This window comes from Chironomus tepperi, unplaced genomic scaffold, assembly GCF_022539635.2.
Source record: "Chironomus tepperi strain 1889 unplaced genomic scaffold, CSIRO-AGI_Ctep_v1 contig_479, whole genome shotgun sequence".
NCBI classification, from domain to species: Eukaryota; Metazoa; Arthropoda; class Insecta; order Diptera; family Chironomidae; genus Chironomus; species Chironomus tepperi.
In genome coordinates this window covers 1170259-1311639 of record NW_027226601.1, presented here as the reverse complement: position 1 = coordinate 1311639, position 141381 = coordinate 1170259, and the positions used below count along the sequence as shown (strand labels likewise).

The window sequence follows — 141381 nt, the reverse complement described above, 5'->3', positions numbered from 1 at the left end:
ATCACCTCAGCGACTATACTGCAATATTCTAAGAACCAAATGGCTTCCAATTAAAGGAAGCAACCAAATTTGTCAATAAGCTCTAAGAATATTATGACAGTATTACTGCCAAACGTCCGAAAAGCCTCATTGTTCGCTTATAGTTCCAAAAATATTTGTTAAGTGAAGTGATAAATTAGTATTCAGTTGAAGCATGTGTAGCAAAGCTCAAAAGTATAGAAGAAACGCTATAGAACAACAAGAAAGCACTAATTGAATTATTGAACATTAATGTTCTTCCCGTATGCATCTACAACTTATTGACGATTAGAAAATCGTTGCTTACTGACATGAAAATATTGCCAATCTAGTAAAATCAATGACTGAACTGTGTCAATCTAGTGATCTAATGTGTCAAATTAAATTCAATCTTAATTGAATCTGTGTGATCTGTGGAACTTCCGTGGGAATCATTTGACTGAATTAGTGCAAATTATGATGACATTTTAAATTGATGTGACAAAAGTGTGCGGCATATCCAACGCGATTTGTGTATTAAATTATTAGCATTTTGGTAATTGGAAAATTACAAAGCTTACTTTGTGTGAGTTGATGCCGGTTCGAATTACATTGTTTATATAAATCTGAATAATTTAATGCATCTGTGTAGTTCCTTGTTCTTCCCAATCAGCGCAAATTATGCATGCCAGCCAAGTGGTTGCCATAAAGCGTCTAAGTGGCAATTTTCATGTTAACTGCGATACAAATTCCCATTTGGGTGTCATGTGGCCGGAACCTGACTGCCATGAAAAACATGTGTCGGTCGGGTTTACTTTGGATCAATTCCTTCAAAAAAATTTAATTTTGAAATTTACCTAACCTCAAAAAAAAATATCAATTAAAATCTATTTTGAGGTTATTGACAACAGACTCATATTTTATAGATCAATTGGATGCTTTATTTTGACTGCATCTTATTTAAATTTTTTTGTTGTCACAGTGATGCTTCATGATAAGTTCAATCACAATTAACCTGATTACGTCAAAGTCAAGGGTAAACTTTCAAAATCATGGAACATCGTTACTTAATATGATTGTCTCTCTTATCTGCATGTTTACATAATACATCTTCTATGTTATGAATAGATTACAATTAATATTTGTAAACAGTTAAGGGATTATTATTATGGAAAACTGTTTGGTTTATTGACTGATCTGACTCATGTATATTTAAATGTCAGAAGTGGTGTGGAGTGAGAAGCACATTTTAGTTTTGACTTTTGAATTACTTTTGAGTCTGATTCAAAGTTTCATAGATCATAGTCAACTTGAGTTCTTCACAATTTTCTAAAAACTGATTAAAATTTGAATGGAAATTTTTTCTGTTAGCACTTGTGAAGTATAACATTTCATTGATTTTCAATTTCAATAATTTTGAGGGTAATGAAAATTTTATCATGGTTTCTCGGCGTAGGGCAAAATCGTATTCAAATATTTACCAAATCCTACCTAAAACTACCCTAAACTGAATCCTAATGTGTGCAACAAGTTTAGCTATATACCGATAGACCGACCCCTACTTACCCTGTTGATTATCTATTTTAAACGTCATGTAATAGTCTAGCTTATTATTGATCAAAGTATTGCAATAATAAGGAATTTCTGTTTTATAAATATTTATAAATAAGCTTAATATAGCTGAATACTAATAATAGGTACTTTTTTCAATAATTTAAGCAATATAAGCATTTTGATAAGAGGTCATTCACTTACAGCGTTCATTAATTTGGGGGGTAATCTGATATTTTAAATAATGAAAGCCAGAGCTCGATGTCGACTAGGCTCGGAAAAGTAGATTCGGCTCCATTTAAAATTGAAATTGACTTCAAACTATGCTTAATATATATTTGCCTAATGTTCAATGGAAAAGCTCCAGATGGGCCTAAAAACCTCAATTTTCGTATTAAACTCCATTTTTAGATGGGGTTAAATGATATCGACAGTTGGGTATTATCAAAAACATTCTAATTTGCAAAAACTTTGTTTTCCATCACGATTTCCAGTCATGCATGTAAATAAGCAAATCATATTTTCTAGAGAAATCTATTTTATTACTTTTTTATTGCCTTAATGTTATCACAGTAAATAATATTTCGTAAATCAGATAAGGGAAAGGAAAAACTGGACTTGAATCAAGTAACTCAGTAGTGCCAAATCATTCATTTCGAAAAGCACAGCGTGTTCGTTAGGGCATTGCTACGTCTCCGTTACCTGTCCGTTGGAAGTAAATTTGCAAATCAGGCTCCTGTGACAGACAATTCTGTCCAGACAGGCAATTCAATCAAAACAATTCTGCCTGGAAGTGTCCACGAAATGGAATTAATGTGACAAACTTTGACACCTGAGTTGATCGTCCCCTGCATTAACAGTAAGCTGCAAACTTTTCTTTATGGCTGATTCCGACCAAAAATCCGTTTCGCCACATTGTGTTGCTCGGGCATTTTAGTTTACTAACAAATAAAACTAACCTACCTTATCTTTACACTCACTTGTATATACTATCTCCAGATAAAAGTTTATTTTGGCTTGTATGGACTATGATAAATAAAAAAATTGATGTCTCACCATGAACTGTGTTCCGCTTATTATTGTTTAGAAATTTTGAAAAAACAAAAAAAAATTTAGTTTTGTATGGAGCTTAATAAATGATAAAAATTAATTACTCTGGAAACCTTCTTATCAATCAGCAGCAATATACCGATCAGGGGAGTGTGCCCCCCTCCTATTTGAAGTAAACTCAATTTTATATCCCGCTCCTGATACTGATACATACATCACTAAGTAGAATAAAGCAATGCCCTCCTCTAACAGGCAAATTCAGGGGACGTAGCTAGTGCATTCGGGGCACGGGGTATTAGAACTCCTTTCTGATATTACTCGTTCCCCTTCAAATCAGCTGAAGTGGTTGCAATTCCACTCAAAAAAATAAACAAATCGCGAATTCCTTGCTCTATCATAAAGCATGACGCAACTTAATTGTAGATCGTAGAATTCACCCAAAGGACTATGACGTAGATCAATCAATCATTACTAATCAATTCTAAATATCACAAAATTGTATAATATCTTTGCTGATTCATTCGCTTTTTTGGACGTACACGATGGAAAAATTCCACAAAATTCTGACGATATAATCGCACCTGTTGAAAATCGCATCCTTAAAAACGTATAGTTTTTGGTTACGTACTAAATATTTGATATCTTGTACTACCTGCTACTTAAAGGGTACTACTTATTTGTGTAAGAAGGTTCCCATGTCAATTATGTATGTAACAATTGTGTCCAAAATGAGAATTACTGAGAAATTACATGACTTGGGTCATTAACTCGTGACGTTGAAGATACAAGTAAGGGAGACCGTGGACAGAGTTGGCAGGACTGCAATGTGGAGTCCGGACTTTTGGAAAGACTCCGGAATTTTCGGACTTTCGGAGTCCGGACTTCAAAGTCCTGCCAACTCTTGTCTTGGATAACCGTTGATCTGTACGGCAAGCGAATTAAGGAAGTAAGTTAGTTGAAGCTACAAAGAAGAATGTGTTGGAAGACATAATGGGATGTGAAGACAAAGCTATCAAGCAATAAGCTAATGTAAAGTTAATATTCTTAAAATCTATGTGTTGGAATTGCTGTCTAGTCAGACACAAGATCATTCAGACTCAAGAGTCAGAAGTCAGAAACCAAACCCAACATTTCACCTCTGTGACTAGTTCATTGAGATGTTTATTAGGTCAAATGAAATTTTTAGACTATCTTATCCAAAGCATTACTATCGGAACTAAAATTCTGAAGCACACCTACTCATTCGTAACTCAATAATTCAATAATCATTTTCAATTTTCAACTATTTTTTCCCTCAAAATTTACCATTACATTCGAGTTTAATTCTTTTAATCGTACGAGACCCAAAAATTGTCATAATCGCTTTCCAATTATTTTCCGCGTGAACCTTTTTTTTTGGTTGATAAGATAAAAGTGTGTGGGTACAAAAAAAATTGTGGGCGAATCTACTGAAGATAGTGCTTTTTTGACCTAATTGATGTTTTTGACCTAATTACTGTAATAGAACAGTTTTTAATGATTATTGGACATTCAGGTGTGTAGTTGATTTAATTAGAGACATTTGGGGTCGACAATCTTCTTCTAAGCTATTAAAATAATTAAAAATTGTTCAACAATTTAACGACTTAAAAAATTTCAAAATTTAACGGTTTTCAAAAATTCAAAATTTATTTTGAAAAGCGTCGACTTTCAAATTCAAAAAAGGAAATAACTGTCGAATTGAGACAACTTTTCCTGAAATTCTCCATTAAAACTAAGTAGATATGAATCTCGAGTGTTTAATTATGTTAATTGTAATAACTTAGATAAACTTCAATACAATCAGACGACAAGTGACGTCATAAAGACAGTGACTTGCAATTTGCTCAAAGTTCAAAAGAGGGTGTGAAAATATGACAAATTGTTCAAACAATTCAAAAATCATAAAACAGTTACAAATTTGAATCTTAAATTACAGTTATTAATCGAGTCATAATTTATGACATTCCACAGATTTTCCCATTCGTTTTATTTCGTGTGCATGATAATAACACTATATTCTTTTCATTTTCAGAACAGCATTCAGAGAGTGTAGATGAGCAACGAGCAATGATAATAATAACAAAAATAATAAAAAAAATGATCAAAAAAAGTTAAAGAAAGTTTTAAATGAAAATTTGTAGTTAAATTAAGAAGTTGTTTTATAAATGGAACTAACCGTTATTAGTGACAATTTGTGAATTTTGTGTATAAATAAGTGTGATTAAGCAAAGCAATGAACTGCAAACAGTTTTTTAGTCGTTATGGACAATTCATAGCAATTTTCTTCGGTACATCCTCATTAATTGCCGGAATCTTGTTCATGTTGTATTTTCCGTCAATGTTTGACAAAATATTTTTCAAGGTGAGTCAAACATATTGATAAGAACTCAAGTGCTTGATTAGAAGCTACACACCTGTGATTTTGAGCTTATTGTCATTCTACGCGCAATTTTGGGATTGTTTATGTGTATTGGGAGAATGCGTTAGTGACGTTCGGTGCCACGTCCTTTATCGTTTGACACAGCTGTGTCAACGACTAACTTGAGTATAAGATTAAGTAAGGATGTCGAGAATCCTCAAATTTGGACGCCATTTGTGAACTGTCCACATATTGTCTATGGATGTCTATTTAAGATAAAAAGCAATAAGCCCGAACAGCACGACGTGATTTTTGAGACACCGCTACATCGCCATATTAACGATTAGATCCAAATTTTTCTTTTCGAAATCGTAACTCTTAATTGAGACCAGTGCCTTTTATTTTCATGACACACCTTAGTGGTAAGCCTCTACCGAAACCGTATATGACATATATCTTGGTTCTTGGCAATTCCGACCATTTTGTGGTACATCAGTGTGCCGTGGTACAAAAATTGCCAACTATAGATTTTGATCCACCTTTACGTCAAAAATACAGTCCATCGCATTGTGCTGCTCGGGAAATTTACTAAAGGATCTCTCAAAGCTTCTTCCAGTTGCTTCATATTTTTTAGTAAACAACACTCCTGATAAGTGTGTACCTTGTTATCATTTGAATCAATCTAATCTAATGATCCAGTGCATTGTATACAATCTCATCACAACGATCGTTCTTAGTCCGAAAACTTCAAGTGGAATTGCCGCTGTGAGACTTGTTAGACTTGTTTATAAAATTGTATTCACTCAAGTTGAATTATAATATTTTTATGTGATGCAACTATCTGATCTTTGAGATATGATTGATTCTGTGCTTCACATCATGAAAATGACAATCTAAGGAATGCCGCGTTTTACTGATAGCGTAATGCTGAAACAATGTTGCAATAGCAAGGGGTACTTACTTAAAAAGGAGGAAATTGGTGATTCCATCCGGACGAACCCTCAAAAATTCAATGCTAATCAATTGTGAATGTATGCAAGGCTGATTCAGCGATTTAAAATGTCAAATAATAATTTTTATTTGTTTTGCTTTTTTATGTCTTGTCATATCTACGAAAAAATTGATAATTTTATCCAATTTGGGGTCGTTCTGTTATTACGTAACACTGTTTGAAGTGGTTAAGCTTTGCTTCAGGCTTTGCTGCTCTTCAATCAATGAATTCTTTTTCTTCGAAGAATTTATTAGGGATGGGATGTCAATGCCAAGTCAATGCAAAAAGTCAATTCTTCACGGTACGTAATTAGTGAACGGTCTCTTCGTAAATCTTACTTTTGACACGTTTTTAAAAAATTAATTCATTTTTATTAACTGAGATAAGAAGACACAAGAAATATAAAGGTTAAATTATCCAACATACAATTTAGTAGGGTTCGTTCAAAATTGCAGACCTGCAAGTTCTGGACGAGCTATAAGGTAAAGCCCAAACCTAAAAGCAACCGCAATTAAAATACATTAAATGCAGGCATCCGGGTCATTGTACGAACTCTTTAATTTAATCATCGTCAACGAATGTAAAATTATGCTGTTCAAGATTGATGTACCTTTTGGGAAAAAATTTGAAAAAATTTAACGGTCTGCAAAAATTTGAATGAATCAATTGTCGTTCAAAAAAATTCAAATATAACAGTCAGAATTATTCAAAAATAACGGTCAATTCCTCAATTAAGGAATCTTCCAAAATACCTATCGACAGCAAAAATAGCTTAAAATTCACTGCATTTCACGTAATCTTGTTATTCACAGACTTTCTACATATTTTAAATTAATCTCAAAAGATTAATGAATGAAATTAAATTTAATTGTTTATTTTTTAGCAATTAGCATTGCGAGAAGGGTCAAAAAGTTACGGGTATTGGAATTCACCACCGCAGCCTCTCTATTTAGATGTTTACCTTTGGAACTGGACAAATCCAGAAGAGTTTACAAATAAATCAATAAATCCAAAATTTGAAGAAATTGGACCTTTCAGGTTTCAAGAAATTCCAAAAAAGGTCAATGTAAAATTTCATGATAACAACTCGACCGTAAGTTATCGGAAATCTAGTCAGTATTTCTTCGTTCCAGAGCAGAGTAAAGGTCGAATGGACGATGTCATAACATCAATCAACGTCATAGCTCTCGTAAGTATTTATTTTGCATTTTTTTTAGACAACGAATTGATAATTTTCATTCATAACAATTAGTCCGCAGCATCTCGTGCAAAACATTGGGGATATCTCGGTACAAAAGCAATGACAGTTGGATTTAAAATATACAATGCAAATTATTATGTCACTAAAAATGCCAGCGAGTGGCTGTTTGATGGATTTGAAGATCCGATGATTAACAGTGCCAAAAATAATCCATTTATTACAAATATTCCAATGATGTTTGACAAATTTGGGTGGTTTTATAAGGTGTGTTGATGTTTAAACTTGCAGAGAGCTTTTGAAAGCTCAAAAAAGCTTTCCGAAAGCTTAAAATCTTTGTTTACAAAAGTTTAGAACTTTGAAATTTTGATTTTTTCTTGAAATTCGTTCATTTTGCTATTTAATCTTTAACATATTAGCATTCTTCTGATTGCTTAGAACCTAAAGCTTGGTATGCTACTAGACTAAAGCTTCTAAACCAGACTAAAAGCTGATTTTTACGATTTTTCAACTTTCAATTTCAAAACTTTTATTTTGTACTAAAATAAAAAGTTCTAAAAAAGCTCAGTAAATTTGTCATGTTGGCACTTGCAGAGCTTTTATCAAGCTTTTATTAATCATTCCCATCCTCATCTTCTAGAAAAACAACACAGACATAATGCTGGGAGATTTCAATGTCGACACAGGTGTTGATGATATCAGTAAAATCGGAAAAATTCGATTATGGAATCATGAGTCACAGACATCGTTTTATGAAGGACAATGTGGCAAGCTGTCTGGTTCCGGTGGTGACTTTTTCACACCAAATATCACAAAAGATCAAATCCTTGAGCTTTTTTCACCTGAAATGTGTAGAAGCATTCCAATGGACTTCGAAGAGGAAGTCACCATTCACGGAGTAAAGACCTTAAAGTTCAGCGGAGGCGATCGCGCAGTTGATAAGTAAGTTTGTTGATAATGCAACTTTATGTGAGTTTTGTTTACTTAATTGAGATTAATTATTATATTCACAGCGGAACATTGTATCCCGAGAATGAATGCTTCTGTTCTGGGGAATGTGTACCGAAAGGATTATTCAATGTGTCATCATGTAGATATGGAACTCCGGTGTTTATGAGTTTCCCACATTTTTATTATGCTGATGATTATTATCATAGTCAAATTGATGGAATGTCGCCTGATGAAGAGAAGCATAAGTTCTTCATGGCATTTGAACCTGTAAGTATTCTAGTGGATGTTGTGTCTGTTAAACGTTTCTGTAACCATGTTCCTATATGGAGCTTTGGTTGGCTGATATACTTGATTTAACACGAAAGATTGAAATTAAATCCTAGGATTTATTAATCGGGTTTAGTTTAATCCTAGGATTAATTTTAATCTTACGACTTTTTAAATCCAGAAACGATCACTTGCTAAATTTACATCCTTTTCATCCTTAAATTCCACAGAAAACAGCAATTCCACTCGAAGTAGCAGCACGATTCCAAATAAATCTACTCATCGAACCAATTCCGTCCATTTTATTATACCGAGATGTCCAAAAGAAGTTCATGCCGATCCTGTGGTTTGAGCAGCATGTCAAAATGAGTGAAAGTATTGCGGATGAGATTAAACTTGTCCTTAACATGCCAAAAATAGGCCAAGCGATAGGCGCTATACAATGCATCATTGGAATTATCATTCTTATATCAATTCCAATTATAAAGTTGAGCACTTACAGACGTAAAAGAAAAGTCAAAGATTTTGATAAGAATGGCAATGTTCTGCTTTCGGTTAACAAATTGAATGATAATTTATTATTGTCGGCGGATAAGAGAACCGTACCCGAAGCTAAAAAGTTACTGAATAAGAAGTAACATGCATTTCTGTGAATGAATCTTGATGAGATTTCCTAATGTTAAATTTCATATTTGTTTATTAGACGAAAAAATAAATTTTAAGACTTTGAGATTAATTATTATTTATAAAGGATATCCAGGCATGAGTTTATCGATTAAAATACATAGCATTTTTTCAGCATTTATTAAGTCATTTTTCGTTAGAAATTTTTTAATAAAAAACATAAACTTAATTTTTCTTTTTAATAATAAAATATGATTTTTCGTTATGGATGTGACTCGTACATAAAGCATAAAACAAAATAATAATAATAATTTATAATGGAATTTGATCATTAAGGTGCTTTTGTCGGAATACAAATTGAACAAGAATCAAGATCAAATCTTTCAGTAACACAGCTTTCATGGAACATATGCTTGCAGTTGAAGACAATAACAACATCCGATTTATTTGAATCTTTAACGCCGATGATGCTTCGATGGCATAGACAACAAACTGAGTCATTACGAATCGTTGTTGCTTTATTTTGAAGAGTTATCAATTTACTATGAACATCAAAGTAATCAGTTTTGAGAATTTCATTACAGCCACTATGGATTGATACCTTAAGAAGTAAGAGGAAAGAGAAATTAAAAATTTGATTTTTAACGAAATTTAACGTAATTTTGAAATTCAAAAGATAACGGATTTCAAAATTTTAAAAAATAACCGATTCAAAATTTTGAAAAAAAAATACAATTTTTTTGAAATTAAAAAATACGTTAAATTCACAATATTTACCTGAAGACTATAGCCAGTAAGCATTTTAGTAAGAGCACTCTTAAGTTCTGGAATTTCCTGTCCTTCCTGAAGACGATTAATAATAATAAGTGGATCAAGAGAATAAGTCGATAATCCGTCCATCAACAATGTGATTATTTCAGGCCTTTCAATACTTTCGTTAATCAAATATTCCCACAATTCAATGTCATCGTGCTCACTACAGAAATCTATGGCCATTTTTATATTCTTAATCTTCCTCAATATTATCTCAAGTGCTTCCTTCGTATTTCCCATTCTATCTAACAAATAAACCATTTCAGGATAGAATAAATTAGTCTTGCATAGCTCATAAGCATCCTGAAGTGGATAACTCCAGGATTTACGCAATAAAGGCAGCATCTTGTCACGATCATATTTTGCATAAAGATTAACTAATTTCCAATCAAATTTTCCAGTCATATCAACCTTCTTGAATGCATCCAGATATTGATACAGGAAGTTCTCATTCTTCTCCAATTGCTCAACAATCTCAGCAGGCGTAATTGCATTTTGTCCAAGCAAAATGCTGATGGTTCTCTCATTGTCTAATTTCATAATATCATTAATCATTCCTTTAATAGAACTGTATAATTTGTGAGTTTTAATTAATTGAAATACGTCCTTATGCTCTAATTGGATGTAAGCCTTTAATGAGAAATTGTACTTCCTCTCGTGCGAATAAAGAATTGCTAAAGCTTCAAGCAAAATTTTCTTATCCTTTTTATCATATTCTAAATCATCAATAACTTTAATGACTGCTGTTGTATTGTAAAGATACGGTTGCCATTCCTTAATCAACTGCAAGAATCCCATTTTATCGAATTTTAAATATTCATAAAGCACCATCTCATAAACTTGAGGATTTAATTTACAATCTTCAGTACGCGGTAAGTATGAGCTTATTGATCTAAGTTGCTTGACTTTAACAAACTTGTAGACTTCTTCCTCCCATAAATCTTTATTATTGCCAAATGTATCAAGGCATAATTTAGCTGCTTCTTCATATTTTTGGTGGCTTAAGAGATAGTCGACGTAAAGACGAGCAACTTGTATTATTGAAAATTTTCCTCCTTTCTCCCTGATCACATCTAACGCTTTCTCATATTGACTGAAAAGAAATAGAAACAAATTGAATTAATTGGAGCCAATTGATGATCATTTTAGATTAATTAATAATGGTTAGGGGCTTCTGGAAACATTTATGTTGCAGTCTTTGCTGTAAAATAGCTAAACTGAGTTTACTGTTGCATGAATTTGCTTATTACTACAACTTTGACAATTTAACGGCTTTCTAAAATTCAAATTGTATAACTCTTTAATAGAGGTGGAAGGCAAATTGAATTTGCTTAGAACCGATTGAAATTTGTAAGAAATTTTATACTTCACAAGTACGAACAGAAAAAAAATTTGAGCAAATTTCAATCAGTTTTTAGCGAACTTAACATAGGATCGAGGGTTCGAGCCCCACGTCCAGCAACATACATTTACGAATAGCCATAAATTTTCTAATATTTTCTGTAATCTATCAAATAATTTTGATGACCTTAAATGTATTTGATGTCGACCATGTCACATGACGTATGAAGTAATAAGAAATCATGTGTAATAAACATATTAATGCTTAAAACATCTGTGTCACATAAATTTTTCAGAAACCCAAAACAAAATGATGCAAAAAATTCCAAAATTAAGTCAAGCTACCTAAACTAAATTTTTTTACAGACTAAAAATTATTCAAAGTTTGTTATCACAACATTTTGATGGACTTTGAGACCAATCATAAAGATATTCTGCAGGTGGTCGTTTAGATTCATAAGATATTTCATTATAACATAAATTGCCTTTGGCAATTTCCTTCATATCAGTCGCAGTTCTTTTATGAAGCACAAGATGATAATCTTTACATTTTCGTGGGATATAAGTTGTGTCAAATCGAGGATCATGTCTTCTATGGATATGCCTAAAAGGCGCTAGCCATGTTCCAACTGATATATCTTCACTGTCATATCTATTGAGCACATTGTATTGAGATGATAAATATTCGACGAGATTCTTGGATATCACATATCCCCCACCAAGGCAGTATGGCAAATATCTATCGCACAGATCATAATTCACTTCTTTCCACTGTCCAGACTTTTGAACAGTTGCACGTCCATTGAAAAATCCCCAATAGAGTCCGAGATTCTGAATTGATTCATCTTTACGACTTTTATCTTTTAATTTTCTATCGTACTGTATAAGATCTACTGCTAGATAGTCTAGCTTAACATAAGTATCATCATCACATTTTAGAAGATACTTAAAATTGGGTGTGACCACAGTTAATTTATTTAGAGCAAGCAGTAATTTGTATGTAAGATTTTTATACGAATCTTGTAGATTTTCGAGCAGCAGCAAGTCATCGTAGACCTTACTTTCCGCTCTAATTCTTTTTGTTTCTTTATCGTCTAGGCCCTTCATTCCGATCACAAATAATGTCTTAATTTTTATATTCGGCTCCTTTAAGTTTGCCTTTTTGCTAGTTGGAAGCCACTTTTGATAATTTTTCAGTACTTGCTCTTGTTGCTCGACTGTTTCATGCTCTAAGAATCCATTTGATTGAACTTTTGGTATAATAATCATATCATCTTGATATGACGTGCCATTTATTTGCCACGGTCTCAGTCCAAGCCATGTCTCTCTCATAGCATCACGTCTCTCAGAATTACTCGGTGCCGATAGAATTAAATTAACTAACAAGTAATCATTCTCATCAATTTCATCGATATTCTTTAAATCACATTTATATCTTCCGTATAAATCACTAATTATTATTCCACACAAAAAGGCACTTAAGAACTGCATGACTTTAATATACTTTTTTCGATTTCTTGTTCTCATATTTGTTTTGTCGTCCGATATGTATTTAATCATTTAAATTAATTAATTTTTAAATTTTTATCATCGAAATTTTTTGTTTATAAATTTTTTGCTGCCTTATTTGTGTCAGTGATTGACCGATTTGTGCTTGATATGACTAACAACTTTTAATTAATTATTCACTTAATGAATGTTTTGAAAAATTTAAATAAACTAATTAACTAGCTCTGATACCAAAATAATATGATTCTAATAAGGTTTTCGATTTTTCGCACGGACATAACCTCATAAAGTCAAGTCAAGTAGAACTGAATGTGGAAAATACGTTAATATTACTTACTCATGTTCTATCAAATATTTTACTCGATCGTCTGTTTCATACAGTGATGCTGTTACGATATCCTTTGGTGATACTACAAAATATTTATTTTCGTCAGTTAAACATTCCAGGCTGTAATCATTCGATGAGTAAAGCTCATAGCTGTGTGTAATGAAAACAAATATATGAAGTAATGTAGAAACTAGAACAAAATAAATCATGACTTACTCTTTCAATGTTAAGCTATCAGTGCACAGTTCCTCATACTCATTACATTTATACTGTATGACACATAATACGGGACGTTGTGAGACATTTTCTTGATCCTTTTCTTTTGGTAATCCTAGAACAACCAATTGATTCTTTTCTAATGGAGCAAGTCCACAGACATAAAATTCTGTCTTAAATGTTGAAATTGGATCAACGATATATCCTGGGAGGTTTCTGGTTGAAATTTCCATGACATTTCTTTTCCTTATCACACAAATTCTAATTGTTTCCGCCCATCCAATAAACAATGTTGAATTTGACCATAATAAATTGCATCGGAAATCTGTCAATTTCCCTTGCTTTGGTTCTTCCCATTTAATTAGTCCTAATGAACATTTTTCGTATGTGTCGTAGACTCTAACGCCTATTGCATTTGCCCAAGCAATAAATGGTCCATTCCATTTTAATGCATTTATTGTTCCTTCTGATTCACATAATATTGATGGCTTAATACCTCTTAATAATGTCTTTTCGTACAATTTTAATTGATAATCTCCAACAATGAATCGACGTTTACTTTCATAATCTGGATCTAGTTGAATACACTTGACTTGTTGTTCTAGACTAAAGTACACACTGTTTTCCATCGCATAGAGACAATTTATGTGGATCTAAAATAGTGAATCATTGGAAATAATGAAGATTAATAGAATTTAAAGGCTTTTACCTTTCCATCGTCACTGCAAGTTGCTATATGTTCTCCTTTCGAATCTACCGATATTTCATTGATGGAGACCATATGCTTAGGAAATTTCTGATCGCTGATTGCATTTCCTTCATGATCCAAAATATATAATTGTCCCCAGTTAGTTCCAATAAATATTATTTTGCTTGTTGCAGCTATACATGATACTGAGTCATTTTTCAAAATATCTTTTAAATCTGAAGCTATGCGTAAATATTTGAATATTGGTTCTATTTGGCTCTTATCTCCATCCATTTTAAGCTATAATGCATTGATTTTTGAAGCTTAAATTGCTCTAAATCTAGAGATTTTTTGCTTCCAACTTTTCGTCACTTTTAGTTGTTTATTTCGCTAATTTCTTGTAATACATTACAAATTATTCACTTGCACTTTTTTCGCGATCAAAAATATTCGCTGAATTTGATGATTATCATTGTTATACACTTGCTAATCACGATATTTCAGCAATAAAACTAATTTCTATTCTATTTTTGAAAAATTATCTAGAAGAAATGTTTGTGAATCAGCTGTTTTCCGATTTTTTCACTTTTCTAAAAAGATTTCACTTTAACAACAAAAGGACAGTATAAATAAATCACTTATGGTGCTCCCTTCGTTGTTCCTTGTCTTAAATTCATGCAAATTTTGCAAATAATTAATATTTTTAATAACCGCAAGAATAAATAATTTCAAATTGCGAGAACCATACAACTTTTCTTTAAAACAATACAAATTATTTTAAAACCTTACAATTCCAAAATATTTAAACTTCAAGTAACCGTTGATTTTTAAAATTCTAAATAAGATAGGTGAGTAAAAACTTGGTAAAATCGTTAATATTATTTAATTTAATTCATCAATCATCAGTTTGTTATGAAAATATTCGTCTAAAGAAGTATAACCACTCGCAAGTATAAACTGCGCACTATGCACGTGAAAACAGTTCTCTTAGTAACGAAAAATTAAATTTTGAATTGCTTTCATGAGGGGGAAAATTCTGAGTTATTATCCCTCGTTTAATTTAACGGTCACTTGTTTGGAGCGAAATATTATTATAAATATAAATTAGTTAAAATACACATTTTCACTGACAATATCGCGTGATAAGAGCAATAAATAGCAATGGAAGACTTTCAAAAGATTGAGAAAATTGGAGAAGGTACTTATGGAGTCGTTTATAAAGGCAAAAATAAGAAAACAGGACAAATTGTTGCCATGAAAAAGATCCGGCTGGAATCTGAGGACGAAGGAATTCCATCTACGGCTATTCGGTTAGTTAAATTAATAAATTTTTGTCTTCTCTATCATAGAATTTAATTAAATATTTATTTGTAGTGAAATTTCATTGTTAAAAGAATTAAAACATCCAAACATTGTATCCTTACAAGATGTGCTTATGGAAGATAATCGCTTATATTTGATATTTGAGTTTTTGTCGATGGATTTAAAGAAATATATGGATTCATTGCCATCAGAGAAAATGTTAGATCCAGAACTCGTACGCAGTTATATGTATCAAATTTCAGCTGCAATTCTTTTCTGTCATCGTCGGCGAGTGCTTCATCGTGATTTGAAGCCACAGAATCTCTTAATTAACAAGGACGGGTTAATCAAAGTCGCTGATTTTGGTCTAGGAAGGTCATTCGGTATTCCAGTTCGTAACTATACACATGAAATTGTCACATTATGGTATCGTGCACCAGAAGTTTTACTCGGATCTACACGCTATTCATGTCCAGTTGATGTTTGGTCACTAGGATGTATTTTTGCCGAAATGGTGACACGAAAGCCGCTCTTCCAAGGAGATTCCGAAATTGATCAATTATTCCGAATGTTCCGTATTCTGAAAACACCAACTGAAGATATTTGGCCAGGTGTAACTCAAATGCCTGATTATAAGCCAACTTTCCCGTGCTGGACACAATATAATCTTAGTCAACAAGTCAAAAATATGGATTCTGCTGCATTCGATTTACTCCAAAAGACACTCATTTATGATCCTGCCCTCCGTATATCTGCTAAGGAATTGCTTGAGCATAAATATTTTGATTCGTTAGAACCAAACTTGGTCAATACGATACCTCTTTACTAAAATGATAAACAAAAAAAAAACACTATTGCCAATAATTAATTATTCTACAACCAGATTATGTACAACATCATTATATTTGCGACGTTCCAATACTAACATAGTTGTCGTTTATAGATTAAGTACGATTAGATTTATGCTCTAAAATTATTCACCCTAAAGAAAAAAAACATATTTTTATACCTTTCAAGCATACGGGAAAAAGACATTTCTAAATTAAATATATCTATGCTCGCCTTTGATCTGTAATTTAATTAATAAAAAATTAATTTCTCTTTGTAACCTTTATATCCATTGGAATTTTGTTGTTTTCTAGACTTTATTTCATTTATTTTGTGAAAAATAGTTGTTAACTGAATATTGTTGTCAACAGCATGTAGTTCTTCATGTGATGTGGTTGCTTATGATCCTATTGTGGTCAAAATAATCCAATTATGTAGATTTTTTTTACAGAAAAAGGACAGTTTTCGTTGCTTTAATCAGACAATGTTCATTGGATACGTTAAATGGATGGGATGTCCATCTGCGCAATTTTGTGTTGGATAGTCCACCATCTTCAACTAATAGATGTTGTCGTCAAGCAAGGACCTAAAAAAATTCATCAAAATAAAATAAATCGATGGTCACCCTAAGAAGGGATGACATAAAAGAATAGTAATGCATGTCATGTGGAGATAAAAAGACAGCAAACTTCCGGATTTATACAAATAAAGCAACTTGACAAGGAAGTTCTGTAAGAAAAAAGTATTTTTTTGAAGGAAATCTCATCAAAGAAATTGGAAAAAGTATGCAATATTCTCACATAAAGCCCACACGTCTATGTAAATAACTGAAAAAGAGGCAATGGAGATCAATCATCATGAATGTGAAAAGGTGAAAAGGCACAGTAGGGGTGAATCAAGGAATGTTGCAGAGAAGATTAAAATTTCCGTTAGTTTTCAAGTTTCAAAAACTGTCAAATCAATTTGAAATTTTCGTTAAATTTTTGAACTTGAAACTTTCGTTAAATTTTTCGAATTTGAAATTTCAGTTAAAGTTTTGAACTTGTTACAAAAACTCACCGTTTTTGAATTTGAAATTTCCGTTGAATTTTTTAAAAACCGTTAATTTGCTTCAACATCTGAAAAACCTAAGAATCCTAATTACTTTCTGAATACAAACCTGTAATGCACAGCCTACGCAAAATATCATAAAAAATAACAGATTAATCAAGAACACACACCTCTTTTTGATAAATATTTTCTTGTTTATTAATTTTTCTTCATCTTATATTCAATATCCATCATTCATGCGACATTTTATGCAATTCAATTACATTTTGACTTGATTTTTCTTATTTTTTTTTATCAATTATTTTTTTTCGCCTTAATTCTTTATTCACATTCATTTTTATTTTTATCATTATTTTTTATTTTATTTTTATGCTACTTTATAAACTATAAAGTTCATTCATCTTCTTCTTTTTTTTATTTGCATTTTATATTACGCAATTTTTATATTTTTTTTTTATATCTTCCTTAACTCATTCATCAAGTAAAATTGTTTCATTTTCATCATACCTTATTTAATTTAAAATTATTCATCTTCGCTATTTTTTTTATACTTTACTTTACTTCATTAATCATCAAGAAAGTTTGATTAAGTCATGAGATGCGGAGAACTTTGCACACTTTTTTATATACTTTTTAGACAAAAAGGTCTTTTGAGACTCTGATCAGATTCTGACGTAGGAACATGAATGTAGGATTTTGAAAAAAAACATTATTTTGAGTGCATATAGCCTCTAAGTCATTCCTACACAAGCGGCGCCCATAAGCTAAGCGTGGCATTTACGACAAAAATGTCAAAAACAATAATGAATTGTTGCTGTTGAGACATGCTTAACATGCTAAATTGAAGCAGAAGAGGTAGAAGACATGCTTCCGTTGAGAAATGAAGCAAATTTAGGATATTTTGAGAATTTTTTGGAAATTTATTTCTGGATGTTATTTTCGTCATCATTAGACTTTTTATTTTTGGCATCCATAAATTGATATTCTGTTTGACAGGCATCATCTTTCAAACAGAAGCTGTCTAAGAATGAGAATATTGAGTGCAATTTAGATTGACTCAATAAAGATGAGGCACGAAGACAATTGAAGAAAATTCTCAAGGAGGTGAAAGTTTGAAGTTATAAATATGCAGCTATAATGTTTAAGGATTAAATAAGCATCATTTAATGGTATGGAATTGGATCTCTTTTATGGTGTCTGAGAACAGAGTACAATCTGGAGTATCGAACTATTTAAAGGCAAATCTGCCATTTAAGAGAGTGAGGCCTATGTGGTCGAGTGGATTGACCATAGACTTGACATTGATCCTGCCACAAACCGAATATCTGAATCAATTTTTTTTATTGAGGAAGTTGGTGGGATTCCCATGATGACTATGATTCACATGAAAAATAAAACTAGTCCGTGATTTGAGATAGATGCGGACTTAACTTGTCTTGTAACTAGTAGTTCAAAGATTGTCACTTCTCGGACTACAACTAACAATCAAGTCTAATGATGAAAATTGAATCTTATTGATGCCACATTAAATTCATATGCTGCTCCATTTCATAATATTTTTGTACATTGTACATAAAAACAGAAGCTGACAGAAACGAACCTCGTCATAACTACAGCTGCAAACTACAAATTGCACACCATCTGAATCTCAAAATACTTTATCCTCTTCAAAAAGTCGACCAATAAAATGTGCAAAGTCCTTCCTGCACCTATGGATTAGGTATGAAGATTTTTCATCCTTTACATCATTGTGGTTTTTTATTCTTTTTTAGGATTAAAAATTTAAAGAGGATTATAAAGAACCTATTGTTTCATAATAATTATAGTAATTAAATTTCACGAACGAGACAAGACGAAATTGTCTTCCATTAATATCAATTTATGTTTTTTATAGAATAAAATACAGAAGGGAAATGTTGCATACCATTATTAATTTCATGATTTCATTAAAAATTTTCTAATCATTTATTTACTTTTTTTTTACTTCATCATCAAAATAATTACGTCTTTTTTATTCATGATTAGGATCTAATTTAAATTTTTTAACTTTTTTTCATCTTCAATTTTCTTCTTTTTTAATTTAAAGTAAATTATAATGAAAAATGAAAGGTTGAGAAAATAATTTTTGACTTTGATGATATTTGAAAGTGAGAGCAAGACAGAACAGAATAAATTGTGCCTTTAAGGGGCAACAAATAAGGTACATACATATACATATTAGAAAGTAAATCACTCAAAAATTTCGACATACTTTTTTTCATCGTATTCCTTATTTTAATCTCATTCATACCAATTATCTTTTCCTTTAATTATGCATTTTTTTCCATAAAAGAAGAAGCTTGAAGCGGAAGTGAAATATGTGTTTAATATTTCATTAGTAAAGAAAAAGGATTCTCTACGAAGAGAAAGGAATGAAGGAAGGAATCTAAATAGTTCTGTATCATTTTCTTTAAGATATATCTATATTAATTCTCATCATTCTTGTAAAAATCCATTGTTTGAGCTTTGGATGGATATTGCAGTTAATTAGTTTTTTATTATATTGATCTATATATAAAAGTATACAAAAGAGATTGATTGTGGATTAGAACTTGAAAATTGGATGGAAAAGTTTAATGGACTTTTTGAATTTGAAAATTTAACGGTTTTCAAAAATTTCAAAAAAGAATGTTGCTCACTTTTTAAATTTTTGAAATTCGTCGAATTTGACTCTAAATCTATTTCAAAATTTAACGGTTTTCAAAACTTCAAAAAATGTTGCTCACTTTCCAAATTTTTGAAATCCGTTAAATTTGACTATAAATCTCTTTCCAACTTCCTCTAATCCACTTCTCACATAAAATAAAAGAAATGTCAGGATTTATTTCCTCATGAAATAAAATAAACAACAGAACAGACAGAAAATGTTTAATTTGCATAATGTAATTACTTATGGACGTTTCTCAACCTGTTTATTTTTATATCATTTAAAAATGTGCAGTGCTTTACTCTTACTTGTTTTTTGTTTGTATTTTTTTGTGAATTAGATCATGTGAATTCATGACTTTTTTATGCCATTTTTTCTAGATTTTTCTCGATAAAATTTCAAATTTTTTAAGCTTTTTTTGTGTGTAATTTTGATAGTAGAAAGGAGAAGAAAAAGAGAAAATTGAATAAATTAACTTTATCTTCTTTGATTTTATGAATAATCATCATACTATTTATGATCCTATTTACAACTATGAATTATGTACGAATGACTGATTTCAACTTGAACAAAATTAATATTTTTAAAAAATTCGGAAATTGTCCTGGATTAAATTTCATCATTTTATTATTGTATAAAAATGCATTGCTTCTATTTTACTTGGATGAAGGCATGAATAGCCTTTTTCATTTAATAATAAATTGGAAATATGATAAAGAAGCTGCTGCGTGAAAAGAATTTAATTCAGGGATACATTCCCATCATCATCATCCAAAGATTCTTCGTAGAAATAAAATTGTCAGCTTATGGGTTATTCATCAATGACGTCCAGCAATTGATTGACTTGCATACTTAAAGTGTCAATGTATGGAAGTTCTGAAGACAAGTCTGGTCATTCACGAACAAACCCCAATAAATTTTTAGGAAGGATAAAAAATTAGAAAAAAAACGTCTTCGACCCTTCGAGGACATAAAAATTGAGAAATTCCATTTCAGGCTTGAACGAATTTTAATTTTTCTTTCCATCATCATTTCATCATTCAGGTTCTTAACTCATGTCCGTTTTAAAAATATATTCACAAGACACATTCATGTACGTCAATACAGCAACATTCTCGTCAGACTAGGCATGATTATAAAAAGAATTTCCTTAATTCTTCAGTCACTGCAGGCGATGCTAATGCGATAAGATTCTGTTGATAAAGGGTAAAAGTTTAATGGATTATTTTAGCATTTTAAAACAGCTAGCTTCATTCATATCAGGAATTATCATGCTATATAATGAGGATATATGATAATTGAGGTGTTAAATACTCATCATTAATAAATTAAATCTCATTAACTTAGAGTGAAATTTGAGCGTGCGATATTTACGCTCTTTTGATTTACATCAATTTATTCCATTACATAGCTTCCTTCTATGCCATATCACTAAATAGTGGTAGTATTTCCATCATGAGTGAATTGCTACACGGCAGTTCATTAAATCTGCCACTAAATGACTGCGGCAATTTAGAGTGAAATCGTGAATTTTGAAATTATTGCCGCTGTTTTAAGCACTTTAGTGTTTACTCTGGTGCTTACTCAGTATGATATGAAATTAGAATTACTTGATATGTAGAACGTAAATCTACCGATCTCTACTGATATACAGAGTAAATACTGCCAAATCAATGACTAAACTTGTCTAGAACTTGCTGGTATTCGTCGTACATTTTCTCCAACTTTGTAACAGAACTAACTTTATTAACGGTTATATCGTGTTAAAAACATCAGACCACAGGAAAGGAAAGCTGCATTACCGAACAACACATCGTTTTAAAGTCAATCCGCAAAGGAAATGGCTATCAAGAGCTCCAAATGCTATTTGGCGCAGAACAGTGACCTAGCTGGCTAATATCATGCTCTTAAGCTGAGAGCATCGTTCATAAACATGCTCATCAAGTTTATATAATATGAGCAGGCTCTCGAGAGTATGCTATTTGACTGTTAGGGGTCACATAGCTAGCAACAGTCAGTTTGGAAGCCTTATGTTGTAACTTAAGTTTCACAAAGGAGCAAGATTTCATGAAGTAAGTAACGGCGTGTTAGCTAGGAAACAGATTTGTCGTCGCATTAATGGTAAGATGCGAAGTTGCCCTGACAGCGTTAACTGACAGCGGTTTCGATCCATTTTCACGACTCACCGCATTGTATCACTCGGAATTGCTGGATATTTATAAATATTTTTCAATTATTTAGTCTGACGGAAAAAAAAATATATAGCTGCAGCAATTCATGAGAAAAACTTTTTCGTCACTAGAATTATTTTTTTTCATCCGCAAATACTTTCGAACGGTGTTGATGATGGAAAAGTTTTCAGACGTACTACGATAAACTTTCAGTAATTTCTTCTCATTCCAACATAATTTCTATCCGTAAAAAAATTTATTTTTTAGAGCTTTAATTCTTCGGGATTTTTTTATAACTTTCTTTCAGTCTAACAATTCACGATTACTCTACATATTATAATTATTTATACTCGTATTCTACATAATTCTTGTGTTTGATGTAATTCACATTTTTTTCATTATTTTAGTTATTTTTCTTTTGGTTGTTGCTTCTATTCAACATTTTGTAGATAGTTAGAGACGAGATAGGAAAAAGAGATGAAAATTGCAAAGGAATTTACAACTTTCAGAAACAGTTGAATAACTTTATTCTTACTTTACATTATGTTAATCGTCAGTTTTAGTTGTGGAATAAACAGGAAAGAGTTTAAAATGCTTTAGACTCTCGTTTAGTTTGTTGATTAAAACTTTTTTTTTTTTTTTGTTGAGATTGGATGTAAGACGGAAGTAAATGCATAAATTAAGATAAAGTAGATGAGAAAATTCCTTTCAGATAAGAATATAAATTATGTAGACACTTTACAGAATACATTTTTCCACAAATTTTCTTAAAATGCATGTGACAGGAGCGAGGAAACTAAACTACTTTATGCTATTGAACTTTAATTCAATCATATTTTTTTTGCTACATTTTACTGATTTAATTTTCATGAGATAATATTTTAATGTCATATTTTATGCATAATGTTAGTTAATTAGAGAAATTTAACAGCTGTCTTTGCTGGGTTTTCATCTGCTTGACATTGGGGTTGCTTTTTGAATTATGGAGTGTTTGAGGTAATTTTAGCTTAATTTATGTTGAAAAGCTTCAAAATTGGAGGGTCATTAATATCAAGAATCATATCATTAACAGATAAAGAGCATGCTCATGAGTATACTTACAAAATTGAGCGTGCTCAATAATATTGATTGATTATACTCATGAGCATGTTCCTTGCTTGTTAGGGTACGCTAGCAATTTTTTCTTCAAATTTCATCTCAATTTAATCAAAAGCAGAGCTCAGAGTTGACTCAAATTTTATATGGAGCCGAATCAACTAGAATCGACTTTACCGTACAAAATTCGAAGCCGACTTCGAGCTCTGATCAAAAACTGACTAAATTAGAGCTAAAACTGAATATTTCACTTCTTAGCATTATGCTTTTCTGATGTCAGGACCAAGAAAACTCGAAAAAATCTCGACCTGGTCCCAAAGATCGTCCGGGTCAGGAATTACGTTAAAATATACTAAGCATAACATTTAATTTATAACACTCTAGATTGTTCCTTAAAAATTCGCATACTGCATGAAAACACCAACAGAAACAGCTAGCTCAATTTCTCATTGAATTCAAATGAATTGAAATCAAATTAATCCAGTTATGATTAAACTTTTCCTCTTTTACATAATACCAATAAGACGAAACTTATTGAATGAAAAAATAAAAGTTTTCCAATCATTTCATGTGTGTTGCATAAGTAGCAACAAGAGGATAAAAAGGAAAGCTTTTGCAGCAAATTAAATTTTCATAAATCTTGCAATAAAAAAAGAAAAATTTAGCAACTTTTTCATCATCATATTGCACAGTCTCAATTAATTCTTTTATAAAGAACGTAATTCTTATTCCTTTCTCTTGCTGTAATTGTTTATGTATGTATGTATGTTTATGTATGACTGACTTGAAAATTTTCTTCATCATGCCACTACTAATTTTTTTTTCAGAGATATTACAATAATTAATAATTTAAGTATTCATGTTTATTCATCTACTCTTCTCAATGTTTTATTTTATAGTTTTTATTAGAGTTCCACGTAAATCTATCATTATCTATTCTCGAATTTTAATTGTGGAGCGTGGACGTGGAAAGTCAATAGAGAAAGAGGAACGAAGAAACTAATTAAATAATTGTGATTTTCGCTAATGCTAAAAGTTATACTTATTATTTTTTTCTCATTATATTGAGAGCTTTTAGCTGCTTAATAATTTTTTTTTTCTTTTTTTCGTTCCTTTATTTGCATATTTTCCACCATGATTCCTCTCTTTAACTTGCATTTAATTTAATAAACTTTTTTTGTTTTCGCTATGTACAATATGGAAGAAGAAAAAAAAAGTTTTATTTTTATTCCATATATTCATTTCTTCTCTCAAACATTACGTGCTGTGAACGGGGATCACGCAATGACAAAAACACTTTTTTTTCTTTTTGTCATCATTTCATCATTAACTTTTCTATGTGTATATTATATATATATATTTTTTTGTCATATATTTATTTCCTTATCTTGTGCTGTATTCGCCACAAAAGCGCTACGAAAAAAAAAATTAATTCATCTCTTCTTTTTTTTTCGACGACAGATTTCACAGTTTATTTCACATGTATGTACTTTTTTTGAGAATATTTGTGTTTATATTCGGGATATCACTCATCCTATCAATATTTAAACGATTTTTGTGTTGATAAATTGTCTTTTTTTCATATTTGCACATTAAACTTCTTTACAAAACTTTTATTTTTTTTTTGGTTTTTTTTTTTTTTTTTTTTTTATTTTTTTCATGTCAGGGACAAGTCACTTTATTCATTCCTTTTATGCAAAATTAATAAAAGTATTTATCACTCGATAACTCGCATATATTTTCTTTGTCGTAAGGAAATTTCAGATTTTTTTTTTTTCACACTTTCCACTTCTTCATTTCATTTCTTTTAAACAAATCTAATATTTGGTTGTTGCGCGTACGAGTACGCTACTGATTTCTACCGCGGCCCTTCTTCAACGTGATTGCTTCTATCATAATCGACAACTTCATTGTAAATAAGCTCCTTCCACTGCTCTACTGTATGCTCACGCTCATCTACGCTATGATCATACGGACCAGGTGCAGGCTGAAAGTACATTAAATGAAATCCCCAACAAGGTATTACTATAAAATAATCTCATAAAAAAGTCTTAAAAAAAACTTACAGCATTTACTTCACTCTCATCATACCAAACGTAAATGTAACTATGTAATAATGCCTGATCAACGGATATACGATGTTCAGGATCAACAACTAACATTTTGCTTAATAAATCCCGAGCTTGTGATGCTCGTAAGCGATTATGCTCACTTGAGTCGCTCGGGAAAAGAACGTCGGGAAAGAGTCGATCAAATGAGTAGCCTTGATAGCGCGGTCGATTCTCTACATAGTTTCTTACTGTCGGCTGAAGTCGCTGCATAAATGACTGTGATGGAGTTCCAAGTTGCTCTGTAATTTAATGTTTAAATTGTCATTTAATCCTCTTTAATTGATTTTTTTAATGAATTCCATACCTATAATTTTATTCCATTGATCTATGTGATCAGTACCAGGGAAAAGAACTCCTCCTCGTATCATTTCACCCATAATACAACCCACTGACCATATATCGACATTCTCTTTATATCCCATGCCGAGAATTACTTCAGGAGCACGATAATATCTTGTTACGACATACGGTGTCATCATAAAGGTTGTACCAGCTGTTCTTGCCAATCCAAAGTCTAGAATTTTCAATGTACAATCTGACTTTACCACAATATTTGATGGCTTTAAGTCCTGTAATGATTTAAACAAAATAAGAAGAAATAAGAAAATGAAGATTATTGAAAATAAATGGAATTGGATACAAATGGACACAAGGGAGGATAAAATTAATTTCGTGATCGTAAAAACAAAGTATCAGTAGCAGATGATGAATCAAAGTAGAAGCTTTTATAGATTACGATGTAGGATAAAGAAACGTAATTAACGCCAGATTGTAAACTCAATTTCCTATGTACATGCTATGTACTTACTCTCACTGTAGCATACTTCAATGAAATTAGGATTATTCTTTACTATGAAGATATATGTCAGATAAACGTATGTAGTAAAACGTAAAGCTTTTTCATGATGTTGCATGCTTTTCTTGGAATTAAAACTTGAAGCTTTCGTCGAAGTGGATTGAAGGTGTGCGAATGTTGGTTTTGGTTTCGGATTCGTTTATATTTGTAGGGATTTAAGAGGCAATAAGCTCTCGATTTCATTTGAATTCAAGTGCTAGACAACAGTGTTGGGCATTCATAGAAAAAAGGTTTTTGATAGGTTTCGTGCGAAAATCCAGGTTTGCAGACTTGGGTGAACTAAAAAGTACAGAAGACTATAAGCCTGCAAACTAGGCCGGACTACAAAGTACAGTGTAAAACTGCAGGCCTCCGCCTCTTAAATGCAGGAAATGCAGACCATGTGGTTCTTTGTCGAACCTTAATTTTGAACACATTTGTAGCCAGCTTGCTTTTATCCTAAATTTGCCTAGTCTATGACATAAATGAGTCTCTCTAGAATTGTTTCGTGCCATAAAGAAGAAACCAGAAATGTTTATTAAATTAAAAATTCTTCTTTTTTTGGAAAGGAACCAAACAATTTGTGACCGACATTCAGAAATGCTCTTGCAAATTGATTCACCAGAAGCTTTATGAACTATTATATACACCCACATAAATTCTTTTTAAAAACTTTATTTAAGCAAAGTTTTGCACCATTTTCATACAAAAGAGATTGTATAAAAAAATGAAGTACACTCTCGTAATTAAGTCCTAATTGCTCTTCATTCCCTGCTTTTTTCCTCCCCTCTCATAGAGACTGTAGAGGCTCTTGTTTCATTCATTTTTTTTTGCAATATCATCATCATGTATTGTGAAACTTTTGTGATGATAATTGATAGAGCATATAGGGGAGGTGGAAAAACTCGTTGAATAAATACACGAGTATCGTCGTATGTTGTTTAGTCGTTTATGATAAGTTTGTCATTAAATTGAAAGCTTTTTTTTGCAACAAAAAACACAGAAAAAGCTCTTTGTTAATTAATTGCCTACATTTTAAAGCTAATTTATTGTTATTAAATTTACAAAAAACTTTATTTTTGCGTATCTAATGAGAAAAGTTTATGGACATATTTATTATTGGCAAACTTTCTGTCGAAGCTTCGATCATTAAACATGAAATTTCTCTTCTTTTTCACAATTTCTAAAGAATCGTTCTTTTAAATTGCATAAAATGTACTCCCTTAATTGCTATACCAATTAAGATATCGATGCAACAAGGAAAACTATTTGTGTGTAAGGTAAATCCGATTTTCCTTCCATTCCAATTATTATTGTAAAATTCTATTCAAAACAGAAAAATCATTTAGTTCCAATTAGTACAATAGGGTATGATTTCCTTCTCGAATATTACTGAATGATTATGGAATTTTAATAAATATTCTAAAGAATTCTTGTTATTTGTTGAAATAGCCAAGGACATATTTATCAAGAAGATTGTCCTCCGCTATTGAAAATGATTTGAATAATTGTGGAAATTTGTATTCTCTTTGTTAAATCTTAAGGATGTTTGTTTTTAGCATTAATATATTGATAATTGTAAAAAGCTGTTTACTGCCGCCATTTTGTAAAACTAAAATTATCTAAAGGATTTCTACGAAAATTTATGAATTGAAATTCTTGTAGAAGAATGTCTTCAATCCTTTTTGAAGGGTGGATGTCTTCTTTTTCTCAATAGACCCTGAATATAGTCGACAATGTTTATTGTTTATCACATAAATTCTTTATATCATTTAATGTGTTAGTGTACCTTAAATTCTATTAGATTGTTTATTAAGCTACAACTTTATTTTTGGCTATTACAACTAAATTTGGCTAAAACTAATAATTTTTGTTTTATAGAGCAATAAACTAAGCAGAATAGCTAAGAGGATTAACAATTAAATTAATTAGGTGCGCATTACTAACATCCTTTATACTTAATCTTCACTTAATTAAACCTGAGTTTTTAAAATTTATTCAGTTCCGTGTAGAACGTAAAATTTCCAAAATGATAAAGCGAGGCATTATCAAAAAATATGACAACAGATTAAAACAATGTCGACGTGGATGTCAAGTAAAATCACTGATTCTTAAACATGAGAAATAACTTCCAACTTATCATCAGGCAAGTGAATTGACGCTTAATTTTCATTTTTTCATGCTTATCTATTCATTTTGCAGACACAACGATTTCTAAGTTTAAAGGAGCGAAGGGAAAGTTTAATTGAAATTAAATTGAATTTATTTTGCATGACAATTTCTGTCGTATACATCGAGCTATTTTGCATCAAAATCAATTATTAGTTGCATGTTCTGAAAATCTACATTTTTTTTTCTATATTAAAAAAAACATCTGCAAATGTCAGCCTTATGGGGAAAGGAATGACATAATGCGGCTGACATAAAAAATATTAAAAAAGAATAATTTAAAAACAAAAATTTTTTTAATTAAATTCTGGTGAGAATTGAATAAATTATGAGTGCGAGAATTAAATTATTTTAATACTTTTGACAAGCGAGTAGCTTTTAGCACCTGCTCAATATCACAAATATAAACAGACCTGATAAGTAATTATTACAAGATCATTGAATTCATTATAATGTGTTAAAATTAAAATTCATTAATGCTTCCGAGTGGCACAATGTTGCGAACCACGTTTTTTGCCATTAATTTGGTCTGTCAGGACAAATTCGCGTATTACTGTTAATCCAATGACACTGCGATGCCCTAGCAAACACCTTGTGCTGTTCGGGACTTAAAATTAATTAATTTTATTTTAATCTTTAGAAGGGGCATTTACGTATGATGTCAAGTATTTAGGTTGCACTAGTCTGAACTTAAGTTCATGTGGACGACGAAATAACTCATGGATCGAAGACAGCACTCAGAATTGGGAATTGGCAAGCTATAGTCAGCGATATTCCTAGTTTTAGGCGACACTATGGGTATTCATGGATCACCATTAATCTGTACGACCATCTAAGTAATTATGGCCTGAAACTTATAAAATTCTTGGTCGCTATATAAATAGACATCATTAATAAACGCTTCCAATTGTGCATACAAAACAGCAAGCCAAAAAATTTATTGGTAATTTGATAATCAATTTTAAAAGCCATTGAGCATTATTTGAGGCATTCAATTTTCATAATTAAAATGTATCGTATATATTTGAAAAATGTGCAATTTAAACTTTTTTGACACTAATTAAAACGAATTTAGAGAGAGCAATAATGTAATTAAATTTAAGTGAAATGATCCACGTTTTAATTTCTCATTCCCGAAAAAAAAAATATCCAAAATTTTTTTACAATTCAAAAGTTAAAAGAGCATCAAAATGATGATAATAAAATTAATCTAAAATAAAAGAATTTGCACGTAATGTTTAAAAGAGTCTATAGAGTCATTCAATGACTAGGATATGGGAAATAACTGGAAGAAAAAAAGGGAATAAATGAAATAATAATAAAAAGAGATTATACTTAAAAAGTGGAATATGGGCGTAAAAAAGCTACGAAACAGGGAAAAAATAGAGCGGAAAATAGCTTAACGTACATATTCACATCAATGATAAGGAACATGAAAAGGGTGCTTATACAATTAAAGTCTTTCATCCGTTGCGTTGCCATTGAAAGCGATACATATCAAACATTTTTTTTCTATATTTTTTCAGTCCTCGTATCGATGAAAAAAAAGCCAAAAAAATTCTTTAACATTGGGGTTAAATGGACATACATGTACAATGTGAACATAAAACAAATCGATAAATCGATGGATAAATAGTTATATGATAGAAAAAATTCAATATCCAATTTTTCAAATTATAATGCATACGTAGAACATTTTCATTGTCTATACAATAAATGAATTTGACACTGTTTCATGCTCGTGCACAATTTTAGTTGCCAGTTTTTATTGTCACGAATTATCGTCATCATAATATCACACATAAATTTTCCCTTTTTGATTTCTTATGTTATATAAACTATAGATCAGTGTTTCGCAGACTTTGTGGCACATAACGGCTAGACTTACTTTTCGAATCTAGCAAACTACTCGAACAGAACAACGTGTTCGCTAGGGAATCACCATGACGTCGCTATATCATCAGGAAGATGAGAAGTTCCTTGACGGTCGGACGACCTTCTATTTTGTCGCTCGGTCTAGTTGTAGGTCTTATGACATGTTCGTGTCATTTAAATGTGCAAAGCTTGCAAGTGGTCCCAGCTATGTAAACATATAAGCTAGTTCAGATATAACTTAGACATAAGTTAGGCCTAAAAAGAAGCAAGTGAAGTCTTCAAAAGACAATATTGCGTCCCTTGAGTCAAAAAAGTTAAAGAAACACTGCTGCAGACGATGAAAAAATTGGGATTTAAAGGAGGAATGGTAGCAATAAAAGAAGCAATATCTGAATTTCATTTATAGAATGTGAAATTATGTAAAAATGATGTTGCTGGGTCATATCTTTTAAATTGCCTTAAACAAGACATCCTAGTGTACTTCCTGTACATTGTTAAATTTTCTACGTAAAAATTCTTAAAAGAGAATTCAGTAATTGAATTGCATATCAAGCAATTGACAAAAAAATAATGAGAAGTCCTATCTAATTCAGATTCAATTTCGTCCATCTTTAAAATAATATGAAGAAAATTGAAAATTCCTTCAAGACGAAATGTAGACACAAAGGAAAAAAGCAATGAAAACGTTATCATTTTCCTCTCACAAGATACATTCAAGTCAATTTAATGGCGATTCGTTGCTAACGTTCATTTTCCAAAAAGGCACCAGCTGTGATAAATGTGCAATATATGTGGCTTCGTTTTATATGTTTGCACATACATATAGTGATATATTTCTCTCTCTGGAAAGTATGTACGTTCAACATAATCGCATCATGATTTCTTTTTTAAGGAACGTACACCATACGAAAGAATGTACTGTCATACGCATTTCATTGACAATGGAAAAGGAGAAAAAGAAAAATTTTTTTCTATATTTATTTTGACAACATAACGACAATCAAATTTAGTCGAAGAAAATTCTTCCTCCCCACTTTTCCTCGCATCTGTTTCTGTGCGTGGTGGTGGAAATAGAAAAGAGCACAATCATGTTGTGATTTATGTGATATCCTTTTCCATAAAGTATTTTAAGGCTTCTATTTTTTTTTTATTCTTTTAAAAAATTAAACAGTATTGCATTAAATCTTATCATAAATTATCCAACATGAATGTCATATGTTGCCGGTAAAGAGAAACTTTTACTTATGTCTACTTTTATTTTTATTTTTTTATACTCAAAATTAGGGTACACAAACGATTGTGAGGTAAATGGGGGTAGAAAGAGAGAGAAAAAGAAGAAAAATAAATAAATAGGAAATTCCCTTGGTAAGGAAGAATGACTGCAAACATATTTTGTCGCTTTCTATTTCTACCTGCAATTTATCTCCATGATTTTCAACATATAAAAGCTTACATATTTTGTGTAGCATACACAGATTGTGATTCTTTTAGTTTAAATATGCTTTAAAATGTTTATAAAATTTCTTTACTTTTTTTTGTGTATTTTGGGGCTGACAGGAGGTAGGAATATGATTTTTATTTGTCCATTTTGTATCCAAAAGTATAAAGCATAATTCTATAAATCAAAGACTCACCCTATGTATGATTCCAGCCGAGTGTAAATGCTTGATTCCGCAAAGCATTTGATAGAGCAAATAGGACATTCGCTCATGATCAAGATCCATTTGTATGACTTGACATAAGTTTGCATCCATAAGCTCCATAACGAGATAAACATCTTGAAATTCTTCTAGTGTACGCTGAGGTGTAAACGCATTTAACAAACCAATGATCTGAAAATAAAATTCGAGGCACATATTGTTAGTTCCAAAAATCGTATAAATATTTCAAAATATTCAATTTGGGCAGCTGTATATGTATGTAAATAGTTCAGCGTAAGAGAAACACAAGAAAGATTGTGTGATGAAGAAGCCTATTATGGAGATATATTAGTTCCTTGAAAAAGTCTGACACTGAACGATTCCTTTGGATTAAATCGTACAAAATAAATGGATACCACGTGATGCTCAAATAAACTATTACGAGTTTTTTTGCTGACCTCATTCTTGAATTGGCTTTTATTTTATTCCTCATCGTTTAAGGGATTTTATTTTTGCTGAATATATTTTCACCTAAAGAATCCTCCTTAAAGGTTACTTATAGAAGCAAAAAAAAGGTTTACATCTTTAATGGAGAACTTTTGGGGATGATTTTCTTTTAAATTCCCCATTGGAAGTGATTTTTTTCAAAGACTTTTATAATAAATCACTATCTCTATTCCCCCCTTTATTTTTTAGCACACAAATTGCTTTAAACCAAAATAAAATTGCATGAGCATCAAATTTTATATCTTAATTCTTCCCTAGACAATTTTCATATAGAAAAATGTTTAAATGACATTTTAAAGTCCATAAATCATACTCTAAAGAATTTTTAAATGCTGAAAAGATCCAAATATAAAATGTTTAAATACAGTTTAATGTGAGGGACTTACATTTTTATGATTGACTAATTTCATAAGCTTAAACTCCCTGTAGGCTCGTTTGGCATGTGTGACATTTTGGAATGGTCTCGATAATTTTTTAATTGCCACATTTTGCTGAGTTACAGTATCGTAAGCAGCACTGAAAAATTAGAAAGAATAAAGTTATTAAAGGGAGATTGACCATAAATAGACATATAAAATAATGTTAATTTTCATCCAAAGCTACTTTGACAAAAAAATAATTTAAGCTAGCATAAAATCTACGAAAAGCCTTTAAAACCAACGCTGCAGGCAAAATATAAATGATATCTAAATACACACAGAAGATACAAAATAAAGAATCATTCATAATATTGCAGTAATCCAACATAATAAAGATTAATAATAAATGTTTAACTGCCAACGGACACGATACATTTCAGAACTCCACACAGCAACAAAAAAAAAAGTTTAATTTCAATTTACATTTTAAAAGTGTACACAAACACAAGGAAAAACATTTTTTCTATCCCCTCATAATATCTAAAAGTTTATGAAGCATCAACCATCACCGCAAATCACCATCAAAAATTACACATCAGGTGTGAAATAAATTCAAAAGGTTCACTTCATCAGCCATGAATATTCCCATTTTCTTGTTCTTGTAACAGTCACTTAACTGTTAGAAAAACTTTTCAATATAAGAAAAACAAAAAATCTTTTGCTGAATGCCGAAAGATATTTTTCCTCCTTAGTCCGTCGAGTGTGAAAAAGATGGCAAAGAAATTGGATCATGGCAAGTTTGTTCATTTCTTTGTTTGTAAGCACCAGCAATCCCCTAAAAATCGATTTTATTTTTCTTTTTTTTTTGCTATGACTCTTGGCTGGGATTCAAAATTATTCAAAAGTTTTACATTCAATAATAGAACATATTGAAGTGACTTTTAGGCATTAACAAAAAAAAGTTTAGGATATAGGTTTTGTTATGTTTGTGGTAAGCTATGATTTTCATGTTTATAAAACATTTTTTTAGTTTTTATTCAAAACAGACGAGGTCACCAAGAGTGTTTTAAGACGCTTAGCTTGTATCAGATGTATCATATCTTATGACTTTTTCGAATATCTAAACTAATAACAAGAAGGAAAGCTCATTTTTTATCAGTCATGAGACAATAAGTCTGCCATAAATGCGAGACTTTTGTCTTTGGTAAAAAAATGAATTTGTACATCCCTAACGGCAATTCTTCGTATTGTGATATTCAGCAATTTGGCTGAATTTAGAGGAAAAGGAAATTTCACATTTTCCATGAATTTTCACAGAAAACCTTGATGATACCGGTCCATAGTTAAAGTAGAGCTCAATATCGACTCGAATTTTGTATGGAAAAGTCGACTTCGAGTTCTGCAATTAGGTATATTAACACTAAATTGTAAAATTTTCTGGGAATTTCCTAATTGACCAAAAGCATCTCAAATGTCAATGAACTTCCTAATTACACTGATATGCCCGATTCGATTAATAAATGATCTCTCGACCTTTACGCTAAATTAGAATTCTAATGAAAAATCAATTAACAAACTGAAGAAAATGAAATTATACAAATTTAATTTGCCATTATTCTGATCCAGAAATGAAGTTAAGAAGAAGGAAGACTTTACGATTCAATGACGTTGTTCAGAAAAAATTATTCACATAATTGCGTTATTTAAACTTTTATGTTACGTATTATTAGCACAACCAACCAGAGTTATTTACAACATAAAATATTTCTAAGAAGAGATAATCAATCACCAGATTGTTAAGAAGATTATGAGTTATTTGTTATGATGGAAACTATTTCGATAAAGTTAGTTCAGAATCAGAAGGAAGTGTTAGTCAAATTTCCTTATGAAAATATTTGTACTTACACAACCATGCCTTGAGCGCCAGTTCCTCTTGCACTCAACTCAATGTATCGTTTCGGAACAACAAATTCGGTATCACCGAATGTGTATCTTACATACGTTGCCTGGTCTTCATCAGACATTTTGTGTATCTTGTGCTTTCTTTCTTTCTTTCTATTCTTTTTATTAATATTACACTTTTTTATATCAAGAAAGTTCTGGTTTTATCGTTCAAATTTCACCCACAATTTAATTTTTTTTTTTCCTTATGCTTTTTTTCTACAGCTTTTACCGCAGATATACACTAAATAAAAATACCAAAAATGTTTCTTTTTAAAAAACTTTCAACGTTTTCTTCCTTCCTTTCTTTTTCTCTCTTTGTTATGCTTCAAATGTATAACAAAGGATTTTAATGAGAAAGTATAATATTATTCATGTACTGAATTTTTTGGCACTCTAGACACACTAGAACCTAATTAATATCATAAAATAAAAAGAAAAAGAAAATTTTTGAAATTATAATTGTGAAAAATATAATAAAAATATTTAAAAACTTCCAGGGTTATCACAAATTTGATTGCATTTTTCTTTTTTAAAAAGTCATCATTATCGTTATTAGATTAATTAAAATACAACATGCAATCATAAACAAAATTGTTATTTCAGTCATTATGTCAATATTGGTTGGAAGATTGGATTTATATTGAGGTTAAAAATGATCCAATTTAAAATGGATGTGTTGAAGGAAAGGTAAAATGGATTGGTAAATATTTAATTTTGTTCCAAAATTACATCATAAATGTCACATCATGTGCTGAATTGAAGGGGAAAACGTATAAAAATCGCTTGCGAGGAACCATATAATGAATTCATGAATTATTTATGATGTGACAGGTGGTGTTGAGATATGGTGTGGCTCATTCATCCTAGGACAACTTTTATGAAGGATCGGAAAAACTAAAAGTTTTCCATTCAATTTAAATTTTAAAATACACCTCCAACTTTAAAATGTTTTTTTATTTATTCTGCTTAGTAGCAATAACTTTGTAATGTCATAAAAAATTTAAAAAGCCATTAGAATTTTTTGCAGACAATGTTGTTACCATATTGCAATACCTTTTTATTGAAATTCAATATTTGCACATTTCATGAATTCCACATATTGAAACATTTTTTAAAACATACATTAGCAATTTCCAGGTTTTTACCATCTAATTTATTGCCTAGATTCAATAAATTTTACAATGTAAATTCAGCTTGTTGATATTTGGGGAATTACGGTATTTATTTGCCAGTGTAAGCAATTGCTTGACCGCAATGTTATATTTTATATGAAATTTGTATATCTTTCTGAATCATTGTTGTTGTTAGCTAAGCATAAACTTTTATAGTGAATATCCCTAACAGACGATGAATCAAAACTCGTTGTTGACTTAAATATTATATGAAAAACAACAAAATCCTTAAAAAATCTGAGTCAACTTCGAGCTTTAAGTCATATGAAGATTTTGTGAAAATACCTCATGTCTGTTCGGGTATTTAGATCTTGAAATTAGTAGCTTCAAGCATGCTTATTAATGTTAATTCAGACAGTTAAAAATTCAGGAACGAGTTTAAATTAATTTTATAGATTCATAGGTGCCGCACCTATGCTGTTGACATTGATGCGAGTCAAGTCTCTGACTAACATAAAACCAATCCTTGATTTATTTTAACTACAAAACTTTTAAACTTTCTCATTCAATACAGTTTATAGTAAAGTCTAAACAGTTAAAACCACCATTCAAAGTTACATCGTCAATTCCTTTCATTTAAATTACAGTTTAATTTCTAAAATAAATTAACTCAAAATATTCAATTTGCAAAACTTTTTCAATTTTCAAAATTCAATATCTTGCTAATGTCCAATTTATTCAATTTTCTCAGTCATTACAAATCGTTAAAAGGATATAGTGAATAGCATTTAGTAAAATTTAACATCGTCATGAACGAGAAAGTTTTTGTTAATCGTTAAAAGCGTAAACAACGTTAAAAACTTTGAAAATGTTCAGAGAAAATTTCTCACGAATTCGTACTAAATTACTGAAGTTTCAGGGTAGTTCCATAAAAATAAAAAAACTTCTTCATATTCAATATTTTTTCAAGCCTAATGTAATTAACGGGCTTTTACGTATTGTAATGTAAGCAATATATTAAAAGATTTATGAGCATTATGATTTACGGAAAGCACAATATTTCCTCTAAAAATGTCTAGTTCCCTTCGGTATATAACAAATAAAATATTTCTAACGAGCTTATAATCTCATTAGTTTAATAAAATTATGCTCAATAATAATTATTTTAAGCGGAAATAAATTTTTTGTAAATATCACAGTCTATAATCACAACCGAACCTGTGGGAAGCTAATTAAAAAAATTGCTATTTAAGGGTCATTGATTTGTGTATTAATAAAAAAAAATGTGGCAATAAAATTCGCAGTCAACAAAATTCTCATATTTCAATTTGTATTGTCACATAATTATAATCGCCTCAAATCACTGCACAACCGACTACTGCGAGATATAATTACGAACTGTTTATATAAACTCTCCAAATAAAAATAAAATAAAGGTCTCAATATCTTAAAAAAGTTTAATATTATGTCACGATTATGATTGTTGTAGTAAGTCATTTTCGCAACTTCATCAGCTGATAACGACAAAAACATTCATAACCGCTTCAGGGAATATTTATCAAATTATATACCATGATACTGTTTTATGTACGTATGCCCGTGATTCCTCATTAATGAATCATCAAACACGTTTTTTTGCGCTTACAACTAGTGTGTAGAGAAATTGATGCTTTTGCTACATTTGTATTAAAGTTTTTTTTTGTTTTATTTTTTCGGTGACTACATTCGAAAAAAACTTGAAAGTGCTACATGATGAGTCATAAATGTTTTAAAAATGGACTCATGTCATTATTTCTTATAAAGTTTTATTAGAATTGTTATCAAAATTATGATGGTATCAGATGATAATTTTCTGAGTCATTAATGAATGTATTATTAAACATTAAATAAAGCGTGAAAAAAAATTAATTTACCATTACATTCAATTTTTTTGCGGTATTTTTGTGATACAAGAGGTATTTAAAATATAAAAATAAACAGAAAAATAAAATGAAATGAAATGTGCAAATGAAAAATGGAATATGCTGTGGAACATGTAAAATATTACCATAAATATGTCAACCTACAGTAAAAAAATAACGTGAAAGGGGTGGATATGGGAACGAGATCGAGACAATATATGTGTATATGGAGACTACAAGATTTAAAATGCACGACAAGCATATAAATAAAGCAAAATAAATAAAAATTAATGAAAAAAACAAATTCGAGGAAATTTATGATCCACTCACCAAACAATCCCTTGAGCACCCGAACCAATTGGTTTTAGATTCTGATAACGTTTTAATATTGTGAATTTGGTATCACCCACCTCAACGGTGTAAAGTGCGTGACGTGAGCTCATGATGATATCGCACGAGCTTTCAATCTAATCACAAATTTTATTGTCTGTAAAAAAGAATCAGAAGAGAAATAAAGATTTATTAGAAAAAATGTAATGTCACAAAAAAAAATCTGATCATCAATAATTTAATTCATAATAAGAAGTAAATGTCATATGCGGGGTACTTATCGACCGAAAAATTGCTTTGTTGTTTTTCAGGTCAATTGTTTTTGTTTTGAAGAAGTTATTTTTGGAAAGCACAATAGTAAATTTTTTTTTCGGTAAAAAAATTATCAATAAATACTTTAAGTGCTTCTTTTTGCGTCAATTCAATATCATCTATGCGTCATTTGCTCAAACGTATACAAAGAAACGATCTAACGGAGGAAAAAATATTGATAATGGAATCAATTGCAATATCACTTACATAAATTTTTTTATCGTTTACGTAATTATTATGTATAAGATTGTTAACGATAAGGTAATAAAGGTTATAGTAGAATATAAGGATGAAACGATTCAAGTTTCAAGTTCAGAATCCGACTGCAATTAATTTCAAATGTGAAAAAAATAAATTCGCTTCGCTTCATTCGCCCGATTACTCTTATCATTCTCATCAGTATGTCGGACTCCACTTCGCTGATAACATTCGTTCGTAAACTGTTAAAGTCAAGAAGTGATAACGGACATCCACTTCATTTCACATGTTCGCCCGACTGTTGTTAGGTCACAGTAGTGTCATTCTCCACTTCGCTTCGCTTCGTTCGGCCGACTGTTATTAGGTCATAGTAGTGTCGGACTCCACTTCGCTTCGCTTCGTTCGCCCGACTGTTATTAAGTCACAGTAGTGTCGGACTCCACTTCGCTTCGCTTCGTTCGCCCGACTGTTATTAGGTCACAGTAGTGTCGGACTCCACTTCGCTTCGCTTCGTTCGCCCGACTGTTATTAGGTCACAGTAGTGTCGGACTCCACTTCGCTTCGCTTCGTTCGCCCGACTGTTATTAAGTCACAGTAGTGTCGGACTACACTTCGCTTCGCTTCGTTCGCCCGACTGTTATTAAGTCACAGTAGTGTCGGACTCCACTTCGCTTCGCTTCGTTCGCCCGACTGTTATTAAGTCACAGTAGTGTCGGACTTCACTTCGCTTCGCTTCGTTCGGCCGACTGTTATTAGGTCACAGTAGTGTCGGACTCCACTTCGCTTCGCTTCGTTCGCCCGACTGTTATTAAGTCACAGTAGTGTCGGACTCCACTTCGCTTCGCTTCGTTCGCCCGACTGTTATTAGGTCACAGTAGTGTCGGACTCCACTTCGCTTCGCTTCGTTCGCCCGACTGTTATTAGGTCACAGTAGTGTCGGACTCCACTTCGCTTCGCTTCGTTCGCCCGACTGTTATTAGGTCACAGTAGTGTCGGAATCCACTTCGCTTCGCTTCGTTCGCCCGACTCGGACGCCAGGATCATATTTACTTAGTATATCAAGATCCAGTAGAATTCAGGACCATATTTATACAGTATAGCAAGATCCAGTAAGATCCAGGACCATATTTATACAGTATATCAAGATCCAGTAACATCCAGGACCATATTTATACAGTATATCAAGATCCAGTAAGATCCAGGACCATATTTATACAGTATAGCAAGATCCAGTAACATCCAGGACCATATTTATACAGTATAGCAAGATCCAGTAAAATCCAGGACCATATTTATACAGTATATCAAGATCCAGTAAGATCCAGGACCATATTTATACAGTATATCAAGATCCAGTAACATCCAGGACCATATTTATACAGTATATTAAGATCCAGTAACATCCAGGACCATATTTATACAGTATATTAAGATCCAGTAACATCCAGGACCATATTTATACAGTATATTAAGATCCAGTAACATGCAGGACCATATTTATACAGTATATAAAGATCCAGTAACATCCAGGACCATATTTATACAGTATAGCAAGATCCAGTAACATCCAGGACCATATTTATACAGTATAGCAAGATCCAGTAAAATCCAGGACCATATTTATACAGTATATCAAGATCCAGTAAGATCCAGGACCATATTTATACAGTATATCAAGATCCAGTAACATCCAGGACCATATTTATACAGTATATTAAGATCCAGTAACATCCAGGACCATATTTATACAGTATATTAAGATCCAGTAACATCCAGGACCATATTTATACAGTATATTAAGATCCAGTAACATGCAGGACCATATTTATACAGTATATAAAGATCCAGTAACATCCAGGACCATATTTATACAGTATATCAAGATCCAGTAACATCCAGGACCATATTTATACAGTATATTAAGATCCAGTAACATCCAGGACCATATTTATACAGTATATCAAGATCCAGTAAGATCCAGGACCATATTTATACAGTATAGCAAGATCCAGTAACATCCAGGACCATATTTATACAGTATAGCAAGATCCAGTAAAATCCAGGACCATATTTATACAGTATATCAAGATCCAGTAAGATCCAGGACCATATTTATACAGTATATCAAGATCCAGTAACATCCAGGACCATATTTATACAGTATATCAAGATCCAGTAACATCCAGGACCATATTTATACAGTATATTAAGATCCAGTAACATCCAGAACCATATTTATACAGTATAACAAGATCCAGTAAGATCCAGGACCATATTTATACAGTATATTAAGATCCAGTAACATCCAGGACCATATTTATACAGTATAACAAGATCCAGTAAGATCCAGGACCATATTTATACAGTATATTAAGATCCAGTAACATCCAGGACCATATTTATACAGTATATTAAGATCCAGTAACATCCAGAACCATATTTATACAGTATAACAAGATCCAGTAAGATCCAGGACCATATTTATACAGTATATTAAGATCCAGTAACATCCAGGACCATATTTATACAGTATATTAAGATCCAGTAACATACAGGTTATTGAAATTCAATAAAATTAACGGATTTTTGAAGATTTGAATGTAACGGTTTTTTTGGAATTCAAATTTTTGCTAAGAATATCCGCGAGAAAATCACTTGTTATAATTTTTGTCTTACTTAAATATCCTGAACGGATTGATATTACAATATAATTAATAAATCATATTATTAATCGATGTCTAGTTAATCATATGAATTAATTTCCAGTTTCATAAACAGTCTGGTCAATGTAAATTAAAAATATACATAATTGACAATGGATTTTTTTCAAATTTTTTCCCATATAAAAATTTAAATTAATTAATTAAAATATAAGGAAGCGAGTTAGCGATTTAATGATGACAAAATATCAAATTGCCCTCCGGAACACACACGTATAAAAAAAATCAGCATGATCGGACCAGTAGAAGTGGTCGAAAAAAGGGTCACAAATTTTGAACGTGACAGACAGAAAGACAGACAGAGCAAGTCAAATAAAAGCGTGTAAAAAGTTTAATATTATGTCACGATTATGATTGTTGTAGTAAGTCATTTTCGCAACTTCATCAGCTGATAACGACAAAAACATTCATAACCGCTTCAGGGAATATTTATCAAATTATATACCATGATACTGTTTTATGTACGTATGCCCGTGATTCCTCATTAATGAATCATCAAACACGTTTTTTTTGCGCTTACAACTAGTGTGTAGAGAAATTGATGCTTTTGCTACATTTGTATTAAAGTTTTTTTTTGTTTTATTTTTTCGGTGACTACATTCGAAAAAAACTTGAAAGTGCTACATGATGAGTCATAAATGTTTTAAAAAATGGACTCATGTCATTATTTCTTATAAAGTTTTATTAGAATTGTTATCAAAATTATGATGGTATCAGATGATAATTTTCTGAGTCATTAATGAATGTATTATTAAACATTAAATAAAGCGTGAAAAAAAATTAATTTACCATTAAATTCAATTTTTTTGCGGTAATTTGTGATACAAGAGGTATTTAAAATATATAAATAAGCAGAAAAATAAAATGAAATGAAATGTGCAAATGAAAAATGGAATATGCTGTGGAACATGTAAAATATTACCATAAATATGTCAACCTACAGTAAAAAAAATAACGTGAAAGGGGTGGATATGGGAACGAGATCGAGACAATATATGTGTATATGGAGACTACAAGATTTAAAATGCACGACAAGCATATAAATAAAGCAAAATAAATAAAAATTAATGAAAAAAACAAATTCGAGGAAATTTATGATCCACTCACCAAACAATCCCTTGAGCACCCGAACCAATTGGTTTTAGATTCTGATAACGTTTTAATATTGTGAATTTGGTATCACCCACCTCAACGGTGTAAAGTGCGTGACGTGAGCTCATGATGATATCGCACGAGCTTTCAATCTAATCACAAATTTTATTGTCTGTAAAAAAGAATCAGAAGAGAAATAAAGATTTATTAGAAAAAATGTAATGTCACAAAAAAAAATCTGATCATCAATAATTTAATTCATAATAAGAAGTAAATGTCATATGCGGGGTACTTATCGACCGAAAATTGCTTTGTTGTTTTTCAGGTCAATTGTTTTTGTTTTGAAGAAGTTATTTTTGGAAAGCACAATAGTAAATTTTTTTTGGGTAAAAAATTATCAATAAATACTTTAAGTGCTTCTTTTTGCGTCAATTCAATATCATCTATGCGTCATTTGCTCAAACGTATACAAAGAAACGATCTAACGGAGGAAAAAATATTGATAATGGAATCAATTGCAATATCACTTACATAAATTTTTTTATCGTTTACGTAATTATTATGTATAAGATTGTTAACGATAAGGTTATAAGAAGAATCAATGAAACATTCAAGTTTCAAGCAGAATCCGAGCAACAATTTCAAATGGAAAAAATAAATTTTCATTCATGAAAAATTACTCTTATCATTCTCATCCTTATGTGACTGTCTTTCGTGATAACATTTTTGTAAACGAAAGAAGAATGATAACACATATTCATTTCACATGTCCCCACATTGTTTCACTTCTCATTCTCTTCTTCTTTTACTCTCTCTCTCTTTTCCTAGTATGAAAGTTTTTTTGTATTGAATCATTTACCCAATTCCATATGACTCATTTTTAAGTAGTTATTTTTATACAATTATTTTCATAACAATCATTATCACAGATTTTTTATTTTTTTGTTATCGGTTACTGCTCCTTTAATAATGTGAAAGTTATTATTAATCATCATGAAAATGAAATCAATTTAGATTATAATAAAGGGGTTGCGAACTATCAATTATAATAATTCATGATAAATTGGTCCCGGAAATATTTGGATATATGATAATGGGGCGCCTGTCTGGAATTTTAGCGAAATGATCTTTAAATAGAATATGACTGGCGATTTATGGAACTGTTTAAGCTTTACTGTGTTCTAGCAGATTTGCAGTCATTTAAAATTGCTATTAACTTGCACATAAAAACATCATATTTAAGTCCAGCTTGAATGCGGCTAAATATACCCCAAAGGGTATCAGGCCTGAATTTGTATGATTCTAGTGTAAGTGAGCAATCAACGCTTAGGAGTCATGTTGCTTGATAGTGCAGTATTATATGGGAGATAAACTCCTTCTAAGTATAATTATTAACATGAGATCGATAGCGAACAAATATGAAAAGCACTCCGAATAAAGAAATAGAATGAAAAACTACTTAGGACTTAAACTTAAAGAACACAAATATCTAAACTTCAGAAATTCAAAACTCAGTATCTAAGTCAAAGCATTTTTTTGTAACCTAAATTCCACATAGCTCCATTAAGTAAATAAACTAGATATTAAGAACTAAGTATCGACTTATACTAGAGACTAATATCTCAATTATTGCAACCCAACTCCGAATCCTTACAATATAAAGGAATATAATAACAATTATCCGCTAATAAATATTCGATATCGATTTTATGATATACAAAAATTGAATCAGATTATTATTATTGCCTCATAGACTCCTCCTTATCACATTGTGATGCGATGAGAGAGAAATAGAAGAGAATGATAGAAATGAAATTGAATGATATATGAGGCGCCAGTTAGAATAATAAGATTCCTTTTTCATATGAGGATTTAATGTAAAAAGATTCAGTTAACAAAATGAGAAATTGATTATAATAATAATTCACCCTATTTTAAGTATCATCAGTTTTCCATTGAAATTATCCTAACTTGTGAAATAAATAGAGAAAAAAAATTGTCGGATGGATAATGTTTATTAGTTTTTTTTTATCCATTTGATACTCATGAACAACCCCTAAACATTTTGCGAATGTTCATTCATCTTTCTTTTCCCTATTTTCTTCAAATGTCTTACATTTCAACGCATCAAATTCTTACTTATTTTCTCTTGTTTGATATTAGAGGAAGAATTATTCACACATAAAAAAAGTTTTTTCCACTAAAAAGTACTTTTCAAGATATTATCATGTTGTCATATATCCTTCAAGATATTTTTTAATAATATTTTTCACTTCCAAAACAGAACATTTTTCCTGAAGCCTAACAGAAATGAATGTGGGAGAGACGAATGAGAGAAAAATAAAATAAATAAGCTATCACGACGGTCGATGTACATGCAAGTTCTTTCCTTTACATAATTTATTATGTTTTTTTTTGCGAAACAGTATAAGAAAATGTAATTAAGTTTTTGAGATATACCACGTGAAGTCAGTAATTAACGACTAAAGTAAATTATGTTGAAAAATGAAGTCAACTTTTCTTTCATAATCTTTAGTACTTTTGAGGCTTTTCACCTACAAAAAGTTTGCTGTATCATGTTGGAAAAACAAGCATTCTGTTATATACTAAAACTTATTATTTTTACTGATTAATGATGAATTCTTAAGGAGCGATCGGAGGGAATATAAAGTCATTATGGACCTAATAAATCCATTAAATATAGTATGAGGTAGAAAGTTTTGTTATTGATTAATCTACTCACATCTGTGAGAGAATCTTCAGTAATAAGAATTGCTTAAGCTGTTATGCAATAAGATTGATAGTACATGAATATGTCATCTACTTACCATAATGTAGCGAATTCCATTATTAGTGTCTCAAAATACGTTTACAATCCAAAATTTCTTTTCTACTTTATTTCTCTCTCTCTTATTTCTCTTATATGAACGTAATTCTTAGATGATATCAGTCAAAAGAAAACTTTTTTTATGCAAAAAAAGGATGGAGAAGAATATCTTGGAAAATGGTTTTACCCTTTTTTTAACCTACGCGTTACTATCTACTGCTGGTAGATTTCTTTTTCTTCTGTAAGTAGAGAAAAAAAAGAAAATATTGTTTATTCTTGTCAGTAACAAAAGGCCAATACAATGATGAATTAAATGTCTTTTTTTTTCTTTCAAGCTTTACATTACAAAAATACATCCTTGGCTTTTCAATTTTTCTCTTTTCTTTTCTTTACTTTTAAGACCCTCATTGTTAGAATTTGCTGTTGTTGCAGAAAATTTGCGTGCGTTATTTTGAAGTTGAAAAATCACAAAAGACATATATATAAAGCTCAGCGAGCTATTTCATCTCAGAAAAGGTATTCGAGGGAAATTTGCAACACAATTCGAATGAATATTTTAGCAATGAATTCCTCATATTAAGGCAGTGTCGTTTACAGTTGGAATTCTGGATCAGCTCAGATAAAATTGATCGCAATTTTACTTTATTCATTTGTCAACCTCAAGAAGTTTAGATTACAGCTATCAGAAATCAAAGCACCCAAATAGTACCGTTAAAAATGTGTTTATAGTCATTCAGAAAGCACACAAAATTGTGCTAAGTAATCACATATGTTTTTATCTCAGCCAAAACTTAAAATTCACCATCCGAATCCTTAATAAATCATGAGAAACGGAAGTATCATTAAATTTACATTAGAGAATCGCGTCTTAGTAACAAAACAAAACAACAAAAAGTTAAAAAGGATATATTTTATTCCACATACAGAAGAATTCTCATCGCCAAACAAAAAGACGAAAGAAAAATCGATAAAATATTTTTAGCATTCAGAAGCTGTATTTATCCATGTATGTATGTGGGTTTATTTTATATATTTTTTTGAAATATCTGTTAGCAGAGAAAAATCTTTGTGAAAATCATGTGAAAAATTTATGTTACATTTAAACGAAGGCTCATTTAATGAGCGTTAAAGAAATTTTTCTTACAGTTTCGTACATGATTTATTGATAAGGATAAAGAAAAGAACACAGAAAGTTGATGAATTTTCATTTCTATTCATAGTCAGTACAAGACATAAATATATATGTTTAATGTTGTAGAAGAACATTATTTTTTTTATCCTTATCAATTTTTCAAAACGAAAATGTCAAGTTTTGCCAGCCTTTTTTTGGGGAGAGATTCAATCTGTGATGTTGGCCTTTAAGTTGCCAGAAGAAACTAATTATACCTTTTACTTAGGATGTGTAATTTACTAGGAACAGCTTTTAAAAAAAACTTTATACTTTATTTATGTATTTCATGAATAACAATTCAATTTTAAGAGGCCTAACCAGAGACTGCTACAATTTAATTACAGATATTTTATTAATGAATTTTGATTTCGATGCTGTAAACATCATAAAGATTTGTTTTTTGTTACTTTATTGAAGACGATGGTTTTTGTATATCAATGCAACGTGCCTAGCCACAATTTGTGTTTCGCAAATCACACAAACCGAATTTCACTAATAACAGCCCTGGACAAATGAATATTTTCTTCAAGAAAAGAATTTTCATAAATCTCATTTTTGTATCATTAAGAATGTAGGCAATCAAAATGTCTAGGATATTTATTACAGCACAACACAGCACTGGTTAACACCTAAGACTTTATTTTCTGGTAACACGCAAGCACAGACAATTAATTTCAAAATCAAGGATAATCCTACACAAAATTTTTTTCTCGCTGTGTGTGTCTGTAATTGAAATTTATTCTAAATAGAAGAAGTTCTCTAATTAATAATGATTTTAATTATGAGCTATTTTGCTTTAATTAAAATGTTTGAAAATTTCAAATTTAGTCTAAACAAAAAATTCTGCTGAAGAGGAGTGGAAGTGAGTGGAGTGAACTCATAAGCTTTTTCAGTCAAATGATGGAATGAAATACCGCTGACAAAAATAGAATTTCATCAAAAATTCATAAGCTTAAATATATTCATTGTTGATAAAAATGTTACAAAATTACACTGTGTACAACTACATATTTTATGAAGTTATGTGCAAATTTGTTTATGCAAATTTTCTTTCAACGAAATCGCTTTGTGATGCAAATCAATTTTTCATCATATAAAATTTTATCACATCACAAGATGTAATTCCGTTACACAACAATGCTAACAATCACTGTGCAAATGATGGACGGGAAAAATGTTCATTCCCTTCATTAAAATTCACGAATATTCTTTTTTATAGATCTAAATATGTCCATGGAACGTGTCGAAATTAACAGTTTTCCATCCGTAGTTCGAGATAAATTTGAATTCTTGTAGAAATCTTTGCCCTCCTTTAAATCGATTTCATTGAGCATTTTATGCTAGTAACAGCTTTGCATACATTTTTTTTACATTTCAATTCTCTTCTCTTTTTTCCAATAGATGTGATCCACTACCACATAAGGATTTAGGAAAACCAACAAAATTTGATTAATTCGAGTAGAATGACATGAAAGGACAATTTGTTTACTTTTAATTAATTTTCATTTCATTTTAATTCTTATCTATCTATCTACGCCTCTTTTTTGGATCAATATTGATTGTAGAGGTTGACAAATGTTGTTACTAAGGACGTAAAAAAACGTTTCTTTTTTTGTGTACAAATACTTGACACAAAATTCAAATAATTATGATCTAAATTTATCCACAGACGGTAATATCAATTTCATCATAAGGGATTTTTCGCAAGAAATGTCAACAAATTTTTTATAATCTCATTAAAAATTTTCTTCGTATGAGAGTTTTCACAAATTTTATCAAAACATTTTCATATGCAGTCTAGCAGATATAATTAAAATAATTTCTCACATGACAACGCATTTTGGAATTAAAATCCTCTTATAATATTTTCATAATAAACCGCTGCAAAGTTGAAAAAAGAACTCATTTCGTGTCTAGATACTTCATTATTGTGACAGCAAAAATGCATTGTCTATGGAATGTTTCCCGAAGGAATTAATTTGTTTAGAAAAAAATTTCCCCAGTTCAACACCTATTTTATTGAATGAAAGTTACTTAGAGTTGATTGCCCCACAGTCGAGGGTTTTTGCGGTTTGATTTCTTCGTTTCTTGTCTTTTATGCTCTTTTATAATTTAGTTCTTTTTTTGCAGTATATGTGAGGGTGATTGTTGGCATTTCTCGCTTTCTCAGTAAAAACCTTTTTTCGTTTTCATTCCCCCATTTCCAATACCACACAACGAATACACATCGAAAAATGTGAAGATATAAATAACAAGAAGAGTGAGAAGAGGAAAAACTTCCTGATTCTATTATCGATTTTTTAACCGCAACCAAACTCATCATATTGTTCCCTATATATTTATTTTCTCGTTTTCGTACATTAAAAATCTCTCATCCATCCATACTTTCTTTTCAATTGTATTATTTTCTCTCAAAATTTGACGATTCGTATTCACATTCACTTGAATTACATCTTTAAGGATATACAATTCTATTCTATATTCTATGTATTATCAGGAAATGAAAAAAAGATGAAGAAAATAAAACAAAAAAGCTAAAAATTTATTTATCTTGCGATATGTTACTTCCAATCTGTAAAGTTTGTATTCAATACCATTTGACGTTCTTAGCGAAAATTTACTTATTCCTCATCTTCCTTTCTACCTTTTGCATTCATTCATAAGTTTATCTTTTATGCTCATATCATATGTACATTTTTTTCAAATCAATAAATGCTTCTTTTGAAAAGGAAAAATCTGAAAATCATGCACATATCTCATCCGGATAAAAGAGATCTAAAGTGTTCATTTATTTCTGAAATAGCGTATTGAATTCGATTAGGAATAAAGTGAACTTTCAAAAGCATCAATTATTCGCGGAAAATTTCCATTTTATAAAAAAAGGTTTTCATTTACAATAAATCGAGTTTTCTTCCTCCCAAGTGATATAATTTTAGTTCTCGTGAGTAAAAATGAATTATGTAATGCTTAAATTTAGTTTCATTGAACTGTAAAAGGCTTTCATCCAACGTGCATGACTATACCTCGAAATTAAGCTTAGTCACTTCAAATTTTTCACTGAAATTAAATTGAGCATTGTTGGAATGCACATGAACGTGAATAAATTAAAATCAATTTTATCATGAACACGTCTAGAAAATGTTGGAATTGAATTATTCTGTTCTATTCGCTATTCCAAAGGATCATTGATACCGTAAACTTTCAAATTAGTTTTAATTGTGTTATGCAAAAGATTGCCAAAAATTCTAATTAGGACATGGATACATAAAAGAAATCTAATCTCGCACTGATAACAGCAAATCATTAACATAACTAGTAGCCGAAAACAATTCGAGGTTAACAACAAAGGTCACGCACAAGGTCTACGATAAAAGGAAGAAATCATCGCTCCTATGAATTGCATGTTAACTATCGAAGGTGGTTATTTATGATTATATAAATGGCAATAATAAAAATTTTTCCTTTTCTTTGCTAGGCTAATAATAATTTTTTGATGTGCGTGCAAAAGCATTCCAGACTAAATAGATTTTTTTTACAACAAGCCATTTTAATTGAATTTCATATTTTTTTTTTCTTTATTTGCTCCATTATAAACCTCACCATAGAGTTCATCGATCGAGGAATATTTACTTAAATGCCATATTTTACAAGAAAGGAATTATGTTGAATGGTTGGTATGGCACATTGGGGCACGATATATAATATGAAGCTGTTTTATTGTTTTATGCTGCATTTTCATTTTATTTCAATACTAAAAATTTTACAATAACCACAAAGTCGAAGAGCATAATAGGTTAAGAATGAGGAAGAAATGGAAGCAGACACTATTATCGATTTGATTCGATTTTTCCATTTGCAGGCAACTACATATATTTTTAACTTTGATTGATGTCAATTTCAGACATCCGCAATTGATTCCTCTTTCGATTGAATTTCAAGGTTTTTTGGTTGTTAAAAATCGGTCTTCCTTCCTTTTTACATTATTCATACTTTTTTCACTTCCGGATTATTTATTATACCTGTCCATATTAATTTCCAAGTGAATAAATAAAAATTTTTCTCAATTTAACTTTAATAGGGCCCAAATTGCGTGATTCTATTTTCATTCTTTATAAATCGTCTCTGCATTATTAAAGGATCAATCATTTATATTATATAATTTATTTAATATATTTAAGGTCAATTATTCAACAAGAACTTTGAATCAAGTTTATCGACTAAGCAAGAAAATTTATTGATAAATACTTCGTATTCAGAATACAATTTTGTCAACAACAAGCAGCATAGACAGACATGACACAAGACATTAATATAAATTGGTTCGAAATACAATTCAATTATGTTAAAACACACCAAAATTAAAGACGATTGTTTATATGGCAATTTTTGCAAGAACCGAAAAGCTCATTATACTCAAGACGTTGAGAAGGAAGCAAACAGAAAGAGAGTGAAAAGGTCAGTACTGACAAATTAATTTCACAATATCCTTATTTTCATTATTTGCTTTACCAATGTTATATTTATATTGGGTAAGTATCGACGGAATCTTATTTACTTAACTTAGTACTTTACTCCCATTCGAATTGCAAAATCATCAATAATTCAATACGAATGAAACTTTCCTTTTGTTTTGACACCCGTACTGACAAGTTTGTATTTCTTTCTATGCATATCAAATCAGATTTTATATCTGATTGATAATCGTTCATGTTTGTTTTTTAAATCATAGAAATATTTCCTTTATAAAAAATTGAAATGTTCTGCTTTAATAATCAACTTGCAATTAAAATAAGCTTTATAAATGTCTAAATATTTGTGTAACAGAACAAAACATTCTCTTGTCATCAGCAAATACTTCAAGCTCAAGTCAGTGAAAGAAAGTTTTTCTCTTCATTCTAAGATTTAAGTATAAGGTAAACAATATTACATAAGTACCATCATATAAAAATGATAAAGAAATCTTTCTTTGCATAGAATCTCGGAAAGTATGTCGTATAATATTTTGTAGGAGGATAAAAACATTTTTTTCTCTTCCCCCATTGTATGTGCTGAATACTTTACTCATATTGAACATTTAGCTGTATAGGAAACAATGAAAAATAAGATTGGAATGGGATGTTTATGCTAAGGCTCCTCTTGATTATAGCTTTAAAGCGCACAACATTTTAATTTATGAAACGAGAATGTGAGAATTTTCATGAGAGGAACGTTGAGATAAATAAAGTTATTATGATTTTATTTAATTTTATAATAAACATACCCTAATTTATGTAGGTATACAAGAAAATCCTGTATTTGTTTATTAAATCTAGTCATTATGAATATTTTTATCTGAACCGAAAATTATTTCTTAACAAGGATGAGGATAGTCGTAGCTACAAATGACGTCTATATTTAAAAACTAGGGTACAATCTCGTCAATCATGACAAGCAGAAATGTTTAAACTTCGTAAAGTTAGGTTTCTATGGGAACTAACAGAGCTTGGATCGAAATGACAATTTCTGATGATTATATTCATAATTTGTTAAGTTAACATTATTAAATTAAGTAACACTAATAATAGCATTCTTAGATCCCTTCCTCTCCCACACTAACTCAATGTAACAAAATCATGATCCAAATTTCGTACTCCGTTAGAAAATTGTAAGGACTTTCTTAAAAATTACGTAATTTAAAAACGCCCATTAAGAAAAATCAATTTTCAGGAACATATTTTCGAGAAACTTCGCAATTTAATTCTTCTTAACAAAACAGACGTCATAAGAAACAGAATTTCCAGAAAAATCATTGAATTATCATCGAATTGCATAGAAGAATAGACATGACATAGTCAAGTACACTTCATCCCACTTTCTGTAAAAATATATATTTTATTCCATTTTGATTCGAATTACAATTTCACATGCTTTATGTTTATCTTCATCCCCCAATTTTTTTCTTTACATTTTTATCATAAAAAAAATCTTTAGCATATATGCAACCTACAAAATGTAATAAAATATTGAAGTGAAACAGTGTTGAAATATTTTTCATACTTTTTTTGAAAGAATTCATCCCTTAGCAGATTTCTCTCTTTTGGATGCAGTAAAAAAAAGTATTATAAAAGATAAGGAACATGAGTTTGAATATAAAAAGGGTTAGGAATTCGTATTATTTTTAGAGGAAATACTTCCTTTCTTCTTTTGGTTTCTATTATGAAAATTTCATAACTTGAACAAACAAACAAACAAAAAAAATGAGAACTGGAATGGAATCAAGAGAAGGATAATAATGATGATGATTACTTTAGAAGTAACATTTATTCGCTCATATTCTACATATGTTGATGCACATCTGAGAGTTATCTCATGATAAATGTATTTTACAATTGTAAACTTCACTTCCCTGTTTTTAATGCTTAACTGTGCTTAAATTCAAATGGTTTTTCATAGGTTTACAAAACATGCACACTCTAGCAACAATTCATAATTAGTTAAATGAAGGATATGGCACGTACAAACTTCAGTGGAAAATAGATTTGTGGGATGTTTTCTTTAAATTTTGTACTATGAATATTACTTAAGGGATAAAACATTATCATAAATATGTTCCTGTACAGAAATATTTTATTATGGACTACGCAGTGCCTCCTCATAATTTAAAAAAAACTCCATTCATCCTCCTACAATCCATGTTTTTGGGGTTATTAGAAAAGGGTTAAAATGGCATAACTTTTTCAACACTTGGAACAATAAAAAATTTTCATTCCTATTCACTCATTTGTAAGGCAATGAAGGGGTTGCAAATGATAAAATTCACAGCAACTGTGTAAAAATGCAAATTTATAATAAAATTTGCATCCTACTGTTTTGAGCATTATTGCCGTCTTCCATAGCTTTGGGAATAAATTGCAATTAAATCGACAAAGTTTGCATAATGAATTGTTTACTTCCTGAATTGTATGCCGTCAGGAATATTTTTCCTCTTCCGTTTATTACATAAATTAATGGAAATGTATTTTCAATAACAAAAAAAAAATATTGTTGATTATTTATTAATACTTGAGCTCATCATATTTATCTCTTTCTTCTGTATACTGCATATATGTATGAAATGGTTGATATCATTTCAGTAAATGGAATAAATTCATATATGGCTATGACGATGTAAAATGATTAAAAAATGAATATTTTATAAAACAAACTTTGACAACGGAATAGATCCCATGTGAAAAAAACGAATACCATTCATAGTCTCGTTATATGCTTTAAGGGTTAACAAAAAAAAGAGCTTTTGTTATTCAGATCTTTTACAGACAACAGAATAACTGCAAACATAAATTTTATCTTTATAAATTAATTTCAAAAACTATTTTGGCATCGACAATTTCTAAAAGCAATTTTCTTATAGCTTATATTTAGACTGAAGTATACTTCATGTGCTGTGTTAGATTCAAATCATCCCTATGCAGCATATTGTGTATTTTATTGATTAATTCTGTTTCACTAACTTCATGCTAAATATAAACCTGTAGGCAACTATTAATGTCCGACGCTTTAATCTCTTAATGTGATTTCGATATTGATTGAACGTAACAAAAGTAATTGACTTTTTATTTACAAATGACTAGCTGTCAGTCACAAAATTTTTTGGTCATTTTTGAAAGTTTTGGGTTGTTGACAATAATTTATAATTATCCCCTTTTCGTCATCAATAACCAATACTTTAATTTTCTTGGAAAATTATTCGTCCAATTCCTTTTCCTTCCGTTCATTGATGACTTTTTTAAATGGATTTTTTGGAAGATGGCCAATTTTCCTAATATTATTTAATTATTAAGCAGAAAAACCCCTTTCTTTTGACGTTAAATCAAGGGAATATTTGATTGCTTTTTCTCTTTTGATTCTGCTTCTTTATTTTTTTGCATGAAAAATATTGCTTAGACATTAAATATCAAAAGCTTTTTTGCTTCTCTTATTGAAATATCTTCTTATGGTATTGAAAAAATATTTCAAAGCAAACAAATTTAAGCAATTTTCTTCATGATTCTTAAAGATATGAATAAGAGTAATCAACGTGTAAAGAGCATTCCGGAAATCTATAGAATATGTGCACACTTTTTTTTCTCTCAATTATCCTTCAGGCGATCCAATAATTTTCCGACTCCCCTCTTAAATTTCAAAATTTGCTTTTAAATGTCTAAGGCGAGATCCTTAATTCAATCAATATTTCCCTCGGTTTATATTTTTTATTGACTCCTCCCTTTAAAATTCGTGTAAATATTAGCCCTAAAGCGAGGAAAAGCATTGCTCTAGCTTATTATTTAAATTAAATTGGTTAAAAATCTTATATTTGTCTATTGAGATGCTCAGCACAGTTCAATACAGATTTTGATACCATAATTTAGTTAGTATAGTAGCAGAAGCTTCCGAATATAATAGGTTTTTGAATCAATTCAATTCAAATTAGGTATGAAGTCTCAAACCAAATACAAATTCTATTATTTCCAATTTAATACAGAATGTTGTTGCTAAATACTAGGAATTTATTATATGTAATCAAAATTCAATTAAGGAATTAGTAACATGTTATACACCATTTCCATGATTGTCATTTAGTTTCATTCTCTACTTATTATTAATACGTAAAAAAAGAATGTATGGAATGTCTCAAAGACAAAGCAGCACATAAATGCAGAAGATATTTTCTATGCTGATATTATTGCTATTATTTGTCCGTAATAAAGATTGTTAATGGAGATTGGTGAAGTGGGAAAAAATATAAATTCTATATGTAGTCTGCCAACGACAGCGATGATGATGAATATATGATAAAGGAATCCTTCAACCATGAGCACTCATCAATCCATAAATTAAGTATACATATAAGATTGAACATTCTCTACTGTATGCATTAGACGCTTCAATTTTAATTAATGCAAATGATATTCATCGAAAGGACCACATTTCCTATTTTTTACCGCATTTGATTTCTATTCACACCTTTGTTTTACTTCCCTACTCATTTCTTCATATTTTATGTCCGTTTTTACAATTATAATTTTTTATCTGTTCAATATTCCTTTTTCCTATCATATTTCATGTTCAAAAAGAAATTATGAGCAAATAAGTACGGAAAGGAACGGCATGAATTGTTGTTGTTGTTACGCGCAAGTCCAAAAAATGTTTTATGAAAATTATGTATGGTGTTATGAATGCGGTGTGGGTTGATGATGCACCAAAATTAAGGAATAATGAATAATTTTCCAAAAAATAATTCATATTTGCTAGACATTCCACGTAAAATATTCAGGTAGGCTTTTACATTGTACATGTACATTAGACACGTGAGCAAATGATTGATAGAATGCAACGTTAGTGCATAATTTGAAAAATTTTCAATTGACTTGATGATTTTTATGGAATGGGTTATGGGATATAAAGGCATAAATATGTTTTCAATACTAAAATCAAGGTGTTGAATAAGAAAAAAATGTTCTTACTTTTATTAAATTAATTTTCCACTTTTATACACAATATCAGTGATTGTATAACGATGATTGAAGATATCTAGAATACAAAAAAATATTGAATAGCACTTCTGCTCTATCTATCTATTCTCGTTCACTGTCAATTTTTTTTATCGTTCTAACCGAACACTCGATATTATTTTTTATGAAAGCTCTTATTTCTCTTTTTTATTCCAATAATTTCACAAAAAGTTCTTATTTTTTTTATTTTTTTCAATGCACTTCAAATACGAATCACAAGAACACTTGAACATTCAATCTGGCTCTATCCATATTTCAGAATTATTTGCTTTCAACAAAAAAAAGTTTTTCTTACATTTTTTTTTTTCTTTCTATTTTACATTCACATTTTTTCTGATTACGTAAAATGAACTTTCTTCTTATTGTTATACACTCGCGATTTGATATTTCATTTTTTTTTATTGTACAGTACGTATTGAGTTTCTGGTCTATATTATTCGTATATACTTATAATACTGTGAATTCAGATTAGTTTTATAGTTTTGAAACCCAAAAAAAATAAAAAAAATTTATTTTTTATTTTCACACAAGTGCGGACTATAAAAAAGCAAGAAAAAAATTTTTATTCTGCTAACTTGGACGCGTAAAAATCACCGGCGAATTCCAAAACATACAAAACTCATCTGAAAATGCTATTGGAAAATTTCCCTCTTCTCCCCGATTTTTCCGCTATCCTTACGAAATGTTCACATATACAATTGTAAGACTTGTAGATACGATATGCTGCGTATAAACATACAGCTTGTGAAAATGTATATGAAGTACACTCACACAATTTTCCGAGCATAAAAGAGGGTTGAAAATTTTCTCTTCTGTAAAGCTTTTCAGTCTTATAAAATGCTGCTGTTTATATTTCACTCAACACAATCAAAATGCTCACATGTAAACATTGTTAAGTTATACTATTATAGTAGTGTGAAATACTTAAATATTATACGGAAGGAACTGACGAAGAAAAGTGTCAGTAACATTTTTTTCTTGACTCGAAGCGGCTTTTTCTTTATTTTTGCCAAACACTTTTCACCCCCTTTTTTTTTTGGTATTTCTCATTCAACTGACAGTATGCTGTTTTGTATGACGGATAATGACGTCAGGATAACGGAACGAAAATCGATTTTTGCCTTTTTCTTCTCCTCCATCCACACTCCATTCTTCGCTTTCAATATGAATTCTAAAAGAAATTTGTCACGCTATATGATTTAAAGGATCATTTAATGTAAACATATCTGCCACTTAAATCCAACACGATTGTCGATACGAAGTGAGCACCATTAGATTTCACTAGTTATTATGCAAAATTAATTTATGTTGAGTTTTCTTTTTTTGTGTGATTTTCTCCGCTACCCTTCGAAAAAACATAACATACAACATGCGGTAAAAAGTTCTAACGATTTTTCTCTCTACTTCGTTTGACATAGAAAATTTTTTTTCCCTAATTTTCATTATTTGATTTTAACATTCATTCATTTTATGGGTGACCCACTCATCGAGTTTCCCTTTCCTGTTTTATATTTATTTATTTCCTATTGTACATATGTACGGAACAAAAAGTTGAGCAAGGAACTTGCTCGAAAAAAAAATGGGGAGAAATAATACAAAATAGTATAGAATAATTGATTTTCAATTTAATAAGAACTAGCACGATGATGTGAATGGAATGAAAAATCAGTTTCCCTCTTGTGCTTTAATTTAGCATCCATTCGGTGATGTAAAAGTCTATTAGCAACTAGATTTTATAAGGAATCTGACATATAATAGTCATGCGATTTAATAGATTTACAGGATTTTGCTTTTAAAAACATTTTCAAAAGATTATTACAGGTTTAATGAACAGGAACATTTTTATAATCAGAAAGTTTATTGGAAATCAATAAGAGCTGTATGGATATTTTAAACAAAGGAATACGTAATTCAATTAATTATGATGTTCATCAATTTTTTGAGTCAATGCCTCAGCCATGGAGTGCTTTCACTTCTCATTTTACATTATTTCCTTCTCTCTCGTCTTGTATAAACTTTGTTTACGTAAATAAAGTGTAATAAAATCCATTGGTATGGAAATTTAAACGACATCCACCCTCTTTCACTGTATAAAAAGACAAAAAATGTTACCGAAAATAGATTTAGACACATTTTCCTTCCCTATGCTACTCATGAATATACAAAACTTTCATTCTTTTTTAGGAAGTTAAAGGAATGAAGCCAAACATTTTATAGCAGTACCTAGCTGATAAAACATGTATGAAATAGAATATATGATGAAAGAGAATGAATCTTTTGGATTTTATTAGTGTCAAGAGCAATTAAAGTATATAGCGAAAAATAAAGTCTATGAGATGTTCTTAAGGGGGAGAAAGATTGAAAAACGGGAAGAAGAAGTAGAAAAAAAAATGTTAATCGTCGATGGAGACATTTATTGTTTTGTGCACAGGCAATGAAAAACAGTCAGTGGAGTAGTAGTAGAACGAATGAAACAAGGGAGAACGAGAAAATTTATGGACGATGAAAAGCGATGTAGAGAAATGAATGAAATGGTGTTGGAAAAATATTTTTTCTTTACTTTCTTCATGAATTTTATTCTCATTATCAGGAAAATTATATTTTCACGCGGAGTTACTAGACACATATACACTCAATATACGCTTTTTTGGCAATGATTTTGCCTTTTTTCTCTCCCTTAAAATGATCAATATTTCTACTAACACATGCCTCATTTGCTAGGCGTTGGTTGCTATTGGCTGGTTACTCTCTCTCACTCTCCATACACACTAAAGCTTTCTTTCTTTTATAAGCACGCGCACTAGAAGCGCACAACGCACACTAATATTGTATCGAAAGGACTTCTTTTTCTCTATTTTTTTTTCTCATACATCAAAATTTTGTCTTCCAGAATGACTTTGTTGCACTTATTCTCCCTAAAATTATGCGACTTTGACATGAAAATTTCAAAATATTGAGACGAAACATAAATGGATATTGTTTTTATATCGATTTTACATGATCCAGTGTGAATAAAAATCCAATTAGAGCATATTGATTTGTATGGACCAAGAAATCCAGAATCTTATTATTTAAAAAATATACGTGGATGCACTACAAAATTCAGCTGCTTATTGACTTTCGTTTTCTCACGCATTGATGTCGTTTAATTACCATATTTCTCAATCACTTTTTTCACTACTAGCTAATCTATTTTCAAAATCAATAAATTAGAATTTATTCGAGCTGGATTCTTATTGGAATCACGAGAATCGAGAATAGCCGTCAATTTGCATCGCATATCGTTATCATTGACATGTAAATCAATGTGATTCTTGAGTTATATTACGTGATTGCGAGAAAATTGAATTTTTAGGTCATTTTTGCTTTTTAATCGATTTTTTTGCAAAGCCGCAACATTTTTAACAAATTTCTCATAAATATCCACAACTCACCTCGACAATTTTATGCTCCTCTGATTACTTGACACTTGAAGTTACTTCACGATAATAATTGAACAGCAAAATCTAGCTAATTTCGTTAAATTATTTAATTTTTAAGATTTTATGAACAAAATGAAACAAAATTTACGAATGTTTGAATGTGTATGTAAAATGCTTGAATGTGTTGGTTTTTCAGCGATGCTGAATATTTTGAAATAAATTTGACTGTTACGATGCTTTTGTGTTTACTTCAAATTCACGATTTTATTAAGCTTGATTAATGCATTTTCCTTTCAACAAAATACTGAATCTTAAATGAAACACACGCGCAAATTATAGATTGCAATTAAAGACGTTAAAATTCAAATTTTAGAAGGGTATAAAATTATGAACTTTTTTTCAAAAAATTCAAAAATGTCAAAAAAAAAGAACAAAAAAATTAGGGCGAATTCTATGCAAAAATATTTTGGATTCAGTTTGTTGGTTATACGCTTACTTTAATAAAGTACTAATTAAAATAGTGATATCTAGGGAAAGGTATTTTCATAACATTATTTCCAGGCAAGTCTTTTGGTTACATAGCATAACGGCATAAACATGTTTAAATGTTTAGTCTGACGGTGAAAAAACGAGAAAAAAAGTAGTGATCAAGTGACCTCTGTCGGAAATAAAAAAAAATTTTGTCCATTTTAAATAAAAATTGGAGAATAATAGAAAATTACGAGTTTTGAAGCATAATAAATAAATAAGGACGATATTAGTTTTAAGATTAAAGCATAAATAACATATACAGAGTGAATGCAGTGCAATTGATAGGAAAATAAGACTACAAAATTGATAAAAGTGAACCTCGCTGAAGATTTTTTCGAGCAAAAAAATAAATCTGTGAAATATTCAATTAGAGGATATTTCAAGAGATAAGAAACATTGTAGAGGTATGTTTAGTGTATAATTAATGTGTCTAAGTAAATACAGACAGGAAAAATTCATATTTGCTTATAAAATTTTAAGAAAAAAAAAATCATTGAACCCTTGAAAAAGAAAGAGAGAGAAAGAGAATAAAAAAAAAATTATCATTCACATTTCCATTTAAAATTTCAATATCTCGTGAAATCTTCATAGTATATCCTTTCGTTTTCTATATGTCTAATACCATTACTACTATTTTATGTGGATCAGATCTATGCAAAAATATCATGTACATTTCATACAACGACAACCCTTCTTTTTTTGATTCTTTTATTCCCTACATCCGCTATAATATGATAAAAAAAAATAGTAGAGGAAAGAAAAAAATTAGTTCATTATTAAATGTGCTGAGTACGAGAGAATTCGAAATTTGGCTTTTTATTGTAGTTAATGTTGGTCAGTCAGTTTCATTTTCGTTTATTCCCCGCGCAATTCCTTACTTAACTAACTCACTTTAAAGAGCAATCATCAACTCCTCTCGTCACTAAAAAAAGTGAATAAAAATAATGTGTAAGAAAAATTGTAACAAAAGAAATTTTATAGAATGATCTCAAAGAAGAAGAACCGATATTTCTTCTTTCCGTTTTTTGTTCATTTCCATATAATCATCATCTCTTTTTTTTCGTCATATATAATATGTTAGTGTCGCATTTCGTGAGTGTGTATGAGGAGAGTAATCTTTTTTAATTTAATTAACATTTCTAGTTTAATTTTTAACCCGACCATAAGATTTCAATCCCGTTGTTCCTTCATCTCTTTAATCTACAATAATAACAACAACAATATAGTTCCAGGTATCACAGTTCTCTTAATTGCAAGCAAAAAAACTAATGTAACTGTCGTGATAAACACTTTAAGATGACAAAAAATATATTATTAAATTAGTTTTGAATACAAATTAAGGAGAAAAGAATGATTGACAGTAGCACAGAACGTAGAATAAGTGTATTTTTTTGGAGATGAGACGTAATTGTTTGCTCAATTGCACAAGAATAAGCGTTTTCTTGACAAATCTATTATACTCTATCTATATATAACAAGTATATGCTACATACTGATTTGATATTTTTTTTTCTTCTCTTTTTTACTCGCTCATAATTGGATATTAGACAGTGAATGGGTCGAAGGTTAAGATAGTCAGTCGAGCAACAATCATCTCGTGTGTGCGAAATCAAGAGAGAGAAAATATGAATGTGATAACATAAAATGACATATATTTGCTTATTAGCATCATGTTAATTACATCCAATCACAACGATCTGTACTTTTTTTTTCTTCTTCTAATTGCAAATACATTTATGCAATTTATTTGCCTCAATTTTTTAATTGATGATTTTGTTGAAACACAAAAAATAATAATAATCGCAGTAACGATGACAAAGGAAATAGTCAATTGTATCCATAATTAGCTTCATGTTGTGGTAGTCTCAAAATGAATACAAATGAACCTCTACTACCTACTGATTGAAAATGGTGCATTGAAATGTTTTTGAAAAAAAAAACTATTCCTAATATCAGGTTTTCGATTATCTCTTATGTTTATTCATCAGCAGACCATTAAGCTTAAAAAACATTTTCGCACACATGATGATGATTTTTTTTTTTGGAAATTACTTTCAACCCATATTTCTGCATGTATTGGAAATCCGATAAAATAATTAAAATTAAAAATTATTTTCTTTTTAGCTACGTGACTTCCAATTTGTTTAGAAGTTAAACCCTTGAAGAAATTTAAATGAATTTTTCTTTAAATTTAAATTTAAAGTTTTATTTTGTTGGAATTCTAATTCGATAGCTTCTTTTTTTGGATATTATAATGTCAAGCTCATGTATTCTTGCGGTATAGTTCAATGCAAATTAAGTGACATGAACCCTTCTGCAATAAACTTTTCTGTTTTATTTCCCTTCATCGTTTATTTCGTGACTTTGGTCATCAGTTTCTTCTTCTTCCTTTCCTTCATTCAATTCAATTGAACTTGTGCTCTTACCTATGTTAGCACGTCGAAAAAAGTGTTATAAAAAGTTAATAATTTAGATTATTATCATGCAACAGAGTGAATTGAGGCAATGAATAAAGATAGACACATGTTTGAACATTTGGAAGCTTAATGATTACAAAATATCAATTTCAATTTTATTTATTTTTTCTTTGTTTTATCATTAAAACGTTAACTGCGCGTATCAATAACGTAGGACTCAAAACGAGAGAGAAACTGAGGAACTGAGTATTGTAAATATAATACGAAAAAAAAATTTAAAATGAAAGATGAGTCATTAGGTTGAGACAAAATATTTTCAGATTGGCAACCTCACTGAACGATTTCATTTCAAAGAAAAAAGAAATAAATTCGTAGAAAAATGTCATTGAAACGCATTGCTCATTTTGTATGGATAAAGAACAAGGAGCAGTTTATGAAGATCTTTAATTTGAAAACTCTATAAATGTTTTCTTCATTTGTACGGTTTAATATAAATCTATCAAATGTTCCAAAGCTCTTCAAGAGCCGAATGATCCAGAGACAATATCAAATGATCATGAATGCTTGAAAACTTTACAACAGCAATCAACATTTACACAGTTCTCATATCAATAAAATCAATCATCCAGGCAGTCAATGTAGAATTTCAAGCACATTGTTCTATTAAAAATACTAAAAAAACTTTTCATTGAAATTTAATCGGCCTGAATCATCATACAAGGCAGCTGTCCAGTCAGCCACTAAAAATGAACATGATGGTTATATTTTCCTCATAAACTTACGCTTAAAGCTACATGTGCGTTTTTTTTATTCCTCTAAATGAAATAATCTGCGGAAATTAAAACAAAACATATTAAAAGCGATCCATACTTGAATTCTCTCTCTCTCACTCTCTCGTATGTGTTTATTTGTGCATATGAAATTGTATAATATTTGTTGTTGGATTTCATTCCTTGTCGTATCGAACGGATGTTTCTCTTTCTTTATTCCTCTCTCACAGAATAATTTTACTTTTAAATTTCTTTTTTTATTATTAATTTTTTGAATGTCTTTCTTCTTTCATTTTAGATTTTAATTTGAGAAAAACAACGAGGAAAAAAAAATTGTGAGCAACTAGCAATTGATGAAAATTTATTCATAAAGGCGAGAGAAACACTTTCGTTTTGCTCTTGATGTGATGAAAAAATTTGTGAATTTTTCACGACGAGGAAAAGTGTTTCTTCACTCTCTTTAAACTTTTTTATTATTTGAAATTAATCTTTAACAAAAAGAAAAGAATAGAAAAAATATACGGAACAATATTTTTATGCTGAATGTTTATGAAATTAAGTGATTTAATTTCATGATAAGAGATAATATTTTTTAAGGAATCAGAAAAGAATAGAATTAAAATCGAAAAAACAAAAATATTTTCTAAAAATTTCTGTGAATCTTCTTAATGAAACAACAAAAATCAAATGAGGAAAGTTTAAGCACCAATCATATTCTAGAAAGTTCATTAGAAAGTGACGACTTGGACGGATCATTTGAAACAATTACTAGTGGAAATATGATGGCAGATTCATCATTTAATACAAGTGTTACGACAAAAATGTTAATGCCTCATGAGCTTGGAGCATCGAATAATGTTAGCACTGCTTCACTTGGTGGTCAACATTCCATTCCTAACATCCATCATGGATATCATGGATATCATTCAACAGCAACGACCAACACAAATATTGGAACTGGATATAATGGATATCATACAAGCGCCTTCCCAAATTATGCTCATAATTTGAATGGCATCAGCACAATAGCAAACACAGCAACATCATCATTTAGTAATTTAGTTCATCAACAACCAATTACAATAAGTAATAATCATTCACTAACAACAGTCACTGCAATTTCCTCAACAATGCCTCCACCATTAATCCCTTATCATCAACCAACAACACAGCAACAACAAACTATATTTTATACATCAAGTAATGTAAGTAATACAAATGAGATAGGAAAGAAAACAAACGATATAAAGCAGCAACAGCAACAACCAATAACAATGAAGAGTGAACCCGAAAAGCAAGAACAACAACAAGAATTACCAGTGGAAAAGGATGAGCCAGAAGACGACACAGAATATGTGGAGACAGCACATGAACAAGATACAGAGGAACCAGAAATTGATATTGTTATCAGCAATGTCGTGTGTGCGTTCAGTGTTCGTTGCCATTTAGCACTTAAGGAAATAGCATTGCATGGTTCAAATGTTGAATACAAACGTGAGAATGGTATGGTAACAATGAAACTTCGTAGACCATACACAACTGCCTCAATTTGGTCTTCAGGTATTTATATTGTACAACACGTGTACTTTAGAATTCTAGTTAAAATTTATTTTGCTGAATTTTTAATAATTCTCGTCTTTATTTATTATTAACAGGTAAGGTTACATGCACAGGAGCAACATCAGAAGATCAAGCTAGAATTGCTGCACGTCGCACTGCTCGTATGTTACAAAAACTCAATTTTCGTGTTCGATTTCATAACTATCGTGTTGTCAATGTTTTGGGCACATGTAAAATGCCTTGGGCCATAAAAATTGTTCAATTCTCGGAGAAGTACAAGAAGGAGGCAAGCTACGAGCCCGAGTTGCATCCTGGAGTTACATATAATCTTAAAAATCCCACTGCCACACTCAAAATCTTTTCAACTGGAAGCATGACAGTAACAGGTTAGTGCTAATTGATTCGATAAATTCCCCGATCGAATTTTATTATTATTTTTTATCGGTTTTTCCATTTAACTTGTGCGAACTTTTTGATTTTAATATGATTAAATAAGCCAATTTATTTTGATTTTTTAACAACTTTTTAAAATTCAAAAATTTAACGAAGCATTTAAAAAGTCAAAAACTTAACGAAAGTATTGACACAATTTAAATTTTTGGTGATTCGCTTAAGCTTGGAATTCCCTATTACGTGATCAACCAAATATTCATTACGTCATGATTATTGAGCAAATATTTTAGATAGTTTCTCTTTTTCTTCGCATGCCAATTTTATTAATTTGAATAAAAAATTCTCACATTTATTTAAAATACGTAATTAAATATGAAAATTTTTTCTGTATCATTCTAGCACGAAGCGTTGCTGATGTGCAAGCAGCAATCGAGCACATTTACCCGCTAGTTTATGAATTTAAGAAACCTCGAGTGGTGAACAATGTCGAGGAGGAAGTTGTAACGGAATTAATTGAAACAGACTTGGAACCAGACGAAGATGAAGATGATGACGACGACGATGTTGCCGATCCGTTGGAACTCGAAAAATCACCGCAGCCTCCAAATAAGAAACAAAAACTTCGTGATATTTCACATTTAACAAAACGTTACAAAGGACCTCCATCAAAACGACGTCCTAAACGTCCTTTAGGTAAAATGAATGATCCAAAACAGGATCTTATTTATATTAGTGACGCTGATGTCGATGGTGATGATTTTTGAATGAGCTGCCACAAGTCATTTCTAATTAAAAACTACAAAAGAATTTTTCATTTTTTTTTTCTCTATCAACAAAGAATAACAATATTTATTTCCTATTATGTGTGGTGCTCATACAAATGAAAATTAATGTATAACCGAAGAAAATTTATTATTACTCAACAACCACCGAATAACTATTTTTTTTTTTGTTTGTCTTTATAATTAAAAAATAATTATGAAAAAAAAAGTGAAGAAATTATTCCCCCAATTTATCAATGACTAATTTTTTTAACCATGAGAAGGCTTCCTATGCAGAAAGAATTTTCTGATTTGATGTGTCACATGGCCACATCAAATATTTTCTTGTTAATTTTTTCTTTTTATTATTTTTTTATTTGTTTCTCTATATTAAAAAAATTGGTTAAATCTATCGAAAAAAAATGAAAAATTGAAAGAAATATTACCTTACACATATAACATTGATGAAATTTGATGATCAACAATGCAAGCAATAATAATAATAAATGTATTTTCCTTTTCAAACAAAACTTTCTAAAATTGACTGAAAAAAAAAAATCTAAAATGAAAAGCATTTTTGGAGTAAAGATATTTAAACGTCCAAAAATATGATAAAGAAGTAACTAAACTAAAAATAAATGACGATGAATTATGAAAAAAAAAGAAAAAAAATTGTGCGTCTTCAGAATAGAATGAGAAGAAAAAAAAAAATAAGAAAGAAAAAAGTGATTTTGTATTTAGTTCTCACGATAGCATGCAGCATTATGATCGATATTGACTGATTTTTTAATGTATTAATGATCATTAATTCACCAAAGACACACAGAGAGATATTGCATGCTAATTGTGAGCTTTTTGCAAAACAAGAGCCTAAGAGATGATGGATGAGATATTGAAGATTGTCTTATATAAAACCAAAGAGACCACAAACACACACATTTAATTAATTATTGATTATTAGTAATATTTAAAATTATTATTTTTTTCTGTGAATTTTTTTTTAAATTAAAATTAAAAATTAGGAAAGTGAAGAGTTACAGTATCTGGCCATCAAAAAAAAAAAGAAAGAAGACTCAATAAAATAAGAGATGAACATTAATTTTCATGGTAAGGTACTGTAACAAAGTGAATTAGACGAAAAGTAAATAAAAAAAATCATGTTTTCTTATTCAGTGTTAAGAGTCAGTTAGTGCCAATAAGTTAACACATTGCACTAATTCTGTTCAGCATTAAAACGAATGAAAAGAAGATTATGATCGTTATTATAAATTCTACAAAAACAAATGTGAAGAAACAAAAAATAATTAAAAAAAAAAATAAAAATAAAAAAAATCTCTAAAAGAGCTTTTTCGACATTGAGCAATAATTGATTGAGAAATTACGGAAAACTACAAAAAATGTCCCTTTTATATCTTTAGTGAAAATAAAACACGAAAAAAAAAAAACAAAAAATATCACCAACAATTGAGCGAGTGACAAAATATAATATCATGAAAATCAAATACTATTAAATTCACCTCCTCCATATCTGATATTTACCTTGATGCATATGATTTTTCTTTGTCGATTATATCATGAACCGCGATTGTTCATATCAAATATCCAATGATCGGCAATATATCAATACGTTTGGCACATTTCATTTCATTTTATCGACAAATTAATTAAGCAAATTTTTTTGTGGTGGTTTTGTTAAAGTTCTTTTTGGATTTACTGTATTATTTTGAGGATCTAAAAAAATGAATTTTTTGACATGTGAGTTGAAAAAGTGAATTTTTTGATTTCAAGACTAAAGTAGATTCTGGCGCTTGTGTTTTAATCAAGAGATGTCCGAGCGTAACCCGAGCAAAAAAGTGAATTTTTTGACATTTTTTTCGGTTACACTGCGTAACCCGAGTTGAAAAAGTGAATTTTTGGATATTGTTACGCAGTGTAACCGAAAAAAAATGTCCAAAAATCCACTTTTTTAGGTCGGGTTACGCAGTGTAACCGAAAAAAATGTCAAAAAATTCACTTTTTCAACTCGGGTTACGGAGTGTAACCCAAGAAAATGTCAAAAAATTCACTTTTTCAACTCGGGTTACGCAGTGTAACCGAAAAAAAATGTCCAAAAATCCACTTTTTTAAGTGCCGTCAGAGCAACTTTGCGTATTATTGTTAGTATGACCGACATGCTGTACTGATCGAGAGGTCTATAATAGATATCAATGTCTATGAATAGACTAAAAGTTGTCTCAATATTTAATCTCTATATTTTCGGTACAAATGTCAATAAATGCACTAGATGTGGAAAATATCTAGGTCACTAAATAATTTTAGACAGTATTTAGGACAAAATTACATTTGTCATCTTGTGTCGACAAGCATTGAGCACTTTAAATTTTGAAAAATTGCCATCAAATTCTCTTGAAATCGACAATAAATTCTAAAAAAGCTTCAACAAAACCACCCCTAAGATGTTTACATACCACAAAAGATCTGATTAATTTTTCATACATATTTCATTTAAATTTTAAATTTTACGCACTCGAAATCGCAAACATACCTTAAAATTAAATAAAAATTTAGTAAGATTAGTTTATCAAAAAAATGAATCCTAATTATTAATCAAATAATGTTGATTCAATAATAAATTCATCATTTCTACATGCACATCAGTATGTATTTGCGATTTTTGTGCTAAGTTATGTAAAGAAGAGAGAAAAAAAAAATAAAAAAATATAAAAAATTTTTGTTCATTGTATAAGAAACGGTAACGATAAGAAGAAATGTCAATTTATTAATAATATACGTCTTTTGTAACAAAAAAAAAATATAAAAAATGAATTTTTTTTTATCAAATATGATGGAAAGAATAAGATGTTGAAAATTAGAGCAGAAAGAAACAGATAATGTTTGCCTTATCATAAAAAAGAGAAATAATAATTATACTATATATAGTAATAATAACAATGGAACAGCGATATAAAAGATGTGAATGTTTTTTGTAGGCTTTATATTCATATATTGATTTTTTTTGTATATTTTGATTTTTTTCATTTTAAATATTGTTAAAAAAAATCTTCTTTGCAATCGTGAATTTAAAAGAACCAAAACTGGGAATTGATTTTCATTCATGAAATGATGATAACAAAAAAAAATGTTTTTTATTAAGCAAAACAAAAATAGACTAATGGAATTTGAACTATTTTTTTCACTCCTGTTTGTTTTTCTTTTAGTTAAGTGCATTAATTTATTTTTCCTTCCTCAAAATGCGCGGACTGAATTCATTCAAGTGATATTTGGGATTATCTCTTGCTTGGACAAAAATATCCCTAACATATAATGAGAATACTCACTTAAATGAGCGTGCTCATGAGTAAAATCAACCAATAATTGAGTATGCTCAATTTTGTGAGCATGCTCATCAGGATGATCTTTTTCTGAACGGGATGTGTTAGAAATCAGACATCAACTGGGCATTTACCAGTTTAAACGTATTTTTGTCCTCTTGGGTCTAGAATAAGATGGCATATACAGCCATATAAAAATGAAACAGATTTTTAAATCTTATTACAAAACTGATAAATTTCAGAATTTATAATAAATCCGAACAGTCTTGAGCATAATAATGAGCCCGCAAAATTGAGCATTCGGTTGTATTAATCAGTTAGGGCAAACAAGGAGTAAAGCTCATTAAGTCGACTTTTCTACAGAATCCAGAGCATGCTTCGAGCTCTGGTACATTAACATTACAAACTATACTAAACAGACAAGGACGCTCGTTAAAGCTCATGATATGGAAATTGACATGAACTAATGTGAATGCTCGATGTTGAGCTCTATTTAATGACCTTTTTCTCAGGATTACCTTGAAACTCAGATCACAGATCACTTTGATGAAATTAGTCCACCAATTTTCATCTCCAAAAAAAATAATTAATAATACAAAAAAAAAAAATAAAAAAAAACTCAAAATGGTGTTTTTTAAAATTAAATTTTTTTAATGACATCATAAAAGAACTGGACTTGAACTTTCTGTTTACTAACATAATGAAGAAAAAAAAAGAATTATAATATTAATAAATTTTTGTACCAAATAAATTATTTAAGAAGGCATGCATCTACTAACTTAGAATATGTAATGGATTAAGATGAAATCAAATAATAAATAAATAAAAAAAAAGAAAAATGTTGCCTGCAAATGGATATGATAATCGAAATTATTCATATAACAAAAATGATGAAATATGAAAAATAAAAAAAAAAAGATTAAACGTGTAGCTAATCATAGAAAATAAACATGAAAGTTGTATTTAAGCATAAAAATGAAAAAACGATTCTAGATTTGTTTGAAGTAACAAAAAAAGCATGAAAAAAAAATTAATTAAGTATCCATTCTTTAGATAGAAATTAAGAAAGATTTATTTTCTTGGTCTTGTGATTCCTTTTGAGATGATTTCAGTCAAGTAGTTTCGTATTTTTGTTCCAGAAATTTCTGACATTGCTTCATTTATTTTCTCGAAATTAACAACAGATGCCTCTAATGTTGCTTGAATTATTACATTCTTTTTAAAGGCTCAAATATTATTTTTTACCTGAATTCAAATAAAATCCTTAAAGTTGAATGATCTACATTGCCGCATGCTTGTGTTTTCCAAACTTTGTTGTGCCATGGCACACCTAAATGATGAGCCAAGATCAAAACCATACACGGCACACTTAAGAGGTGACCACTATGAAAACCGCACATATCATGCGGGTTATTGTATTTCTAACATAATTCAACTGAACACTAGTGATACCATAAAGTATGTTGGACAAAAATTGATATACCGTGTTTCATAAGTAAACGATCTATAAGCACTTTTTGATTCTTTGTCATTATTTAGGAAATTAAAGTTTGCTTCACGGCACTCAAGTCATATTGAGGATTAAGCAATACATCCAGCTTTCGAGAGCTCGCACAACTTTAATATGCAAAATGAGCATGCTCTATTATTCCAAAAAGGTTCATTTTCAACTTAGATTTTACTTTAGATCCCAAAATTCAAAGAATCCAAATCAACAATATTCAATGTGATTGCTGAAAAATTAATCAAAAAAGTCTAAAAGAATCATCGTATGCTCACTGAGTATTTGCTTGTCTGTTCAGGATGGAACAAAGAATAACTACGTCAACTGAAATCAGACTCCTTATTTCTATCTATAGCTTACTATTCTCTTTTTGCTTATTCTTCTTTTGCTATCTTTTTAGGAAATTTCACGTGTTTATCGGAATTTATTGATTTAATTTTGGTTTATTTTATATCCTTAAAAAAATATTTACACAAAAAATACAAAAGAACATACATAAAATATATATGCCTTGAAATTTAAAAATTGATATAAACCTTTTCCTAATAATTCATTTCATTTTGTAAAAAAGGATAAAAAAATCGAAAAAAAAATTTGGATTCGGACAATTTTAGATGAAAAAAAAACAAGTAGTAATAAAGTAAGAAATTGAATGGATAAATTATTATTAATCATGAGGATATCATGAAATAATAAAGTTAATAATTATTGAAAAAAGTAAAAATTATTCTAGTAATTTTGATTTGTCCTTGGCTGATTGCTTCTTATCAGCTATTCTGCTTCCAAATTGCAACGCTCTTTTCCTGAATTGACAGCATTTTTTAAGTCCAATTTTATAGGCACAGAGTCTTAGCAGCAATTTATCACCAATTCCTTCCGGTAGCTTTGGATAGCATCTTTGCAGTGCCTTCAAGCTTCTGGCAAAATTCACGAAATTTTCCTCAATAAACGGTGCACGAACAGTAATTCCATTGTCAGCAACAACGCGATCATCTCTTGCTAAATTTCTGGATGGCAATCGAATCCAATCAAGCTCTAATTCCTCAGTTAAAAGATCTCTTTCAGCAGTGCTTCTTTTAAATGCATTTCTATGTCTCGTATATCCAGCAAATAACTCATCAGCACCTGATCCCATCAATATCACACGGCATGGACTTTCAAATGTCATCTCATTCACAAGTCCTCGACCACGTGACGCAAAATAAATTGCACTTCCAAGTGATTCATCGAGAACATTTGACAAAGGATAGACTAAGCTGCTCAATTTCTTCTTATGTTCATAAAGTTCCGCTCTTGTGATGTTAATTTCTATGAAATTCCATTTCCTTTCAGGATATAAATTTTGAAGCTCATTGAGGGTATCTAGTCCTGTCAGTCTGTCGGGCACGTTAAAGTCAATTTTAGCATTTTTATTTGATACTTTTTCAAAAGCGACATTCAGCAGATCTATCGGCTTTTCCTTATCAATGAATTTATGTGCTAATGCTGTTAATAATGTGCAATCAACTCCGCCTGAAAACAGCACAGAAATATTGCTGTGATCACATTTTTGATTGCCTATACAGTTCTTGCACTCAGATTGAGTTTTCAGGACACGATCATGCATTGACTTTGTGAGTAGATTAATAAATTCGTCACATAACTTAGAAATAGCTTCGTTGCTCAGCAGGAAGTCAAAAATGTTCTCGTCTATCTCTGGAAGTTCTATGTCATCGAATGAAAGGTTTGTGGATGGTGATTTTGGTTGTAGCCAGTCAGGTTCAATGATTTGCTCTTTCAAATTGACATTAACTAATTTATTTATGAGATCCAGCTGCTCTAAATGGTAAGGATGTGTAAGTTCCTCGTAAGGAATCAACTCGACATCCTTAGTTTCTAAATTGATTTTGTACAATCCTAAAGGTGGAATTTCTATGGCTTCTATTTCCTCATTTTGATGATCTATGACGCTTGTTAGGAACAATGAGTCTTGGACTTTTCCCATGATTAATGAATTCCTTCCAAATGAGTCTCTAATAAAGTACAGTGACTTGTCAAAGTAAAATATCATGCTGAATGGTCCAGTTATCTTTTTAAATATGTCAATCAAGTCCATTTCATTTTGAGCATTTTTTAGTAATTCTGCTAAGTACAACGTGTCACTTCCATTGATGTCCATAAACAGGTCGCCATTGAATAACAGGATCTTGTCACTTCCATTTATGCATACTGGTTGACTTATTAAGGAATCTCCTTGATGCCACAAGACTGAATTTCCAAAAAATATTGAATTTTCATACACAATTTTCAAGTCATTCGGTCCGCGATTAGCCAGCAGTTCCTCAATATGCTTTTTGTACTGAAAATATTAACTTTTGAAATGATTCTTAAATGAATTTAATTAAATTACTCACAAATTGATGACAAATTTGCTCATCAGCAAACAACATTGCAAATATTCCGCACATTTTAATATTTAAATAATTTCTTAGTCTTCAAGCACACATCACATTGCTCTCTTTGTTTATAAACATTGATGATTCATAACAGTCATTAGTTTTAAATTTAATGATTATTTTTTATTTAGGATATTTAATTAATTCTTTAAAAAGGAATAATAAATCTACATAAAAGAATAATATAGCATAAATAAATTGTCAAGTATTGGTTGAAATCTATGATTCCAGAATCGATCGTTCAAGTTTAAAGTCATAGTCCCCAAGATTTACTCGTTGTAAAATTGAATTCTGAAAAGACGTAATTAAGGTCGTTGATCACTGCATCTCACAAATTGCTTATAATTTTAAATTCTTACCATTTCTCGAAGCTTAAAATTCCATATTTCGGTATCAGTGTTTTCAGACATCAGCACTGGATTTAGTTTGAAAGGAACTGATTGCGTGTAATTTACAGACATGGAAAACTGGAAATAAATCGGGATATATTAGGCACAAATTACATTAATATCAATTAATTTAACATACCTGACGATTGAATGGATGATGTGATGGCTGTGGAACTGTTGGCATTGGCGATGGATTGGGATAAATGCTAGTTGGTGGCGGAACTACTACAAAATCATCGCCACTCTTTTGTGTTGTCTCTTCAGCTCTTTCTGAAACTGGCGATGCTATTGGTGATTTTTTATTGTGGCTTTTGAAGAAGCTAAACATGATTAATATGGCAAATAATTAAATATAAGATTTTATCGAATATTTCTTGTTCAGAACAATTTAATGACACTTAAATTATTGTTTTTGTTTGTATTGAATGCCAATGATTGCTGATTTTTTTGGTCTACAAGGTCTACTAAATTAAGTTCTACAAGTAAAAATATAAACAAAAACGTTTGTTGAGAACTTTTATTGAAATTTATTTTCCTAGTTAAGATGCCTTATGCCAGAGCAAGACATCACGATGGACACACAAGACTCAGAAGACGAAATCGATTGAGGAATAAGAGAAAGGATTTAGATCAGGTATGTCCATTAAAATCAAAGAATTTTAATTCACATTTATTTTAACCTGTAAAAATTTCTTCAATTGTAGATCGACCTGGATTTGAAAGAAGGATCTGAACAATTGCTTAATCAGGAAGTAGATTTAGATAAACCAGGCTTCGCTCAGCATTATTGTCTTCATTGTGCAAAATATTTCATAAATCAAAGAGCTTTGGATGACCACTTTAAGACAAAAGTCCACAAACGTCGAATGAAGGCTTTGGAAAATGATCCATACACACATGAAGAAGCAGAAAGGGCTGCTGGACATGGCTCTTTCAATAAAACTCCTGCAAAACGTAAGATGGAAACACAGCCTTCAAAAGAAGAATTTGCAGCAGGCAAACGAGTTAAAGTTGATTATTTCACACAAGAAGAACTGGATCAGATGAAAAGCAAGAAAAGGAAGTCATTAAATAGTTCTAAAGTGACTGAAGAGCAGGAAATGCAAGAATAAAAAACAGAATGAATTTTTTATATAAATTAAATTAACCAGTCCTTTTTATTAAAAAATCCCATATAAAAAACAGCAAGCACCAAAATTATGCTCAAATTTCACCTAATTATCATAAATTCTCACTAAATCGTCGATTGTAGCAGGAAGATTTGTCACTGGACAATACTGTTTCTTATTCAAATGCTTAGTAATGCATTTGTAACAGAATGTATACCCAGAAATGGATAAAGTCGTTGGAATGACAAACGATTGGTAACATATTGGACATATATTAGAATATTTGGTAGCATTTCTATCCAACGTCGGTGGATCAGGTGTTGGCAATTGAGATATGATTTTTTGAGACGCAGAACTGTCTTGATACCATTGCACAAATTGTAAGAAGAATCCACCAAATTCGAGTGTTCTTAAAATCATCGTACCTAAAGCCGTTGATAGCTTTACATTTCCTCTAATTATGTCCATAAAGGAGAATGTTTCTTGAAGTGGATTAGCATATTTTAAGCTGAGGCCTGATAGGAACAGAGGTATATTGTGTGTTTTTGAACGATTGCTTAAATATGTAATATATTTAATAATTTGTGTGAATTCATAAGTAGATTTTGCTACTCGATAACTATATAGTCCCAAAACTTTATATTTGTCTTCAATAGTCACTTCATCCTGCAACTTTTCCTTAATTCTATTCATACGATTTTCAAGCTTTCTAAATAAGTACGGGACAATCACAAGGAATGCAAAAGATACGAAAAAGTCCTTCTTCCCAAAACGCAATGTCTTAAGATTAAATCTACTGAGGCCGTAAAATGTCTCAGAAATTGAAGAACCTGAAATGAAAGGTACGAAGGTCAATCAAAAAAATTTTTTTGGATATTTTTGTATACTACTTACTGTATTGCCTTAAATAATATTGCTGCACAGCACCATTTAAAATTAGAAACAATTCATCATAATATTTGACAATGACTCCAAACTTTTCAGGGTTTTTCGTACCCAAATACTGTTGTCAAGAAGAAGAAATGAGTAAATATTGCAAAATTAATGAATTTGCACAAAAATAATTTTTGTTACCAATGCAATTTTCTTAAATGCTGGATAAAACGTCGAATCAAGTGACTGCGATGCTACTAACTCAAAAATTGATGGTCTATCAATCACATTTGCCGAAATATTCGATGGAGCAGCCATAATTGACCATTAAAATCGTTAAAACTAATTAAGAGACTTTTTCACGAATAAAAATTATAAATAAATGTAAACATTGAATATTTCCTGCCCTTTGAAAAATTTCAAAAATATATTATACGTTACCTATATTTTGTTAGGAGAAATAATACTAAGGGGTAGGAAAATGCGAGCGAAGAAAAATTTTGTGAAAAATTGAACAAAAGCATTTTTCATTAATTAAATTTCTGTACTTAAAAGTCATTTTAAACAGTTTAATAAACGAAAACTAGTCGGGAAGAGCATCATCTTAACATTCCAGTTAAAATTAACAAGTGAAAATTCGTGTTCATAGTGTTAAATGTCTAAAATATTAAATTTTTTGTAAATGAAATAGATAAGAAAAAATTTTCTTCAACATTTTTCGAGTAATCATGAAAAAACCAATGATAGAAATGATTTTTATAAATCAATCAAAGATTTTATCTAATAAAAATATGTTAAAATTGTTAAATTAAGTTCAACAAAGAGATAAAAACGTATAGTTGTGTGTTAAAACTTGTAAAAAACGTGCAAAAATAAGTTTTTTAATATTGTGGAAGTGAAAAAATCTAAAAAGACATTTTTTCCTTTTTTATGGTGTTGCGGAATTCGCATATTAGTCATCGATTTGAGGCATTTTTTACAATCCATTTTTTTCAATTTTTTGGTAAGTAACTAACTTGTGTGAAAACGATAAAATTCAGTCAATTGTGTTGCACAATAAGTCACAAAAATTAAAATTCTTATTAGAAATTTACTTCACATACACAAGTTATAGCTTTTTCTCGACATGAACAACACAGAAAATGTGATAAGCGCATGGTAAATATTTTAAAATACAGAGAGAACAAGAAGAATTAGCAACTCGATGACAATTTACAAAATAGGAATTTAATTTAAATCAATAAACAAAAAAATTAATGCTGACAATTAGCTTTTCGATCAATTCTTACAATCAGAATAGACGAGGGTCGTTACATCATCATCTAGTTGTATTAAATTTCTGTAATACAAATGTCTAGTTTGTCTCCAAGGTTTGCCTGACGACAATCAATCGAAGAGAGTGAGAAATCACGTTAACTGCTCTATTTATGTGTATTAAATTAACAAAAAAGAGAGAATTATTTATTTATTTTACTCTATTTTATATCATTTTAGTCACCCCGTAATGTTTTGTGAACGAAGTTGTCAGATTGAAGTAAACGATAAGACAGAATTAATTAATTATTTGTATTCATCATCCATTTATCAGCATAAGTTGCAAAACATTTTAGACGAGATTAATCATAAAGTGAGCATGTCTAGCTTTTTCATGTTGGCCAGCTGGGGAGCACGCATCGATCCAGGAGATTTGGGAGACTGACACTCCTGAAACGACAGTCACAAGTTCATTTTACTTATTTGACTAGTATACGAGCGTCATCATCAGCTTAGCAAGCGCAATCAATCACCGCTGCACTTTATATTGAGTTATAAAATAACAATGGGAAGATAGCACTACTATTCACAGATTAAACTTTCTTCTAATGCTACAAAAAAAAGAATTAATTGTGAAAAACAAAAAAGAATAAGTGAAAGTCACTTAAAGTTATAGGCCAAAAACACTTTAATCTATAATTAAAATTACTTCTTCTATTCATTAATATTCATAGTACTTTAGAATTTAAGTGTGTGTGCATTACTAATTAATAATATAAATAATACTACAATTTAATCTCTTATATAAGTGGTAAAGTGAATTAAAGATAAATTTCATAACATTAGGATTTATCGAAATAAGAAAAAAAAAAAAGTCAAGTCAGTGAGTCATATTCAAACGAAGCGACAAAAATAAAAATCTATAAAAAGTAATTAACAAAAAGTCACGACAATTGTTTATGCTGGAGCAAGAGACTAGAAAATAAGATTTCTTATCGCGAGAGAAATAAGAGCTAAGAACAGAAAAAAAATTGAATATATTAAAATAATATAGTTGTTGCCGATAATTAGTACGAGATACAGGAACAAAATCTTTGTCGCGATAACAAAAAATAAAATAAGAATTTAAGTAAATTCTTCACAAATTTATTAATACTAAAAAAAGGAATAAGAATCAAAGTGAAGTGCACATTGTTGCACGTTAAAAGAATTTTGTGATAGTTCTCCAACAAAAGAGTTATTTGGAAGAAATGAATAACTCATCTTCTTGGAACTGCTTTTCATGGATTCGGAGAGATCGGAATTCAAATAAAGATGGATCGGATAAGAAAACACCAAAAAAGCAACATCACAAAGAAGGGATTCCTGATGAGCAGTTTGCCAATTTGCTTGGAGGTAAGTTTATAACTTTATGTGCTATTATTATTTTTTTTTTCTTTTCTTTTTTTATATTGAGTGACAAAAATATTTACAAGTGCTATAAATATGATAATGGAGCAATACATACGTAGTAAAAAATTTAATGTGTCAGAGTTCAATGAACAATCTTCGGTTCTGATAGCAATTAAAAGCTCTAAATAAAATGAATCAGTGCAATTGATTGGCAGTTTTCTGCTGATTGATATTTTTAACGCATTTTTCTCGATGACAAGCGTTTTACATGTGAACAATGGAAATGTTTTAGTGCTTTTGTAAGGTTTTGAAACACGAAATAACATTTGAAAGGTTTTAAGTTATATAAAATTGTTCTAGAACCTTACAAATGAAATGTAATTTGTTAGGTTTTCAATTTGAAAGTTTATTCAACCGTTAATTTTGCTATTTTAAGTAGAAAAGAAAATTTTGCTGCAGCTTTAGAAAAATTGCAAATCATTTAATATTAATCTATAAATAATCTATAAATTCCTTAGATTATGCAATGATACAAAGTAAATTTCTCTCCAATAATTCTCTTATCATTTACTCAAATTGTTAATATGTGACGTTTCATTATCTGACGTAGTTCATACACAACTTTCAAGGCCTCACTAAGCACATTTTTTATTCATTTATGTTTCACTTTACTTCGTTTATAACTTTCTTACCGAACTGATAAGATATGAGTGATACAGAATGAGAAATACTTGCAAAGTCTTACTTTTGTGTATATAATGGGCTCTTATCTTCAATATACAGGCAATTAAAAATTAATCTTATAATCATTCTTTTATCATTTGGCAAAAGTCAGTAAGGTGCTTGATAATGCTCATTCAGTACTTTGCGGCATTTAAGAGCGAACACTTTCGCTTCGGAGTTTAGTTGACTGTTTTTAATCTGCAATTCCTTTGAATTTAATGATTTAATTTTCATAGTGATTTTTATGTAAATTTACAATTGTGTAAAGGGCCATGCCAAGAACAATTCTGTGGTATAAAGTTTGTCAAATTGATTTTGGAGTAAATTACGTCTGATAAAAATAAGTGTATTGACGTGAACATATTATGTGAACATTTAAATATAAATACTTGTTCGAAAAGTCTTGCTTAACATTTCCAATAATGAAATTTCATTTGACACTTTTTGAACGATTTGGTAAATCCAATAAAATACCTCATGAAAAGGACTTTTTGAATCGTAAGTTCATTATTGTTTGTTTTGTATGGCTCTTATGATGGATGTGGTAGTTGTATAGTTTGAGTAAATTTCATGTGCAAATTCTAAAATATAACGAAAATTTTAAAATTTAAAAAGTTCAATAAATTATATTTAATTAAAGTTCATTAAATTTTAAATTACCGTTTAAATGCAAAATCATCGGATGATGATTCAAGCATATTTTCAACTAATCAAACTTAATAAAATTTAATTGACAAATATAAAAATTGAAATCCTATTGTTTTCCAGACGTTTATGGAATTACGAGATTATTTTAATTACAATATATTTTGTGTCAATATTTTTTCATTTTTATATTTCTAATCTACATTTGTAATGACTATTTGTTGATTTAATAAGACACAAAGAAATGCTTCATTTATTCAGATATCAAGTGATTCAGGGAAAATTTCTATGCACTGGACAATATCGGTTTACGTTGTCATATGAGTAATGAAATGCCGATAAGTGCAGTGCATTTCCCTTAGAGTGTCATATTGCAAACTTTTATTAATTAATTGTCACGACACAAAATTTCTTATCACAATTTTTTATATTTTTTCCTTCATTGCCACTTATAAATTCACAATATTTTAAGCTTTTTCATGGAAATAAACTCTACAAAATGTCTTGTGTGGGGAATTCACGATTCTCAATAATACAGAATGGATTGAAATTCTATATTTGTCATAAAATACCTTTAATAATCGCTGAATGTGTAAACATTAATTTATTGTGGGTCTATAATAACTTCTAAATATTAAATTTACAACAATGGTTCCACAAAGTGTAATTTGTCCCATGAAAAAAATATATAATATCTCCCAAATGACTGTATTTAAGTTAAGTTCTCATGATAATTTTTATCGGAAACTTTTTGACGATTTAATAAGCCCACAATAAATAGTCAATGATTATATTTCAATTATAGCACCTATTTCACTTGTCAATAGCTATTACTGCTCACTGATTCTAGTTCTGAATTGGTTTTAAGAACACTTTTAGTTATGAATGTTTATTTAACCTGTGAAGTTATTTTTGGACAAAAAAGCGATTGCAGTCTTCTCAATTCAAGAGATTGATGAAAAATGTCTTCATTTTTGGCTAAAAAGTTGCTCAACTTGTTACACGTGTTTTTTTTATTTATAATTTATGTGTCTTAAAGAGGTCTTTTCAGTCATTTTGTTGACTTAAAATTGAGAAATATCATATAATTAATAATAAACAGATGGAGCATTATCAATTTAGCAACAATAGTTTTTGAGATAAAATGTATTTTTATATTTAGAGGTTGAAACGATTAAAAATAGTTGAAAGAAGTTTATTGTGTTTTAAGAAATTATAAGGCTCTTTGACGTTGTCATGTATATTAATTTATCATTAATGGACTTGAGGAATTTTTAAAAGTAAATTGTTGAGAGCTGTTTTATGAAAGAACTGAGTTTGTTTGAGTTGAAATGAATTAAAGTGCTTGGTGAAATTTTTGAATCAAAATGTTAAATTTTAATACTAGAACGAATTTATGAAATTGAGTAAAAAAAACCATTATTTTTAAATTTTTAAAAAATTTAATTCAAATTTTCAAAAACCGTTAAATTTTTAAATTCCAAAAAAGTGTACAGAAATGTTGAATTTCTTAAAAGATATTTTGGTTGTCACTATTTTTGTGATCCTCTTGATGGAAATGCGCAATAATGATCGACACTCTCTTGCTTTTAAACTCTTTATTTTGTTTTTCATATTTCTTGATTGACTTTTAACAATTCAAATCCATCATCTTTTGCGGATGAGTTTAATAACCATTTAATCACTTTGAAATTATTACCTTAGAACCAAAAATTACTGGTCTTCATTAGGCTATTCTTAATTCTGTGTGTAGTCTTGAACGGGATAATTTTTTTTGCGCATCAAAATACCACAGTGTCAAATTGATCCCAAAAGAGGCAAAATAAAAAGCAGCAACAAGAAACAACACAAAGTAAAATATTTGAGTAATTTTACAAGCGTGTTATGCTCAGTCTTTCTTCAACAGTCGTGCGATGAAGACTAAAAATCGTTTTAAACAATTTTAAAGCCTATAAAAAAAATTCACTATTTAGTTTTCAATTTTAAAATTTTTATAACTTTAGGAATAAAAGTAAAATAAAAAAATATTTAGTGCCTGATAAAACAATAAAAATTCCTAGATTATTAACCACGAAAACTCATGGCAACTGTTTTAATGTACAAAAATTTGTACTGTAATTCCCCATTTCGACACAATTTTAGTGTAGATAGTACAAAAGAATGAAGAGAAATATTAGTTAAAATTTATTATGTAAATAGTTCATGTTTTATTGCTAAAAAAAAGTTTGAGTCATAAACGTTTGGACTTTCTCTACAAAAAAAAAGATTGATTCTGCAATCATGCGTTTTAATATTGGCAGGTGTTTTAAGAACCGCATAGCAGGTAATTATTCCGCGTCATCAAAAGCTGGAATAGCAAGAAATTTCCTTTTGAGACATTCTTGTTGTTCCTTCTTCGTTCATTTGTTGATAACAATTTTTTACGGAATGTCTGTGATTAATTATTTTTATCGAAAATGTTCACATGCAATAATTCAATAATTATGCTAACTTATATCGTAAGAAAATCGACAAGTGAAAATAATGATCATTCATGTCATGCAAAACAATCAACAACCACTACCGCAAATGGAAGGTCAATAATGTGTGTGTTGCTTGTGAGTTTGTTCACATGAAATTTACTCAACAAAAAATTACCTTTCGATAATGAATTCTTAATATTGCACAATGAAATTGCAATTAAGCTACAACTGAATTTATTATCTGACAAAAATAACCGCATCTGATTACTACATTTATGAGCTTTTAATTGAGTTGGTCAGGAATCTCTCGTGTATCAAACAAAAAAATTATCAAAAATAAATCTACATTATCATATTTTATAGTGACTTTTTTAGTGTATTGTTGAACTTTGCTTGCTTTTATTTAGTTTTTTAGCTAGTTTTATTTTGTGACAACTTTAAGTGATTTTTAATTGCAAAAATGTTTGGCATTTATAACGACTTCAAGTGCTGCTGAAAAATTTAAGTTTATCTCTTTTATAAAAATCGCTGATCATTAGTAAGTGTGCAATTTTTATGGACATTTCTGATTTTATACAACTGAACATACAATGAATTGAGAGTATTAATCAATTAGAATTAATGTTGCAACACGTTATTAATAAAAATCTTGATCTATCAGCATCATGCCTGTTTGCTAGGGCATCGTTAAGTCGGTAAACAGTAAGCCGCAAAGTTGCTCTGTAGGCATAAACACTGAAGGCTGATTTAGATTCAGTTTTATGGCTAATATTGCAATTTTCCGCATTGTGGTGCGAGGACCGATGAATTTATGTTAATATCAGCTGAAAAAGTCGACTCAACTCAATACCAAATTTGTCTCGTCTTCGAAAATGAACCGAAACAAAATCAGCAATTTACAGCCTCAATTCCAAACATTTCTGCAATCAAAAATTATCGTAGATCAAATCGTAGATGATTCATTTTATCAATCTGATTATTGATTTTAGTGTCGTTAAATTAGAGTAGATAAATCTTTGTGATTAATGTACTTAATCATTATTTTTACCTTTCTTTCTGTAGCCTATTATGTTGTTGATAAACAAGTAAAATTCAACAATCCATTTGCAGCTCCTTTGTATTACTAATGCTTTATTTCATGTATTTTTTTGTAGCATTTTATTTTATTGTTTGCTTTCTTTTTTCTTTTCTATATATTGTGCTATGCTTCCTTCTATCCTATACTTATGGTTTATGGTTTATGCTTTTTATCTCACAAAAAACACGTAACACACATACAAAAAACAAATTTTCATTTATATTCTGATTTGTGATAACAATAACAATTATGAAAATAAGGCTCAACGCCAAATAACTATGATTCTATTTCGTATCAAGATGCCAACCTATCAACACGTCGGGATCTTCATGAAGGCATCCTTAATAAGGATCAAGAAGATGAGATGTTCGTTTATGGATATAAGAAATCAACATTTCGTTCCTTTTTATGTTACTTAGGCATTGGCCTAACATTGGGCTTAATGCGTTTAGTTATGCATTGGTGGAGTCACTGGCTTCTTTTAGCGACACACAAACCATGCTCATTAGAGCAAGCTGAGAAGGTTCTGGTGAAAGAAAAGTTTCAAGGCAAACATGCTATATATTATGTTAAAAATGTTATTACATTAACATCAGATAACATCCGGTATGCTGAATAATTTTTCATTATCATTCCAATTTTCAAATCTGATTGTTTGTTTCCTATTTTTCTTCTTTCTTCCTTGACATTCGACATATGCCACAGTGAATCAATAAAAAATGCAGAACTCAATGAGTGCTTCAGTGAACGTTATACATCTTTGGACAACGAATTTAATCGGCAATTGGAAATTCACTTATCAGATGGAAAATTCCAACGTAGGCAGCAAAATTGAATTTTTTTCTGTCTAGATGATTACTAATGTATATCCATTTTTCATATCAATTATAGAGGTTGAATCTGTTCGACTTTTCATCTGTAAAAAACTTCGTTATATATGGGAAGTGGATTCATCAAGTTTTGTCAAGTTGAGAGGACTTGACGAAAATGTACCGAGTGTGACTATTCATAAGCATAGAGGAATTTCAGACTTGACAAGAAGTATTCGGTAAGATAACGCAATTCCTATTTACGAATATTTTTTTCATGACATTCTTCTTTGTTTCCTTTGCCTTTTTTTCAGACGATTGGTTTACGGCGATAACAAAATTGATGTTGTAATCAAGAGCTGGGGAGAATTATTATTCCTTGAAGCATTGAATCCATTTTATGTGTTTCAAGTGTTTTCTGTCGTTTTATGGTTCTCATACAACTATTACTACTATGCGTGCGTTATTATTCTTATGACAGCATTCGGTATATTCTTCTCAATTCGTCAAACATTAAAGAATCAAAAAGCATTGTATGCGACAGTCTTTAGTGTTGATACAGCAACAGTCGTCAAAGAAGATAAAAGCTCAGTTGTTATGGATACTAAATTTTTAGTTCCAGGCGATATTCTAAAAATACCATCATCTGGATGTACGATGCAATGTGACGCTGTTTTATTATCGGGTAATTGCATCTTGGATGAATCAATGTTAACTGGTGAAAGTGTTCCTGTAACGAAAACTCCTCTGCCATGCAAAAAGGACTTGATTTATGACATGAAAGAACATGCACGACATACGCTGTTTAGTGGAACGAAAATTATCCAAACACGCTATATTGGATCCGAACAAGTCCTCGCTGTTGTTATTAATACAGGAAATATTACTGCCAAAGGTGCTCTCATTAGATCAATTTTATATCCACCACCTGTTGATTACAAGTTCGAACAAGACTCGTATAAATTTGTTGCGCTTCTCGCATCTGTTGCTTTCGTCGGTTTTCTTTACACTGTCGTCACGAAGGTTAGACAATTTTCATTCATGCTTTTTTCCTTCTTATTACTGATTTATATCTTATTCTTTCATGCTATAGGTTCTACGTGGAGTTGGCGCTTTAAAAATTGCTGTGGAGAGTTTGGATTTAATTACAATTGCTGTTCCACCAGCATTGCCAGGTATTTCACAATCCTTTTACATTTAATGACCGAGATAAATTATAATTACAGTCTGACTCCTCTCATTAACACATTAAATGGTCATAATACATTAAATATTAATTTTATTGCAAATCTTTTTCAGCTGCGATGTCTGTTGGACGAATGTACGCACAAAAGCGCTTACAGAAGAAAAACATATTTTGTATTGCCCCGCGGTCCATAAACGTATCAGGATCAATTGATTGTGTTTGTTTTGACAAAACAGGGACATTAACAGAAGATGGATTGGATATGTACGGTGTCGTGCCAAAAACAGCAACAAATACATTACAAATCCCACTAAAACAAATTGACAGATTACCATTTGATCATTTACTTTATGGTATGGTTACATGCCATTCGATTACTTTAATGAATGGAGAAATGAAAGGAGATCCATTGGATTTAAAAATGTTTGAATCAACTAGTTGGAAATTAGAGGAAGCAAATGTTTCTGATGATACAAAGTATGATTTATTGTTCCCAACTGTTGTAAAGCCACCGACTAATAATTCAAAAGGCTCACAGCCACATTTATTAATGCAAAGTCCACCGTCTGAATCACAGCTTGATACTTTAGATATTAATTCGCATGACATTGGTATTGTCCGTGAATTTTCATTCACGAGTAGCTTGCAGCGTATGGCAGTAATTACACGTAAACTTACTGATGGACATTTTAATGTTTACTGTAAAGGATCACCGGAAATGATTGCGACATTATGTCGTCAAGACACACTTCCAACAGATTTTAATGAGAAATTGAATTTCTATGCACAACAAGGATATCGTATAATTGCTATGGCATACAAACCACTCGAGAAGAAATTGACATATCCAAAAATTCAGCGAATTTCACGTGATAAAGTTGAATCTGATTTAGAATTTTTAGGATTTGTCATTTTGGAGAATCGTCTCAAGCCTGATTCTGAAAAAGTCATTAAAATCTTAAATGATGCAAGCATTCGAACAGTTATGATTACAGGCGACAATATATTAACAGCTGTAAGTGTGGCAAAGGATTGTGACATGATACTTGAGGATCAAAGTATCATCATTGTTAATTCACGATGGATTACAGATGATGAACCGGAACTCTTTTATACACTTGAAGGACATTCGACATCAGCAACAGCAACAAATAATATGAACATGATAAAAACACCAGCATCAATTGATTTTGTTGATGCTTCAGGCGATGGAAAATATAAAATAATGACAAATAGTAATAGTGCGAGCAGTCTGGCAACGGTTGAAACAAATACATATTCAAATAATTTGCAACGTGATGTCGAGAAAGGCGGTCCATTAACATTCATTACGAAGAAAAGGAAGCTCTTTTCAAATGACAATAATGATAGTGATTATCGTTTAGCTCCGGAATTGCCATCAAATCGATATCGTTTTGCTATGGACGGTAAAACATGGGCAATCGTACGCGAATATTATCCAGATTTATTGCCTAAGTTTGTGACACGTGGAACGATTTTCGCTCGAATGAGTCCTGATCAAAAAATGCAATTAGTAACAGAATTACAAGATCTCGGATATTATGTAGCTATGTGTGGTGACGGAGCTAACGATTGTGGTGCTTTAAAAGTTGCTCATGCTGGAATTTCACTATCTGATGCTGAAAGTTCTGTTGCATCACCATTTACATCGAGGGATCGAACTATTAATTGTGTACCGGCAATTATTCGTGAAGGACGAACAGCTTTAGTAACATCCTTTGGAATTTTCAAATATATGGCTGCTTACTCATTAGTACAGTTTTCATCAGTAATTATTCTGTATGGAATTGATTCAAATTTAACAGATATGCAGTTCCTGTACATAGATTTATGTATGATATCAGTGTTTGCTTTCTTCTTTGGAAAAACGGAATCATTTGAAGGACCTTTAGTGAAACAAACCCCATTAAATTCACTAGTAGCTTTAAGTCCTGTTGTATCGTTAATGCTTCATCTTATTACTTCAATTAGTATTCAAATTTTCGGGTGGTTCCATGTCCAAACGTATGATTGGTTTGTACCATTTGAATATGAAGAGTCAGGATCAATCAATTCTGAGACATTAGGATGTCATCAAAATTATACAATCTTTATTATATCTTGTTTTCAATACATAACATTGGCAGTTGTATTTAGTAAAGGTGCACCTTATCGCAAGACAATATTCTCAAATCGTGGATTTTTGATAGCTCTCGTAATTAATTTATTAATCACATGCTATCTTGGATTATATCCTGCAGATTGGACAATTAGTTTAATGCAACTGGTAGCTCCACCATCAGATGCTTTGTTGGGTTTTGGAATCATTTTGGTTATAATTGGAGCTATTAATTTTACACTTGGATTATTCATTGAGGAATTCATTGTTGAGTATATAATATTTAAGAAATTACGTTATAGATTCCATAATATTGAAAAATCACATAAGAAGTTCCTTTCAATTGAGAATTATCTTCGATTAAATACAAAATGGCCACCATTAAGTTTGTACAATAATCAAGAAAATAATTCACCATCAGATGATGATAGTAAGAATCAAGGAGGGAATAGTGGAGCAAGTAAAGGTCCCTCAACTGGACATGATGATGATGATGACGACACTTCTCCAATGAGTTATGCTGAAATTTCAATTGAACCAGTTGAGGATGATGCTGTTGTTTTTGATCGAAATAGTTCAATTTTGAATAGTTTCTTCGAACGTGAAAGACAGCGACTGGCATCAATTAATCGTGGATCGTCACAAGGTGAACATAAAGTTGTCGATGATAATGACAATGTTTTTGGAAGTGTAGTTAATCCTGACAATTTACCGATTCGTAAAAAGAACGAACAATTAAAGAGAGAATATTTAGAGCTGAAAATTGCAGATCCAGCAAAGCCATTTGCAAACGGCTTTATGGAAGGATCATTCATGAGTACAAGTGATAATAGTAATAATAAACAAGAAGATGATGAAGTTAGGAAAGATGTAGAGCTACATAATATGTCCTCATCAAAAACATGAGAATTACTGAAAATTTGTCTATTAAGTCTTAGCTAGCTTAAGCTTAACGAAGAAATCATTCGTATTTTATTATTGTCTTTTTTGAGAAATTATAGAACTATTGCAACTATATCTACACACATTTATTATAGCATATGTTTCATCTTTTATTTATGATAATAAATTTATCCACCTTACATTATTTTGTATTCTAAGGTGCGTTAATAGACCTGAATATTGAAGATGAAGTCAATTACCGCACCCTGAACCCAATAATTGATGCGTATCTTCTCAAAACAAATAAGTGTGACACTCAAATCCCAATGAAACTTAGTATTATGTCTAGGTTCAAATTTCAATAAAATGAGTAGCTTAAACACAAATAAATAAATTATAGATATATTCACATGTACTTCATTTAATGCAAATTCAAACTTCACATTGAGGCGCTCGAATAATGAAAAACTTAAATTTTTTCTTATTACCGACTAACTTTTATGCATTTTTTTTAAAACATCTATATCAAGTGCTCTCAACGACTAGTTCACTTAATATATATTAAAACTGGAATCAATAGACTAATCATAAATCAATCCCAAGAGAATTGCGCCGTGTACTTCATTTTTTGACATGATTTGATTCACTATATTTTATTAGAAAATAGATATATTGCCATAAATAAGAAAAACATAGGGAAGATAAGTAAGTGTTTGGAACTTCATTTGCCAAATGGAAACAGGAGAGAGAAAGAGAGTAAATCTAGTCGAATTCATGCTTCTTTCCCATCCGCAAAAAATAATGCAATTCAAACAGCAAATGAAGAGAATAAGCAAAAAAAGGCTCGTGCAACTCTTTTTTGCAAATATTGCTGTAACATTTTTTTATGTGCTTAAATGAAGTTTTGATACACTTATTTTACAATGTCTTGACTACATATTATTATTATCTTCCGATTTAAAATTTATCACCATATTTGATATAAAGTATATTATTAATTAGTAGAGAGAAAAATGAATACTTAAAGGAAAAATAAATAAACATTATAATGTCATACATGATATTTATAGCACACCATTTAAAGTACTAGCAAACATGAATTGCTGTTGAATATTAAATAAAAAGGAATTTATTCATCATAAAAATTTTATGTTCTTTCATTCATTCATTCTCTATAATTAGTTACTTTTGTTACAGATTCTTCATGATATATATGTGAAAATAAATCAAATTAAGCATAACAATATGTGAATCTATTCACATCTTTGCTAAATCCCAGCATAAGTTATTAACATCATATCCGTAAATGTCTCCTTGTGCTGTTGAATAAATCAATTTATAGACGTAATAGTCTGGATTTGAATATTCACCGTCGTTTAGAGAACTTATGCCTATACCAAAACCTATTTTGTCACCAACTCTCAAACAATAGTCTTCATTAGGCTGTATACGTTCGTCGTTTATAAAAGTTCCATTTAAAGTTCCACAATCTCTTATATACCAGTTGCCGTCGTTTCCCAAACTCATTACACAATGTTGACGGCTTATATATAAACTTATTATAGTAAGTGTTGTGTCAAATCCACGTCCTAATAATAAATTTTTTATATAAATAAGATCCAGCTTACTGGATGTTGAAATTCATGAAAATTTTCTTACCAATTATGTTTCGTTGATTTAACTTAAAAATCAAGTTGTTTTGACAATATCCTTGTCGAATTAGAGCAAATCCAGTCTCTGTATTATCAATTTCCATGGTTAAATTGGCGAATTTAGCGATATTTTAATTAAAATATCTTAAATTAAGTTTAATAAATATCTTCAAAGGTTTGAGGTTAAAAAGTCAGTAAAATTTTTGAATTTTGTCCGTTACATTTTCAGGTAAAAATTGTTTAAAATTAAAATAAATCAAGTCCATCAAAATTATCAAATTTTTAGTAAGCTGCTACAAATTGAGAGTTCAAAGTCTCAGCTTCTGTTTAATAGGCGTCTTCAGTAGCTATGAGTTTGTAGTGCATTGACCGACAACTGAGGATATTACTCAAAATTTGATTTATGGATTTATCACATTTTCATTTGAAAAACTTCATTTGACTTTGTGAAAAAATTTCACTTTGTTGATTAAATGATTATTAAAATTGGAGTTTTGATACATATAATGTCAAAATGGGTGCAAAAAAGACAATTAAACCTATTGCAAGACTCGTAAGTCACTCAAAGGAGATGAATTATGGTAAACAGCATAATATTTCAGTAATAAATTAATTTTCTTAATAAAAATATTAATTTTTCAGAGATATTTAATAATAATGTAGATTTTGTGATGCTTAAGAAAAAGAATGATGTAAATAGTGAGGAATTGATCACAATTATTCCAATAGACGTTGGAGGAAATAAAGAGAATGGAATTGTTTGTAAAATAGAAAAACAACATGACGATAGTCCATATACAGTTAAGCCATTCGTGTTTCGCAGTTTCCACGATAATTTATTTTTGATAAATGATAAGTTGCTGCGAAAAGGACAACGCATAATACTGCAGAATAAGGACAGGATCAAAATTGTTAAGAATATAAACAATTTCATCGAATTTCACGATTTAAGAACATTAATTAAGACAAAATTTCCACAGAACCTAATGAAAGACTATTTTGTTGAAAAACTACTCGGTGACGGTCCAAATGGACGTGCTTATTTTGTTCACAACGTAAGAACACTTGAGCGACTTGCATTAAAAAGAGTAAAGAAATTTGAGGAAGATCCACCAAATGATTTAGCATTTGAGGCAAAAATCATGAACAATTTGAATCATCCGAACATAGTAAAGCTTCTTCATGTTCATGACGAGCTCCGAGAGACGTTTTTATTCACAGAATATATGAATTTTCGAGATATATTAAACTTAATCACTTCAAAGACTAACGTCCGATTGGAAGAAAATGAAGCTCGAGTTTGCTTTTATCAAGTTACTCAAGGACTAAAGTATCTACATCAATTGAATATTTGTCATCGAGATATCAAGTGTGATAATATTTTCGTCCATAAAGAAAATGACAATTATATCTGTAAAATTGGTGATTTTGGATTAAGTGCTTATGACAAAGATTTGACACAAACTTGTGGAACTCTTCTTTACTCACCTCCAGAAATGTTCTATAAAAATCAAGTTTATAAAGGAACAAAGGCTGATATTTGGAGCTTTGGGGTCGTTCTCTTCTGTATGATCAGCGGGAAATTTCCATTTCATAAATCTTTTGAGAGTTATGGAACTGTTGAAGAACAAATTAAGGGTGGAATTATACGTTTTCGATGTGATGAAATTTGGAATGATGTAAGTTTGTTTAAGTTCATTTATTTGAGGATCCATTAAGTCAAGAAAAAATATTTAATTGAAAAATAACGCTCAAAAAATATTTAAAAATTATGTAATTCTTTCAACAGATATCGTATGAGTGCAAACATTTGATATGCTGCATGATGAACGTAAATCCTTTGTGCAGATACGACATTCATGAGATAGAGAAACATCCATGGGTCAAAAATCATGTAAAACTTCATAATGTTAGGAAACGATCATTAGATGTAACATTGTTGAAAAATGTTAAATGTATTCAAAATTTTGTGGCTAAAAAGCCTAAAATTTCCATGTTGACTTAAAATTAATATCCGACAAACGTATGTAATTAGTTATTAGAACCATTGATTTGTTATTATTCTTAGCCTTAAGCTTAGGAATATTTAACTTTTTTTTCTGTAAGTATTCATTCTTTCAAAATGGACATAAATATTAATTATAATCAAGTTTTCATTGAAAAATTTAAATTTAATTAAATAAAAATAATTAAAAATCAGCATAAGAGAGATAAAAATGAGAGCATCAGGAATCGCTTGCATAATTATTTTAATCCTGTCGATATTATTAGCAGCAGCAATTTGGTACATCGTGTCACGTGAAGACATTGAGAAAGCTTTAGAAGATTTCCGATTCAAAAGGTCTACCAAGTATGTAGAAGCCACAAATAAATCAACAATCGATGGATTAGATTCAATACAAGCCGAGGAGAAAAGGAATCAAATAAATGAAAAGGAAAATTTATTCACAGTCACACTCAAAAGCTTTGAAGATGACAATTTTGAATGCAAGGAGATCAACAAAACATTAAATATATTCAAACGAAATTACAATAATGATTTTGGTACTGATAATGTCTATACTCGTTTATTTCGGTCATTGAACAAATTTCATCATTTATTATGTGAAGAGAATGAACATTATCGACGACTATTCATGCCATTACAAGACGAATTTGTTAAAATTCATGAGGAACTTGAAGATTGTAAGGGACAATTGGATTGGTATGAGAAGGATAACACGACAGCCTGTGTAGAGGCACAGAAAATTGTTGATTGTTACAATGAGCCAATTTATATTGAAATGGGCGATAAGGTTGCTTATTATTATCTCCACATCTTTAAAAATGTCATCAATGCAGCTATGACAACTCCTTGTAAATTCAAAAGACTGGATAAGACCAAAACTTTTGAAAATTTGGAATCAGCAAGCAAAATTCAATTATCATCAAGTTTTACCACAATTTTGTGTTTATTTATGTCTATTCTAATATTGTAGATTGATTAATTTTCCATTTGATAGTTCCTACCCCAAAAATAATACTGTATGTCCATGAATATTTTATCAACGGCTATAATAAATCTAATGACAAAGCTTTCAAATAAAAAAGCTTAATTTTCATGCATATGTTGTGAAACTAGAGATTGATTTCTCGTCAAATTAGATGAAATGGAACTGACAAAAGCTTAAAACCAAATTAATGTAGTGCAAAAATAACGGTTATAAAAATTTTGAATTTACAAACCTTACAAATTACACTTAAATCCCTACAACAGTTTTTAAAACATGTGTAAGGTTCTCGTTTAACTTAATATTCATAACTAATAATTGAGAATAACAATATGAATCAAAATCTTTAGTTCCAATTTGATGAAATAAAACAATCATAAATTAAATACAATACTCTCTGTGGGATTTATATACAGTGATTATGACCATGGTAATTTATTATCGAAATTATTTTAACGGACATACTCATTATGAGAGATTGTTGCCAGGTGATTTTCAGCTTTATACTACATATACCTGTTTATCCTCGAGGGAAACGATATACATCGGAAATGTTGATGATTAATTCAAAAAAATTCATGGAGATGCATTTGGGAAGTGGAAGGATTTTTTTTTTGTACTTACCTGAATCATATCATATTGCAATTTTCCTCCAAAAGAATAGATTTCATAGAGTAAAAGTTTCAAAATGAAGCTTTATATGATAGAAATAGGGAAGTTTATATAGAGGTAGTGGAAGCTCGTTTCGTTCATTTCCATGCATGCTGAATTAACGGAAATTGAATTTGAAAATCTAACGGACGAAAAAAATTTGAATTCAGTCAAATGTTTATGTTTTGGAAATAGAGACTGAATTAATCTTTAGAAGTAATTAAGCAGTGGAAGTTGCAGGCTGACTTACAGAGGAACCGGCATTGGAGTCTTATCCCTTTCGTCTATGAGAAATTGAAAAAAGCAGAAACAAAATCTGGAGCATATTACACATAATATTGCATTATATCTTAATGCATAAAGAAGGAAAATTTTTCTCTTTTTAGAGCGGAAATTGAATCATGAATAAATGTATATGTACATGGAACATACATGCAAAATGTAGCAAAGTCATGATAAAGCTAAAGAATTTAAACGATTTGCATATTTTCAGCAATATTAAGATAAGAAAAGTCAAAGTTATTTCCATTGCATATATGAATTAAGCATTCCCATCTGTTTTACATTGCTATTTCAGAGATCATAGCATCTGATTTATTTTTATTTGATTTTAAACTGCTGAAAAGTTAGAAATGAGAAATTTAGATTTATATTTGTGTTTACTAGCTTCATTATATCCTAAATTGAGAATTATGCATTCTCGGAGCTATTTTTATTGAATTTTAAATGCTGTTTTAAACTTCAGTGAATAATGGATTTCCATTAGGAAACTTTCAGCTGTTCAATTTGATTTACAGTTCACTAAACAAAAATATATTTGATGAAATTTAACGGATTTTTAATATTTAAATTTTAAAAAAAGTGACAAAAAGTCAACAGCACATAGCGTTCCCAAGCGGTCACCCATCTAAGTACTAACTACGCTCGACGTTGCTTAACTTCGGTGATCGGACGAGAACCGGTGTTTTCAACGTGATATGGTCGTTGACGGAGACTGTTGTGGCTAGTTCCAATTATTAAATCGGTTACGATCAATATTTAATATAAAACAAGTTTCCCCACAACGACATTCTTTAATAAGCTTTATCAGCGACATATATTAACATGTAAAACTTTGTAAACTTACTTGAAGCCACAACATGCTGTCATAAGCTGAAACAACATTGCATAAATGAAGAAATGGATTTAATTTTAACTCTGTTGCCACCACACATAAGTGACACACATTCATGAGCTTTTTCATGAAGAAGAATTTGCCGTTGTCTGTTTGCAATGTTATAAAAAGTTACTGAAAAAAGTTTTAACTGTCAAGTGATGAACAAAATTAGATTTTTGTACATTTTTTCTTGAAAAATAAACTTTAAATTTGATTTTTTGACTTAGTTATTGAATTGGATCTTTCTGTGAATTCAAGATTTTTTGCTTCTTGAATTTAAAAATTGAATAGTAAAACCGTTAAAAATTTGAATTTTTAAAAACCGATAAAATTTGAATTTTTAAAAACCGGTAAAATTTGCTTTTTAAAAACCGATAAACATTTTAAATTTTAAAAGTCCGTTAAAAATTGTTTAACTTGTCAAATAAACAAAAGTCACTAAAGCATCACTATGAAGCATATCCTTCGTCACATACTCACATTAATCTAGTTAAATGCTGAATTCTTCTTAAGAAAACTGAGTATTCTTTCCAAAAGCTAACTTCATTTTCAACACATTTCATTCAACTACATTGAGTTTTGCAATTTCTTATGAAAATAAGCTTTTATCAGCTGGAAGTTGCAAAAACATCTTCAGGTCATAAGATCCTGTTAGTAATGCTTTTTCAATGTAATTTAAGAAGAATTTTCTTGAATATTGAAGAGAGGAAATGTCCCGAACAAATGGAATTTTCTGTTTTTCTTTTATGTGCTGGGAGTCGTTCATAAATGACGTCTTTCTTTAGATATTTGGTTCTTAGCAAAGGTCGTAGCCACATCGAGTTCGACACAATTTATTAGGAACTTATTGAAATTTATATGAAATGTTATACTTCACAAGTGCTAGCAGAAAAAAATTCAACGCAAATTTTAATAGTTAATTCGAACCGAAGGTAACTATAGTTGACTTCAAGCTCTGGTGCTTAGAAATCACGTCTGTCTTGTCTGTGGAGCTTTGAACGATTTGTGCTATTCGGATGTATCCGACTCAATCTAATTCCAATTCTTTGGAAAGTTAGTCCAACACTCCAAAACCAGTTCAGTGTATCTTAGATATCATAACCGAATGATCCTTTAGTCTGCCTCTGCCTCCTTTGCTTTTTTACATCATTCCATTCATATCCCATCAGCATTTAAGTGCGAGAAAAAGAGGAAGGAAAAGTTTTGAATGTTCCTTTTCAGTCCATTTTTCAATAAATTTTAAATTTTTGCGGAGATTCCTAAAGTTGTTTATGCTCATTCATTTAAACTAAAGTTTTTGTGCAGATTTTCAGTTAACACCACTGAGCAAATTATTTATGAAACCAAACTATACAGTTTAATAACAATCCTTCCAAAGAGAGTTATACAGGAACTGAAGTTTTCAATAAAATATTCATTATTTATCAATTTTATGCAAAACTTTTTCGTCTACAATCAAAACCATCCAAATATATATTCAGCATAAAGCTCTTTGGGTAATTTTATCTTCTCCTACCCGCTGTTGATGTTTCTTCCTTCCCATATTTTCTGCATCAATAAAAAGTGGTTTTTGATAGCTATGCAACAAACATACATTAAAGTACAACATTTTATTATTGGGAAATTAAACATTCATGGTGAGCTGTATAAACTTCACACGTCATTGGATACGTGATGAGTTGATGTTTGATACTGAAAATTGTCATTCAACCTTGAAACTTTCGATACTGATGATCTGACACATTTGGTGATTACTGGAAATCTGTGAATATTTTGTAAATTTAATGATGCAGGAAGGGTGTTTTCATTGTTATTGGACTTGATTTTGGATTTCGGATCTATTTCATTGAATTTTCTAACAAATTAAATAGTTATTGTTGGTGTGGATTCTTCTATTATTAGACAGAACCTCAAGGCACATGCCAAATTAACCATGTATCACTAATAGGCAAAGAACATGCTTTCATGATACAGAAAGACCACTTTGGTACCTAAATGCGGTCTCTTTGCTTGCCTAATACGTATCCGCCCAATTGTGCTATAAGATTCAGAGTCATGGAATATGACTGCTACACGAACATACTATTTGTGTTTTTGAGAGGAAGATCCCAAGAGGATCCTCAGAGTCAAAATAGAAGAAGATCAGTATAAGTGCAGAAGTAACGAAGAACTGTTTCAGCTTTAATAAAAAAGCTGATATCTTAAGATGACTCAGAGCGAACAGGCTTTGATGTTATGGACATGTTACAAGAAGTCCTGAGGAAGCTCCTTTAAATCTGACTTAGCAGTTAATAAAAAGTCATCTGTACTACCAAACAACTCCTAGAAGGGGGCTGCTGATAAAGGCAGTGTTACACTTGTAATTGGCAGATGGAAGTCAGCTTTCCGCGTCATCTGGGGGAGGTCTTGGATCACAACTCGTCCATATGGCCAACAAAGTAAGAATGCATATAACTTTAAAATACTTGAACCAGAAACTCCACAGTCATTGCATTAAGTATCACCCCGAGCGACACAAATGAAAAAGGCTCCACCAGGAGCTTTTGCCAAATTTGTCTATGGATGCCAAACTGATGCGACTTCCTATTGATATTAATAAAAAATTATAGCACTCGGAGTCTTCTTCATGTGTCACTCGGGCATGCATATTAAGTCCTTCAACTTACTTTGAACTCATTTGCAATTAAATGTATAATGAAAATTGCCATATAAGCAATACAATTGAATTGGATACATCTCATGCAATATCAAATGAATGTAAATATATCCAATACTTCTGTTAAGCAGTAATTCAAGCATGTATTCGTCATGTAATTTCCAAAATATGATCAATATATTTTATGTCATAAATGTAGGAAAAACAATGGTCCATAACAAGCATATTCAGCTTTAATAATCTCCAATGGCATAATTCTCGTACACAGCAATCTACACAAAAATTATGTGTCATGTAGAGCATGCATCATCAATGACGAATAAAGTATGAAGTACGAAATGAAAACCTGAAACTCAATAGACATTTGTTCCATTTTTCAATGTTCCATCCATAGACGTTTGATTAAAATATTTTCAGGAAGGTTAAGTATGACATAAACGACAAGTGTTTCATGCTATATTGGTCTTATTTGTGGTTCGATAAGAAGAAAAATGCAATAAAATAAATTCTTGACATTACCTTATCATGAATTCTTCTCATATTCATAAAGTTACATCCATGTATGCTGAAATATGATGATGAATTGATGCTGTATGATGGATATTAGCAAGAATTTCTTTCTTGTGATGTATGCATTGCATAATACATTTTATTTTGATCAGAGTTGGGAAATGTTGAGACAAGAGTGCATTTAAGATCAGCTTCTTATTTCTACGACGAGAGCACTCGATGACCAAATGGATACATGCTGATGAAATTCAGATTCAAATGAACAGATACTGTCTGGAATTCTTATAAACTTAGATAAGCAGTTTTGCAAAGAATTCCTAAATTGAATGTGTAGAAAAAGTATGTTAAAGTCCTTAACATTCCGAACTGACGTTCTCGAAGATATAGTCGGTCTTTAGACGTTATCTCTACGTGACAATTGGCATACATGCGCTCAGCCAAAGGGGTAATTAAGTAAGTTAGTAAGCATCTCTGCAGTTTGTTCGGGAGCTTACTACTTCTGAGGTTCCACACTTTTCAACAACATATCCCGAGTGGAACTCGAACCCACGTACTGAGCTCCCGGTTTCCTATGAAGCGTGGCATAAGTACACTTAAATCTTCTTCCCTATCCCAATGGTGGGGAATTTAATTCCATCACGGTACACTCAGATGGTAAAACTCGAAAGAAATCGCACATGGCATACGATTCTTGGCATTTTCAAGCATTTTTGAAGGCACACAGTTTGTCCATCACTGTTCTATTATCCAGTGTCTATTATATCACGTTATTTTGGATCACAGCACATATCCAACATAAATAATGTCATAAACCAAAATTCAATGGTCACTGTAAACAACTTTAAAATCATCATGCATGGGCAACTCAAGCTTTAAATAAAGATTCAAAGCCAGTTCATTTCAAATCTTAAAATTCTTCAATATCCTACTAATAGTAAACATTAATAGACGTAAATCTACAGGCGCAATGATAACATATATTTTGTACATGTGTATATATGCTATGAAGGTACATCTGATGCTGTATTATATGAGTACACGTCTACAACGTGAAATTTATAGTGTCGGAAGTTTTCATTTGTTGTCTTTGGGCTACGAGAAAACTTTATGGTGTAACGCGTGTCTAATTCACGTCCAATATATCCATACCTTCCATTCAACGCCAGCTATGCCTGTCACATAGTGAAATTTAATGCTTTAATGCGTGTCTAAATATTTAAGTATATTTAAGTTCTTCTGTAAAGTTCCTTGAAAGGTTGTGAAAAGCTTTTTAAGATGCTTTTGGAAGAAAAATATTTTTTAGTAGGCGTTGAAATATCAAAAAGCGTAAATTTTTCGAAAAAGTTAAAGAATTCTTGTTGGAAGTATTTGAAAATGAGTTGATATAAATTACAAAGCTTCAACATCATTTGATCCTCAGTCAGTATAGGAGATTAAGGCATGAAATTTGATAAGCGCTTGACTTGATAAGTAAGGAATTTTACGGAAAGTTAATTAAAGTGTTTTTTTTATATTCATGCTAATTAGGTAGTGGGAGGATATTTCCCGATCGGCAAAAATTGAAATGTTGCCACCGGTCGTATACTCCGGTCGTATACTTAAAGCCAAGTGGCTGCCACTTCGCGAAAACAACCGAAATTGCCAAGTGGCAGCCACTTGGCTTTAAGTATACGACCGACTCGTCGCCGTGGTGGCAACATTTCAATCTGTGCCGATCGGGTTTAATTGTTTTGGAGCTTGGTTCACATGAGCGACGTTAAGAATTCAAGTGCAATCGACAAAGTTATAAAACGTGGTCAACCAAAGAAATTTTGGAAAGTGGCTGTTGATAGAGTAAGTGTAGCACTTAATTTTGCCAATTGGCAAAGGGCAGTTAGTGATAGAGCCAGTTTTAGAAGTCAACTGATCTGTACATTAACTAGACTTGCTAATGCTGATTTGTACAAAAAGCTACTTAGTCGAAATTTATATTGGAATTGCCTAAAGTCGTACTTAATAAATCTATAAAAGCATCACATAGAGATTAAGGCTCTCTAAACATCACAATTTTAGATTGAAATTTTCTTTTAAAATTTATGAAATTTTTTCAAAATTTGGATCTTTACCAAAAAGTTCTGGCTATGCTTTTACAAGAATCAAGGATGAATGAACTGCCATAATACACTTGTGTATCATAGACAATGTTCAGGTGTACAGTGAAATTGGTCATTTTTCTAAAATTCTCAAATTTCTTACTGAAAAATGCTCAACTTTATCATCTGAAACTCTAAAGTCAAAAAGCAAAAGGTTGACCATACTGAGTAGACAAAAATACGTTAAAAATAGACATCAGCTGGACATTAACTTGCCATAAACTAGTCTAGACGTATTAATGATGTACGATAAAGACTACGATGATCTGTTTTTCGGTGATAATCTAAACTGTAAACAACTGATTAGTTCGTTGCATGCACTATGATTGACATCAACATAGGAGCAAGTCTAGTCTTCTTCATCATCATCATCATCATCATCATTGCATGATATGGATAGTGTTGTTCTTAAAAATCAATCCAGATAATAGTTGTTAGTTATCCTTTTCGAATTATGGCTATCAAAAATAATGGAAGATCGACAGGTGAGCAGGTTAAGTAGATTAAGCTATACCTGTTATTGTAAGATATAGCAGTGAAGTTGTGTCAGGAGTTTTTGGGTAACAAATGGACCCATTCCTTTTTTAAGAAAAAAATCTTCAATACTCTAGGGTTTCTCGTGAGAATCCCAAACAGCCTCTCCCTAAATTTTGCAATCCTTAGAATTAAAAACATACCCCTGATGTGCATCAATTTGTGCCATTCACAAAACTCAGATTCAGAGTTAGAAGTTAATTGAAGACGTTATTTCATTGCGAGAGTGTGTGGACGACCACTAGAAGCTTCCTTGACTGCGTTCCTGACAAGGCATATCTCTAACTCTGTTAATGAACATATCAAGTCCACAACCCGATGTGTATGTAATTAAGTGACAACTTCGTAATGATTCCTGCCAAAAATTAGTAGCACGAACATCCACTAAATTAAATGCGTTATTAAATAAACTTTTAATCTGTATACAGCTCATATCTCTAATCCAGTCGAATATATTCCATGATAACAGAACATGCAATCAGATATGATACATACTTAAATAAATCATTATTCAATCGCATACCATAATACTCTTTTGCTACGTATAGATTATGGTAGATGGCTGAATAAATTTATGTTCAACAATATCATTTTATTTAATAAGTTAATAAGTCACTGTGCTCATGCATTTTATTCTGTTTCGTTTTGTGCTATTCTGTGATGATGTTGTGATTTAATGTTCTTGAATTTATTTCCATTTATTCCTCCTTTTTGTCGTACATCACTTCCTATACATACCAAGAAGATGCTGGAAGTTTCGTCCACTGCGCATGCTCAATAAAATGTTTGAGAATCCTTGCTGGATGTGAGAATGTTAAGGAGAAGTGAGGAGAAAATTTCACATTATGGTCATGTGAAAATTCAGTTTTTATTGGAAACTTCTCATTCATCCACATTGCCACTTCTTCTTACTTATAATCAGTCTTTTTTTGCTTGTGTACCATGATATGTTTTCTTATTGACTTTTTTATGCTACAAATTCACATATGTGCGAGCTTTATTTTTGGCTATTTCTTCAATAACAAACATTTATTTTATTATTTTTGTGGAGGGTCGTTCATAAGTTACGTTTTTTACATTTGGGACTCTCTTATAGTCTACTTCTGTCAAAGCTTTGATCATTGCAAAGATTCATACTTAATTCCTAAGTGCACAATATACTCGGAAGGAATGCACATAAAAATAGAGAGATGCTGCCCTAGGGCGGCATGAGCATTGTCTGAGTCCAGTTTTTAACCGAATATTACCCAAGGCCAGACCCACGCCATCCTGGCGCCGGATTTTTTTTGCCATTTCTATACTGAATGTCTTCCGAGGTATTTAGTGTAGTGTCTCCAAGTTACTGTGCAACGACAAACGATAGAATAGGAAGATGAAGCCTGCAACGTCGCTGATTTGTTACAATTTTAATAATCCGTTAAAAACGTTACTAAAGTAAGTGAACGAATCCATAGAATTTGGATGGTGTCTTGACGTTCGTTCAAAAGCATGAGATCACATTACAGATCCAGTCTTCTGGTGGGGGCAGATCTAATAAGTATCGAGGACTTATCCTGAGTTGTACAATGTAATCACCAAGCAGCATAACGTGGGTGTCTACGTTGCAGATGATTTCAGCCCATTTTCTCATCAAGATGATTATATTTCCCACACTGTGTTGTTAAGCTTTGCATTAATCACAACATTGTATGCACCAAATGTTCCACAAGTCCAAGAATCCTCCCACTAAAAGCTGTAAGTCATTTTCGAATGACCCCTAATGGAATTTATGTGTTGATCGGCTGTAAAATGTGTCAAATCAAGATCCAAATAGAATGAATCAAAAAAAAAAAATATTTTTTAATCGATTACAAAAATTACAACTTCCATTCAATAACATGTTCAGACATTATGTGGTTCACTCGAACGGATATGAAATTATTGATATCTCGGTGACAACAGCAAATTGAATGAATGATTTATGATTTTATGCTTGAATGTTGATTTTTATTATTTTTGTATGATTATTCAATATTTTGACTAATTTTTGGCTATCCATTGAGATGTTGTTTTGGGGAAATTTGAATTGCAAATTTTTTGTTGACATGATCTTTTAATGTTAATTGATATGGGAGTTATTTGTATTAAAAAATACCAAAGTACTCGACTCTATCGAGCAACTTCAGCGCATTTATATCCCAGACCTAGCTCAACATAAGAATCAGCTTCTGTCCTGGTAATTGGCTAAGGACAGTCAACGATATAGCCAGTTTTAGAATTCAACTGAAAGATTCCATGCATGATGTATCCCAGGTGATCTGTAAGATCAGTGAGTAAGTAAGTAGGCAAGACATCAAAAAAATGTGTCATGCTTTTGTCAACACAGTAATGTCAATTTGTTCCAAACGTTCCTTTTATGAAATGAAATGTAAGCTAAATCCAAGGATTAAAATCAGCAAGATTTAAATACAGAATTGTTCAAATTCTTTCTGTCCCATTTCAATTCCATATTCCACATTATCTCAAGATTAAAACATTAATACCAGGATTAATCCTTAGGAAAATGAAATTGCACTCTTTTGCTTATTCTCGAGTCGAATGTTCTCTTTGAAGCAAATGATAAGGCTGAAATTGAAGATGATTAGATTTTCACTCATATTAGTTCTAAGAAAATTAGATGAACTGAATCATACAACTTAGTTTATACCTTTCATATCATGTGTCATGCTGTATGAAAATTCCACGAAGTCTTCAACACTATGAAATTGGATTCGTAAGTTAGAGAAAGCTGTCGGATCTGAGTAGGTGGCTGACTAAACGTCAAGTGTCCTGGGAAACTTCCTGTTTTCACTTAAAACACAGTTGGCGACCTAAGTTGTGCCGGGATAAGTACTTTTAAAAAAGCAGACAAGGAATAGCTGATTTACAACCAGCTATATTCGAAACTAAATCATACAAAGAAGCTATCAAAAGTAAAAATGGATTAATAACGAACTTGATACTTGACATAAATTTTCCATGTGCTTGAATAAGCTTGGATCAATATTGATCTTTTATGCATCCATTAAATCATCACATAGTATAGACTTTTGGAACACTTGAATGCATAAACATTTTCATGCTACGTACCGAACTCAGAAGTTATTCAAGGAATTCTTTTCATATTTCGTTTCACAAAGAGTCATAATGAATAGTCGAGGTATTAAGGAAAAAAGCGGAAACTTTCGTCTGTGCATTTTAAAAATTTATGACTGCTTTGGGAATCTGAGAATTCACTTGGCTTTGATAACAAAACCGTTAGTGGAAAAAAAATCGTTTTTTCTGCATGGAGCATCCCGAGTGACGAAGCAAGCCACAAAGTATCAAATGGAAGCAGCCAAAGCATGGCTCACAGATGGCTGCTAATTAGAGGTCGTTTCAGTTTGGTGTTGACAAAAGTTCTGTAGCGGAACCCTAAAAGCTCCTTGGTGGATCCGTAAAAGGCCCGTGGTGGAGCCTTCTTCATTTGTGCTACTCGGGAATAAATGCAGATAAGTGACTCAATCCGATTTTTGTATAAAATAAAGCATGCAAATGTTTACAGCACATTATGAAGTTGAGATTTTCATTATGTATATCTACTGGGATCTAAAGAATATATTTACTAAAAAGGGATGAAAAAAAGCGTGGGAAAAATTATTCCTTACGCAAAGTGCTTTATTGTCTGCATACATTTTGATGCTTTAAAGATATTTGAGGGGAATTGTGTTCTAGATGTTGAGTAATTTAGCTTTTCAGTCCCAGTGGTCTATTTGAGATATTTCCTTTTTAAGGCACTTTGAAGGGTGAATTTTAGGTAAATGCATTCTTATTCTGTTCTGAGAAGGCTAGTCCAAAGAATATAAAAAAATTGGTTGTTGTAAGACGCCTTTTAACAGCCAGCTAGTCATCTTCCCGAATGAACAGAAATACGTTAGAACAAGATATCAACCGGACATTAATTTGCCACGAACCAACTATAACGGATTGTGGTCCACTCGAGTTTTGATCTCTGGAATTTCCAATACATCCCGAACGACACAAATGAAGCAGGCTCCGCACCGAAGCTTTTAAGACTCTGCTACACGACTTTTATTAATACCAAATGATACCCGCTTCCGTTTGACACTTGAAAACATGAATAAATCCTGAACTGTCCTGAAGCAAATTCAAGTTCATACTTAATGTATCGCTGCTGAAATTCCTTAATTCAATTGATTGTTTATTTAATAAATATTTACATAACCCGTATAGAAGTGTATATCTAATAAGTATCATAAATATTTATTTTCTCTTATAAATATTTGACACGAGCATTATTAAGTCTCGTTGAGTCCGGTTGTAATGCAATGGTTCGTGCTTAATATTTAATGTCCTTTTTTGATTTGTTTTGTATTAAAAAGAATATTTTTAGACACTAACTCAGAAGGTAATTTAATTTTCTTAGAATGACCGAAGAATTCAATTTCAGAGGCGTGGAAGTTTCGGAGTATTGAACCTACTAACTCAATGCTTATAAAGGACATGATATATTAATGTAATGAGCATTGGAAACAATTTGGGTGTCGCGAATATACAAACCATGCTGGTACAACAATGGTTGAGATGAACTCAAATCCGATTACCTGCCCTTTTTCAACAGCACATGGAGTTCAGCGAGTAGTAACCAACCAAAAACCTTGTTTAGATCTTAGAACCAGTTGTTTATGTCAGCTCTCGTTCCAATCCATTCCAATTATTTAGTATGTTACAATACATCTAGGTCCGTTTTAATAAAATCTTTCCAAAATACAATCGTTCATACATCTCATGCTGCCTAATTCTCCATAATCTGATGCTGCCTTCTAAATCGATTAAACTGTAACAATTTAGAAGCCGAAGTACCTAAATTTGATCTAAAATTCCGAAAAATGACTTTTTTGATTGTAGGATTTGAACTCGGAAGTTCAAATTCAACACCAACTTTCGTGATTTACACCTTGTTTAGTAAACTGTCTAAAGTGACTTATCAAACAGACTACATTTACCATGTGTCGTGCGTCTTATTATATGTAAGGCTCTGTGATTATCCCCACTTGCCTAATAAATAAGTTGACATTTCATTGTAAATTGATTTCTCAATAAATTTGCTATACAATCACAAAGGTAAATATCAATAAAAATGTGTAGCATAAACAATATCAAAGTCATGAAACATTAACATTCGCTTAATTTACATGTTTATATAGAATCGATTTGAAAGTGATTATTATTAGCTTGAGGAAAAAGAACTTCCATAAAAATATTGTCAGTTTATTCATAAAATCAGCTGTGAAAGGAACTAAAAAAACAGAATGAAATTTTGGATCATAAATTTATTCATGCTGCAATTTGCTTCTGGCATCATAAACTTTTATGAGAATAGTCATATCATGGAGACAGCAATAAGAAGTTTGATGATTAAAAGCTCCCGAAACGAAGTCAAATTTTTAATAACTTCAAAACAATTTCAAGTAAGTCGTGCGCTCAGCAGCGACAACGACGATGTCATAATTGTGAATATAATGAACTCAACAACTATGTCAAGAAAACATCTAGTGATAATTGTGATTGATAGCATTATTAATTCTGAAGACTTTATACTGTCAACAATACACAATGTTGATGAATCTTTCATCATAATATCTTATGACTTTAATCAAAGTCTTGTTGTGAAGCTACTGCAAAAGATTTGGGATTTAAGGAAAGCATCCGACATAAATTTCATGTTTCAACAAGATACAGAAACTGTTTTAGTTACATTCTATCCATTTGTGGATGAATATTGTGGAAATATCACAAAACTACATGTCATAAATAAATTTATGACTTCAAATTGGATATCCGAGACATTTTTTCCAATCAAATTGAAAAATTTTCATCAATGTACTTTACGATTGGGAACACAACCATCGTTTCCAGCTGTCGAGAGAATCAAGCATAATAATGGATCGTCATATACATTCATTGGAAGTGACATTGAAATTGCTAATGAATTCTCAAGGAAATACAATTTTACAAATAAATTCGTTCATAATGAATGGTGGGGAAGCATCTTTGAGAATGGAAGTGGTGACGGAACAATAGGAAAGCTAATAATCAAGGATGTTGATTATATATGTGGATGGCATTTTATGAACATGCTTAAATCTAAATTTCTCGATAGTACTTATCCGTACTTTTTTGTGCCTTTTGTTGTCGTTGTTCCTCCAGGTGAGACATGATATTCGGTTGCTTTATTGGATCAGTATGGACTTAGTGATGTGCTGGTCTAGAGATTATTATTCTGAATTCATTATTTTATTGTTTCTTCTTGCGAATAATTGAGAACAAATCCTAGACTGATCTGAAACTGCATGAAGAGTTCATTGGAAATTTAAATTGATAATCCAGCATCTAATATCGAAGAATGATGATGTTTCGCAGTGTTGTTATGTGAACGACAAGAGCTTAGGAAGTTTAAAAACTTAACGGCTTTTCTAAATTCAAATTTTTAACGGCCAAAAAATTTTCAAATGTTTGAAGTTCAAAATTTGAACTTGAAAATCACGTGCTTTTGTTTGTGAAATGAAAAATTAATAATGTGTTTAGTTTTTAGTTAATTCCCGTGTTTAGTGATAGAACATTAACCTTCTAGAACAGTAGAAACAGAAATTATTCAATTAAATAAGGGTTAATGCTTTAAGCTTGAGTTCACTACATCGTCGAGATCTCGTATCTCATCCAACCAACCGAACAAAGTAATGTTAAGTGCCTTTTATTTCAAAAATGCTATAAAATTGGGATTATCTGCAATTGTCTGAGAAATTTTGATGAGTACACCTTGTAAAACATCAAATAAAATAGGAATCTAGCAATATAAAAGTGTATTCCATAAATTGGAGTTATTTGTTTTCAGAGAAATGAAACCTCAACAATTATTAGAAAAGCTCTTAAAATGAATAGACAGCAACACTGCTCCATATATCCTCTCAGCTAAATACCAAAAAAATTGTTAATTAATTCTCTCGAAATACATCCACAGGTGCTCAATATACATCTCTAGAAAACTTAATTCGATGCTTCAGTCTGTCGTTATGGCTAGCAAGTACTTGTACATGCATATTCATTCTGATTCTAATTGCATTGTTGAATCACTTCAGACATAATGTACAGAGGAAAATTCCATACATAATCATTGTCGTGATATTATTTGGTGGAAGTACAACAAGAATTCCGCAGGAAAATGCATTAAGAATGATCCTCATGATGTTCATTCTATTCTGCCTCGTTATGAGAACAGCTTATTTGACTGAAATGTTTAATTTTCTACAATCAGGAACGAATAAAGGAGTTGTCGAGTCATTGAATGAAATGGAAGAGCTTAAATTTGCACTTCACGTGCCATTTTTTATGGAATTTTTTGTTCCACTAAAGGAAATAAAGTACGATCCAAAGTATGTGAGATTCTTATTAAATTGCTTATAATTTTCCCCCATCCTTATGCCTACTTATGAATTTTTTTTAGGCTCATAAAAGTATGGAAAAATACAGACGATGGCTATTTAAAACATCTAGATTCATCATTTAAAGCTGGCTTCGTTGAGCCTCTCGATTCAGTAATTCGTGAATACAACAAAAGTTCAACACCATTAAATCTCTTATCCGAGCCATTATTAACGGCACCAGTTGTGATTTATTTACAGAAAAGTTCATTTTTGAGGGAAATTTTCACATCGACCATCCAACAGATGATGGAAGCAGGCTTAATAGAATATTGGATTAATCAAAAATGGACATCGAATATGAAAAGTCATTCAGATGAAGGCGGTGAACCGAAAGTATTATCGCTTGCTCAATTGTCAGCAGCTTTTGAAATTTGCATTGTTGGCATATTACTATCATTTGTTGTTTTTGTGATTGAGAAGCTTCATTGTAAAAAAATTAAATTGAATTAAATTCCAGTGATATAAAAAAAATTAAATTGGAATTTTCTTCGTTCATCTGTGCATGATACTTTTTGTAGGTTTTTAAACGTGTGATGTACCAAAAGTATTTTAAACCATAACAGAATAAAAAAAAAAGTTTGGAATTTCAATTTTCTTCTATATCCTTTCTGCTTTCTCACTCTACCTTAAATAAATATTGAAAAATCCTTGCATGCCTGTTATGGCACTCAACTATAAACATTTATCTTCCTTTTTTATCGTATACCAATGGAATTTGTTCAAGATTTTAGACTAGTTTATAGTTTTTGATTTTATTTTTTCGAGAAAATTAAAAAATTACAAAAGTACTCGTTCTTATCGAGTTACTTCAGCGCATTTTTGTCCCAGCGATCAGTAATTGATTTTTAATTCAGTTCCCTGTCTATAAACAAGATCCAGTAGGATCCATATAACTCCCAGATCCACAAAAACAAGATCCAGTAGGATCCATATAACTTCCAGCCCCACAAAAACAAGATCCAGTAGGATCCAGGTCACTTCCAGATCCACAAAACAAGATCCAGTACGATCCAGGTCACTTCCAGACCAACAAAACAAGATCCAGTAGGATCCAGCTTACTTCCAGATGCACAAAACAACATCCAGTAGGATCCAGGTCACTTCCAGACCCACAAAAATAACATCCAGTAGGATCCAGGTCACTTCCAGATCCGAAAAACAAGATCCAGTAGGATCCATATAACTTCCAGACCAACAAAAACAAGATTTAGTTAATTCTAAGTCACCATACTTGGAATTTAAGAATTTCATCATTTAACTTTTTTTCATAATTTAAACTACACAACGGTCAAAAAAAAATTCAAACTTTGTTCAGCAAACACTGATAAAACATCGAAAAACATTGAAGAACACTGTAAAACAATGAAAAAACGTGTTGTTGTTTTTGTTGTTGTTGTAAATGAAAATGAAATATTGTTAATTACAGTATTTATGCTTTGATTTGAAACTTTTAAATGCCCGAGGCGCCAATAACTTTATAGAACTGATATTTTAAAACCATTCCGAGCTCTCTACGATGTCTAGTTTTCGAGATCTCGCGTTCCAGCCGACCGACCGACCGACCGACCGACCGACCGACCGACCGACCGAACGACCGACCGACCGACCGAACAAAGTGTCTTATTAAGCTACCTTTTTGAAAAAAATTTCAAAAATGCGCTAAAAAGGACTCAGATTATTGAAATAAACGCAATATATGTCTAATCCACATACCTAGCTTAACTCCACAAATTACCAACCTGACATTCTCGCGGTAAAAACCGAATCATAGTGGAGCGGAGTCGAACAAGGCTCTGATTAATATGAAGTGTGTTGAGCAAGTCGCCATCCTTAACTATAAGCTACGAAACCAAATAAAAGAACCGGACTTGACCTTGAACCGGAAATCTTGGAAGGAAACTGTTACACTTGATAAAATAGACAAGGGGAAACACTGGTTTCCCGAATCAGCTTCAGGTGACATCAATGAGAGGTCATGGATTACAATTGATCTGTATGACCAGCCAAAAATGCCTTGAAAATAACTTGCACACTTGTAATAAACCGGATCACGGTCACATAATATTTAGATCAGAAAACTGTACAGAGAATTAAAAATTAATAAAAAATTACAAAAGTCCTCGTGTTATTGATCGAGGGACTTTAGCGCATTTTTGTCCCAGCGATTAGTAATTGATTAATAAGTCAATTTCAGACCTAAAAAACAAGATCCAGTAGGATTCAGGTCACATTCAGACCTTCAAAACAAGATCCAGTAAATTCCAAGTCATCCTACAAGATTTTTAAGAATTTCATCATTTAACGGATTTTCATAATTTAAATCTCATAACGGTAAAAAAAAATTTAAACTTTGTTCAGCAAACACTGTTAAAACATCGAAAAACACTGAAGAACACTGTAAAACAATGAAAAAACGTGTTGTTGTTTTTGTTGTTGTTGTATATGAAAATGAAAAATTGTTAATTATAGCATTTATGCGTTGATTTGAAACTTTTAAATGCCCGTGGCCGCAATAACTTTATGTAACTGATCTTTTAAAACCATTCCGAGCTCTCTACGATGTCTAGATAAAAAGTTTTTATCGTCAGCCGAACAGACAAAGTGATTTAATAAGCTACCTTTTTGAAAACAAGTTTCAAAAATGCGCTAAAAATTATTTAGCTGCAGACACTTGAACTATCATGTGAAAGCATATATGCATCTATGCTGCTTAATGTATCACCATTGAGAATCAAAAGGATTTTCTACTAAATTTCATGAAATTTAAAAAATTGAAAAAATTTAATCAAAGTAACCATTGAAAAAATCAAAGTAACAATTTTTCTTCAGTAATAAATTAAGCATAGAAGGAGTAACACCTTTAAATTTTTTGGAGATGTTAACAGTCAGGCATCACATCGAAGAGGATCAGCAGAAGACAGAAGATATTGGAACATGGAACAAATATTTAGTTAGGACTAAAAATAAATCGATTTAATTATTTGAAGAATTTGGACCATCAAAAATAATTTCCATCAAGCATGAAGATTTTCTCAAATTAATTGATCGATGGGAATTTAAGGATCGGAAGCTAAGTATAAAATATTTTCAAAATTCTTCCACGTACACCTTCTGCCAATTTTGTGAATGACTTCTTAAATTTTCACTTTTCCTTTACCTTAAATTTTTTGGGCATGAAAACTCGACGGTAGCTGCGATCATTTTTTTTTGTTTTACCTCTTTTTATTTATTTTTTTTTTGATTTTTTTTTTCAGATCGAGAAGGAAGAAACGCTTAAGATTGAGACAAAAGGTTATGTTCGCAGATTGATACCTCATCATCTCATCTTCAGCCGAATGTATCCAAAATGGATATCTTTTGCCAGTGGAAGAAACATTCTGAAGCCTGCAGAGGTCTTGAAGAAAGTTAAGATCAAAGTTCTTAAATCGATAAGGCATTAGGCTTATGGTGAGTTGGTTTTTATTTTATGAAAAATAGTAGTTTATTTCCTTTCTTGTCAGCTTTTCAATTTTCATTTTCCTTAAATTTTTCCAACATGAAAAATCAGTGAATCAATGGTTACTGTGATGAAATTCAAAATATTTTTGGAGTTGGAAATCTTTGGTTCCAAATTTTTGGAGTTGAAAATTTTTGGTTCCAAATTTTTGGAATTATATTTTAAAGCCAATGTTTGTTTGTTGTTCTTAATAAAAATTTAATTTCGTTTTTAATTCCGAATTTGTTTTTTCGATTCTAATTTTTTTTCCAGATCCGTTTTTTGGTTCCGATTTTTTTTTTATTTTCGATTTTTCTAATTATTTTGGTTCCAATTTTTCAATTCCAATTTTTTTTCAGTTCCGATTTTTTTTTTCAGTTCCGATTTTTTTTTCAGTTCCAATTTTTTTTTTTTCAGTTCCGATTTTTTATTGGTTCTGATTTTTTTTCGGTTCTAATATTTTTTCAGTTCCGATTTTTTTTTCGATTCCAATTTTTTTTCAGTTCCGGTTTTTTTCGGTTCTGATTTTTTTTTTTCGATTTCGATTTTTTTCAGTTCCGATTTTTTTTTCCATTTCGATTTTTTTTTTTTCATTTCAATTTTTTTTTCAGTTCTGATTTTTTTTTTTGGTTCTGATTTTTCTTTTTGGTTCTGACTTTTTTTCCAGTTCCGATTTTTTTTTTCGGTTTTGAATTTTTTTTTTCGATTCCATTTTTTTCAGTTCCGACTTTGTTCAATTCAATTTTTCTCAATTAAAATTTACAATATCCGATTTTCCTAACGAATCCTTAATTTTTAAGGACATCAAAGTTCTTTTGAAAGCTCACAAAAGTATTTGAATTCCCAAAATTCGTTATGCTTGCTAGAATTTCAAAAGTTTTAATGAAGAACTTCATGTTATTTTACACTAGGGATGAATTAAAAAACCCATTATAAATCTTAGCAGAAGCCATTGAAATACACATTAAAATGACTAACACCTGTTTCCTTAATATCGACAGAACGCAATATGCGTTTTAAATTTAAAAACAGGGACAAAAAATAGAGCAAGCATGCAAAAAATTCAAATCTAATGATAAGGTAAATAAAGCAGTAATTTTCCATCAGATGATTTCATCGTGCGTGTAAAAATTTCATTGAAAAAAAGGAACAAAAAAAAGCTTTTTTTTTCTGTAACGTAAAAGTGAATTCAAAAGTTTTCATTCCGCATGATCCCCACGAACGAGGCCCGAAGCTAAACAAAAATCCTCTTTGCAATTTTTTTCTCGCATTGTTTCGCGCAGTTCTATTCGTTCCTTCACCGTTATCACATCCTTTTGAACAGCATAAAAGTATAAACAGGAAAGAAAAAAAAAGTTTTCTTCAGTTTTTCTTCTACCAAAAAAAAAGAAAGGAAAAAAAATTTACAGCAAGACCCCACCCTTATTTTTATTCCATTTTGTGAATCCACAACTTTTAAGTGCAAAAATTAAGTGAAAAAAAGTTGAAATTTTTGTGAAAAAAAGTTTATAATAAAAGAAGTTAATTAGAGGCCAATTACTAGCATGTTGATCACATTAGTACGCGATTCTGTCCTTCAATGCTTTTGCCATTCGTGTCGTGCTCCTGTGCTACCGGCTGCTGCAGGATGTAAGTGCATAAGGATAATAAAAAAAAATACATGCTGTACATGCAAAAAGAGAGAGAAAATAAAAAATTGGGAATGAGACATAAAGTCATAAAATATATTTTCTCATGTAGAACAAACTTCCAGACATATTTTTTCCGCACTTCCTATTCATTGAACCCATGGTAGAATTGAGAGACACAAGAACATAATTTATTTTGACACTGTCTGGCCAATAATAATAATAACAGCAATTTTATGATGATGATGAAATTATATAAGGCATTCATCATGCTACTCTAGCGTAATAATCAAATTATGCTGTACATGATACAAAATCTTCCAAATGCCATTGTGAGAAGAAATTCTTCATTCATATATATACAGGCATACGAAGGAGAAAAAAATATTTGAGTTGATGACTCATTCGCATGAAAATGTGTGACGAAAAGGAAGGAAAGAAAAAAATTGTGTCTATTGATTTTTCAACTCTGATATGTTCTGCAAACATAATCATAAAACAATTGTTTCTCTCTCTTACTCACATTCGCCCCGTGTGGATTTTTATGTCTTTCAAAAAAATCTTCCCGTGTTATTGATTTTCCCATAAAAAAAATTGTAAAAAAAGGAGTTTTTAATGGATAGTGACTGACTGTATGGGAACCATGGGAGGAGAAGAAAAAAAACTTCTTTTTATGTCAGTTTACTTCTTCATCATTATGTGCTGAACATGGGGAAAAAAAGCTCAAAGAAATCAATTCTGTTTTATTGCCCCGGTGTTCTTCTTGTTCCTTTTTTTCATGAAAAATCAATAAAAAAACAAGAAATTTCAATGATTATTCTCTCATTTTTTAGTAAATGGACATGCATTAGCTAAGAAGCAAGGAAAGATCCGGTCGAAGCAGCCAAAAGCATCAAAGAAGGTGAAATTCATCTGTAAGTATTTCATGTCTTATTCCTTTAAGTGAATGATGCTTATGCTGATTCATAAGCTGCGGTGTACACATGTCGTGAGGAATTATTGCACAGTCATACATTTTTTTTCTCCATGAAACGTCGCAAAGTTACTTGAAATGCGGTGAATCATGGATGCTATTGATTAAATTTTAGATAATCCTTTGATATATTTTTTTTTGGAAAATTGACTTGAGAATTTATGGTTATGGCTTACGTGTTCAAAATTACTTCTTATTCGGTAGCGCTATATTAAGAAATATTAAGACTTACTGCAGATTCTCGATGATTCGGGACTTTAGATTTCTACAGTTTAAGTCATGCTGCTGTTTAGAAGAAAGTATTGATCCTTTCCATAGACTTTTTCTACCAACATTCTCTCTCTGAAGTCTTCATTCCAGAATGTCTTCATTTACTATCCTGAATAACTCAAATTGAATAATCGATAAAAAAAATCCAACCCCAAGCCGGCGTGACTCTGACATAATGCCGGATTTCAATTAAAATCCGAAGCCATGCTAGAATTATGCCGGCCTGATGCCGGGTATCGAATAAATGAACCGACTTGTGCTTTTTTGGCAAAAATCCAATACGAATAATTACATATTACGTCAAATTATGTATATCCCGAACGGAACCAAACTACATTGTTACTATGAGACGCCGTCATAGCGTCCTGTCGTGTGATTTCTAACCACTATTTATTTTCATTATTTAAATGGGTTATACTAAATGACTTATTTGCGCCGACAAAAGGGCATTTTGAAGTCGCCGTAAAAATAATGATTGTCGGTTTTGCTCGGAGTAAAAGGACATGATTAACACAAGTTGAATATCCCTGAATAATTTGTGGTTTTTGCCCAGATTCCTCATTTAAAAATTATTCCCGAATAGCACAACATATTCGCTAGGGAGTGGAACTCTTTGGATTAAAGTTAGAACGTGAGGTTGCTCTGACTGCTGATTATGATCCACATTGTGCTTTTCGGACAAGCAAACAGACAAGACAACAAATCCCAAGCTAATTAAAATGTTAGCAAAAAGCCGGTAGACTACTACATCAAGTATCTAATTCAAGCATTAATAACATTCCAAAATACAACATCGCGTTATATCCTCCAAAGCGACCTAAAGCGTAGCAATCGGAACTCATCACCATTAGAATAATTTCGAACAAATCAAACAAAATTTATGCAAAAATTTCAAAAGACTCAAGCTTGACTCCACTTATGTTTTCGTTATTCAATCTCGGCACGCCAACCTTTCCACATCACATAATCAACTAGTCAAAATTTCAATCAAAAATCAAGAACAATATGGCAATATTTGACGTTTATGTCATTCGATGACCTTACAAGGTTGAGCACGGCTAATTACAACATCATAATAGCAAGACTAGGTGTTTTTATTGAAAATCCATAATTTTAGTTTACGTAATGAGCTGAATTTGTTGTAGTAAGTTATGCTATCAAATGCTTATTAACAATGAATATAGCAAGTATGGTATAATTTTTGTCAATAACGAGCCTGGCCTGAGAAAAAATTTTCACGTCTTCTTCTTGCTTCTTTCCTGGCACGAAACTCATCGGATATGTAGCGAATTAGAGGGTAATCTCCACCATATTTACTCAGCTATACAACCTAATTGTAAAAAAAATTCATTTTATATTTTTTCGGAATGTATGCCTTGCTTTGCCTGGTGAAAATGCTATTTTTATGCCAAAAAATTTATTACATAGGAAAAGAAAGATTGGATATTCCAAGTAATGTAGAGCACACGACTATAGTACAGTGAAAGATTGCGTGACTAGACGCCTTGACGAGACAAATGTCTACATATTCAGTTTTTCATTCTCTCACTCGACATTTTGCTGCTTGACTTTTGCACCCTCTCAAAAATAAAATACAAAGTATTATTCATTTAAAGCTTCTTTTTCCGCTCGATAATTTTTTACCCATTATGACAAATAAAAAGTCACTCTATTTGAATGAAATGAGCATCCCCAAAACGATAATGACTAAAGCCTTATAAGCGGCTTCCTATTTTTTTGAACCCCTTTTTTCACTTAATTAAAAGCAATAAATCGAAAATATTTGCTTGAAAAACTATAAAAGTGCAATGATGACTCACATTTTTATTGCGCTTTCCTCGTACACAGCATAATAGGAAATGAACATGGGGGAACCCCAAGCTATAATAAACTTCTATTTCTTTCTTTTATTTTCTTATTCATAGCAACTGAAATTCGTTGTCAGGAAAAATCAAAGGGTGGTTTGCGCTATGAAGTTATTTTAGCGGAACCGAACCTTACTCAAGTTCAAATACCAAAAGCTGTTCAGCAACCAAATAACTCCACAAAAGAAAAAAGTTTAACGACTCAGGAAATTGCAGACAAATTAAAGGCAGCTGAGGAAAGGCGTTTGGTGAGTTGATACTTTATTGATTTTATTTGATCGATAATTTTCATTGTTCATTGAATGAGTTCTGCGGTTATGAAATCGTAATGCGTAGTTTTCAATACTTAACAATGCACTAAAAACTTGATGTCAAAATTAGGAATTTAACTTACTGGATCTTTGATTTCCTATTGTTTCCTACTGGATGATGTTAGTTTACTGGATATCTGATAATAAAACAGCCTAAATCACTTTCAAACTATCTATTTATTGATCGACAACTCTAAAAACAAATGCTTCGTTGAAGAAAAGTAATATTAAGTCTTCCTCGAGGACAAATCTGCTGATATTTTGTTGAAAAGCAACGAAAATCACCTGAATCACGTAGCATGTTCGATTAAACCACTGCTAAACTCGATTATCCTCAATTATTTTATAATTTGAAAGATTCCTTGATAAAAGTAAACACAAAAAAAAAATTAAAAACTTTAAAGCAATTCAAATTTAAAATGCAGATGGTCGTTATAATTTGAAAATAGCAAATAGTAGTTGAAAACTTTTCAATGGAAACATACTTAGTTAAAAGAAAGTTTTTAAGCAGACAAAACTTTGTCTATTCACTTTTGTTCCATTAAACGAGACACCAATTTAGTTTTTATGATCTTATTTTTATATCATGCTTACATTCTCATATCCTTCTTATTCATCTCTTTAAACTTTTCATGTTATGCAGATGTATGAAGCCAAAAAAGTTGCAGATTGGACAAATAAAATGGCAAAAATTGAAGAAGCATCACGCAAGAAGGATGAGTTGAACAATGAGTTTATGGTTCAGGCAAAGGAGACATTAATCAACAAAATGGAGCACTCGGAAGAGAAACGTGAAGCTATCATAACTGAAATGAAGGAAAAACTCAAGGTACGCTTAATTATGTCTTTAATTTGGTTTGATTCCAATGTAATTTGAATACTGACTAAGAAGAAGAAGCCTTAATAATGTTTGAGGTTAGAAATCCACCCCTAATTTTCACATTTGTAAAGACTTCAAAAGCTGAAAAAGAAGCCATCTCAATGTTCATTATTAAACTAACATTCATCCGTTATTCCCCAATCGCAGAATCATACAGAAGAAATCAAGCGAACCAAGGAGATGTTGGAACAACAGAAAGTTGAAGAACGAAACGCTCTGAATGACAAATTGAAAGCCGCTGCCAATTTACGTGATGAGAATATTAAACGCATTTTGGAGCGTCTAAGAGAACATGTAAGTTGAATGCTGTAAGAAGGATATTATTCTTTGTGACATTTTGTTAGTCCTTTTTTTATTATTCGTAATGTTTTTTTTTTTACTCTTTTTTTCTATATCCCTCATTTTGTGTGTCCTTCACATCCATTATTGTGTAACTTGTTTCCTTTATATTTTAAAAATCATCTATAATCATGTCCTTATCTCCCACTTTACATCCATCTCAAAATCTATCCATCCACTATCTATTAATAAAAATAATCATTAAATCATTAGAATTCGGTAAAAGTAGCTGAAGTCCGTCATACAGCTGATTCACGAAGTGCACGTGAACAACAGTCGCGCATTATTGAAAACAAATTATTTATTGCTGAACAGAATCGTGTGAAGGAACTAGAGAAGCGTTTAGAGAGCATCAAAAATCATGTAGGTCATTTGTTTTCTGATACATAACCAGCACGGCATGAGTCATAATACATAATAATAATAAATTACATTTGGATATTCGCGTGTCTCTCAATTTCAATCACCTGGAACTAAATTACTTATTCATTAATTTGTTTTTATTCTCATGCAATTGTTTTTCCTATGTTTATTCTTACAAGGACAATCAATTAACAAATAAGTCATAGCATTTAACTGATAAATTTATGGTCTTTTACTCCTTGTTTGTGTCATTTTAGGAACGTCGTGCAATGATTGTTCGTCAGAACAAGGCAACACTTACGGCAAATCAACAGGTTGAAGAAGTTGAAGCTGTTGAGCCAGTTGAAAATTAGTTTGATAAAATCCGCACAATTAATTAATCTAGTCTCAACATCATGAGAAAATTACTTATTTAGTTTGAGTAAAAGTCACACACAAAAAGGAGGAACACCCAAATACACAAGAATTACACAATATAATTTTTTATTAATTAAAAACTGATATTGAACGAAAAATTGCTAAATTGCTTGCACTGATAGTTATAGCTACTTATATACCACTCGAGTTTATGTATGCTGACAAAAAAAAACAAACAAAAAAAAAATTTAATGATGAAAAATGTGATTTTTATTAAGATAAAGTTTTCTGCGTCTTATCTTATGCTTTACGTTCCTTATCAATGAAATTATCATATGCGATTTAAGAGAAAAGTTAATGATAAAGAAATTCAATTATCAAAAAATAAATGAGTGCTTGCATATCCTTAAAGTATAATTATTATACTAAAGTAAAACGATGGAATATTCTAGACGGGTATAGGGATTGATGGAGTTGGATAACCCGAACGACAGAATAGAGAGTGAACCGAAAGCGGTCAGGACAACTTCGCGTCTCTCCTAAGTTACCAAATTGTTCGATTTGCATTAAATGGATAAGGAACGTTTATGTAATACTTATTGAAGATTGAGGTTACATTGGTTGTTTCACCGTTGATTCAAAGACTTAGTGATGCCCTGGCGAACAAGTTATACTGTTCGGGAAAGATACTAAGTTCTACATGAATGGAACTAGGATTTTAACAAAGAATAGTAAATATGTAACTGGAATTGATCATAGTATATTAAAGAGATTTTGTTATAAATGGCTGTAGATATGGTTAAAGTTGCTGTGAGTCTTGATTTGACGCTCATGATAAAAGTGGTTGTATGACCATTGACATGACTAAACTAGCACACCTAAACAGAAAATGAGCAAACTCATCTAAATAAGTGTGCTTCTGGGTATACACAACCAATAGAATTGAGCATGATCAGTGATCATGAACATAATCAGTGTTAAAAGCACACCCAGGAGCATGCTCCTTGTATGTTCGGACACATGCATGGCTTAATACTCTGGTTTAGGGCAAAATAGTCAAAGAGAATCGTTCATTCCAAAGATGATGATCATAATCATTTTAAAGACATAGAACAGTTATATATTGTAAGTCTAGACATAAAGAGATAACACAAACCCATTTTCAAGAGAATCCCTAACTTTTTTAAAGGAAGAGCTTTGCCCCTTGAACATAATGTCCATAGAATATGCAGCTAACATTTAGAATTCTAATTCCACCGTTAAACATTCAGGAAACCCTAATCACCCTCAAACATCAACTTCTTCAATCCTTAATACTTCTAAAGGATTCCATCATATATAATTTAAGTAAGAATTGAATATTTTCGATGGAAGCATAAGTGAAAGCTAATTTGATGCTGGGATTATTAATCAAAAAGAAGGTAAAACAATTTGAATATGGAAATTCTTGTATCTATCGCATGTTTATAATCTTTCCTCTTACTCTAACTAATGTGTTCTTCATACCTAACTAAACCAATTCTGCCAACAGGATAAATAGTGACAGGAAATAGTCAATATTTCGCTTAAAATAATAATTCTACCAGTTTATTATCAAATAAATAGTTATCTACTATCCATTTACTCAAGCGTATCATTCCTTGAGAGTCATTTTCAGATGACAGAACATTCATGAATGAATATTAAGTCATTGATTACAAAGTTCTCGTCTATTACTACAATTATAGTCAAGAGAATAGCAACAAAAACATGAAAAAATTTCACCTGTTGCAGTTGAAAATAGAAAATCGATAGACCGACTCTATTGCAAGGTTAAAGACAGACACAAATAACAACTATCATATACCTTACAATATAATAGATACAAGAATGATTATAATGCTTTGTGATCAATGTATGCAATAATTATATCTTTGTGCAATATGTCAAAAAGGGTGGAACTAGCTTTCATCAATAAAACATGCGAGGGAGCTTCAAGGGATGGATATTAGTAAGGTGTTGATCATTACTTTTGGATTATTCATAGCAAAATTCAGTATAAATATTGAATGAGTTAGCTGGATCTTCCATAATCCAAAAGTATAGATCAATAGAACTAGACACTAATGACGTTCCTTAAGAGAAAGAATTGTTTGCTAACAGATGTGAGTGTAATTGAACAGGCTGATAGGCTAAAAAATGCTATAAATTTTTTATATAAATATTTGAGATAGTTAATCATTGCAAAATGCGCTGCCTTTTTTGTAAGCTTTTTGGGGGATATGAGACATAACAGATATTATTATAAATATGAACTTGTGTTCTATTGGGAATATAGAATGGGAATATTCACCATTAAATGGTTGAAGAACAATTTTTTGTAGATGTTGAACCTTAAATAAAAAAATTTTTGTAATGCCGCAAAAGAAGATGTAGCTTTTTTATAGCCTGAAAGATGAAAAAAAAAAAATGTTTAACATTCTTATACATACACATAATTATTAAAGGATATAACTTATAAATCAATGAAAGTTGTAACTTAATCTAATGTTAATGATTTCGATTATTTCTAATCTCATTTCGACATTAGTGGCTAATTTGACATACATACATATGTAGTATAGTCTAGTGCTCAAAAAAACGTAAGAAAATTAAAAAGTATTGAAGATGAATGAAAATTTTTGCTACAATTTTATGCCCTATGTTCACTGTGCATCATTTATACAGTCACTTTTATATATTTATGGTCGTAAGGACATTAAGGTAACAAAGTAAATGATGATTGACATTTATTTACATAAATCTTATGAAAGTGCAGAATTTAAAAAAACCAAAAACCAAAAACAGTAAATGTCGCAAAAAATAAGCAAGCTAATTTGGACCAGCAGAGACACAATTTGAACACAAATGGAAGTGAAATAACGAACAAATTATCACACGGCTTATATCGAATAATGGCTAATCATAAAATGAACTGAATTAATCCAAAAAAATGATATAAAAAAATTTTAATCGTTCATATATAAATGAAAAATCAATAAACTTGCTTAATGCTCTACAAATTTTATCGACATAAAGAAAAAAATTGATTAAAAAAAACGATACGTGAATAGAAAATGAGAATAGTAATTGAATCAGGAGTCTAATATGTAATAATAATATAAAAATGAATGATAATAAATGAAACCTGAATAAACCAACTTATTTTAGCTTACCAATCAAAGCTAAACTACTTTTTTTTACTTGTGGATCCATTTATGTTTATGAAATTTTAGATACTTACTTCGCTGACAGTACAGATCAACTGTGACCAATGGCCTCCCTCAGATGACATCTAAAGCAGTCTCTATAGCTGGTTTTCGTTTTAAATTTCAGATAGTTGTAATATTTCAGTATTTATCTTAAGCAGAAGCTTAACTTTGCAATGGAGACACCCAGCTAAGACCTTAATCTAGGCGAACAACTGTAGATGAGCAACTAACCACAATCCCGAGCGGCACAATGTGACAAACCGCATTTTTCGTGGTAAAATTGGTTGAAATCAGCCGTTACCGCAACTTTGCGTCTAATCATTAATTTGACGACCTAGTGGTGGTCTAATAAGTATCTCATGCTGTTGAACAGCTTAACATTTTGATCCTTCAAATCAGTTTTTCTCGAAATTCTTCAACGAAGACTTATGTACTTAAACACTTATCATAGATTTGACTTCAAAAATCATCAACGCAGCATAGTTTGAGAATACAGCAAAAATTCAAAATTTCATCCAATGCACTTTGAAAGTTTCCATTCAACGAAGTTTCAGCTTATTGATTTTTCCGTATGTCCAAATTTCTCCTTGACCTTATACATAGCCAATTTTCGTCAGTCAGACTGCCATAAAACTAACAAATATTTTAGCTTATTCTACGCAATTAGGTAGTAGAGAGAAAAAAAATCCTTCTTTATTTATAAAGGATACTTGAATTAGTATAATAAAATATATCTATTTTTTCCGGAACATTAGTTTAAATTTACTTAATTAGTTCAAGCGCTTGTTCGATTTGTAATGTAAATTTCTTGTAATCTGTTGAATGATATAAATTCTTCTTCAATTTGAGATCCATCGCATCTAGAACCCTACTTCCATTCCATTTGACAATTTTTGATGTGATATCTAGTAAAGCTGTGTTTTTTGCATGATTCGTAAGAACTCTTCTTTCTGGAAATAAATAAAGGATGAACATTTTATTAGATAACTCATTTGGGCGTAGCTAGAACTTACGTTAACTTCTCCATCTCCGTCTCGATCAGCCTCGTCAATCATTTCCTGTAATTCTTCATCTGTCAAATTCTCACCAAGTTCCTTAGCAACACGTTTAAGGTTCTTAAACGATATAGTTCCTGTCTCATCGTCATCAAATAAACGGAATGCTTTAAGAATTTCTTCCTTTGTATCCTTTTCAGCCATTTTCACTGTCATAAGCGAAAGGAAATCAGCATATGATAATTTTCCAGTGCCATCCTTATCGATATCTGCAATCATTTTCTTAATCTCTTCCTTCTTTGGCTCAAAGCCTAAAGCTCTTATTGCTACTTTCAGTTCCTTCACGTCAATAAATCCGGAAGATCCAGTATCAAATAAATCGAATGCTTCCTTAATGTCATTCTTTTGTTCGTCGGTTAGTTCAAACTTTGGGCCGGACTTCTTACGTGATGCTGTCGTTGTTGCTGCAGTTTTCTTGTTCGATGAAGACTCTGCCTAGAAAATTAAATATTTAAAACATTATGATTAAAATTAATGAAGTGAAATTGATCGAGATAGAATTGCACTAGAAATGGGTATTGGCAAGTAGAAGCAAGCGATTGAGCCTGCTCCATGCACCAACAAGTACTTTCGTAATTTTTTTTTTCAATGAAATTTTCATGAGAATGTGAAAAACATATTGAAGTGATTTTGGCACTGATTTATTAATTGATGTACGAAAAACTTACCATTTTTGATTGAACTTAGGTTGATTGTTTATGTGCAGATGCTTTAATTTATGTTTATTTGTTAATTTCCCTAGAAACGCGAATAAATAATTTTTCAATGTTTTCTAAACTACTGGACAGGGTTGCTTTGTGATAATGTTATCTTGAATTAATTCTTATTTCTAATATGTTACGTAATTAACATATTTATGGGCTGTTTTGGAATAGAAAGTCCTTGACTGATATTGATCCTTGGACGATTTTTAAGGAACTGAAATATCAAAACAATTAAGAATTTTTGAATCAATTACAACAACTCTGTAGCTGAGCAACTGATTCCCGCAAAAAATATTCAAAAATATTTTGACCGTTATGATGTTGCTCACGTAAATTTACGTTAGGGAACTGACGCATGGCATTTTGAACAACAACATTTATGTCTCAACATCTCCCTTGTATATTCATAATAAAAATTTTGTCGTAATAGATTTTCCGTATAGCCAGCTGAGCGAGAATATAGAGAATAAAATAAAAAAATATAATAAGGGTTGGATATCGATCGTTGCTGCATATAGGACGGAAAATACGAAAAGAAGTCGAGAAAGAAAAAAAAAATCATTTTGGTGCCGCATATCGAGAGAAATTTAATTTTTTTACCAATTTTTTTTTCTCATAACTTATATAAACTTAAGTTATCTAAATTAAGTGATAAGCGAGGAAGTGTGTTGTTCATCAATGTAATTGTAGAGATAAATAAGCAGTCAATTGTCAGTGCGTCATACTGACTAAAAATTTGTGTGACTTCTTACCCACAAATTGAGATTTTTTTATATTCGACACTTAAAAAAATTGAGAATTTTGCAATGTTTTATTTAGAGATAATTGTACTTTTGCTCATCGTCTTCTTACTGTACGAGACATCAAATTCCTTAAAGTATTATCTTAAGTTTGGTATTTATTACGGCGGTGTCATCTTAAATAGCTTTATTCTATTCCCATACTTCCTTACACGACCCACAAATGTTTTAAATTTAATGTAAGTTTCCATTTTTCTTTTTTTTTCGCAAATCATAGCAATCTTGTTTACATTTTCTAATCGATTTTTTTTTCTTTTCAGAACTGCTAGCAAATTTTGTTGTCATATATCTAAGTTAATTGGCCTTACATGGATTCTTCGTGGTAGCGAACATCTACAAAAGGATCAAACATGTGTTATTGTAAGCAATTGTTTATTTTATTGTGCTCTATTTCATTCATAACTAAATGTGTGCCATATTCTATATTTGTACTACTAATACATGCATAGATATGCAATCATCAAAGTTCTTTAGACATACTGGGAATGTTTGGTAATATTCATAAACACTATTCATTTTATAAATACCAGATGTGCTTACATTCCTAAATTCAAAAATATTCCAGACATTTGGCCTGTGATGAATAAGACGACTGTGGTGGCGAAACGACAGCTTCTTTACATCTTTCCATTCGGCTTATGTGCGTACTTGTGTGGACTTATCTTTATAGATAGATATGCAGTTGATAAAGCAAAGAATACGTTGAATACAGCCATAGAGGTCTTGAAACGAAACAACATAAAATTGTGGGTGTTCCCTGAAGGTGAATGACACTATTATTCATACTTACTATATTTTTGTTGCTGTCTAGTACGTTTTTGCAATAGGAAAATTGTCTAGCACGGTTGGTGGCATGAAAATGAAATGCATGTGAATGACATTTTCACAATATTGATTTCAACTGTCAAAACAATTTAAATTTTATTGCTCAAATTTCAAATTCAAAATTTCCGTTAAAATATTATTGACAATTTTAGTTGAAAAAATGTGCTTTTTGGGAATTTACAATAAAAAAAATTAATTAAATATTTTTAGGAACAAGAAGGAATGAAGGATTAATTCACGATTTCAAAAAAGGAGCATTCAATGTAGCCGTGCAAGCTCAAGTTCCCATAATTCCAGTTGTCGTTTCATCTTACCAAAATTTCCTTGATGAAAAACAGAAAATATTCAATGCAAGTGAGATTATTATTGAGGCACTACCTGAAATATCAACAAAAGGCCTATCACACGACGATATTGATAATTTAGTGGAAAAATGTAGGCAACTAATGATTGAAAAATATAATGAATTAACAAATGAGATGAAGGCAAAGAATCCTCAGAGTCTATTAAATGCATGTAGCAACTTAAAGAAGGATACATTGTCATCAACACACTAGTCATTTTTAAATGTGATTTTAATTGGAAACAAGTGGAGAATATAATAATTAACGATATTAATGCAAAGGAAAAGAAATTAATGCACATAACTGAATTTAAAAATGTGCACAAAAAACCGTGGATTGATAACGCAGAAGTGAATTGTTTTTAATGCATTCGATAATAGACTTTAAAAAGTTAATCCTGGATCAGTTATCTAATAATTTATTTAGATAACATAATGTCAATAGGAATTAACAGATAATTAAAATGATGAAATGTTCATCGTATGTTGTGATCAGAAAGTCGGTCTAAAAGGTGTACACACTTATGGAATTTGTTGCTAATCTAGCTAATATGTCAATCAGTGTTTCGATGGATTTGTGCATTAAATGACATATAAGCTGAATAGTTTAGATATTTATTTGAAATTTAATGATTGCTTAGTTAGTTTGGGATTAGTTATTTGAATTTATGAGGAATAGTGTCACTGGCTTTTGGCTTTAATCCAACATGCTGGGTCGGTTTAGGTTGGCATTCACAACTTCTATCCTTTCTTCCATTGACAAAGCGGGTTTGATTCCAAACAATTTCCTAGAAATCTCAAAGAGTGCACCGAGTACGTTGCCGCACGACAAGACGTGAAGTTGGTACCATGACATCGGATTACGACCCATTTTTACCTCAAAAAATACAAGTCATCGCATTGCCTCGCTCGGGAACGAATCTAAACATTCCTATCGCTTCTCAATTCTCGTTAGAAACAATTTGCTTCTGCTAAGTCATTCTGAAAGACTTAAGTTATCTAATATAACTAAAAAATGTTAATTGTATTAATCTGCTGCTTAATTGAAACCTTTTAAAAAAAATTATGGTATTGAATATTTAAATTTTTATTTATTGAACAAAAGTGTAATTTTGGATCAGACATTTGTTACTAACTGTCAATGTGAACACGTGTGATGCACATTGCATGTTGCTTACTTGATAAGATATCGATAACTTTGATCAAAAATATCGTTTTTCCCAGCACTAACATAGTCTATGACGTTTATTTGTATTCCATTGAAGTATCTGTACAGTTCCAATGGAAAATTTTTGGCTATGATGTCACAATGGCGTAGTCTGAACACTTTTACCCAAACAGGCAAAGAGCATGCTCAAAACCTCTTCGAAGCCTAAAAGCGTTCTCTTTGTTAGTTAGGGTTAGCGACTCTTGACTAACTCCACAGCTTTGTTATGCAGCTTCACAGGTATAATTCCAAAAATATATAAAGAAATCATGTACAGATCAAAAATGCAACTTTATTTTGAGTACCAGATCAGATAGAACCAAAAACAGCAAGAATAGAACCAAAGAATCATTCTAGAATTGATATAAAAATCACAACTGGTCATCCAAAGATCTAGATTAGAAATTTTTCCTTAACAATAAATGAAATTGTATCAATTATGATGATCAGAAAATACCATATGAGCAATCTGTCTAAGCTCTATTAAATTTACATGAATGAAAAATAAAGAAAAAATTGAACAAAAATAAACTTTTTTGAGATTATTTCTTGGATAGACGCTGATACTAAGTTTACTACGACAAAATAAAATAATAATCAGCTGTTCAGTGGCTAGATTGTAAATAAAATACATACTTTCTATTGAAAATTGCAGTCAGTCTTTATCAACTCGTCAACCGAACAAGACGTGTGGAATTCTGGTCACGTAGAAAATTAAAATAATAAGCAACAAAACATGGAACTACAAGGTTTTGGATTCACGGTGTTGTCATTTTGTATGATGGTTCTTTTAGTGCTCTACAAGTGCAGTAATACAGTGAAATATTATGTGAAGTACCTCATCTACACAGCATGTGTTATGATCGCAGCGATGCTTTTTATTCCTTATTTCTGTTTTCGTCCTAAAAACGTTGAGAATTTATTGTAAGTTGCTTGATTTATTTTTAACTTTGCGTCACAGCTATGCCAAGATTTTGCGAAATTAATAGTCTATCGATGATTTTTTTGAGGTCATTAAATACTTGTTAGTTATGCACATTATGCTTCTGCTAATGCGCAAATGAAAGAAATTAAAAGTTATTTAAAATCTGTTTGGGTGTCTCAGCTAGAAATTTCTATGAATAGTCACAAATGCGAAAATTCTTTTCAAGGTTACTTATTTGATTATTTTTGAACTTGTCACGACTTTTTCTTTAATCTTCGGAATTAAATTTAAATTTTTTTCTAATATATTGCGTTTAATTAAATGTCTAAAATTGCAGAATTGGAACATAGCGGCATGTAAAAAGGAACCTTCATTTGAGTAATATTTATTTTACATAGTTGAAAACCCTTTTTCATACAAAAGTTCACTTGGTTCTTAGCGATCGAACTCAATTCGACTTCGATTACAACTATAATCAAAAATTCACCTATTCCTTATGAGGAGTTGTCGATCTGTCTTGGTGGCAGACCAAATATCAAGTATTTTTCGTACAAAAGTACTTACCAATATCCAATATTCTCCATTTTAAGGCAAAAATTGGAGAAGTCTAAAAGAATCCTGCGTTGTTAAGGCAGTAAATCTAAAAATAAACTTATTTATTTTATCAAGACAGTATCAAATTTAGTAATTATATCCATTCTTAGAAATAGTCAGCATATTCTCAAGAAATCCTTCCAAAAAATCTTCAAGTTGAAGGCCAAAATCCATAAAATTAATCACTGATCGAATGTTTTCAGTCACGTATCATTCTAGCCTAAAGTCCACAACTAAAAATTTCTAATTCTGTTAAAATTAGTCTGTCATTTTCTTGAATTTTCTTAATTCATTTAATCTATAATTGGTATCTGTAATTAATTTTGTTTACGATTGTTGCGGTAAACAATTACAATGATATCTAATCTTCCGTGATTTAACAGCTACTTAGAAGATAAGGGTGCCTTGGAAATGGTAAGAAGTCGGATAAAGAGTTAAATGACATCTCAAATGTTTTTTTGGATAGATAATTAGATAGACAAATGGGAGAGATGCTCTTAGAACCCAGTAGTGGAACCTTTTTCTAGGAAGTCAATTTCAACAGACAAGGAGCTTAATAGTGGTTAGAAGGTTGGCCTATAATTCCAGTCCCTATCCTATTCACCCGAGTTCCAATCACAGGAAAAGTCTAGTTGACAGGAAGTTCATTGTCTGTTAGGAAATCTATCATGATCTACAAAATTGATGGACTTTGCAGTAAGCTTATTCAGTAAAAAGCCCCATAGACAAACAAGCAGATATTCTGACTTTGCAAGCAATTTCATTCAAAACGAGATTAAGTTTATTTTGTTGATTTTTCGCGCATTATTTTCAATACAAAAGTTCATTGCATAATTAAGCCACACGAGATGATTCACGACACAAATTTATTTACTACGAATAATCAGTTCATGTATATAAATCTATTATTGATCGAATAATTGCTGACCTTGCTAGCTTTACTTTATTATTAGGATTTATCAGTACAAAATATCACAAAATGCATCAATTTCAATTGCAGAATTTATGCCGAAGTGTTGAAGCATTTGACGTCGGTGCTAGGTATTAAATGGACTTTGAGAGGTGCAGAGCATTTGAACAAAAATAAGTCATTTGTTATTGTTGCTAATCATCAAACCTGCCTCGATATTATGGGTATTATTGGATATTTTAAGACTTTATTGCTGATTCCATAAATTTTCCCACCTTTTCTATCTATTTTTAGGAATGTTCAGTAAGTTCACTAAATACTCTTACTCATTGAACGTGACGTGATGATAAGTGGCACGTAAACAAACAAAGTCACCCGAAAAAACTGATAAGTTCAAAGTCAAAGTCTGATTTTATTTTCATTTTCTTCGTAGACATATGGAACGTCATCAAACTTATGACTGCGATCGCTAAGAAGGAATTGTTGTATGCCGGAACATTTGGACCTGCTGCTTATCTAGCTGGATTAGTTTTCATTGATCGCAACAGTTCTAAAGGAAAAGAAGCAATGAACATGGCAATGGAGAAGCTTAAGCAAGATAATATTAAGCTATGGGTTTTCCCTGAAGGTAAATTGTATTTTTTTTGGTAATTATTGGGGATTAAGGAAGTTATATTAATTGGAAAATTCCAAAACATCATCAAAGTTGATTACTTAGTTGCAGTTGAGACAGTTTGGTTAGATTGCCAAACAAAAGTGCTTTTAATAGTCAAACCGATTATATTTCTATTTCCTTGAATTGTAAGTTTCCCGCCAAAATTCAAAACAATCTCTCGTTTCTCTCCAATTCCAGGAACACGTCGCAGCACAGGCGAAATCCACCAATTCAAGAAAGGAGCTTTCCACACAGCAATCCAATACCAGATTCCAATAGTTCCAGTTGTTTACAGTTCATACAATCATTTCTTGGATCATAAGCAGAAAGTATTTGGTGAAGGTGAAGTCATTATAAATGCTTTACCAGAAATATCGACGAAAGGCTTAACAGTTAAAGACATTGATGAACTTATGGAGCATACGAAGCAACGTATGGATATTGTGTTTAGAAAGATTTCTGCAGAAGCTGCTGCAAATTTAAAAGATAATTAAGTTTAAGTTGACTGTGATTTGAAATTACTTAAGTTGTTAATTGTATGTAGTTACATATGTAACTTATAAGCTATGAGATGTTATTTATTCATAATTAGGTATTTTTAATTGGTGATATTTTTCATGTGATGTGATTATATCTGACATAACAACGTTTAACAAGCTCAAATAGCAATAATCGGTAATTGATAATAACCGTGACTAAGATTTGGTGTTTATTCGGTGAAAATCCGGAACCGTGGACCGAGCAGGCAGAAGCCTGCTTATGAATATGCATAATCATAATTATTGAGTATACTCATATGCAGGCCACCTAGATAAGTATACTCATTGTCTTTTAGAATGACATGGCTATGCAAGCCTGGTGCCGGGTTCTGGATTGATGAACCGACGAGTGCTATCTGAGAAGGCAATTTATCTTTAATATTTGAAGAGTTTAGACTTAAAGATATTAAATTTGTTCAAATGTGTCAATGTGCGTTGAACTTGAATGTTCTTACTATTTTTACAAACTATATAAGCTGAATAAATAGGAATAATTTGAATTTGATGCAGATCTGTTGTTATTATAATCTTAATTTCAGTCAGTTTTCAGCTTATCAGCACTTTGCTACTCATCATCTTGTCTCTTTAAGAAATTTTTTTGATTAAAAAAAAAACATGGAATTGGATAATTTAGGAATCATTTTAGTGACTTTTACCTTTGTTCCTTTAATCCTATGCAAGATCAGTAAAGCAGCAAAATACTACATCAAAATGGTTTTTTACAGTTTTAGTTTAATTTTGGTTTCATGGCTTCTTATTCCCGTCTTTTTACTTCGTCCTAAAAATGTGAAAAATTTATTGTAAGTGGGAGTTTTGACTTCATTTAAATGAGGAATCATTCGAAAATTATGTGACGCAAAAAATAGCATTTTTAGACTGCTTCCTCTCCCACCGACTTTATAAAAAAATCATGAACCAAAATTAGGCAGCGAAAGAACAGCAGTGGTATACATAGTGATTGGCTTGTTTCGAATTCGATCCCAGAGTTAGTCACACCAATTCTTTTTGTATATTCGCGACACTAATATTGTGGCTCAGCACATTCCATTACTCTATGCAGAAGTAAATCCCTCCTCAAGCGTTACGTAATTTCCGAACGATTCCTAATTGAATCAGATATAATAATATTCTATAAATCGCAGAATCTATGCTAATATGGTGAAGCATTTAACGATTGTATTGGGTATTAAATGGACTTTGAGAGGCAGAGAGCATCTAAGTCAAAATAAACCTTGTGTACTTATTGCTAATCATCAGACATGTCTTGATGCTTTGGGTATTAAAAAGCTTGATTTTATGTTTTTAATGGAATAGATTTTCAAATTTATTAAATATTTTCAGGAATATACAGTAAGTTGCTATAATGCAGTGGTGGGAAACCCTTCTCTTGTCATATCACACCAGTGTGTCTCGGCACACAAGTTGTTTGATCTTGTATGTTAGGATAGTAAAAAGCACAATTACAAATTATGCATCTTTTATTTCCAGACATTTGGAGTATCATTGGAAATACGACAGGAATCGCCAAAAAAGAATTGTTGTATTTCTTTCCTGGTTATTACTTAGCAGGTCTAATTTTTATAGATCGCAATAGTTCAAAAGGAAGAGACACAATAAATGAAGCCATGGGAAAACTTAAGGAACACAATGGGAAGTTAATGATTTTCCCAGAAGGGAGCTTCAATATTCCTTTCTAATTTCCCGAACAGCACAATCAAAATATATCCACCCGTCAAATCAACTTTAGAGAGTAGCAGTGCCGTAGGGAATACATTGTGCTGCTCGGGTTTGTGATGAACTATTTATGCATTTAATTCAATTACCATTCCAGGAACACGTAGAAATACTGGCGAAATCCATGCATTTAAAAAAGGTGCATTCTACACAGCAATTCATCATCAAGTTCCAATAATTCCAGTTGTCTTTAGCTCATACAGACACTTCATGGATCATAAGAAGAAAGTGTTTGACGAAGGTGAAATCATAATTAACGCTTTGCCTGAAATATCAACGATTGGTCTAGGAATTAAGGATATTGATGATCTTATGGAACGGACTAAACAGCAAATGATAGACGTCTATGATAAAATATCTGAAGAAGTTTCGGAAAAATCGAAATAAATTTAAAAATTCATTCAAATTAACATGAAGATTAATTTCTTGACCTGCCTTGAAGTGATAAAGTCGGTAGATCAAGTGTTGATCAAACTTATTTGTACCATTGTATCTTGGTGTGAAGCTTCAACTGAAAACGAACACGGCATGTGGATCATGGCATTTTTTTGTCTCGCGACACACATTTTGAACGATATTAGATTATTCAATCCAAAATTAGGTACCAGGCCGCCGTGATTCTAGCATGGTGTCGGATTTAAATCGATTTTGACATCAACTAGTCTGAGTTCCCTGCCTTGTGACCAGATTCTTGATTAACGGATTTCTGATGTTGTTGTGAATTTTAATAAATTTGACTATTCATCATTCAGTGGTGAAGTGTAAAAGCAGTAAAAGCCCAAAGAACTCCTTTTAAGTCTAAAAACTCACCACAAAGCACACGAAAACTTAAAATCAAGTTGAGCTTCTTCACACACTTTTTTCGAAAATCGTTTTAGAAAAAAAGAAGTAAGCTTTGAATGTCCAGCATTTTCTAAAAATCGTGCAAACAGAAAAGACGTTTAAATTCAGTTCCTTAACATGGAATTAATAATTTCAATAGCAATCGGCTTATGCTCATTGCTGATGATAATTTATAAATTAAAACAGTCAAAAAGTGGAATTTATAACTTAAAATATTACTTTTATTACATTTTTGTCAGTGCTTGTGCATTTTTATGGATTCCTTATTTTGCCACCCGTCCACGAAATCCAATAAATTTACTGTGAGTTGATCGATAATATTTCTGGATATGCGATTGATTTTATTAAAAAAAAATTCCAGAACTGCAAGTACTGTCCTCAATCCAATATCAAATATGATTAATATGAAGTGGGAATTAAGAGGAGCTGAATTTCTTAGTGTTAAAAAATCAGTGATTATGGTTGCTAATCATCAAAGTTCACTGGGTAAATGAGTTGTAGCACGTAGACCAGTGCTGCAAAAACTTTGTGCTGCGGTACACTAGTGTGTTATGAAATGCACGCCATTTGCGGTTTCGATGATCGTGACTTACCACAAAAGTGTGCCGCGGCACACAGGTTGCCCACCACTGACGTATAGCAAACCTGATGATCTTAATCACTATCTGTTAAGCATTCCCATTTCCTATAGATTCCAGCTAATATTTTCTTATCTATGAACTTGAATTGCAGATATTTTAGGTAAGGATCAATGACAGATTATAAGCAGATTGATAAGTTCAAAATACAACAGATGCTTGATAAGAACCCGTTTGATAATAAAACCTTTGCTATTGTTCTCATTTTCATTATTCTCAATATTTTTAAGGAATGTTCGGTAAGTACTTTTTCAAATTTTTATCTATCTTAATCCATTGCCATTGATAGACGCGAGTCGATGATTGTGTTTGTAAATTAATGATTGCTTCTTTTTATCATTGATGACTCAGCAATTTGGCATACAATGGGAAAAGTGACTGTCATAGCAAAACGGGAGATTTTATATTCAGGACCATTTGGACTTGCAGCATGGCTATGTGGATTAGTGTTTATAAACAAAAAAGATGTGACTGAGAGTCGAGAGCTTATGAGAGTGGCTATGGAGAAGCTTAAAAGAGAGAATATTAAGCTTTGGGTGTTTCCAGAGGGTGAGTTTTGATGTTATTGTAGCTTGCGATGTTATGCTTTTGAGGATGTATGAATTACATGGACTAGAATGCAGCTCAGTGGTGGACCATATGCAAAAATTTTTGGGAACGACATGAACCGTATGTTGTGTGCGGTTTTGGTCGAGGATTATTGACTTAAAAAGCTTCCTTACTTAAATGTGATTGTTTATGACTTTAAAATAAGTTTAAGTTATTCAGACATTAATATCCATAGCTGAACAATTGATACAATTGAGCATATTCATGAGCATGCTGCTTGTCTGCTCAGGCGATGCTTGTCAAAAATTCAACTTTCCAGGAAAATACACGATGTAAAATTGACGATAATCTGGCACCAGGTCAATTTGACTCTGACCGGAGACCGCAATTTATTGAATTTTGGGGTTTATAGAAAGTTAGATTTATAGAAAGTGAATGAACCCTTAGCACCCCACCCATAAACATTTATGAATGAACTTCTTAGCAAAGCTATTGAATAAGATTGGGATTATTATCAAAAACAACAATAAATTACTAGAACTACAAATTGATAACAAAACTACAAGCATTTACTGTCAATTTGTAGTTTCCCCATCTATAACTTAGTGACGTACCACACCCACAAAATGACAATATCACTTAAAGAGCAATAACATTTTGTTTATTTTAGGCACGCGACGCAACACAGGTGAAATACATGAATTTAAAAAAGGCGCATTCCATCTCGCAATACAAACAAACACGCCAATCATGCCAATTGTTTACAGCTCATATCAAACATTTCTAAATGATAAGGAGAAAGTCTTCAATCCTGGCGAAGTCATCATTGAAGCATTGCCAGAAATATCAACAGAGAACTACACGACAGAAAACGTCGATGAATTGATGGAGAAAACAAGGAAAATGATGGATATAACATTCCATAAAAACTCATTGGAAATTAAAAACCGGCAACGACAACGTAAAGTCTAAACTGCTTATCATGTTCCACTTTCGAAATTGTTTATCATAAATTTCTTATCGCAGCAATATTTGATATAATATTTTTTATAAAAGTGTGTAATAATTCAGTCATTGTCGATTCTTGGACTTGAAAACGTCTTGTTCCTGAACATTATCATGTTCTTAATTATAGCTAGTTTAATTATTTGTGCATTTGTTTGTGCTAAATTGTTAAAAACATCAAATGTATTTAAATATTACTTTAAATATACAGTTTATTGTATTTTATCAACAATCTGTGCTATTTTGAGTCTCCCAGTTCTACTTGCCAGACCTAGAAATGTTAAAAACTTGATGTAAGGTTGAATTCTCATTGGATTATGTCCGGGAAACTTTCAAAATTTGAATTCTTTTCTGTCAGAACGGCCAGCCATATTTTCAGACCAATCTCACCTGTGTTAGGCTTAAAATATGAGTTTCGTGGCATGGAGAATCTTAAGAAGGACTACACATGTGTTATAACCGCAAATCATCAAAGCAGCATTGACATTTTATGTAAGTAATTCAAACTAATTCAATTTAAGCTTTAATTTCACCTATATTCCATTTTTATCTATCCTTATCAGGCATGTATGGTGAGCATTAATGACTTATCAATTTTTTGATAATGATTTTTTATAGTGCAATCAAAAACTGCTTATAGAACTTTGGCGATTTATGGGTAAAACGACAGTCATTGCTCGAATGCTTTTGTTGTTTGCTGGACCATTTGGACCATGCTCGTGGCTTAGTGGACTAGTTTTCATTAATAAGGGATCTCCTGATAAAGGAATTAAGAAGATGAATGATGCTATGGAAGAATTGAAGAGGAAAAATATCAAGTTGTGGATGTATCCAGAAGGTATTAACATAAATCAATTTATACAGCCTTAATATACTCAAAACTTTATGCCTTTTCAGGATATCGAAATCATTCAGGCAAAATTGACGAGTTTAAGAAAGGAGCATTTAGGATGGCACAGCAATCTCAGGTTCCTATCATTCCAGTTGTCATCAGTTCCTACAATTACTTTCTTAGTCCAAAAGATAAAGTATTTAATTCCGGAAAGATTATTATTGAAGCACTGCCTGAAATTCCAACAAAAGGTCTCAAACCAACAGATGTTGATGCTTTAATCCATAAAACAAGGAACATCATGATTGAGAAATTTGACAAATTAAATTATGAGCTTAAAAATGAACAGCATAGACGAAAAATTAATTAATTTATGTACTTGAAATAATAAAGTTAGTTCAAATGCATTAAAGCTTGGCTTTATTAATTATTTTATGCAGGACAGGTTTAACATGTGGAACAAGCCACAAAAATCTTCGTCAACGACCATATCACGTTGAAAACACCGGTTCTCGTCCGATCACCGAAGTTAAGCAACGTCGAGCGTAGTTAGTACTTAGATGGGGGTGACCGCTTGGGAACGCTACGTGCTGTTGACTTTTTGCTTCTTTTTTGGTTCCTTTTTTGAATGAATGTCAATTTTGACATTTTTTGCAGCAGTTCGAAGTGCTCCTTATTTCATTTATATCCTGTACCTGTAATAAACGAAGTATTGTAAATATCAAGTCACACAAATAATATTATCATGTCTATCAATATCCACAATTTTTCAATTAAGAATTTCATTCATAAGGTGAATAGGAATCATTTAAATAAATTTATATCCCATCCAATGCAACTTAAAAAGTGATGTGACTATCACATATTTGCTCTATGAACGACAATTTAAATGAATTTTTGTTGCATATTTGAAATCCTGACATTCAACTTGTTGCATTTTGAGTTATTGATTGGTGTCTCTTTTGCTGCAAATTGTGGCACTAAAATATGGATATAGACATAAAGACACAGTCACACAACAAGAATTTGAAATGTTTGTTACTTTAAACATCAAAATAAAATATGGTTGAACACTGAGAGTAATTTAAAAGCATAAATTGTTGGTCAACATTGACAAAAATGTTAAAAATAATAATTGGATTTTTGTGTTGATTCTAGACTTGGATTAAGAATTTTTTAAAATGATTTTGGAAATTGTTATTTCTTTAAATAAAAATTTTTAATTTTGAATAGCCTGGAATAAATTTAATATCCAAGTCTAGAGACATGGTGTAGGAAAGGCTGAAAATATGATGTCAGACCAGCTTGACTCTAGCTTAATGCGGAATCTCATCGAATCTCACATGGAGTCAGTAATGCTGACCTGAACCCGGATTTTAAACCTTTTCTATGTTTTGTGCTTTCCAGACCCGGGGATGCCTTAAGAGAACGTTCGTTCGGAAATCATGGAAAGCCCCCAACCAACCCTTGAACTCAGTCAGAAAAGTGTTATATCCTTCTCCCTACCTCTTAAGCATTACATAATTTTCGAACGTTCTCTTACACTCAGATAGACCGAAAGGTTTTGATGATAGGTCGTCCAGTTGTGAAATTTTAATTCAAGAAAATTTTTTAACAATTTTCTTGCCTTACTGTCATTAATGAATTACTTGTGTCCGCAGCAGAGCTCGAAGAAGACTTGGTTTTTGTATGTAGTCGACTCCATACAAATTCGACTCGACTACAAGCTCTGATCTGAAGTAGGTGTGAAATTGTGTGCTAAAAATTACATTTATTGTAAGACGTCATTAGTGAATGAACCCTAATTGCATATATTTTTTTTTCAGACAAATCATTATAATTCTTCTCATTTTTATTATCATTGTTATTTAAAGTATCTTATCGCACTAAAATAATATAATTATATCATCTAAAATTAATTCAATCATACATTAATAAGTTATATAAAATCATTACGTAAACTATAAAGTTAACATCCTTTTTTTAGATTCTTATGATCTAATTTGTGTTTGAGTGTTTATGTGTGTATTGTGTTCATTTATTATTATTCATGTGTTTTTTAACAAAATTAATAAAAAGTAAGAAAAATTTTCATTTTGTGAAAATTTTGGTATTAAAAAGCTTGAAGCTTAACTTTTACTTCTTATTGAAGTTTTTCATTCATGTCTTTTTATTTTAGTTCTTTTAAAATTTTTTTAGAATTTGAGATTATTTAAAAAACTAATTTGTTGTGAGTGACTCTCAGACTTTTGGGTTGAGTTGGGGATGCTATCGATCTGACTCGTCGGTGGTCCAAATGTCAAGTGTGATACACTCTTTTATCACCAAAACACCGTTGCTGAACTGGATATGTTCTCTGAGAACATATGATTAGAAATTAGTGAAAATTGTAGAAATGGAGTTTAATTATGTTATTAAGAACAGGATTGAACAATCTTAAAGAATACGTGGAATTAAATTTCTTCGCTTGAATTCAGGGTTTTCGAAATCTTGGTTTCGACGAGACCGGGACTGAAACCTAGACTGTAAGGTAATTCTTTGAAGTTTCGGTTTTGACAAATTGTTTGGTCTGAGACTGTCGATTTTGACGAATTATCGAATCCGAGTTCGGGACCGAAAATGAAACTACAAGGCTATACTGAGAAGTCTTGGCCTCCTCTTAATGAATTCATTACATTACAATTCTAAATTAAACTTATTTCTTCAAATTCTTCCTAATTTCCCTATTTGAGGCCAATTACTCAATCATGCAATATGACTATACTTGCTATCCAATTATTCAAACTGATTGATTTAAAGCAGACTTCTGTCATTTGCTTCGCATCGTTGATTTGATTTGTTCAATAAATAAATCATAAGTAAGCATTGGAAAATTTCTAAACTCTTCAGTCGTCGACAGATCATTGAGAGTCATTCACCTAAATTGTGTATTACCTGTGTGAGGAATTTATTAAAAAAGAATTGTGTAAATTAAGGATCTTGTGTAAGTAAAAGTTGTGTAAAATTGAAAATTTTTCTTCATACATATTATTTATCATATTTTACAATTTTTTCAATATTTGCTACAGAAAAATGTCAATTAAAAATAAAAATAAAGTTATTCTGCTGATGTCATACATATCTCTTGCTGAATATTAAGCGCATCAATGGTGAAATAATCTTGATGATGATGAGAGATTGATCGAAAAAGTTGAAGAAGCTGGATATAGTTTTTGTTTAGTAAGAGATGATTTGGTGATGATGATACGGCATAAAGTGTGTGGCAGGTAGGCAGGGCGGGCGGTTGATAAGAAGGAAGTAGAAGAAGGAAGTTCATGGAAGCATTTTATATTAAAAGATATAAATCATATTAATAGCTGTTTGTTGCTTCTTCATGTGTAAATTTCTTCCCTCCAATTTTAATATTAAAACTTAAATTATTTTTTATGTGTACTTTAAAGAACTTTTTTGGTGTGAATCGTAGTTTTGATGAAAACTTGTCGTCGGTTATACGAGCATATGGAGAAAAATGTCTAGCAAGTGGTCGTATGTGTAAAAGCATATTTCATAGTCGTTTTTTGTTTCTTGGATAATATCGTTAAATGTTAAGAAGCTTTTAGACTATCCACCAAAAGCTTCCTTTGTGAGACGTTTATGGGACATCAAATGACATTATTCATTAACTTTTTGCTGCATCAATGAAATTGCTGTTCTGACCATCGCAACCATCATCAACATCTTGCCTCACACATTCTTAATAAAACTTTCGTGACGAATGAAAAATTCAAAGATTCAGTTCATGATGTGTGATGTATCGGAATCGACCATAACGTACATAGCCATAACTGGATCTTTGTCACTCAAGTCACATTTCGTCTATCCAAAAAAAGTTTTTTTTTTACTTTCCGTCATGAACGCATTTTTCCTTGATGTCATACAGCAAAAATCCCATAAAAAGTCAATCTCACAAATTTTGATTTTTCATTAAAAATTTTCCTCACATTTTTTTTTCGGTAATCTATAAAAAAGCTATGCTTTTAATTGGCAAAGAGACTTGTGCAAAGTTTAAGTTAATAATAGCATAACAATTTATAATTAGATAGAGTAATAAGTACAGACAGATAGAAATAGACTTTGAATTAATTAATTAATTAACAACAACAATAAAGGTATTTTTTTTTATATTTCAATTAGTTCTTGCTACCTTTTTAAGAAAGTAAGTAAGTAAAGGAATTAAGTATTAAAAATAAAGTTTTTCTAGAGGAGCAAATAACATTTTTTCATTAGTTTTAAAGACTTTTTTTTGGTTAATTTTCTATATTCACTCAAAAGATTTAAATTCATTTAAAAATCAAACAAATTTTCTATGTTAAAAAAAAGATTTCATAACAAAAAAATTTATATATTTTTTTAACTATATTCTAAATATATTATTTTGTTCAAACTCAAAAAGTATATTAGATTTCTATCTAAACTAGTTAAAAAGTTAAGAAAATGAATAAAAGGAGGTTTAGGTAGATTGAAGAATAAAAATTGATATTTTGATGAGGACTATTCGTAAGTAATTCTATGTCTTGACATGCTTTTATACTTATCTTTTATCAAACAATCAACAATTACATTCAAGTTTCAATGGATTGAGCTGATATTTTGATGGAAATATTTAATAATATATTTTTGACAATGTTTAATAAAACCTAAATGACAAAGTATTTGCTAGGGACTCGCTTATGTCTCCGTGTAAGCGATAAAACCCAAAGTTGCCCTCAAATTTTCTGAACCACTCTTCCCTCCTCTGTTCCCTTGAAACTTTTTTTTTTGAGTCCTTGTAAGAATCTCTTTAGAACCTCCCTAGTTCTTCTCACAAATGCTTATTTGAGTTTTTACAAAATTTTTTTAATTGATAATTTTCGAACATGTCGGATTAAAAGACAAACATCTTGAATAGGAGCTAATCGAGGACTAACTTAAGGACTCAATATCAAGTCTGAGAAGTAAAATCTAGTTAGATATGTGAGTTGTCATATAGGTTTGTATCTTATTAATACACATTTATCTACCCGAGAAACATTGTGTCAAAAATCCTAAAGCAGGCTGACGCCAAGTTGCAAAAAGTGGCTTAAGAGTGAAAATGACACCTAATCAGTATTATCATGTTCCCTGGATTGTCACCAAATTCTAACAGACAATGAGCATTTTCACTTAAATGAGCATGTAATCAATATAATTGAGCGCACAATTTTGTAAGCGTACTCATGAAAATGCTCCACATTTTTGGCATTTTATGTGCTATTCCAAAATATGATAGCAGTAGTCAATGACAAGTTGATGTCTAGTTCTAACACCACTTTTGGAAATTTGTGTGCAATCTTGAATATTGTTATTAATTACTCAATATTTAATAGTTCCAACAACTTTGCCTCAATCCAATGAATGGTCCTTTAAAGATCTTTAAGATCCTGCATATATCCATGATATTTATATTACATTAATTTATTTAAAAATTTTCATTTTTTTAAACGCTTTTTTTTCATCTATCTAATAAAAAATTCATTTAATTTCCACAAATAGTCCTCCTCATCATTCGATCAAAAAGTTTTAAAGATGAATGTTTTTAAATTTGTTTTTTTAAAAAGATTTTATGTGTTTTTGTTACTATTTACATGACTTTTTCTTCAAAAGTTCTTCTTATTTTTTAAACTTGATTTAATTTTTTTTTTGAAGTTTTTTTTTCACTTTTCATTTACATTTTTTGTTCTAGTCTACACAAATGTATTGTTTTTATCCCTTTTTTATCTCAAATATTTTTAAATTTATTTTATTTTTTAATGCTATATTATTAAATTGGATTTACTTAAAGGTCAAAAAGTCATTGAGCATGTTTTCGAGAATAATTTTTTTAACTCTCAATTTTTAAAAAATTTTGAATACTTTTTTTGGTTCAGAAAAATTAGATAAGATCATATCCGATGGTCGCAAAGGAATCAAAAAGTTTTTATCTCTCTTTTTTGATCTCAGTTCTTGTAAAGATTTTTTAGCTTTTTGTGACCATCTG

The 141381-nt window shown here is 30.9% G+C and overlaps 18 protein-coding genes, 3 long non-coding RNA genes and 2 other non-coding genes across 35 annotated transcripts; 14 read left to right on the top strand and 9 right to left on the bottom strand.

Annotated features, from left to right (window-relative positions):
• Window positions 1-4651: 4651 nt before the first annotated feature.
• LOC139099574 (protein peste-like) lies at window positions 4652-9138 on the top strand. The gene is made up of 6 exons (XM_070652080.1): window positions 4652-4981; window positions 6853-7158; window positions 7222-7434; window positions 7808-8109; window positions 8181-8385; window positions 8616-9138. The coding sequence occupies exons 1-6, from the start codon at window positions 4853-4855 to the stop codon at window positions 9021-9023; spliced, it is 1563 nt and encodes a 520-aa protein (XP_070508181.1). The 5' UTR covers window positions 4652-4852; the 3' UTR covers window positions 9024-9138.
• A 14-nt stretch (window positions 9139-9152) lies between these two features.
• Window positions 9153-14512, bottom strand: lt (vacuolar protein sorting-associated protein light). The gene is made up of 5 exons (XM_070652079.1): window positions 13926-14512; window positions 13217-13869; window positions 13010-13150; window positions 9787-10915; window positions 9153-9610 (listed from the first exon to the last, which is right to left on the bottom strand). Exons 1-5 carry the CDS (start codon window positions 14196-14198, stop codon window positions 9341-9343), a joined length of 2466 nt encoding a protein of 821 aa, XP_070508180.1. The 5' UTR covers window positions 14199-14512; the 3' UTR covers window positions 9153-9340.
• Window positions 14513-14980: 468 nt separating this feature from the next.
• On the top strand, window positions 14981-16320 carry Cdk1 (Cyclin-dependent kinase 1). Its single transcript, XM_070652082.1, has 2 exons — window positions 14981-15214; window positions 15279-16320. The coding sequence occupies exons 1-2, from the start codon at window positions 15066-15068 to the stop codon at window positions 16033-16035; spliced, it is 906 nt and encodes a 301-aa protein (XP_070508183.1). The 5' UTR covers window positions 14981-15065; the 3' UTR covers window positions 16036-16320.
• Window positions 16321-17255: 935 nt separating this feature from the next.
• On the bottom strand, window positions 17256-37980 carry bsk (mitogen-activated protein kinase dJNK). Of its 3 annotated transcripts, XM_070652076.1 has the most exons (8): window positions 37820-37957; window positions 34854-34885; window positions 34438-34717; window positions 32560-32689; window positions 31661-31858; window positions 25452-25716; window positions 25103-25386; window positions 17256-25023 (listed from the first exon to the last, which is right to left on the bottom strand). In XM_070652076.1, exons 3-8 carry the CDS (start codon window positions 34554-34556, stop codon window positions 24895-24897), a joined length of 1125 nt encoding a protein of 374 aa, XP_070508177.1. In that variant the 5' UTR covers window positions 34557-34717; window positions 34854-34885; window positions 37820-37957; the 3' UTR covers window positions 17256-24894. The 3 variants fall into 3 exon arrangements, with proteins under 3 accessions (XP_070508177.1, XP_070508178.1, XP_070508179.1); XM_070652077.1 differs by lacking the exon at window positions 34854-34885; XM_070652078.1 differs by lacking the exons at window positions 34438-34717; window positions 34854-34885 and having other exon boundaries at window positions 37820-37980.
• A 22408-nt stretch (window positions 37981-60388) lies between these two features.
• Window positions 60389-63138, bottom strand: LOC139099618 (uncharacterized). Its single transcript, XR_011545324.1, has 3 exons — window positions 62930-63138; window positions 62049-62868; window positions 60389-60544 (listed from the first exon to the last, which is right to left on the bottom strand). It is a non-coding gene; the product is annotated as an uncharacterized lncRNA (long non-coding RNA).
• Window positions 63139-63309: 171 nt separating this feature from the next.
• Trf2 (TATA box binding protein-related factor 2) lies at window positions 63310-67250 on the top strand. The gene is made up of 3 exons (XM_070652131.1): window positions 63310-64369; window positions 64465-64755; window positions 65162-67250. The coding sequence occupies exons 1-3, from the start codon at window positions 63478-63480 to the stop codon at window positions 65524-65526; spliced, it is 1548 nt and encodes a 515-aa protein (XP_070508232.1). The 5' UTR covers window positions 63310-63477; the 3' UTR covers window positions 65527-67250.
• A 3711-nt stretch (window positions 67251-70961) lies between these two features.
• Window positions 70962-73634, bottom strand: LOC139099635 (asparagine synthetase domain-containing protein CG17486). The gene is made up of 4 exons (XM_070652151.1): window positions 73323-73634; window positions 73154-73261; window positions 72753-73085; window positions 70962-72697 (listed from the first exon to the last, which is right to left on the bottom strand). The coding sequence occupies exons 3-4, from the start codon at window positions 72804-72806 to the stop codon at window positions 71084-71086; spliced, it is 1668 nt and encodes a 555-aa protein (XP_070508252.1). The 5' UTR covers window positions 72807-73085; window positions 73154-73261; window positions 73323-73634; the 3' UTR covers window positions 70962-71083.
• Window positions 72967-74326, top strand: LOC139099637 (zinc finger protein 593 homolog). Of its 3 annotated transcripts, none has more exons than XM_070652157.1 (3): window positions 72967-73665; window positions 73728-73817; window positions 73888-74326. In XM_070652157.1, exons 2-3 carry the CDS (start codon window positions 73728-73730, stop codon window positions 74293-74295), a joined length of 498 nt encoding a protein of 165 aa, XP_070508258.1. In that variant the 5' UTR covers window positions 72967-73665; the 3' UTR covers window positions 74296-74326. The 3 variants fall into 3 exon arrangements, with proteins under 3 accessions (XP_070508258.1, XP_070508257.1, XP_070508256.1); XM_070652156.1 differs by having other exon boundaries at window positions 73723-73817; XM_070652155.1 differs by lacking the exon at window positions 72967-73665 and having other exon boundaries at window positions 73674-73817.
• Window positions 74309-75718, bottom strand: Pex12 (peroxin 12). Of its 2 annotated transcripts, XM_070652154.1 has the most exons (4): window positions 75607-75718; window positions 75367-75519; window positions 75187-75295; window positions 74309-75122 (listed from the first exon to the last, which is right to left on the bottom strand). In XM_070652154.1, exons 2-4 carry the CDS (start codon window positions 75481-75483, stop codon window positions 74398-74400), a joined length of 951 nt encoding a protein of 316 aa, XP_070508255.1. In that variant the 5' UTR covers window positions 75484-75519; window positions 75607-75718; the 3' UTR covers window positions 74309-74397. The 2 variants fall into 2 exon arrangements, with proteins under 2 accessions (XP_070508255.1, XP_070508254.1); XM_070652153.1 differs by lacking the exon at window positions 75607-75718 and having other exon boundaries at window positions 75367-75578.
• Window positions 75719-75966: 248 nt separating this feature from the next.
• anne (anne boleyn) lies at window positions 75967-88831 on the top strand. 5 transcript variants are annotated; one of them, XM_070652146.1, is made up of 8 exons: window positions 75967-76168; window positions 76660-77814; window positions 82980-83325; window positions 83425-83537; window positions 83611-83767; window positions 83843-84551; window positions 84622-84703; window positions 84828-88831. In XM_070652146.1, the coding sequence occupies exons 2-8, from the start codon at window positions 77670-77672 to the stop codon at window positions 87737-87739; spliced, it is 4464 nt and encodes a 1487-aa protein (XP_070508247.1). In that variant the 5' UTR covers window positions 75967-76168; window positions 76660-77669; the 3' UTR covers window positions 87740-88831. The 5 variants fall into 5 exon arrangements, with proteins under 5 accessions (XP_070508247.1, XP_070508249.1, XP_070508248.1 ...); XM_070652148.1 differs by having other exon boundaries at window positions 75968-76168; window positions 83019-83325; XM_070652147.1 differs by lacking the exon at window positions 75967-76168 and having other exon boundaries at window positions 76194-77814.
• Window positions 76371-81084, bottom strand: LOC139099638 (uncharacterized). Of its 2 annotated transcripts, none has more exons than XR_011545330.1 (3): window positions 80879-81084; window positions 76664-76869; window positions 76371-76586 (listed from the first exon to the last, which is right to left on the bottom strand). It is a non-coding gene; the product is annotated as an uncharacterized lncRNA (long non-coding RNA). The 2 variants fall into 2 exon arrangements; XR_011545331.1 differs by lacking the exon at window positions 80879-81084 and adding an exon at window positions 79752-80275.
• A 12-nt stretch (window positions 88832-88843) lies between the features above and the next one.
• On the bottom strand, window positions 88844-89544 carry LOC139099639 (uncharacterized). Its single transcript, XR_011545332.1, has 2 exons — window positions 89375-89544; window positions 88844-89304 (listed from the first exon to the last, which is right to left on the bottom strand). It is a non-coding gene; the product is annotated as an uncharacterized lncRNA (long non-coding RNA).
• A 279-nt stretch (window positions 89545-89823) lies between these two features.
• On the top strand, window positions 89824-91661 carry LOC139099676 (ovarian-specific serine/threonine-protein kinase Lok-like). The gene is made up of 4 exons (XM_070652201.1): window positions 89824-89948; window positions 90010-91046; window positions 91157-91468; window positions 91568-91661. Exons 1-3 carry the CDS (start codon window positions 89882-89884, stop codon window positions 91370-91372), a joined length of 1320 nt encoding a protein of 439 aa, XP_070508302.1. The 5' UTR covers window positions 89824-89881; the 3' UTR covers window positions 91373-91468; window positions 91568-91661.
• Window positions 91662-93878: 2217 nt separating this feature from the next.
• On the bottom strand, window positions 93879-93997 carry LOC139099704 (5S ribosomal RNA). Its single transcript, XR_011545349.1, has one exon. It is a non-coding gene; the product is annotated as a 5S ribosomal RNA (ribosomal RNA).
• Window positions 93998-105536: 11539 nt separating this feature from the next.
• On the top strand, window positions 105537-107948 carry LOC139099604 (glutamate receptor U1-like). Its single transcript, XM_070652115.1, has 3 exons — window positions 105537-106224; window positions 107036-107447; window positions 107519-107948. Exons 1-3 carry the CDS (start codon window positions 105537-105539, stop codon window positions 107946-107948), a joined length of 1530 nt encoding a protein of 509 aa, XP_070508216.1.
• Window positions 107949-112270: 4322 nt separating this feature from the next.
• stai (stathmin) lies at window positions 112271-121140 on the top strand. 2 transcript variants are annotated; one of them, XM_070652173.1, is made up of 7 exons: window positions 112271-112602; window positions 113435-113515; window positions 115770-115957; window positions 116664-116849; window positions 117048-117194; window positions 117453-117602; window positions 117860-121140. In XM_070652173.1, the coding sequence occupies exons 1-7, from the start codon at window positions 112518-112520 to the stop codon at window positions 117953-117955; spliced, it is 933 nt and encodes a 310-aa protein (XP_070508274.1). In that variant the 5' UTR covers window positions 112271-112517; the 3' UTR covers window positions 117956-121140. The 2 variants fall into 2 exon arrangements, with proteins under 2 accessions (XP_070508274.1, XP_070508275.1); XM_070652174.1 differs by lacking the exon at window positions 117453-117602.
• A 717-nt stretch (window positions 121141-121857) lies between these two features.
• Window positions 121858-123103, bottom strand: LOC139099644 (uncharacterized). The gene is made up of 3 exons (XM_070652167.1): window positions 122913-123103; window positions 122203-122679; window positions 121858-122139 (listed from the first exon to the last, which is right to left on the bottom strand). The coding sequence occupies exons 1-3, from the start codon at window positions 122913-122915 to the stop codon at window positions 122095-122097; spliced, it is 525 nt and encodes a 174-aa protein (XP_070508268.1). The 5' UTR covers window positions 122916-123103; the 3' UTR covers window positions 121858-122094.
• Window positions 123104-123453: 350 nt separating this feature from the next.
• On the top strand, window positions 123454-126650 carry Agpat1 (1-Acylglycerol-3-phosphate O-acyltransferase 1). Its single transcript, XM_070652138.1, has 5 exons — window positions 123454-123927; window positions 124009-124108; window positions 124198-124240; window positions 124314-124511; window positions 124784-126650. Exons 1-5 carry the CDS (start codon window positions 123755-123757, stop codon window positions 125128-125130), a joined length of 861 nt encoding a protein of 286 aa, XP_070508239.1. The 5' UTR covers window positions 123454-123754; the 3' UTR covers window positions 125131-126650.
• A 137-nt stretch (window positions 126651-126787) lies between these two features.
• On the top strand, window positions 126788-130251 carry LOC139099626 (1-acyl-sn-glycerol-3-phosphate acyltransferase alpha-like). 2 transcript variants are annotated; one of them, XM_070652139.1, is made up of 5 exons: window positions 126788-127047; window positions 128643-128776; window positions 128847-128855; window positions 128986-129180; window positions 129406-130251. In XM_070652139.1, exons 1-5 carry the CDS (start codon window positions 126860-126862, stop codon window positions 129699-129701), a joined length of 822 nt encoding a protein of 273 aa, XP_070508240.1. In that variant the 5' UTR covers window positions 126788-126859; the 3' UTR covers window positions 129702-130251. The 2 variants fall into 2 exon arrangements, with proteins under 2 accessions (XP_070508240.1, XP_070508242.1); XM_070652141.1 differs by lacking the exon at window positions 128847-128855.
• Window positions 130252-130359: 108 nt separating this feature from the next.
• On the top strand, window positions 130360-131867 carry LOC139099603 (1-acyl-sn-glycerol-3-phosphate acyltransferase alpha-like). Its single transcript, XM_070652114.1, has 4 exons — window positions 130360-130546; window positions 130889-131022; window positions 131088-131096; window positions 131578-131867. The coding sequence occupies exons 1-4, from the start codon at window positions 130362-130364 to the stop codon at window positions 131865-131867; spliced, it is 618 nt and encodes a 205-aa protein (XP_070508215.1). The 5' UTR covers window positions 130360-130361.
• Window positions 131868-132610: 743 nt separating this feature from the next.
• LOC139099680 (1-acyl-sn-glycerol-3-phosphate acyltransferase alpha-like) lies at window positions 132611-134543 on the top strand. The gene is made up of 5 exons (XM_070652208.1): window positions 132611-132809; window positions 133056-133064; window positions 133192-133200; window positions 133313-133510; window positions 134181-134543. The coding sequence occupies exons 1-5, from the start codon at window positions 132653-132655 to the stop codon at window positions 134480-134482; spliced, it is 675 nt and encodes a 224-aa protein (XP_070508309.1). The 5' UTR covers window positions 132611-132652; the 3' UTR covers window positions 134483-134543.
• A 53-nt stretch (window positions 134544-134596) lies between these two features.
• LOC139099602 (1-acyl-sn-glycerol-3-phosphate acyltransferase alpha-like) lies at window positions 134597-135717 on the top strand. The gene is made up of 5 exons (XM_070652113.1): window positions 134597-134808; window positions 134874-135007; window positions 135079-135087; window positions 135156-135353; window positions 135413-135717. The coding sequence occupies exons 1-5, from the start codon at window positions 134630-134632 to the stop codon at window positions 135715-135717; spliced, it is 825 nt and encodes a 274-aa protein (XP_070508214.1). The 5' UTR covers window positions 134597-134629.
• A 108-nt stretch (window positions 135718-135825) lies between these two features.
• LOC139099707 (5S ribosomal RNA) lies at window positions 135826-135946 on the top strand. Its single transcript, XR_011545352.1, has one exon. It is a non-coding gene; the product is annotated as a 5S ribosomal RNA (ribosomal RNA).
• Window positions 135947-141381: the final 5435 nt, after the last annotated feature.

Coding starts and splice junctions, on each gene's coding strand:
- LOC139099574 (XM_070652080.1), top strand. CDS start 4,853: ATGAACTGCAAACAGTTTTTTAGTCGTTATGGACAATTCATAGCAATT. Junction 7,159..7,221: donor CAATCAACGTCATAGCTCTC/GTAAGTATTTAT, acceptor CATAACAATTAG/TCCGCAGCATCTCGTGCAAA. Junction 8,386..8,615: donor TCTTCATGGCATTTGAACCT/GTAAGTATTCTA, acceptor TAAATTCCACAG/AAAACAGCAATTCCACTCGA.
- lt (XM_070652079.1), bottom strand. CDS start 14,198: ATGGATGGAGATAAGAGCCAAATAGAACCAATATTCAAATATTTACGC. Junction 13,151..13,216: donor GATAGCTTAACATTGAAAGA/GTAAGTCATGAT, acceptor CATTACACACAG/CTATGAGCTTTACTCATCGA. Junction 9,611..9,786: donor TTACTGGCTATAGTCTTCAG/GTAAATATTGTG, acceptor TTACTTCTTAAG/GTATCAATCCATAGTGGCTG.
- Cdk1 (XM_070652082.1), top strand. CDS start 15,066: ATGGAAGACTTTCAAAAGATTGAGAAAATTGGAGAAGGTACTTATGGA. Junction 15,215..15,278: donor ATTCCATCTACGGCTATTCG/GTTAGTTAAATT, acceptor ATTTATTTGTAG/TGAAATTTCATTGTTAAAAG.
- bsk (XM_070652076.1), bottom strand. CDS start 34,556: ATGTCTGATGAAGACCAGGCAACGTATGTAAGATACACATTCGGTGAT. Junction 25,387..25,451: donor TCAATGGAATAAAATTATAG/GTATGGAATTCA, acceptor ATTAAATTACAG/AGCAACTTGGAACTCCATCA. Junction 25,024..25,102: donor ATGAGAGTGAAGTAAATGCT/GTAAGTTTTTTT, acceptor ATGTACTTTCAG/CCTGCACCTGGTCCGTATGA.
- Trf2 (XM_070652131.1), top strand. CDS start 63,478: ATGAAACAACAAAAATCAAATGAGGAAAGTTTAAGCACCAATCATATT. Junction 64,370..64,464: donor TGCCTCAATTTGGTCTTCAG/GTATTTATATTG, acceptor TATTATTAACAG/GTAAGGTTACATGCACAGGA. Junction 64,756..65,161: donor TGGAAGCATGACAGTAACAG/GTTAGTGCTAAT, acceptor GTATCATTCTAG/CACGAAGCGTTGCTGATGTG.
- LOC139099635 (XM_070652151.1), bottom strand. CDS start 72,806: ATGTGCGGAATATTTGCAATGTTGTTTGCTGATGAGCAAATTTGTCAT. Junction 72,698..72,752: donor AGCAAATTTGTCATCAATTT/GTGAGTAATTTA, acceptor TAATATTTTCAG/TACAAAAAGCATATTGAGGA.
- LOC139099637 (XM_070652157.1), top strand. CDS start 73,728: ATGCCTTATGCCAGAGCAAGACATCACGATGGACACACAAGACTCAGA. Junction 73,818..73,887: donor AGAGAAAGGATTTAGATCAG/GTATGTCCATTA, acceptor CTTCAATTGTAG/ATCGACCTGGATTTGAAAGA.
- Pex12 (XM_070652154.1), bottom strand. CDS start 75,483: ATGGCTGCTCCATCGAATATTTCGGCAAATGTGATTGATAGACCATCA. Junction 75,296..75,366: donor CATTTAAGAAAATTGCATTG/GTAACAAAAATT, acceptor TCTTGACAACAG/TATTTGGGTACGAAAAACCC. Junction 75,123..75,186: donor ATATTATTTAAGGCAATACA/GTAAGTAGTATA, acceptor CTTTCATTTCAG/GTTCTTCAATTTCTGAGACA.
- anne (XM_070652146.1), top strand. CDS start 77,670: ATGAATAACTCATCTTCTTGGAACTGCTTTTCATGGATTCGGAGAGAT. Junction 77,815..82,979: donor GTTTGCCAATTTGCTTGGAG/GTAAGTTTATAA, acceptor TATGAAAATAAG/GCTCAACGCCAAATAACTAT. Junction 83,538..83,610: donor ATCAGATGGAAAATTCCAAC/GTAGGCAGCAAA, acceptor TATCAATTATAG/AGGTTGAATCTGTTCGACTT.
- LOC139099676 (XM_070652201.1), top strand. CDS start 89,882: ATGGGTGCAAAAAAGACAATTAAACCTATTGCAAGACTCGTAAGTCAC. Junction 89,949..90,009: donor CTCAAAGGAGATGAATTATG/GTAAACAGCATA, acceptor TTAATTTTTCAG/AGATATTTAATAATAATGTA. Junction 91,047..91,156: donor GTGATGAAATTTGGAATGAT/GTAAGTTTGTTT, acceptor TTCTTTCAACAG/ATATCGTATGAGTGCAAACA.
- LOC139099604 (XM_070652115.1), top strand. CDS start 105,537: ATGAACTCAACAACTATGTCAAGAAAACATCTAGTGATAATTGTGATT. Junction 106,225..107,035: donor TGTTGTCGTTGTTCCTCCAG/GTGAGACATGAT, acceptor ATACATCCACAG/GTGCTCAATATACATCTCTA. Junction 107,448..107,518: donor GAAATAAAGTACGATCCAAA/GTATGTGAGATT, acceptor AATTTTTTTTAG/GCTCATAAAAGTATGGAAAA.
- stai (XM_070652173.1), top strand. CDS start 112,518: ATGTTGATCACATTAGTACGCGATTCTGTCCTTCAATGCTTTTGCCAT. Junction 115,958..116,663: donor CAGCTGAGGAAAGGCGTTTG/GTGAGTTGATAC, acceptor CATGTTATGCAG/ATGTATGAAGCCAAAAAAGT. Junction 116,850..117,047: donor AAATGAAGGAAAAACTCAAG/GTACGCTTAATT, acceptor CCCCAATCGCAG/AATCATACAGAAGAAATCAA.
- LOC139099644 (XM_070652167.1), bottom strand. Junction 122,140..122,202: donor ACGGAGATGGAGAAGTTAAC/GTAAGTTCTAGC, acceptor ATTTATTTCCAG/AAAGAAGAGTTCTTACGAAT.
- Agpat1 (XM_070652138.1), top strand. CDS start 123,755: ATGTTTTATTTAGAGATAATTGTACTTTTGCTCATCGTCTTCTTACTG. Junction 123,928..124,008: donor ACAAATGTTTTAAATTTAAT/GTAAGTTTCCAT, acceptor TTTTCTTTTCAG/AACTGCTAGCAAATTTTGTT. Junction 124,241..124,313: donor AGACATACTGGGAATGTTTG/GTAATATTCATA, acceptor AAAATATTCCAG/ACATTTGGCCTGTGATGAAT.
- LOC139099626 (XM_070652139.1), top strand. CDS start 126,860: ATGGAACTACAAGGTTTTGGATTCACGGTGTTGTCATTTTGTATGATG. Junction 127,048..128,642: donor AAAAACGTTGAGAATTTATT/GTAAGTTGCTTG, acceptor TTTCAATTGCAG/AATTTATGCCGAAGTGTTGA. Junction 129,181..129,405: donor GCTATGGGTTTTCCCTGAAG/GTAAATTGTATT, acceptor CTCCAATTCCAG/GAACACGTCGCAGCACAGGC.
- LOC139099603 (XM_070652114.1), top strand. CDS start 130,362: ATGGAATTGGATAATTTAGGAATCATTTTAGTGACTTTTACCTTTGTT. Junction 130,547..130,888: donor AAAAATGTGAAAAATTTATT/GTAAGTGGGAGT, acceptor TATAAATCGCAG/AATCTATGCTAATATGGTGA.
- LOC139099680 (XM_070652208.1), top strand. CDS start 132,653: ATGCGATTGATTTTATTAAAAAAAAATTCCAGAACTGCAAGTACTGTC. Junction 133,511..134,180: donor GCTTTGGGTGTTTCCAGAGG/GTGAGTTTTGAT, acceptor TGTTTATTTTAG/GCACGCGACGCAACACAGGT.
- LOC139099602 (XM_070652113.1), top strand. CDS start 134,630: ATGTTCTTAATTATAGCTAGTTTAATTATTTGTGCATTTGTTTGTGCT. Junction 134,809..134,873: donor AGAAATGTTAAAAACTTGAT/GTAAGGTTGAAT, acceptor CTTTTCTGTCAG/AACGGCCAGCCATATTTTCA. Junction 135,354..135,412: donor GTTGTGGATGTATCCAGAAG/GTATTAACATAA, acceptor ATGCCTTTTCAG/GATATCGAAATCATTCAGGC.